The following is a 144,179-nucleotide window of genomic DNA, read 5'->3' as shown; positions in this document are numbered from 1 at the left end:
CTAGTTTCCAGAATAAATTAAAATCCTTCTCGTGAAGTGCATCAACCATCCTATTCCAATATCTGGTTACCCACTCTTTTTTTGCGTTTTTAAGTACAATTTTGTATGCAGCCCTAGATTTCCTTATCTCTCGGCAGTTCCCTTCCTTAAGTGCTCCCAATAGCTGTATTTTGGCCTGACGACAAGTGTTAGTGAACCACCTTGATGCTCTAATCCCAATCTCTGTCCTCCTCCTTACTATCTGGAAATGTGGTTTTAACCGGGTGATCAGAATGCTATGCAGATTGATCAGATCCACCAATGTAATATTTGTATGCTTCAATGGGGAAAGCGTTGTTACAACTATTCTATAGATTAGTAGCTGGAAGTTTACATCATCTTCCACCCATTCCCATTTCACATTTTTACAATCATTAGTCCTAATTAGGACACTATTTTGGGCCCATGCTGTCAATGTCTTACAGCTGAATAGAATAGTAGAAAAGGAGGTACTCAAAGCTTGATGGTCACTATCAATACGAGGGAGAACAACCATGTCTATAAGAGATTTCCAGAGAGCGTCATCTACTAGAACGTAGTCCAGGTGGCTAAAATATAGACCTCTCCTATATGTAGGCGACGCCGGGTTATCTAATCTGGTGTTTCCATTTACTATTCTTAGTCCCTTCGTTTTTATTAGATCTTCGAATAGTTCTAATGCACCTCCTTCTTTCTTAGATGTGGCTTGCACCGGCCCAGATCTATCCCATGAATCTGCAAACCGGATTCCTCTTTCCTGGTTGTCAGCTCTGCAACTCAATTGCATATTGAAATCTCCTGCGACAATTAAGCCCCGCCCTCCAGGAAGGCAGTTTAGAAAATCTGATAGCGTGCTCATCTGAACAGTCTGGGTCCTTTGGGTGCTAGGTCTGACATATACATTTACAATTATTATACTAACAGGACCCCTATCAGTACTAATTTCGACCGTGACGGCTAATAGATCCCTCGTAGGGGTTGCTATCTCCTTTACCTTTGGAAACAAATCATGTTTTAGCCAGATTATCAAACCTGAAGCTCTGCCTGATGGTGATGGAAGCGCAGTCTTCTGGAAGGTCCAATAACCTTCTCTGTTTATTGCAGATGAAGCCCATGTCTCCTGTAATAAAATAATATGGTTTTGATCTATAAAACTACACCAGTCAGGGTTAGCTGTCTTCTGAGTCAGTCCTGTCACATTCCAAGATAAAATCCTGATCGGTAGATCATGACCATCCCCCTTATCTGGCGGCGTCTCTCTAGTCACATTTAAACAAGGTATTACTCCCTGTACTTTCTCCTTTACTAAGTTGCTACAATGCACTTTCGACTCCGCTCCCAAGGTATATATTATGTGGTTGCTTGGCATAGAAAGATCGCGACTAGGTATGCCATCGCTCCCGACCTTCACCATGGGGGCTTCACGTCAATCTATGGCTGATGTTGGGCTGTGCTTTTGGTCCCTTCTATAGGTACATGTATGCTGGGCCGTTATGGTATTATTTCTCTCTTGGAAAAACAGATTTATCAGTGATTATGGGAGTTTATGGGCAAGTGCCACTTGGGATAAGGCACCGGGTCTCACTCTTTCATCTAGTGCCAGACGGCCCTTAACTAAGCTCTGGCTGGTCAATTTTAGCCCTATAAGATCTGTTGCTGATCCTACTCTTGTGTGTCTCTGTGCGGTAACTATGTCGTCCCTTATAATGGACCTGCACTTCTTTGTTCCCCTTATCCAATGGATTACTTTATTTTTAAGAGATTCCCCTTGCTCAAAGTTGACCATTACTTAGCTTGGGGACATTTATCATGTATGTATCGTAATCACTGTGTCTAATCTGACTTTGGGGGGTATTTCACGAAAAGCATATAGGCCTTTTGTCTAAGAGTTCATCCCTATGCATTTCACAGTTGGCTCCTTGTCCCAAATTTTATCGCATTTGTTAGAAACGCCAGCTACAGGAGGTGTACTATGAATGATCTGAGATACCATTCCAGCCTTTTGACCCCTGCACCTCTTTGTCATGGATGTCTCAGCTATTAGGATTGGCTTTATCAAGGAGTTTGGGTCAGATTTTAATGATGACTTCCTTATGTCCCCAATTACCGCAGATATACCATCCAACTTCTCATATATCATATGGGTAAAGGATGTAAGGTGCTCTCTAAGACTCAGAATTTCAGCTCTTATCTGTACTAACTGTGAATCAGCAGGGTTTTCCTTCTGAGTGGTTGAAACTGGTATTAACTCCTCAATTCCCCTTGACATAGTTCTCTCTGATTCAGATGGCGCCAATAGGGCAAGGGGTGAGAAGCGGTTATTACAATTTATAAGGGGGGACCCACCATCTTGCCGTCTAAGCAAATTTAGTTTGGGGCTCTCTATTAGAGTATTTGAATTTTTTGCCCTATTAGATTCTAAATTAGAACTCTGAGATATAGGTATCTGTGATTCTCTATTCACAGGGGCGAAAAAGGATTTTATGTCATTCGAGGTGACAAAGGCATCTTTCCTATGGGATTTTGAGGGCTTAGTGGCTAACAGGCTCTCCACTTCCTCAATAAGATCATCAATTTGGGTCAGTGTGCAATTTTCAACTGCATGTCGAGGTACTTTCTTTACCCCTCCCTGCTCGGTGGGATTGCTGGTGGCTTTCCTTTTCCCCATCCTGGTAAGTTGTTATCCTCAGGCAGGTTGTTACAAAAGGAAGAAGGGGAGAATATAGGTGCCTCAACAGATATGTTTCAAAAGCCAACCACCCCTAGTTGTAATAGCGAAACGGTGGTGGTTTTAGCTAGGCTTTATTTAGTATTAAAAGTCAAATCCAATCACAGGGTCGTAAAGGAAGTTAAAGAAGCGAAACACCAACACAGTACCTTGAGGCAGCCACGCACTTCTGAGCTGCCTAATCCAGAATTCTTTGGAGGGATGTCAGGGGGTGGCCCTGCTCTGCCTCTTCCTGGCAATGACGGGCAAGGACGGCGACGGCGGGAGCGTGTACAAGATTTAAAGTGCTCCTGCCCCTAACTCCTGGGTCCCGGCAGCACCAGCGCGCTTCCCGCGAGGGCGGGAGCGCGTACAAGATTTAAAGGGCTCCTGCCCCTAACTCCTGGGTCCCGGCAGCACCAGCGCGCTTCCCGCAACGGCGGGAGTGCGTACAAGATTTAAAGGGCTCCTGCCCCTAACTCCTGGGTCTCGGCAACACCAGCGCAATTCCAGTCGATAGCAGGTGGTATAACTTCCAGAAAAATGTGATTCAGTGCTGAAGTTCTGGCCAACACAAAAGGATAAGCCAGCTAGAAGAGCAAAAACTCCAAACATGGTCTTCACTTTTTCCTGTGGAAGCGCAGACCCGCATTGGGATGATTAAGTCCTTAACACCCAACGCACACCTTAATCCTGTCTGTTTCATTTAATAATGTTTTGCTCACCAAATTCATGTTTGTAAAAACAGACCAGCTTACATGCACATTTGTGAAGAATTTGAATTTGACATTTGATACCAATCTGGAACTGTTAACATGAACTGACTTAAATTTTGAAGTGAAAACATATTTTTCATATGTTTTTGCTAAAACAATATTGCCATTGTTCTAATTTTCCTAGTCATTTTGGATCACCTGATCACTATTTTTGTTTATCAAACTCACCAATATGAAGTTTGGAACATTGACTGTATTATTACAGTAATAGGATCAATATACCCTCCTCACAATTGTGATGGAGCATACACCGGACACTATCATAAATTGTGGCTTGGTTGGTACAGCAGCCCCCATAACATAGACAAAATCCAGGTACCTCTTTTTTTCTTAGGTAGGCATGTGTCTAAATAAAACAGCCCTTCGGTAGTGATCAGAAACCTAGTGGTAACACATACCACAAATCAATACACAAAACACATCATCATACACCTTGTGCAAAACAGACACCTTCCGGAAATCTTCTTGTGTGTTGGATGTGTGTCAACCTTTATGTTGATACCATAATTTGTTGTTGTAACAAAAAAAATGATCTAACAATAAGAACTAAAAAAAAAAAACGTACCCCCTTGATGCTGCTGTTGGGCTCTCAATTGCCCATCACGTTTGGGATAGTGTGTAGGCCATTAGATGGGTCGGGGTTCTGTGCACATGCTTCCCACATTGGGAGGACTGGGTGAGCTAGACTTCTGATGGCTTCTTGTTCCAGTGTCATAGATCATCCCACTTTTCCTGAAGTTAATGGTGCACCACTTGTAGACCCCAGGGTCAGCACCTTGTTTGCGATGGCCTTCCAAATGGTCTTTTTCTGATAGGCGTTGACCCGTATGGATACGAAAAAAGAAAGTTACAAATGTTATGTGAGGTTTTGTTTGCTTGTATTGATGTAACACAATTTTGATTAATCTATCACTCGCATTTCCAATAAGTTAGTAGAGCATATTTTCTAAAAAAAGTTTATACTTGAAAATGCAAATTTGTAGTGACCTGTTGAGTACACTCATCAAATTTCAGGTTCTTATTTTACAAATCCAGGCCAGTAACATCATCTAGGCCAGGGGTCTGATACATTTCCTGTATTCAGAGCTACTTCTGCTCAGTGCAAATCATTGTTAGCTACTGCCTCATTGCCTTAATGCCTAATGTCCATAGAACCAGATACTATGGTTAGAAACATACTATGACTAAGAGCACTATTAAAGGGCTACATGTGTGTCAGTGATAGCACAGTCTTTGGTGAGGTATGAAAATGTGTGTGTAGGAATGGGATATATTTTTGGGTGGCTGGGAGCCTGAGTCGCATGTACGTGCAGAACAGGCATACCTTTCGCCATATGTGGCACCATTCAATGTATAACAAAAACAGACACTCATTATTTTGAAAATGGGAAACATTTAAAGGGCAAAAAATGTTTATGCAGACAAGTTCATAACATTAATTATTTTTCTGCAGTTCAAATTTCTCTCATTTCAACATAGGACTGTATTTTTCACTGATACTTATGGCATAGTGCCTACTGGCCACTGGGAGTGAGGGGCCTGCAGTTCGTAAATGCAATAATTTTTATATGTGAGTAAAATGAAATGAAGAGTTACCTCAATCTTCAAGGTAACTTTTCATTCAAATTTCCTGACATTGAAAAGTATTCAGAAACATAATTTTGTTCACAGCTCCAATAGTGAGTTGACGTCACTCCATTCACTACACTTCACTCTGCAACTAAAAGGAACATTCTAGACTTTGTTTAAAAAAAAAACAAGTTCATGATAATTAAATTTTCATTTTAAACATATACCTGTTCTTATGGTGAGCCATACAGCTGGCAGTACAGGGACAGGACATCCGTGGCCACAAAATCCAGCTCCTCAGCTGAGAAGGCACAGGCCCTGACACCTGCTCTTCCTGGCATTGTGGCTCCCAAAGTCTCACAACAGCAGAAGAAGTGGAGGAGGAGTTGTTGGCTGTAGTGTTAGGAGGTAACAGAGCTTTTTTACAAATGCTGTGTACATGTATATGACGCACGCGATCTTCAACTGAGATGGACACATCCATTGGCTGTCATATGTTGCTGTAATATGCCTGTGTCTGTCGCAGAGTTTACACCGACTACGCAGTCAACTTCCACCGATAGCTGTATGTTTGCAAATGTCCCGAAGGCAAGGTCAGGTGGCCATACTTTGAGTTTCTGAAGCAGTGTATTTTTGAATGTTAAGTGTATCACCACCACTCAAAATGGTGGCTAGTTTCTTAACACATACAAAATATGAACATTACTCATTTTTGTTAAATTAAAACATTTTTAATACAGTGTTAATGTATTCAAATGTGATAGCTGCGAAGTTTAGTTTATATTTCTGCTGATTGATTTGTTGAGAAACAAAATACAAAAAAGTATAAATAATACATTTACAAAGTATTATTTAATCTTTAGGCATTATTCTTTAAAATTATTAGACATGTAAAAAATAGTTATATTGATTTCCAGCATCACAGATACAATACAAAAACATCTGGAATTTTAAAAAGAAATGAGATTTATGTTGACTATCAAAAAAATGTTTGCATATTTAAAGAAATATTCTTCTTTTTTCTTAAATGCAGGCATATGAACCCAGGGAGAGTTAGCATTTGACAGACTCAGGTCTTTAGACCATTTCCAGACCTTGCCATCATGGAAGGACAGGATATTTTCAAAAAAATTGAACAGGCAAACTATCCTTGATGTATACAATCAGCTGTAGCCAGACCAGAAGGCTACAGCTGAAAGGAAACACACAACAATAACACTAGTAATAAAAAACATGGGAGTGTTTTCGATTTTGTGGCCACAGAATCATTCCAATACACTGTGACAGTATCTGGTGGAATGTCACAGTCAACATTCAGTGGTGTTCTACAAGCATTTCTTTTTTCAATGATGAGACTCATTAATAGCTTCATATAGTTTCCATGAAATAGGAATCAGATGTGGCGTAGTAACAGCTGGGTTCGGAGGTGTTGGTGTGGTCTGAGTGAGACTTACTGGAGCTGTCTGTCCAGATAGACCAGATGAACTGGGCATTTGCTCGCCATCTGGACTATCAGGAGTGGAGTCCTTAATGGAAGCTTGATCCTGTTCTGGACTGGAGGAATGCTTAGTGGCAGATGGCTGTCCACGTACGCTGGATGTTGGACCTAATAAGGATTACATGAAAAACAAAATGTAAAAGTCTGAATTATATGTCATATGAGTTTTGAGCTACACAAGGAGCAACCTAAGAGTATAAGTATAATTAATATTATGATTAGACCTTTCAGTGGCTTTTTGGTGATCACACAAACAGTTAAAGTTGCACACATGCAAACTTTAAAAAAAGCAGGTGAATTAGGAAGTGTATATAAAATATACCACATATTCAACCCAAAACACTAGAGAGGAAAAATGAGAAATCAACCATTCCAAGACCCGACAGGCTAAAATTCAGACTATTATTCAACTTAGTAGGATTTATAGAATTAGTCATCATATACACATTGCAAAGTACTTTTAATAGCATTACAGCTAATATTCAGCATACACCATAACATATAGGACATTCTTTAGGTCAACATACCATAATTTGTGAAACCAATTACATCAATTCAACAAAATAACAAGAAAGTGAGAACATACTAAATAAAATAATGACATTTTGATACATAGCATAAAATGGAAATTAACAAATGCATAACACTTTAACATGTATACATATATGGAAGACAAGAGAGAATAACCAACATCACATTATAAAACTGTTTTCCAGATGCAAAAAGTAATTTAAATTTACCATTAAAAACTCTTGAAAAAGTGTAAGTTAGTCATCCCTAGTACACTAAATGGAGTGAAGATGTACACACACATTTTCTAAAGAATTACATAAGTGAATTATGTAAATAGGTGAAAAAATACTTACAGGCACAATAACTTCATGGTATAATAAATGGAGTATTGGACCCGTCATCTTAACTGCAACAAAATCCATAAAAATAAACAGACAAACAAGCAAAAGCAAGTTTCAGATTACTCTACTGAAACTCCCGTATGGAAACACACCGCCATTACTCACGATATTGACATCCTGTGGAGCGAAGCTACAGACACGATCATATGACTTATTGGACGTTTTTGGAACACGGCCTTGATAAAGTCACTTTGGCTGCCAAGTACGAACAACTGTAATATGGCTGTCAATTACGAACAACTGTAATGAAGAATTGTACAGAAGCATGAATGGAAGTGAGATTTCAAAATAAAAGAAGATTTTCAACACAAGACTGATCTGTCTGAAACACATATGACTTCTTGGTGTATGGAGTGCTGTGGTTGTGATGTGTAAATATCTCTGCACATGTCTGGGACCACACAGATCTAACTTATCACAGGTTACAAGAGACCTCGTTTCTTAATCTGCAACTCCCTTTCATTCTACCTTGTTTGTGACTGTGGTGTAATCCAGTACAGATATGTTACTCATTCGACCATAGGAAATGGTGCATAACTACTTATTCTTTTGATGTATTTACTCCTTATGTGCATCTTCCTGATATGTGTCTTCTCTACCTGGGTGCCTGCTAGCCCAGTAGAAATCACCTCAAAGGAGAGCATTCTAAACCCTTCCCTATCTCAATCAGCAGCTGTTCTGCCCCTCACAAGACCTGATGGCACCAGACCATGGTCATGTGAAAGTAGGAACCATGTTAGAGACTATGCAGCAGCCAGTTCTCTGGCAGTCTTTTTTGCATGCATGAAGTAAGTTAAAGTAAGCAATTCTCAATATTAATAGTAAACATATGTTTTGATATTTCATACACTTTTGACTGGACTGCAGGTACCAAACCGAATGCTACTTATGAAGGATATTGTCCACTCTTTCAAAAGTATTGTGAAGGTCACTTTGCTATTGAACAAGCATGAATATCTCCTGCCTGAAGATACAATTAGGACCAGAAGGACAGACTAGCAGGGTTTACCTACAATCCATGTCAGACCAACCATAGCGCTCTTTTTCATGTACAAACCATCTTAGCCTTGAAAAAGCCACAGGCCTGTGCACTATTGAGGGGTGAAACATGTTGGCTGGCCTAAGTTCTCTGCTGCCTCGCTATTAAATAGAGGCTTTCATTTGTTTTCAACTGCATTAAAATAAACATATGTAATGATTAATACATCATCTGTGACCACTGTTTTAATCAAGGATTGTCCAATCATATGTTTGTCATTATTATTGAGAATTACTTAATCTTACTTGAATATATTTCATAGCAGTGGGCATTGGGGTATTGACCCCACATAGAGTAAGCAATCAATACTGTCAACAAGCCAATACTAGTCAGCGTAACTCCAGAACTATTACCCATTTTCTTTGATAACCATTACACAGATAAAGGTATTTTAAAAGGCAGTACAAGCTGTGATAAGAAAATCATGCTGCCTTACTTTAAAACACTATTGTTAGCTTCCGTAAAAGGCTTATTGCCATGTATTGTTTTCTCACAATTCAAGTTTTTTTTTCTCTCAAAACCGTCTTTTGTTGCATGAAGTTTATAGCTCACTTGTCTGAGGAGGAGTGTATCTAGACAACAGGTTCCTATATCATTGCCATGAAACAAACAAGAATGGAAGGAGCCCTCACCCATTGGGTATGCACGGTTCACCGGGACGTAGGTTCGGGCGGTGGGGGAGGGGTGTGGCCCATTGCGTCTCGGCCACCCTCACTGTGCCACTGGATTCAAGCTAGCCAGGCTGATGAGGGGTGAAACCCCGAAACCGGTCCCAGGACGCTTGTTTCCAGTTCAGGGAAGACCTGGCCTGGCAGTTTGGGTTGGACTGTTCCCATGGGGACAGGGTCAAGACTGATTTGCATATGGCTGGGTCCAAACTGGAATGGCATGGGCAGCAAGAAAACAAATGATTTAGGCCCAGATCTCTGTACTGGGGGTGAATGTTTGACATTGTTCAGCATTCCGTCCATCACTTGTTCTTTTTGCATTTGTTGCCCTAAGTGAGAAGGGTATGCCCAGATGTGGGTCCCGTGCTTCCCATGCCACTGGATTCAAGCTAGCTAGGCTGATGAGGGGTGAAACCCCAAAACCGGTCCCAGGACGCTTGTTTCCAGTCCAGGGAAGACCTGGTCTGGCAGTTTGGGCTGGACTGTTCGCATGGGGAAAAGGTCAAGACTGATTTGCATATGGCTGGGTCCAAACTGGAATGGCATGGGCAGAAAGAAAACAATGGATTTAGGCCCAGATCTCTGTACTGGGGGTGAATGTTTGACATTGTTCAGCATTCCGTCCATCACTTGTTCTATTTGCATTTGTCTCCCTAAGTGGGAAGGGTATGCCCAGACGTGGGTCCTGTGCTTTCCATGCCACTGGATTCAAGCTAGCCTGGCTGATGAGGGGTGAAACCCCGAAACTGGTCCCAAGATGCTTGTTTCCAGTTCAGGAAAGACCTGGCTTGGCAGTTCGGGCTGGAGTGTTCCCATGGGGAACAGGGTCAAGACTGATTTGCATATGGCTGGGTCCAAACTGGAATGGCATGGGCAGCAAAAAAACAATGGACTTAGGCTCAGATCCCTGTACTAGGGGTGAATGTTTGACATTGTTCAGCATTCTGCCATCACTTGTTCTTTTTGCATTTGTCACCCTAAGCACTTGAGTGCTTCAGGGGGAACGGGTGGCGAGCAGGCCTCTTTGTGGTAAAGTACCATCTTGCCTGGCATGTTACCCCCATTTTTACTTGTGTGTCAGTTTGTTTTTGCCTGTCTCACTGGGATCCTGCTAGCTAGGACCCCAGTGCTTATAGTTTGTGGCCTGAATGTGTTCCTTGTGTGGTGCCTAACTGTGTCACTGAGGCTCTGCTAACCAGAACCTCAGTGCTTATGTTCTCTCTGTCTTTAAAATTGTCACTGCAGGCTAGTGGCCATTTTTACCAATTCTGATTGGCACACTGGAACACCCTTATAATTCCCTAGTATATGGTACCTAGGTACCCAGGGTATTGGGGTTCCAGGAGATCCCTATGGGCTGCTGCATTTCGTTTGCCACCCATAGGGAGCTCAGATAATTCTGACACAGGATTGCCACTGCAGCCTGAGTGAAATAACGTCCACCTTATTTCACAGCCATATTACACTGCACTTAAGTAACTAATAAGTCACCTATATGTCTAACCCTCACTTAGTGAAGGTTAGGTGCAAAGTTACTAAGTGTGAGGGAACCCTGGCACTAGCCAAGATGCCCCAACATTGCTCAGGGCAATTTCTCCGGACTTTGTGAGTGCGGGGACACCATTACACGTGTGCACTACATATAGGTCAATACCTATATGTAGCTTCAAAATGGTAACTCCGAATATGGTCATGTAACATGTATAAGATCATGGAATTGTCCCCCCATGGCAAATCTGGTATTGGGGTGCCAATCCCATGCATCCCCGGGGCTCCAGCATGGACCCCGAGTACTGCCAAACTAGCTCTCTCGGGTTTTCACTGCAGCTACCACTGCTGCCAACCCACAGACAGGCTCCTGCCCTCCTGGGGTCTGGGCAGCCCAGTCCCGGGAAGCAGAACAAAGGATTTCATCTGAGAGAGGGTGTTACACCCTCTCTGTTTGGAAATAGGTGTTAAGGGCTGAGGAGGAGTAGCCTCCCCCAGCCTCTGGAAATGCTTTGAAGGGCACAGATGGTGCCCTCCTTGCATAAGCCAGTCTACACCAGTTCAGGGATCCCCAGCCCCTGCTCTGGTGCGAAACTGGACAAAGGAAAGGGGAGTGACCACTCCTCTGTCCATCACCTCCCCAGTGGTGGTACCCAGAGCTCCTCCAGTGTGTCCCAGACCTCTGCCATATTGAATGCAGAGGTGTGAGGGCACAATGGAGACCTCTGAGTGGCCAGTGCCCTGAAAGTGACGTCAGAGACCCCTCCTGATAGGTGTTTAACTGGTTAGGTGGCCAATCCTCCTCTGAGGGCTATTTAGGGTCTCTCCTGTGGGTTTCTCGTCAGATAACGAATACAAGAGCTCACCAGAGTTTCTCTGCATCTCCCTCTTTGACTTCTGCCAAGGATCGACCGCTGAGTGCTCCAGGACGCCTGCAAAACTGCAACAAAGTAGCAAGATGACTACCAGCAACATTGTAGCGCCTAATCCTGGCGGTGCATGCTCTGAGGGCTGTCTGCCTTCACCCTGCACTGGAAGCCAAGAAGAAATCTGCTGTGGGTCAACGGAATCTTCCTCCTGCTAATGCAGGCACCAAACTTCTGCATCACCGGTCCTCTGGGTCCCCTCATATCTTGACGAGCGTGGTCCCTGGAACACAGGAGCTGGATCCAAGTGACCCCGACAGTCCAGTGGTCCATCTGTCCAAATTTGGTGGAGATAAGTCCTTGTCTCCCCACGCCAGACAGTAATCCTCTGTACTGCATGATCTGCAGCTGATAGGGCTTCTGTGCACTTTTGCAAGGAATCCTTCATGCACAGCACAGCCCAGGTCCCCAGCAATCCGTCCTGCATTGCTCAACTCGCTGAGTTGACCACTGGATTTGTGGGACCCTCTTTTGTAGTGTTGAGACAACCGCCATGCTCAGATTTATTGAACCCCTGTTCAAGTACTTCTGCGGGTGCTGCCTGCTTCTGCATGGGCTCTCTGTGTTGCTGAGTACCTCCTCTGCCTCCTCCTCCAAAGGGCGACCTCCTGGTCCTTTCTGGGCCCAGGCAGCATCCATTTTCTTCAACTGTGACCTTTGCAGCTAGCAAGGCTTGTTCGTGGTCATTCTGCATGAAAACAACTCTGCATCCGTTAAGCACACCGTGAGGCATCTTCTATGCAAAGAAAAAGTTCCTGGCATCTTCCGTTGTTGCAGAATCTTCAGCTTCTTTCACCCAGAGGCAGCCATTTTGCACCTTCATCTGGTGTTTACTGGGCTCCTGCCCCCCCGGACACTTTCGTGACTCTTGCACTTGGTCCCCTTCCTTTTCAGGTCCTCAGGTCCAGGAATCCGTCTTCAGTGCTTTGCAGCCTGTTGTGATCTTTGCAGAATCTCCTATCACGACTTTAGTGTGTTTCTGGGGAAGTAGGATAACTTTACTCCTACTTTTCAGGGTCTTGGGGTGGGGTATCTTGGACACCCTTAGTGTTTTCTTACACTCCCAGTGACCCTCTACACACTACACTAGGCCTGTGGTCGCTAAGTGGTTCGCATTCCACTTTCTTAGTATATGGTTTGTGTTGCCCCTAGGCCTTTTGCATCCTATTGTATTCTGCAGTGTTTGCACTACTTTTCGAACTGTTTACTTACCTGATTTTGGTTTGTGTGTATATTTTGTGTATTTTACTTACCTCCTAAGGGAGTATATCCTCTGAGATATTTTTTGGCACATTGTCACTAAAATAAAGTACCTTTATTTTTAGTAACTCTGAGTATTGTGATTCTTATGATATAGTGCTATATGGTATAAGTGGGATAGTAGGAGCTTTGCATGTCTCCTAGTTCAGCCTAAGCTGCTCTGCTATAGCTGCCTCTATCAGCCTAAGCTGCTAGAACACTACTAATCTACTAATAAGGGATAAATGGACCTGGCACAAAGTGTAAGTACCATAAGGTACCCACTATAAGCCAGGCAGCCTCCTACATTGGTGATGCAGCGGTGAGATAAGTACTTGTAACTGCTTTACCACTTTGTCATTGGTGCTTTTCATAAGAAAAGCATATACCAAATGCTTAAAAATATACACAGTTAACCTAAACAGTTTAACTTTCTTTCTTTAAACTTTCTAAAAAGTTTCTGAAAAGTTTTGAAAAGTTTAGAAAAGTTTGAATTTTTTTTTTCTCTTTCCTATAACAGTTTCTACACTTTTTTCTCTCGGTCCTAAACCCTTTCTAACAATCATGTTGCAGTAGAACTTACTCCCACAGTTGTGCAGGCAACCTATGGTAGTTTAAACTTTAAAAGTTTGAGGGGTCTCAGCACAGAAGGAGGTTTAAGCATTGGTAAGAACCCTACCAAAGACCTTCTCCTTAGCCTTCTCCTAGAAAGTGACCAGAACCAGTCTGGCCCATCCCAGGATCAGGAGATAGAGGAGGGGGTACCCAGCAAGACTCAGATGAGTCCCCCGAGGATTCTGGGGAGGGTACCTCCACAGACCTGCCAGCTAATAGGCCTCCTAGTGACTCTGGTAGTGGGAGGGGGTCACATACTAGTAGGGCACCTTTCATTCCAAAGGCCAGGTTACTAGAGTCCAGCCAGTTAGAGACAGGTCTCACTCAGTTGATTCCCACATTTCTTCTGTGTCTCAGAATTCCCAAGCCTCCCACCCTGAGGATAACACTATGGAAAGGGAACACAGAAAGCTGAGGTTGGAAGAGGCCAGGCTGAAGCTAAGACAGCAGCATCTGGCCTTAGACAGGGAATCTCTAGATGTAGAGAGGGAAAGGTAGAGGTTGGGTTAGTTCCCCATGGTGGGAGCAGCAGTGTTTTTGATAGCAATCCTGTAAGAGAACAAGATTCCAGAAACCTGCATAAGATAGTCCCCCTTACAGGGAGGGGGATGACATTAACAAGTGGTTTGCTGCACTTGAGAAGGCTTGTATGGTGCAGTTGGTCCCTCAAAGGCAGTGGACTGCTATCTTGTGGCTATCTTTCACTGGTAAGGGTAGGGATAGGCTCCTTATTGTCAGTGAAAGTGATGCGAATAATAACAAAGTTTTGAAGGATACACTCTTGGATGGAGTTGGCTTAACCACTGAACAATACAGGATAAAGTTTATAGATACCTGAAAAGAGTCCTCTCAAGACTGGACAGACTTTGTAGACTGTTCAATGAAGGCCTTGGAGGGTTTGTTACATGGCAGTAGGGTGACTGACTATGAAATCTTGTGCAATGTAATCCTGAGAGAGCATATTTTGAACAATTGTGTGTCTGATTTGTTGCACCAGTACTTGGTAGACTCAGATCTGACCTATTCCCAAGAATTGGGAAAGAAGGCAGACAAATGGGTCAGAACAGGAATGAACAGAAAAGTTCATACAGGGGATGACAAGGATGGCAAGAAGAAGGATGGTAAGTCTTCTGACAAGGGTGGGGACAAAGATAAATAACATTCTGAGTCTTCATCAGGCCCACAAAAATCCTCTGGGGGTGGTGGGTCCAAATCCTCTTCCCACAATCAAAAGAAGCCATGGTGTTATTTATGTAAAAGTAAAGGCCATTGGGCAAGTGATTCAACCTGCACAAAAAAACACCAAGGCTCCCACTACCACAACCCCAAATGCAACATCTAGTGCCCCTAGTAATAGCAGTGGTGGTGGAAAGTCTACTACAAATAGCCAATCAAAAGGTGTTGCTGGGCTCACCATTGGTAGTGTAGTTGGGGTTGGTCCTGTTAGGGAGACCACAGAGGATGTTTTAGTCTCTGATGGTGGTATTGACTTTGTCACCTTGGTTGCTTGTCCCCTTAATATGGGTAAGTAGAAGCAACTTCCCCTAATAAATGGTGTTGAGGGTGAGGCCTAGAGGGATACAGGAGCTAGTGTCACTATGGTAATTGAAAAACTGGTTCACCCTGATCAACACCTACTTGGTCAGCAGTACCAAGTGACTGATGCTCATAACAACACTCTTAGCCACCCCATGGCTGTTGTAAATCTCAACTGGGGGAGGGGGGGTTACTGGTCCAAAGAAAGTTGTGGTAGCCACTGAATTACCTTTAGATTGCTTACTAGGCAATGGTTTGGAGACATCAGCTTGGGCTGAAGTGGAGTTGGAGGCTCATGCAGCAATGCTGGGCATTCCTGGGCATATATTTGCTTTGACAAGGGCTCAGGCCAAGAAGCAAAGAGGACAGGGAAACTTGGATCCTGAAACAATGGACCAAGTGCTCCCAAAAGCTAGGGGTAGAAAGTGTAAATCCTTGCCCACTATCCCTCCCTCTCCAGAAGATTCCCCTTTTGAGGAAGAGGAATCCTCTCCCTGTGTAGAACCTACACCAGGTGAGCTGGCAGCAGACACTGCTGAGCTTTTGGGTGCAGGGGTGCCTGCTAGGGAAGAGCTGAGTGTGGCACAGCAGACCTGTCCCACACTAGAGGGTTTGAGACAGCAACCTGTCAAACAGCAAAATGGGGATGTCACTGATAGCCATAAGGTGTATTGGGAAGACAACCTCCTTTATACTGAGTCAAGGGACCCTAAACCTGGAGCTGCCAGGAGATTGGTTATCCCTTTGCAGTATAGGGAGTTTCTTCTAACCTTGGCACATGACATTCCTTTGGCTGGGCATTTGGGCCAGAGTAAAACTGGGGACAGGCTTGTTCCATTGTTTCACTGGCCTCATATGTCAGTGGACACTAAATAGTTTTGTCACCCTTGTGTGACCTGCCAAGCCAGTGGCAAAAATGGTGGCATACCCAAGCCCCCTTAATTCCACTTCCTGTGGTTGGGGTGCCCTTTGAAAGGGTAGGGGTTGACATAGTTGCCCCCCTTGACCCTCCAACAGCTTGAGGCAATAGATTCATCTTTGTGGTAGCGGACCATGCCACTAGGTATCCTGAAGCAATTCCCTTAAGGACCTCTCCAGCTCCTGCAGTGGCAAAGGCCTTCCTGGGAATTGTTTCCAGAGTGTGCTTCCCTAAGGAAGTGGTGTCAGACAGAGGTAGTAACTTCATGTCTGCATACCTCAAGGCTATGTGGAAAGAGTGTGGTGTAACTTATAAGTTCACTGCTCCTTATCATCCACAGACAAATGGTCTGGTTGAGAGGTTTAATAAAACTCTCAAAGGTATCATTATGGGACTCCCTGAAAAACTCAGAAGGAGATGGGATGTCCTGTTGCCATGCCTCCTTTTTGCTTACAGGGAGGTACCCCAAAAAGGAGTGGGCATTAGCCCCTTTGAAGTCCTCTTTGGGCACCTTGTGAGATGTCCTCTTGCACGTGTGAAGGAGGGTTGGGAACAACCTTTAAAAGCTCCAAAGCAAGACATTATGGACTATGTACTTGGCCTAAGATCCAGAATGGCTGTGTACATGAAAAAGGGCAGTAAAAACCTGCAGGCCTGCCAAGAGCTCCAAAAGCAATGGCATGACCAGAAGGCTGTCCTGACCCAGTACCACCCAGGACAGAAGGTGTGGGTATTGGAGCCTGTGGCCCCAAGAGCACTCCAGGACAAATGGAGTGGACCCCATCTCATTGTTGAGAAGAAGGATGAAGTTACCTACTTGGTGGACCTGGGCACTGCCAGGAGTCCCCTTAGGGTGCTCCATGTCAATCGCCTAAAACCCTACTATGACAGGGCTGACTTAGCCCTGCTCATGGCAACTGATGAGGGACAGGAAGAAGAGAGTGACCCTCTCCTTGTCTCTTCTCCACCACTGAAGCTGATGGCTTAGTGGAGGGAGTGGTGCTTGCAGATTGCCTTACTGCTGATCAGAAGGACAACTGTGTAAATCTCCTAGACCAATGTTCTGACCTCTTTTCACTGATACCAGGTACCACTACCTGGTGTGAGCATACAATCAATACTGGAGACAGTTTACCTGACAAAAGTAAGATTTATAGGCAACCTGACTGTGACAGGCTGAACGGTATAAACCAGACGGAGATTGGATAATAGGGTAAGTAAGGGTTTATTTATTTAAACTTCTTTCTTTGTCCAGGTGTTTTCTAAATAAAGTTCAGTTTGTTTATGGCGTAACCCGGTTAATCTCTCTTCTTTTAATTCTGTTGTTCTTCTTCTTCCTCTCCTAAGTCAGTGTTTTCTGGGGACTTGGAGGGGCTCCAGGGAGGTACCGGCAAGAAAACAGAAGAACGCCACAGTAAGTATAAAGATGTTTCTGGGGTTTTCTCTTTAAATAGGAAATAGGGAGTGGGTAAGTAGGGAGATAGAAAGAGCGTGCAGTCACCCGTGTACAGTTTCCTAAACAAAACACTGTCTGTGCTTCAGGTAAGTAACTCACGGTGCGCCCAAATAGGTTAGGATAGTCAGTCTCTCTTTTCCTTAAAGAGACTGTGACCTTCCCTTACCCCCCCTTCCCCTCTCACCCCTCCCGAGTTCCCTTCCCCGGTGAGGTTTTTGTATTTCCTCCCCTTGTCCCTAGGAGGGACCGTACCTTTGTGAGCCACGACCCTCCAGGGTCGTGGCTGGGCTCTTGGGTCCTGCTCTCCGGTGTTCCTTCGTTGGTGGCCTCGTTCTGCCCCTCTCTGCGGCCCTTCGTTCCGTTTTCTGTTGTCTCCTGCTGTCCTGGGGTGTCTCCGTCCTCTGTCCTTCTTTCGCCGCCCACACACACCTCCTTGACGCGGTCGGCATCTTTATGACGTCCCGCGGTGCCAACCAGTTCGAGCGTTTCCCTGTTTCCAGGGAAACGAGGCCGTGACGGGGTGAGCGTTCCCATGGTGACATGGGAACGCAGAAATGATGTGTCGGGAGAACCCGAAACAGAAGCTCCTCCCGCTGCCGGTGCCGTGATTGGGTTGCCGATCACACTGACCATGTCAGGGATTGCATAAAACAAGAGGTACAGAAAATGCTGGACTTGGGAGTGATTGAGCCTTCAGAAAGCCCATGGGCTAGCCCAGTGGTGCTTGTCCCAAAACCTCACATTAAGGATGGTAAAAGAGAAATGAGGTTCTGTGTTGACTACAGAGGTCTCAATCAAGTAACCAAAACTGATGCTCACCCTATACCCAGGGCAGATGAGCTAAATGATACGCTGGCTTCTGCCAAGTATCTAAGCACTTTTGAATTATCTGCAGGGTATTGGCAGATTAAATTATCAGAAGATGCGAAACCTAAAACTGCATTTTCCACCATTGGAGGGCACTCTCAGTTCACTGTGATGCCCTTTGGTTTGAAGAATGCACCTGCCACTTTTCAGAGATTGGTGAACACAGACCTGCAAGGTTTGGAAGGTTTTATTGAAGCATATCTAGATGTTATAGCTGTCTTTAGCTCCTCCTGGGATGAACACCTTGTCCACCTATGGAAAGTTTTGGAGGCCCTGCAAAAGGCAGGCCTCACTATCAAGGCTTCAAAGTGCCAGATAGGGCAGGGGAAAATGGTTTATCTGGGCCACCTAGTAGGTGGAGAACAGATTGCACCACTGCAGGGGAAGATCCAGACCATTATGGAATGGGCTCCCCCTACAACTCAACCCCAGGTGAGAGCCTTCTTAGGCCTCACAGGATACTATAGGAGGGTCATTAAGAACTATGGCTCCACTGCAGCTCCTCTTAATGACCTCACTAGTAGGAAGATGCCTAAAAAGGTATTATGGACAGCTAGCTGTCAAAAGGCTTTTGATGAGCTCAAACAGGCCATGTGCTCTCCTCCTGTCCTAAAAAGCACTTGCTACTCCAAGAAGTTCATAGTCCAGACTGATGCTTCTGAATTAGGGGTTGGGGCAGTGCTATCACAGCTTAACACTGAGGGCCAGGATCAAACTGTTGCTTTCATCAGCAGTAGCTTGACCTCTAGAGAAAAGTGTTGGTCTGTCATAGAGAGGGGGGCCTTTGCTGTGGTCTGGGCACTGAAAAAGTTGAGACCATACCTGTTTGGGACTTACTTTATTGTTCAGACAGACCACAAACCTCTATTATGGCTTAAACAAATGAAAGGTGAAAACCCTAAAATGTTGAGGTGGTCCATCTCCCTACAGGGAATGGACTGTACAGTGGAACATAGACCTGGGAGTACCCACTCCAATGCAGATGGACTCTCCAGATATTTCCACAATGAAGACTCATCTGGGCAAGGTTAGCCTCATTGTCCCTCATTTGGGGGCGGGGGTGTAGGAAAGTATCATCTTGCCTGGCATGTTAACCCAATTTTTACTTGTGTTTCAGTTTCTTTTTGCCTGTCTCACTGGGATCCTGCTAGCCAGGACCCCAGTACTCATAGTTTGTGGCCTGAATGTGTTCCCTGTGTGGTGCCTAACTGTGTCACTGAGGCTCTGCTAACCAGAACCTCAGTGCTTATGCTCTCTCTGTCTTTAAAATTGTCACTGCTGGCTAGTGACCATTTTTACCAATTCTGATTGGCACACTGGAACACCCTTATAATTCCCTAGTATATGGTACCTAGGTACCCAGGGTATTGGGGGTTCCATGAGATACCTATGGGCTGCAGCATTTCTTTTGCCACCCATAGGGAGCTCAAACAATTCTTACACAGGACTGCCACTGCAGCCTTTGTGAAATAACGTCCACGTTATTTCACAGCCATTTTACACTGCACTTGAGTAACTTATAAGTCACCTATATGTCTAACCCTCACTTAGTTAAGGTTAGGTGCAAAGTTACTAAGTGTGAGGGCACCCTGGCACTAGCCAAGGTGCCCCCATATTGTTCAGGGCAATTTCCCAGACTTTGTGAGTGCAGGGACACCATTACACGTGTGCACTACATATAGGTCAATACCTATATGTAGCTTCACAATGGTAAATCCGAATATGGCCATGTAACATGTCTAAGATCATGGAATTGTCCCCCCATGCCAAATCTGGTATTGGGGTGCCAATCCCATGCATCCCCGGGGCTTCCGCATGGAACCCGGGTACTGCCAAACTAGCTCTCTGGAGTTTTCACTGCAGCTGCCGCTGCTGCCAACCCACAGACAGGCTTCTGCCCTGGTGGGGTCTGGGCAGCCCAGTCCCAGGAAGGAATAACAAATGATTTCCTCTGAGAGAGGGTGTTACACCCTCTCCGTTTGGAAATAGGTGTTAAGGGCTGGGGAGGAGTAGCCTCCCCCAGCCTCTGAAAATGCTTTGAAGGCCTCCTTGCATAAGCCAGTCTACACCGGTTCAGGGATCCCCAGCCCCTGCTCTGGCACGAAACTAGACAAAGGAAATGGGAGTGACCACTCCCCTGCCCATCACCACCCCAGGGGTGGTGCCCAGAGCTCCTCCAGTGTGTCCCAGACCTCTGCCATCTTGAATGGAGAGGTGTGAGGGCACAATGGAGACCTGTGAGTGGCCAGTGCCAGCAGTTGATGTCAGAGACCCGTCCTGATAGGTGCTTACCTGGTTAGGTGGCCAATCCTCCTCTGAGGGCTATTTAGGGTCTCTCCTGTGGGTTTCACGTCAGATAACAAATGCAAAAGAGCTCACCAGAGAACCTCTGCATCTCCCTCTTCGACTTCTGCCAAGGATCGACCGCTGACTGCTCCATGACGTCTGCAAAACCGCAACAAAGTGGCAAGACGACTACCAGCAACAGTGTAGCGCCTAATCCTGCCGGCTTTCTCGACTGTTTCCTGGTGGTGCATGCTCTGAGGGCTGTCTGCCTTCACCATGCACTGGAAGCCAAGAAGAAATCTCCCGTGGGTCGACGGAATCTTCCCCCTGCTAACACAGGCACCAAACGTCTGCATCACTGGTCTTCTGGGTCCCCTCTCATCTAGACCAGCGTGGACCCTGGAACACAGGAGCTGGATCCAAATGACCCCGACAGTCCAGTGGTCCATCTGTCCAAATTTGGCGGAGGTAAGTCCTTGACTCCCCACGCCAGACAGTAATTCTGTGTACTGCATGATCTGCAGCTGCTAGGGCTTCTGTGCACTTTTGCAAGGAATCCTTCATGCACAGCACAGCCCAGATCCCCAGCACTCCGTCCTGCATTGCTCAACTCGCTGAGTTGACCACCGGCTTTGTGGGACCCTCTTTTGTAGTGTTGAGACAACCTCTTTCCTCAGATTTCTTGCACCCCTGTTCAAGTGCTTGTGTGGGTGCTGCCTGCTTCTGTGTGGGCTCTCTGTGTTGCTGAGGGCCCCCTCTGTCTCCTCCTCCAAGGGTCGACCTCCTGGGCCTTCCTGGGCCCGGGAAGCACCCATTTTCTTTAACCACAACCTTTGCAGCTAGCAAGGCTTGTTTGCAGTCTTTCTGCGTGGAAACAACTCTGCGTCCTCCAGCATACCGTGGGACATCTTCGGTGGAAAGGAGAAGTTCCTGGCATCTTCCGTTGTTGCAGAATCTTCCGCTTCTTCCACCCAGAGGCAGCCATTTTGCACCTTCATCTGGGGTTTAGTGGGCTCCTGCCCCCCTGGACACTTTTGTGACTCTTTGACTTGGTCCCCTTCGTTTGCAGGTCCTCAGATCCAAGAATGCGTCTTCAGTGCTTTGCAGTCTGTTGTGGTCATTGCAGAATCTCCTATCACGACTTTAGTGTGTTTCTTGGGAAGTATAGTAACTTTACTCCTACTTTTCAGGGTCTTGGGGTGGGGTATCTTGGACACCCTTAGGGTTTTCTTACACTCCCAGCGACCCTCTACACACTACTGGGGTCCCTAAGTGGTTCGCATTCCACTTTCTTAGTGTATGGTTTGTGTTGCCCCTAGGCCTATTGCATCCTATTATATTCTACAGTGTTTGCACTACTTTTCTAACTGTTTACTTACCTGATTTTGGTTTGTGTGTATATTTTGGGTATTTTACTTACCCCCTAAGGGAGTAGATCCTCTGAGATATTTGTTGACACATTGTCACTAAAATAAAGTACCTTTATTTTTAGTAACTCTGAGTATTGTGATTCTTATGATATAGTGCTATCTGATAAAAGTGGTATAGTAGGAGCTTTTCATGTCTCCTAGTTCAGCCTAAGCTGGTCTGCTAATGCTACCTCTATCAGCCTAAGCTACTAGAGCACTACTAATCTACTAATAAGAGATAACTGGACCTGGCACAAGGTGTAAATACCATCAGGTACCCACCATAAGCCAGGCAGCCTCCTACACTCTTTAACGCCACTCACCGCCCAGTTACTGCGTTTCTCAGGACGAGGAACATTTTGTCTTGTCTTTTTTCTTTTCTCTTTCTCAGGTTCCGAGGAGTTGTAGCAGACGATCGGTCGGCCCAGCCAGCAGATTTGAAGCAGCACACGCAGCCTAGTGTGTGCCTCAGCAGGAGCTGTGCGGGTTGGAACTTTGCTCACTCGGACTGAGTATATCTTGGTGGTGGCTCTGGTGGAGGCCCTGGCGCTGAAGGTGAATTTCCCCAAAGGGGGTTAGACAGGAAGGGCAACACTGAGGCTTAATATGGTTAATTCTGGTAAAGCTGCATATTTCAAATAAGTGATCCTGATTTTTTTGTTCCAAACAGTGTTTAGACTGTTGGGCACTGGTTTTTGTTTGTGAGGTCCAAGCAGTATTAACTGCTAGTAGAGGGAATTGTTTGGTGCCAATGGGATTTATTCTGGGTAACCCATTAGTGGTGTGTGTTGTTGCATTTTAGGTTGGTTTCTTCTGCGTTTGCTTTGCGGTGTTTGTATTCATTGGTAAAGACCATTACAGGTGATCATGCCATGGCAGATAGTGTTACTAGAGGAGAAAAGAGTTCACACACTGAGGAGTTACTTGAAGCTTTAATGCTGTGGATGGATGCCATGGACCAGACCATAGTGTCACTGAGTGCTCATCCGGCTGCATTTAGTGAGCAAGCAGTAAGGCCTAAGCGAGCAAGTGTGCCCCCTAAGGGAGCATTTTACCCATCCCAAAGAGGGTTTGAGGGCAGAAGAAAGGCAGAGAGAGCAGGATGGAATTGTCTGAACAGGGGCAGTCAGTCTCTGTGCAAGCTGGTGTGAACTTAGATAGTTTGACGGTGCCCGTGACTCTGCAAGATAAGCAAGCGACACCTGTGTTAGTGGGCCCCCTCGCCAGTGCTACGCCACAAGAGGTGGCGGGACTCAGCCAGGTCCCCAATCAGATAGCACTAGGGAGTGCAACCGCAAATAGCTTGCCAGTAGTTCCTGCAGTAGCAGCCATTAACAGGGGTGTAGCGCAAAAGGACGTAGTTGAGCATTTGGCACTGCCATCCTGTCGGAGGTGGGAATACTGTCACCATCTTTGGTTTGTGGCCCACTAGCCTGGTCAGGTGGGAAAGACATGATGGAGAAGGCGCGGCATTTGGCTTCCAATCTTAACACCTCAAAGGGCGGTCAAGACTCCCAAGGGGGGATGTTAGAGGGAGTGAGCAGTAATCGCGTGAAAGAGACCCATTTAGCAGCGTCAGCTTGCGTGGCTGCACCAGCGCAAGCCATAGTTGCGCAACAGCCAGCCAACTTGTCAGCAGAGGCAAACACTCCTGTGGCATCTTTGTCCAGTCAGTCGGCGGCTGATTCAGGTACGCATCACTTGTCCCCATTGTTAGATTCTCGGCAACATCCGTTCTGAGCATGAGCATCTGGGGTTGCATGTGCCCATGGAGATTAAAGAAAAGATCTGGAAAGGTGCCTACATTGAAATTTTTGATCTTCTGGTTGACAGACCAGAGAGGGACGAGGTAAAACGTTGTAAGGAGTGTGCGTACTCAAGGGAATGGGCCTCATAAGAGGAAGGTAGGAGAGTCACTTAAGAACTGGGTGAGAGCTTTCTTAATTTACCAGTCTATCATTACAGAGCGCTTCAATGATCAGGGAGCTCAGCTGGCCTGCTATCAGCACAGGATTGTCAGTGCTCATGACGAGTATGGGGGCACGGCTTGGAAGGGTTATGATAGGGAGTTCAGAAGGATCAAGGCACTTAAGCCTAGTCTGGGGTGGGACCAAACTGATATAATAGCATGGCTTTGGTTCATGAACTGGCCACATGGCAACAGGCTGCAGCCCTTTTGGGCAAGTTCGGGGGCTGCATCAGGTAAACCCAGTAGAAGTAGTGCCAAAAAAGGAGCTTGCTGGGATTTCAACAGGAACACGTGCACCCATCCTGCGGGAACCTGCCGTTTTAAACATTGCTGCTCCTTTTGCGGTCAGTCCTCCCACCCTGATTCTAAGTGCTTTAAAAAATCCAGGAATAGAGGAAACAAGAAGCAAGATTAATGTTGTTGCTAGTGGTGACAGCTGTGATACAGTTGCCAGCAGTGGCCAACCATCTGATTCGGTAGGATTTGTACTTGGTGACTCAATTTGTAACAGGGGCAGCACTCCTTCTCAATGTTTGACTAAAGCACACCCTCCTATTCAGTTACTGGCTATCAACACATGGCTTAATGTATACCGTAACCAGGGGGGCAGCGTGAGATCTGTATGAGGGGTTTCGGTATGGTTTCAGGATCCCAGCGCAGGGCTACTCTGGATCCCCTCACTGTAAGAACCAGTCGTCCTTGCGGGCCAGTCCAGAGGTGGCTAGAACAAAGATTCTCAAAGAGTTAAGCTTGGGCATATAGCAGGTCCATTTGCTAGGGCCCCTATGCAGGATTTTGTTTCTTCCCCTTTGGGGGTTGTCCCTAAGAAACTGAGAGTACAGATTGATCCACAACCTGTCATCACCCAGAGGCCAATCCATGAATGATGTGATAGATGGGGCTCTTTGTTCAGTAAAGTATGCTTCTTTCGATCAGGCAATTCAAATGCTGTTGGAGCTGGGACCTGGGGCACTGATGGCCAAATCAGACATTGAATCCACCTCGAGCTTGCAACCGGTTCACCTGGATGATTTTCATCTGTTGGGTTTCCAGTTTGAGGGCCAGTTCTACTTAGACAAGTGCATGCCCATGGGTTGTACAGTGTAGTGTTCCCATTTTGAAAAATGTAGCACCTTCCTGGAATGGGCTTTCAGGCACAAAGCGTAGCTTCAGTGGGTGTTGCATTACTTGGATGATTTCCTATTCATGGGTCCTCCTGGGTCGGATCAGTGTGCAAATGCATTGGGCGTTTATAAGAGCCTGATGCGTGAACTCAGGGTCCAATTAGCACATGACAAAACTGTAGGCCCATGCACCACAATGGAATTTCTGGGGATTGAATTGGATTCGGTGGCAGGGGTGTCCAGGTTGCCAAGTGACAAAGTACTTGCTTTCTCCCAAGTACTTCGGGCCTGTATGAGTCCAAAGAAAGTTGCTCTCCATCAATTGCAGTGCTTTTTGGGCAGCTCAATTTTGCCCTGTGAATCATTCCCACAGGGCACCCCTTCTCCCTGTCCATTGCACAAGCCATGATGGGCGTGAAGTCTAAGCACCACCACACCAGGCTCCCCAGTGAGGTAAAGCAAGACATGAGAATTTGGGAAGCCTTTCTGCGTGACTTCAATAAGACGGTCGTATGGTGAGCCCACCCATGTCCAGTGAAGAGCTTGGCCTGTTTACTGATGAAGTGGGCAGTCATGGTTTTGGGGCCATATTTGGCTCAGCGTGGTGTGCACAGAGGTGGCCTGCAGATTGGGTGGAATCTGGACTTGTGACTAACATTGGTTTCTTAGAATTATTCCCTATTCTGGTGTCGCTATAAATTTGGTCTGATAGATTCTGCAATCAGTCAGTAATTTTTTGGTCGGACAATATGTCAGTGGTTGAGTGTATAAGTCAGCAGGCAGCCAGGTGTAAAATGATTTTGAGAGTCTTAAAAATGATTGTGTAACTGTGTCTACAATTGAAGGTGCATTTTAAAGCAAAACATGTCCCTGGGATCTCAAACAATGCTGCTGATGTCCTCTCCCATTTTAAGACACGGGTGTTCAGGTCCCTCCATCCACAAGCAGAGGAATGCTTGACGCCCTTCCCGTAGCATCTTTGGCAGATTGTTGCCCAAAACTATCAGGCCTTGTTGCAGCCAGCTTAGCTCCAAAGACAGAAAAGGCTTATGAGAGGGATGTGGCAGCATATGTTAATTACTTGGGTTACTGGGAGGCCCTCTTGGGCAGATGCTTCATCAGTTTTAGCTATCCTGGAAATATTGAGGGGGAATGGGAGGTCAGTTGCATGTGCGAGGCATCATATGGGTGCAATTTCCTTTTTTGCCCATTTGCAGGGGGTGCAGGATGGTACAAAATCTTTTCTGGTGAGGAGGGCCATTAAGGGTTGGCAGCGCCTACAGGGGGTGTCAAGTCTGATACTAGATGACCCATAACTTAGGGAAGCTGGGGGCCATATTGGGGGTCCTTTATAAGATCTGTACATCCCTGTGATAGATTGCCCTGTTTAAAGTGGCCTTTACCTTAGTCTTCTATGGGGCCTTTCTGATTGGGTGAACTGGTGGCCAGCAACAAGAAAGATATAACAGGGGGGTTGCAGAGGTGGGACCTTCAATTGCCGGTGGGGTCTGAGTCCTTGGTGATCAATATTCCTCATTCCAAAATGGACCAGGAGGGTAAAGGTAACCATGTACTGCTGTGTAAGTCCTAGGGCAATAGGTGCTGTCCATTTTCCAATTTAGAGGGTTTCTTAGCCTTGCGGCCTTCTGGGTTGCGGGGTACTATCTTGGTGCATGCTGACGGCTCTCCCCTAGCTATCAGTTTACGCAGGTTCTTAAGCGCAGTTTGAGCACAGCTGGCTTTGACTCATCTGATTTCGGGGCTCATTCATTCAGGATCGGGGCGGCAACAGCTGCGGTGGCAATGGGTTTATCGGGTGCGGCTGATCGGCAAATTGGCAGGTGGTCCTCAGACTGCTACAAGAGATATGTGAGGTTGCACATGCTATAAGTACCGGTTATTTACACCGTCCTTCTGTCTTATCTTCTTCTCTAGTCTCAGCATTCCCAGTTCACGCAAGAACACCCAAGGTTGCAGAAGTTTGGGTGATCGGCCACTCATATGTTCGCTATGCTGCTGAATGGTATGTGAAGACTGGCGTCGCGTCACATGCGGCCCAAGCTGGATTCCATATGTCCTTTTTGTGGAAAGGAGGGTTGCGCCTCATGGAGCTGAGATTGTTTTTGGACTCAATGGTCCTGCAAGGGTCCCCTCAACCAGACGTCTTCATAATGCATCCTGGGGGGAATTACTTGGTCCCTCTGGGTCGATGTCAGCTATTGAAGCTAGTGGTTTCTGAATTTGGCTGGCTGGCCAAACAATTTCCACAGACGGTACTTGAATGGTCAAACATCATCCCCCATTTTCAGTGGAGGGGCGGCATCTCAGTGAGAGCGCTCAATGACTCAGTTTGGAGAATTATTAATAAAATCACCAGGTTGTTCAGGTTGCCGAGGCTGACCGTCATCCCACATGGATGCATACAAGGGGACTGTTTCTTTCTACAGGATGGGGTGCACCTTACTAAGATGAGGAATGACATGTTGCTTGAGGGTTTTTTAGCATGGTTGGTCCATTGTCCACTGCGGAAGAGAGACTGCAGATGGGGGGGCCATATAATCGGTCTACTATGTTGAGCTGTGGCGGGGTGAGATCATGACTGCGGGGACAATTGGATGTCTTTTTCATTACCTCAGCAGGACGGCAAGGTAATTTGACCCTCCAGGGGGTGCTGGCGGGAAGGGAGAATGACAACAAGGGACGCAGGGGGTTGAGAGCTGTTGCTGGCATTTGGTCCCTATGGCCAACCACCCATGCATATACAGGGACTCAAAGCTAGCACAGGCCCCTGGAGGGGGAAGAGTACGAGAGTCTGTGGGTGGAAGGAGTGCCCGAGGTAGGTATCCTGGTGGGCAGGAGTGCCCCTTCCACATGGTTTACATGCAACTAGAAGGGTTTGGAGGAGGAGATGGAGCAAACCAGTCCCATATGGAGATACTACCCCTGGGGCCTTAAAGCCGGAGGTTTGGGGACGTGTGACACACTAGGCAGTCATGATCTCATTTGCAGTCATTAATATTGGGATGCGCAGGAACCGATTTAGTCAGTGGCAGGAATTTTGATGGATTAGTGGACTGTGTTAAGGCTAGGCATCTTGACAATGTACATACAGTGTAAATAATGTGGGGTCGCTGCCTAAAGTTTTTGTTGACAAATTTTGTTTTATTAAAGAAAATATGGTAGGAGTTAACAGCTCCCAATTCCAATGGTTTGACATTGTTAAAGGTGAAGTATTGCTATGCTTCATGTGACATGGTGTGAGAAGAAGAGAGGGGGCCTTATGGAGGCGAATGGGAAAGGGGGTTTTCAGGCGACAGGCTTCGGCGATGCCAGCACATATGCAATTGAAACTGTGAAAGCGGGAAAAAAGTGGAAAAGTGCAGTTGATTTAGTGAGGTGGAGAGTGTGTCAGGAAGTCAGCATAACAGGAGAAAGAGTGAGAGAGAGTGCGGGAGTATCAACAGAAAGACTGAGTGAAGATGAAAGAGAAAGTAAGTGTCAGAAACTGGGTTAGAGCGCAGGAAATAATGTGAAACATTGAAAATAAGTATTGTGGGGTGAATGATGAAGTTAGAGAGCAAAAGTGTGAAGTTAGTTTAAGGATGTTAGAAAGAGAGAAAGAGAGAGAGAGAGTGGAAGAAAGACAGATGCTGGGAGACGTGGAAGTAGAAAGGTAGAACAAGAAACAGAACATGTTCGGCACAGTAACTGATAGGCCAGGAATAACTGAGTGACACATATAATGTACAGGACATCTATAGTTTTACCATCTCTAGGAACAGTACATGAATACAAACCATTCTTTAGCACCCAGTTCATGAGCTCCTATTCAAACCAGTCTCTAAAATGTAGGGTAGCCAATTAGAAGGAATATTTATCTTGGTTGCTCTCTTTAGTGTGTTATAGTTGCATGAATATTCTTGAAAGGATGCTGCTACCCTTCGTGGTCAAGTACACTCTATGAAGAAACGCAAAATAAATCAATACATAGTCTATGGCAGAGCTGTCTTTAATTATGGCACAATTGGTTGATTGTGCTTTTTCCCAAGTCAATTTATCTTTAAACCTTTTTATTTTTAATCTCTAGATTTAGATTAATGTTAAGTACTTTTGTCCTGGTAAGAGGTAGTGAAGGTATTCAAAAAGCCGTGAAAAGTTTCAAAAGTGGCCAAGGCCGTTGAAGTTATGCTATGTTGCGTTTTCAGAATAATCATGTACTTAATGCAATTGTCACAAAACTCTCCATCTGCTGCATACTTTGTGGATTTCAATTTAAATAAAAAGCAATTTCTCCCTAAAACAGTTAAATGTTACTTTAAAAGTACCGCGTGTGGTGGACGTTTTTCAAAGGTTAACCGTCCTGCTTTTAGTTGCTAATTTTTGTATTCAGGTGCAGAACTGGTACAAATGAGGTGAAACTTTTTCCCAGGCAATATGTATGTGCGTTAACATATCAAAATATTGAACATTGCTTCCACCGAATGTCAAAATCCTTTACCTTTGTTTATGTATAATTAATTCACCTGTACCAACCTATTTGGTCTACTAATGCTACATAATTCCAATGGCCAAGCAAAAACTATGTTTCAATCACGTGACCTGACACCAACACCCCCCCTGCCTAGTTCAGCCAACAGGGGGAACACAAGGCAAGGAATATTATCGAGCTCAGACTCCCTTTGCTGGTGATGCAAGGCTTGAAAGCTAAGGCTCACCAGTTAGCGGCCCGAACAGCTGTGCCCCACCTGGCGCCTGTGACAAGGCAATTAGACAAGATAAGTGTATGCAGGTTCCACGTGCCAGGTCTCAGCCATTGACGCTCTTTCTAAAGGCCCAGATACCGCGTGCACACTGGCTCAGATTCTCATCTCCTCTGCATAAATGAGACTGTGTAAAGCCATGTATCTGGTAAGCATAACACCAACGTGCACAGTGCACGTCGTTGCTACAGAGATACAATTCACAAAATACCTATGAAAACGAAGACCTTTGGACTACAATTCAGTCATAAATGTTCTTCCTTACTAGTCCTTCAAAGCAAAGCGACTACAGACACACAGCGAAACACAATTCTAAATGCCAGGCCCAGGATGATCAACATAATTCATACTTCCAATTTGAGAATAGATGATCCCTGCACAAGCTATGGCCAGGGCCACTGAAATTATGAAATTGTGCAGCCTCAATGATTTACACATAGTTATAGATTCTCCAAATTTGCCACATAATTCATCATCTGCCGAATAATCTTCAGATTATAACAAAAATAATATTTTTAGCTCAAACGGTTCAAAAGCTACACAAAATGCAGCAACACGTACTGCTGCACGGTGGCCGGCACTTTGCAAAGCTAAACTGGTTACATTTTTGTTAATTGTTACTGTGTTTGGGTGGTAAATTGGTACTAATAAGATGCAAACAATGTCCAGACAGTGTTACCAAGTTTAATTAGCAGTTGCAATACAATGGGTCTCACGTTTGCTCAGGTTAGAGGTATTAGAGTTGTAATTTCCTAACCGGACTTTTCTTGCCACATAAATTGAAAATGAAAAGTAAAACAGTTGACAAAAGCAAGCCAATTCAAAGCGTCACAGCGGACATGAGCATGAGCGCGAAGGAGAGACACAAAAGAGAAAAGAAATTTGCTCGCAGTCAAGCACATCGGCAAACAAGCAATTATCTATGTAACACGGTCGATGGCGAAGGCAATAATAAAACTGCCCAAAGAAGGGACAAACAAAGCATTTACCAATAACAAAGGCTTTTTGAAAGTCGAGCCCATGAACGAGTGATAGTGATGGGCATGCAGTGGGCGTGGTTAAAAGCCCACAGAGAAATTACAACAGGCCAGAACGCTTGCGCGCTCGACCTAAAAACACTTCAGCACAGAAAAACTGGCCATAATTTACATGATAACCCAATGCTCAAGTCTAATGCTTGTATCAAATTTAACCCCACTTAGTCCACCATTTTATTTAAACGTAATTAAGACTGCATGTAATATACTTCTTTGTTAGGTTAGGGAGTGGGAGGTAAAGCTGACAGGAGCTCTCAACTCACATCATTTTCCTGACTGAACATAGGCAAAGCTGGATAACGTACCCCCTTCTTTCTCCAGGCTAGTAGTTTTGTCTGGCACAGCAGATTGGGCACATGTTAACACACCCTCTTGGTCTGCAGCTTCATAAAGCAGCTGAAAGGTTTTGCAGGATAATCAACAACTTCATTCCACCCTCCATAGGGCTGGGAGCTCTGTTCTTTGCCTTCCACAAGCAGCTTCTGAGAAGCCAAGAAGAGAGGAACTGCAGGCTACTGAAGCAAATATTTGCAATGTAATGTGTCTCGCGTTTGCTAGAGTAAGAGCTATTAGGGTTGTAAATTCCTAACTGGACTTTTCTTGCCACATTAATTTAAAATGAAAAGTAAAACAGTTGATATAAGCTAGCCGATTAAAAGTGCCACAGCCGCCATGAGCACAAGCGCGAAGGAGAGACACAAAAGTAAATAGAAGTTTGCTTGCAGTCAAACGTATCGGAAAATGTGCTATTATCCACGTAACAGGGTTAATGGCCAAGGCGGAACCATGCCCCAGGGAGAGACAAACGTAAAGCATTTACCAATGATAACAAAGGATTTTTGAAAGGCAAGCCCATGAACAAGTGATAGTGATGGACGTGCAATGAAGCCCACAGATAGATTGCAAAACGTCAAAGCGCTTTCGCGCTCAACCTAAAAAGGATGTTATCCCACCTGGCTAATCTTTGCCTAAACACCAAGACACCAGGAAAATGCAGAGCAGGTGAATAAAAAGAGCCTCATAGTTCCAATCAGTCCCAGGAGACTATGGGTTTCATTTCCTAATACTAAATCTGCCCTGTCTTTGCCAATCCTGAAAAGCAGGTAATAGCATTCCACTGTAAACTGTGTTCTCCCTTAGCTTAGAAGAAACATGCACCTGTGCCCCCATGGCCGGTGGCTTTGTGTGCTGTTCCCCAGAAGAGCTTACAATATTTCCTGATGGACCACAGGCCTAACCATCTTCAACCTGGAAACAACGCAAGCAAAAAATAAACATTGATTGAAAGTGAAAGGAAAAGTTAAAAGTAAAACAGTTGACATAAGCGAGATGATTCAAAGCACCACAGCAGCCATGAGCGTGAGTGCGAAGGAGACACACAAAAGAAACAAGCATTTGAACTGCAATAGGTCTCGCATATTTCGAACAAATTCATCGTCATCTTTTGATGACAGCATCCACGAACAAAAACAAAAGAAAACATGAGAAGAAACTGGGAAAGTCGACTTGACAAATTAAAATAAAGTCAGCTTAAAAAAAATAAAACTTTGCATTTTGTGCCTTCTGTGCACGTTTTTGCCAGTCACAAGCCTACTGTTTGTGGGGCACTCGTAGTTAAAAACAACAAGAAGTACTCGACCATGTCGAGAGCAGCGGACGGGCAATAATTAAGTTGCATCAATTAGAGTCTGATCCCTGCTCCACACAGAGAAACGGAAGTGATGCCAGGTGCACCTTGACGAATTACGAGGCTGTAAAGAAGAGTGCCACGCAAACTAACAAATGGTGAGTGACATGCTGACTCCAAGCCCTATGCAGTTGATATAAGCGAGCCGATTCAAAGTGCCATGGCCACATTAGTGTGAGCACGAAGAAGACACACAAAAGGAAAAATGAAAAGTAAAACAGTTGACAAAAGTGAACCATTCAAAGCGCCACACCGCAATGAGCGTGGGTGCGAATAAGTCACACAAAAGGATAAATGAAAAGTAAAACAGTTGACACAAGCAAGCCGATTTAAAGTGCCACAGCCGCCATGATCGTGAGTGAGAAGGAGACACACAAAAGGAAAAAGACGTTTGCTCGCAGTCAAACATGTTGGCAAACGTGCAATTATCCATGCAACAGGGTTGTTCCCCAAGGCTGTAACAAAAACCACCCCAAGGAGGGACAAATGTAAAGCATTTACCAATGATAGCAAAGAATTTTTCAAAGGCAAGCCCATGAACGAGTGAAAGTGATGGGTATGAGTTGGGCAAGGATTAAAGCCCACAGAGATTCCAAGACATTGGAAAAGCAGCGCTTTCTCAATGCCATGCTCCATCTACAAATGATGTAATAATGAAGTAATACTATTGCAAAATGTGCTGCATTATGCTGCATAATTTGCCTTTTCTTGCTGCATAATGTACTCAACCGCGCTACATAATTTGACCTTATCCTGCTGCATAATTCTAGTGGACCTTGCTATGCCCAGTCAGCCCACTGGAGAAAATACCTGCACTGAGGGGCATATTTATTCTATGTTTGCGTAGAATTTGCGTCATTTTTTTAACGCAAATTCGGCGCAAACTTATCTCCAGATTTATATTTTAATGCTAGACACGTCTAGCATCAAAATATTGGAGTTAGCACCATTATTTTGATGCATGCACACAACTTGCGTCAATGACATCCAAGGTGGGCGTTTTTATCTAAAACATGGTGCTAACCCCATAGCCCCATATTTATCACCCCATGCTAAAATGACGCAAGGGTGGGAGGAGGGGGCTAAATAATGGTGCAAAGCCTGCTTTGCACCATTATTGAATGCCTCGGTCAGACCAGGTGTTAGGGGACCTATGGACCTATTTCCATGGTTAAACACCATGGAATGGGTACACTGGTGACCTCCCAAGCCCCAGGAACACCCTAACCCATACCAGATGGACACCAGAGGATGGGGACCCCATCCCAGGTAAGTAGGGTAAGTTTGCCTCTTACCAGCCTAGCGTCATTTTTTTAGGCGAAACCCTCTTCACCTGTACCGCCACCCCAACCAGGCTGACGTCATTTTTACTAAACGCTAGCCCACCCTTAGCGCCGGCTTGCGGGTTCCATATATTTGGTACCCAGCTGGTGCTTTCAAATTACGCAAGCCGGCACTATACTTTTTTCCACAAAACTGCATTTGTGCAGTTTTGCAGCAAAAAGTATAAAGAAGGGCCTGAATCTGTTTGCTTGTGAGCAAAAGAATGTACAGTACTCCAATCAGATCTCGTGGTTTCCCTACCAATGCAAGTTTTGTGCAGCATCCACCTGCCCCTACTCTGAATTAAAATATTGTCGTTGTTGCTGTGGACTTCCCAAAGCCTCAAGGCTGTCAGGAGAATCAGAGAATAAGAGGTGGGCTAATTGAGTGTAGCTCGGTACTTTGATGGAAAGAGGCAATTGACTGATGTGACTTTAATGTGAATATTTGTTCCTGGTCATTAGCTGTCCTTGCTCTTGAAGGATGGTGACAGGACTAACTTTCCGAACAAAAAGTCTGAAAATATTGTAAGGTGGACAGTTTGCGGGAAATCATTAAAATGGACCGTGGGGACTGGAGAAAGGTACAGGAATTACGCAGTTAGAGGAATGGATTGTATGATAGGACAGCGCTGTGTTTGCAGCACCAGGGAATAGGCTGTCATTTTGACTTGCATGATGAATCTAAACTAGTTGTAATGGCTCCCCTGTGATCATAATACAACCAGTATCTTTAGCACGTGGGCGTGCGTCCCATGTTTTGCACTACACGGCTCCCAAATGGTTGAAAAATTGCTGATGACATATCACGCGACATACCACTTACCCATCATACTTCACAGACAACGTCCACCAGATTTCTCAGAGAAACTACCAAGCTCTTTAATATGCAAAACTGCTAAAACTCCTTCTTTAGCCCTAAATCAAATTCTTTAAGTACATCCTTAAAGCAGCTAGCACAATGTTTGGCCCTAGCTTGTTGCCGTTACATATTTAGCATTTTTGCTCCCATCACATGCAAACATTTCATCAAGTCACCCCTTTCAAAGGCTTATAACCTGTAACCTAAAACCCACCCAAAGTGTACATGTTCAAACATATACACGTCTGGCACAGGTAGCTACAGCACAAAACAACTTTATTATCTCACCACATCAAAATCTGAAACATGAAATGTTGCTCTCAGCAAACAGGGTTCTACAAGATAGTTGGCGGCGTTTCAGGTCGAAGAATCCGGACGTAAAGACATGCAATTCTTTTGAAGGAATTGAAAATGAGGTCCTGTGCTGTAGCTAAACTCGTTAGCGAACATTAGAGGTGAGAGGTGGTAATGAGATAAATTCGTTATTATTAGAGAGAAAAAACAGAAAATCATTATGCTTTTGCGAAAAAGAGCAATTCACTGATGGGGCTGGTTTCTATTTAACTCTTGTTCCAGGGATAAAGAATCAGAGCTTTCTTCCACCGCCTAATGGCCAGACCAAGGCCAAGCAAAAGGCTGCTTTGTTAGGATAAGTATGCAGCTGAAACGCATATACATTTCAACATATGCAAAAACCCACCTCACTAATCCAGCTAATCAAACTATCCCACAACATTAAACCTCCCCAACGTGAACCTCCCATCAAAACATCCAAACATTAAACACCATCTCCTTTTAATTTCATTCACTGTCCTCTTATACGTGACCCAAGCATTGCTCCCCTGTATTCCATCTGCTAACGTCACCACTGCAAAGTCTCAACCCTTCGAGACTAGTGTGCTAGTGCTACACTTGTCTACCACCTGTTCTAACGCGTCAACTAAAGCCACATCCCCAACCTGGAAAAACCAGTGAAGAGGGCCCAACTGCTGCAATATGCCAACTACCTTTATAAAAAATAGGGAGGGAAGATGGGACCAAAAATCCACAACCTACACTGCCAGGCAGGACCACAGTGCACCTTAGAATTTGCCAAGCTGTCCTACATCATCCTAACAGTCACTAAGGCCCCATCCACCCTGGCACCTAACCGGCCAGTCCTGACCTGCACAACACCACTTGCCTGAGGCCTAAGTTAGAATTGTATGGTCAGTTAGGAGATTATTTGAAAATGTGGACTTTTACTTTGCATCTAAACTGAATCTCTTCACAGTTCACAAGAAGAGAGTTCCATAGACTGACCATAGGGGCATCAGTTTTATTAGCAAGCAAGCTGAAAACTGTGATGCTTTTACTTTGTCCACCTCGGCCTTCATTGCCAAGGTAGCCCAAAAAAGATTACTGAGTGTGTAGTTCAGTTCTGTGGGATGAAATCCTGATCATAGACAGAACTGAGATGGAATTGAGTCAACTGTATTTCATCTTCATAAACCCAATATTTGAATGTTGTTGTAGTCCATTCAGCTAAACCCAGCTTTGATTCATCCAGCTCTCTATGTCTGAAGGCAGGCAACCAAGAAAATGGATTGCTTCATTTCTACAAGGGTGCAGATTGCTTGCTAAGGACTGGTATAATAGGTAATGTCTGGGTTTTAGTGTCACCAAAAGCTCCATGTATATTCAGAAAATAGAGGTAGACGGGGAAGAGTTTTGACAAACCCCACGTAAAAGACAAAGGTTTGAAGGAAAAGGTATGTTCTGTGGTTTCCACCAAATAACACTCATATCTGGCAGGCTCATGCTCAACCTTCATCAACAACTCATGCAGGAGTCCTGTTTGGACAAGATATATATCACATTCATACTCCATACCACCCTACGTGACTCAAACAGAGCCAATATACACCAGTCACTCACCCCCAAGATGAGGTATCAGTTAAAATGACCTGCCAGACTTTTTAAACCAGGGGAAGAGAGTTAAGGTCACCCAGCACCTAAATACAAAGAACACTGAAAGGAAAATTAGTGTTCTGCCTGCTTCATCTTTTCCAGAGAAGTCAAGGAGGGTTTAGAGTGCACAATAACAGACTATGCATAATGGGCTAGGAAGAACTCATTCTGAACTTCGTTAGCAGAAGATTTTACTGTTGTACACCCAACTATACCTGAAATATCCCATTAGTAATGTTTGTGCTTTAAAGAATGATACTTTTAAAGTGGATTTTTCCACCACCAACATATGTATGCATTTCAAAGACTCCAAACTTCAAAGTAGTGAATTTTACCCCAAATATATCTGTGAAAATATCACATGTGGGAACGTTTTTGAAGGCTTGTACCATTAATTATCCAAAACGTGCACATTTCGTAGGAATAAGCTATAGACTATAGGGGTCAGTTCAAATAAGCTTTTAGGAGCTTGTGAAATAGCACTTCTACAGTAGAACTTTATATACTCATAAATTATATTGTAAATTGGCCCCATGATCTTTAAGATAACCTTAAAATAATATTTCAGTTTTGGATGCTTACGATTTGATAATGATCACGTTTTTTCCATGGATGAAAACCATTATTCCAAACTATGCAACCAATTTACAAATGCATTTATGAGCAGATGAAGCAGTACTTCTTCGCATTCTCATAAATGTCCTTTTGAATTATTTAAAATGGTTCATTTGTTTTCTATAAGTGTTGGTTTGTGTGTGATGATCACAATCACATGGTGTTAACCAAGTTTTTTTAAACTATTTTTTTATTCTTTAACTATTTGACTAAAGTACAAACAGTTAGATGAACATAGATTGCAACGTACTTTCAGGGTTCCACAGATATTTAAACAGTAGCCCTTTACGAGTGTCTACATATAACAAATGAAAGAATGCAAATATCGAAAAACTAATTATTTTGTTTTTTTGTAAATCTGTTGATCCCTTGTTTTTTATTTTTATTCTTTTAGGCATCCGTGGAATTACTCATTTTTTATGAATATCTACAATGTGATTCTTCTTTGAAGCTGTTGCCGCATTTTTCGTCGTCGTTTTTGTCAATGGCACTATCAGGACTGTGGCACTCAAGGTTGTATACTGATAACTTGGTTATTTACTTTCTTGTGATTTTCGTTGCTGCCAGAAATGAACATTTGGCATACATAGTTCCTCAATCTGGTTAATCAGAAATTGGTTAAAAGTAAAAACATGAATTTGGCAACCTGCTAAAGCTGTCCATCAAATAACAAAGGAAAACACCTACTTGTAGGACAATTGAAAAGTAATGAACATATTCAATGAAGAACACACTTAGGTAGTGTAAGAGTATCCAGCTAGCTGCCTGTAAATGTAACCTGGGGGAGACAGGAAAAATAAATATTTGGGGGAAGAAAGACAGATCCAAGGTTGACATCTGGTAGGCAAAAATATAATGGTAGGATAGCTGGAAGCAGGAAGGACGATTGAGTAACATGAGTAAAAAATCCACAGGTAGTAGCCTGAAAAGCGCACAAGAATATAATGTATCCCTTATCTCATGACTATGTTAACGTGATCTTAGTGGTTGTAGTCTAACTTTTCAACCAGAATTATGCCCATAGATCTATTATGTGCACAAGATCTTTCTTGCAGGTGTTTTGCATTTAATTTATACTCCGTTGGAGAGGTATAGGGAGGTAGCTGAAAAAGAGAATCAAGATATGCCATAAAAAAGGTGATGAGAGTTAAACAGCACGCTAAATTCCAGCATTCTCAGACGTTTCATCCTCCTTTGGTCTACTTCAGTATTAATAAAGGATGCGTTATATGCATCTGCACTTTAGCTAGTCAGATAAAAACAGTCACAACAACAGATGTGCTTGAATTGTGGTTGAATTGGAAGAGGCAGAGTTACCCCAAATAAGAATGACAGTTTGTGAAGAGGCTGTCAAAAGTCCTACGAAGGTTCCTTTTCTGTATTGTATTACTGACATTTCAAACTATTGTGTATATCGTCAAAAAGTGTGTTTGGTGAAGTTATCGTTATATGATGATGGGAATGGAAGTATGGATCTAATAGAAGGTGTAAGAAATAATTGAATATTTGGAACTTTTTCCGTGCCTAAATGGTCTCCCAAATTACCTACTTATTTCAGGGTATGTCTATTAATAATCTGGAAGCAGGATTTTTTTTTTTTTGTAAGAGAAGTGTTTTAGATACCCTCTTCTGCTTTCTTTAAGCTGTATCCCTTTTAAGAAACAGAGGGGCATATTTAGACCCTTTTGCACCAAATTTGCGTCATTTTTCTGACACAAATTCGGCGCAAAACTAACTCCATATTTATATTTTGACGTTAGACCTGAGAGAGCGTAGTTTAAACATTATATATTTATAGACGTGAATTGCTTACATTTGACAATGCAAATTAATAAATTGAAATGTATTAATAAACGTGAAGATTTATTAGCTTGTGAACACTAACGCTGAATAATAGAAAATAATTTTAATCATATGTATTACCTTGTTTAAACTGTATTCATTAGAACTCGTATATCTTAAGTTAGCATGAGTCGCGGACTAGCTGTGTAACTCTCATTTAAAAGCGTATTTTCTGCTTCTTCAGTGTGCGGACTTGCAAACGACCATGACCCAGCTATTGTTCTTTTCTGCATTTGTTAGACACATCGTGGAATTTTCTCATCCGCATGTTAGTAGCTTCTAATATAAAACTGTAAGACTTGAAACAAACACAGATACTTCCAAGGACATTAAAGCGAGGAGAAGAGAACTCTTGACCCGAGCCGTGTGCCAAGATGGTGAAGTAACCCCGGATATGCCACCTACGGAAACGCCGATTATGAAGACCAATTGGGAGAAGAAGTAATATCACAAAATGACAAATGCATTACTTAATGTATAATTTGATTGGTTACCAATAATGGGGTATAGTTACTAACCAATAGAATTTTGGGGGAATGTATCACAAAAAGGGGATAAAAACCCATGACACGAGAGACGAGACACATTAGGCAGGGGATGATATTGATTGCATCCAGAAACTCTGTCACCCTATTTGATGACTTGAGTCTTAGAAAATAACCTTGTCCATAGATTGTCCGTTAAACTTTTCCCTTAAGGGAAAGTTTCCTTGCTTCCAACTTAGATAGACTGACGATGATTCAACTGATGTCCTGAAGACGAAGACTGATCCTGAATGCTGACCTATCTCGAGGAGGGTAATTATTTTGCTAACGGAATCTTTTGCCTTTCTTTCTAGGTACCAACTGCTGTATGTATGATTAGGTAATATAGCTAGATGTTTTCCAAATTGATATTCTAAATTGTTTTGCATAAAGCCCCACATGCTAATGCTAATTCGAAGTTAGATGAGGTGTTCATTTGACTGACGGAACTGACGTGACAGACATATAGCTATGCTGAACTGATATCTTATGAATTATTATGCACCATGATCTATTCTTTGCTTACGTAACTATCTTATGATCCTGATCATTGCATTATTGCCATTTTGTGATTATGCTCTTATGTTTCTTGGTTTTGAAACTAATACGTTTATTATTAGATTGTAATCAATAGGGAATAAATTCACAAACTTCCTTCTAGGTGTGGTTATTTAAGTCTGAGGACTAATGAATGCGCGAAGGTTCATTAATGGTCTTTGTGAAATAATCTGATGCTAACTTTTATAATACTATTGATTAATGTTTGGTAATCTCGTCTTACGGAGACTCACCACTGGGTCCAAAGGTTCATCGACCTAAAACGAGTCCCGATGTGTATAAATTAACATAGACGGACGCGTTAGCAGTTCTGGTAGCAGAGCGACGGTTTGGCCCTTCTTGTTAATTCTGTTTTCGGTAACAATGAAATTTGGCACAATGATGAGTGGCTAGGTTCACCATGGGCTTTCCCGGGATCTCGGAGCCTGTCTAGAGGAGTTGGGAATGTTCTCGGCGCCATAGTATGTGTGGTTAGGGTCTTTGCGCTTGTTTAAAACCTATGCATCCTGCAGAAGATTGTGAAGATTTGTGTGTATTTAGGCCAAATTAAGTGTTGTTTAGTAGGAGTGGGCGATCTCCACGGTATGAGAGTAGGGAAGTCGGCGTACTTCATGTGAATGCAGCGCTTATTGTTCAAAATTATCCACGTGGTTGTTATTATATACGGACCAGTTGAGGTCTAAGACTCCGGAGTAGAATGAGGAACATGGTTTATGTTGTAATCTGTGTGGTTTAATAGGTCAATCGGGCGTGGTTGACAAGACAGGTTTGAATCATAACGTATGTATGAAACCTTCGATGGAGATTTGACGAGCTCTAAAGTGCACTAGAAGGAGTTATTGACAAGTCGAGAGTAGAATTTGCAGGTCAAATTCTGCTTGCGCATGTGGGAACTGAGAAGGAAAGAGTAGCAGCCGAGGCTTCAAGTGAAATCTCTGTAAAGTTCTGAAGCAAATGTGTTACCCTTCCCGTAGAAAACCGACAGATTTGTATTGTCATTTAAGAGTCTGCAATAAATCGCATTAGTTTGTATGAATTGTATGAGTTAATAAGGTGTGGACAAGCCGCAAGACTTTGTCAGCCGCAGAAGTGAGTGAGTGTGACGTCAGTGGTGCCGCGCTGAGATAGGTCAGTTGTTAAGAAGAGTCGCGCACGGATTGGCTGCCATCCGTGAGAGGCATTAGGTTGAGACAAGGATAGGTGAAGAGTGTCCTGGGAATTACGCCGTTTCTCTGAATAAAAGAATTGTAAAATGAATTTTGTTAAGGCATTCAAGAGCGCTTTGAGGGGAGATGTGTACATTGTCACAACTGATGGGGAACCTACACCACCCGAGGGTACTCCAGTTTATACGGTTATGGAAGAAAAGGGTGTTGCACCTTGTTTATGGATAAAACAATGGCGCAAGTTGACGGAAAAAGAAGGGTGTCTAGCGTTTCCGGAACATGGGACATTCAATCAAAAGGTATTAGAAAACTTGAGGTGGATGTTAAGTACGCAGAAACCACCTCCGAGACCGGCACAATATGAGGCTTTGGCGATTTGGGACCTGATGGCTCTTAAACATAGGCAAGAAAGGTTTCACAGGAGATTGACAAGGGCAGAAAAATCCTATGCAGAAGCTAGATGGAACAATGAGAATAAAATGTGGAGACGAGGAATAGTGGATGGGTTAAAGCTGTTTCCAGCGATAACACAGGGGGAAGAAACACAGGGAAAGAAAGCCTCTGGTAAAACTAACAAAGATTCAGACAAAGCTAAAGAACAAAAAAGGTGTTGGGAAGAAGACGATGATTCAGAGGATGAGGAGTTTATGGATAGATTGCTACATGATCGACCACCACCTTATGCGGTGAGCGATGATGTTCCGAGTACTAGCTTGAACCCTGGGAACCAGACGCAAGAGAAGGGAGTTACTGATACGGCACAGACTAGCGATACAGCCTCGATACAGAATGGTGACAGTGTACCCACTGCACCAGACGTGCCGACACAGTTGCAGCCTCCACCACAGATAAAAAGAATCTATCCCGATGTTCCAGTGCTTGAAACTACTACAAATTTGGTGGTGCCGCCAGACCCGATATACACAAAGCCAAGGTTAATTCAAATTGAGTCAACTCCAAAGCTAGTGTCGCAACCGCCACAGTTAATACCAGGATATAATCCTGTAGCAGGACCTCCGTTAGTACCTGTACCAGGCATATTAGAACAGACCTATGGTGTTGAAGCTCCAAGAAGTCTGGGAGCAGGTCAGACACCTGCCGCTATATCACTACCTATTACTGTCGGTCCCCCAGTACCGTTATATGCCCAAGAGAAAACAAGAACCTGTGAACAGGGAGTTATGACTCACGAAGCGATAAGAGGAGGGTCTATTAGAACTCCACAGATAATGGCCCAGGAAGGACAGGCATGTGAGCAACAGAGACCCTTAATGGACCTCAGTCCAATAGGAGCACCTCTAGAAGCAATGCGACAAGCAGGGTTGGGAGTTTTAACTCCCCAAACCATGAATACGAATGCCTCACATACTCCAATGATACATGCAGGAAACATCTCACTGCAAGGTTTTACAGTACAGCAATTAAACAAGTGGTTAGAGAAAACTTCTGCTTCTCGAAAAACTACAGTAATCGAAATTGATCCTGAAAAGGATAAACATGATGAATATCTGAATCTTGTAAGGCTAGGAGCAGAAGCTGCTGAGTTAGTGGAAGGAACAATGGGAGTAAATAGGTTACAATCCTACACTGAGGCAGAACTGAGATACCTATGTCCTAAGATTACCAAGGAAGTAGGGAAGATACACCAGAGATTAGCAAATCTGGCAGACAAATACAATATTGATATTGGTAACACAAAGCATTTGAAAAGGAGCTACAGACTAGATTTTGACACCAAAGATTTTGATCACATGAGATCTGCAGGCATGAAGACACACCTGAAAGAATTACTGCAGAGTGCACAGATTTGGGGTGCATTAGAAAAATGGGAAGGCCGATGGGCAAAGAAAAGAGACAAATGGAAAAAGGATAGCCCAGGGTCTACTGAAACCACAACCACACCCAATTTAGATTCAGTAAAAATCCTGCCCATGAGAGAAACGGCTGGTGGTGTTTTAGTACATGTGCCTTGGTCCAGGGGAGATATTTTGTCCTTTACGAATGATTACCCGAGGTTAAGAGAAAAACCGATCGAGTGGTATCAACAGACAGACAGATTTGTGAAGCTTGCAAAATGTCTTTGGGAAGACTTAAATACCTTGTTTGAGATTATTGTTCCACCTGATTTGTGGCTCGAGTGCAAAAGAGGGGTGGATTGGCCCACGAAGGAACCAGCAAGGGATAAGGTGACCGGAGCACCTTCTGAGGAGGTGATGAAATATTATCATAAGGTTATTGAGTTTTTGAAACAAAAAGTGTCGCCGAAGGTGACTGATTGGCAGAAAATCGACCGGACTTCGCAAGAAGTTAAAGAATCAATACATGCCTATTATGAGAGGTTGTTAAAGGCATTTAAACATTACATTGGTACTGAGACAATCGAACCGAAAGACATGAATCATCTTGTGTTCAGATTTGTTGAAGGGCTGAGACCAGAAGTTGGTCAAATGATTAAGAATCATTTGATTTGTTGGCAAGCTAAACCGATGGATGAGGTGTTACAGTATGCGAAATACTGTAGTGATGAAATTGAGTTGAAGCAGAAAAAGCTGAAAGAAAAGGTGATGGTGATGCAGATAAGAGCTGCACAAGCTGGAATTCAGGGAAATGGTGTTCAGCAAATGATGCACCAGCCTCCGCAAATGAATGGTGGGTTTCAGGCACAGCCGAGATGTAGAGGTCGAGGTTTTGTGAATCGTAATTTGGACATGAATAATGGTGTCGTTCAAAATGACGGACAGGTAGTGAAGAGAATGTCACCATGCCATGCATGCGGGGGCATGGGACATTGGAAACGGGATTGTCCAAATATGGTGCATGATGGTGCAGTTCAGCAGGGCATAAATGTTGGTACACAACAGTATCCGCGAGGTCCAAGAATGAGACATCAGAACCCGAACTTACAGAATAATTTGATGCAAATGCCAGGGGTACAACCTATGCAACAAATGTTGATGCCGCGTTTTCAAAACGTGCCAGTACAATCAATGCAACAGCAGATTCCTATGGTGCCTAGACAGCAAATGCAGTTGCCCTTAGCTCCGATGGGACAGCAACAGGTGACGCTTCCTCAGCAGGTCACAGGTCAGGTGACAAGTCAAAACAACACTGTACAACAATTCCCATTACGAGGTGAAAGTGAAATAAATGAAGAATGGTCAGATGACAGTTCAGACAGTGAGGAGTGCAGGCTTGCAGCCTCGTTAGAAGTAGATCAGAGAGGCCCATATGTAGAGGGAAAGGTGATGGGCTATAAGGTTTCGTTTTTGGTTGACACTGGAGCTACACTCTCTACAGTCCACAGCATAGAAGTACCGAGGCTACCTCTATCAGGGCGCACCATACGAGTGGTTGGGGTGGCTAACCAGTACCTGACAAATCCAATTACTGACCCAGTACAGGTTGAAATCGGAAGTTTCCAAGGCCTGCATAGATTTGTCGTATGCGACTCAAGTCCAGTATCCCTATTGGGAAGGGACTTACTATGTAAGACTAAATGTTCAATTACCTGTTCCAACGATGGAATAGAAGTCCAGACAAACAGTGATGATGAAGGAGATGAGGGTCAATTCATAGAAGGGGGTGAGACGAGTGAAGATTACCCTTTAATTACCCTATTTCCAGTGTTCACCTTGATCGACTTACCTGCTGACCTACAGGGGTCTGTAACAGAGAAAGTGTGAGATTTGACAGAAAAGAGGTCGGATTAATTAAAGGGGTTAAACCAGTCAAGGTGCAGATAAGACCGAATGCGGTATTCCCACAAGTATCACAATATCACATGACTCAAGATGTACTCATTGAAGTGACACAAATAATTGCAGATTTTCTCAGACAGGGAGTTTTGAAAGAAGTTTTGAGCAGTCCATGCAATTCGCCCATCATGGGATTGAAGAAGCCCTGTGGGAAGGTTCGAATTGTGCAGGATTTGAGAAAAATAAATGAAATTGTGATAAAATGTTGCCCTGTGGTACCTAACCCGGCGGTAATAATGTTCCAAGTTCCTTGTGATGCTGAATGGTTTACTGTGGTAGACCTATCACAGGCATTTTTCTCAATACCGCTACATGAAGATAGGCAATTTTTGTTCAGTTTCAAATTCCTGGATAAGGTGTACAGTTGGTGCAGAATCCCTCAAGGTTTTTCTGAGTCACCATCCATCTTCAATCAGATATTGAAGAAAGATCTGGAAACTCTTGTGCTGCCATTTAACTCAACTCTTGTGAAGTACATTCATGATTTGTTAATTGCATCCAAAACCAGAGACAGTTGTAAATACGACACCATTGCATTACTGAACCATTTGGGATAGAACGGGCATAAAATGTCACCTAAGAAACTGCAATATTGCCAGAAAGAAGTAAAATATTTGGGGCACCTAATTGAGAAAGGATCCCGAAAGATATCAAAGGAAAGAATAACAGCTGTCTTACAGATGAATCCCCCGATAACAAAGAGAGATGTCAGGATGTTTTTGGGAATGGTGGGTTATTGCCGTCAATGGATACCCAACTTCTCAATCATCGCAAAATCCCTAATAAAATTGACAGGGAAAGACGTTAAAGATGAACCATACACAATCACTTTGACAAAAGAAGAACTTGAGTCATTCTTAGAGCTGAAAGAGTGCATGTGCAGGGCACCAGCATTAGGAATGCCCGATTATGAGAAACCTTTTCTGTTGTTTTGTCATGAACGTGATGCTTGTTCTTTGTCTGTTTTAACACAGGTCCACGGAGATGCAAATCGCCCTGTAGCATATTTTTCAGCTACTTTGGACCCTGTCGCAACAGCCTTACCGGGTTGTTTGCGAGCAGTTGCAGCAGTTGGTCAAAGTCTTTCACAATGTGAGGGCATAGTCATGCGATACCCTTTGACAGTATTAGTCCCACATTCTGTTGAAATCTTGTTGACAAGAACGAAAACACAACACATGACGAATGCACGACTTACCAAATATGAGACGATTATTTTGGGGTCACCAAATGTTACACTGAAAAGATGCACAGTACTGAACCCGGCAACTTTAATTCCCAGTGAGAATACAGAAATCAAAGATGGGGAAGAATTTGAGCATGATTGTCTTGAGGTGACTGACCTCTGTACCAAACCTCGCCCAGACATACAGGACACCCAGCTAAAAGAAAACGACTGCATTATGTTCGTGGATGGGTCCTGTTTAAGAGATTCAACAGGGACATTAAGAGCTGGTTACGCAGTATGTACTATATCTGGCATAGTCGAGGCCTCTTGGCTTGAAAAGGTATTCTCTGCACAGGGGGCAGAATTAATAGCCCTTACAAAGGCCTGCCATGCTGCTGTGAATTTGAAAGTTACAATCTACACTGACAGCAGATATGGATTCGGAATTGTACATGATTTTGGTCAAATCTGGTCACAGAGGGGTTTTATGACTTCCTCTGGATCACCAGTGAAAAATGGAGAACAAATAAGAGATGTGTTACATGCAATTCAGTTACCTTTTGAAATTGCCGTGGTAAAGTGCAGTGCTCACACCAGATCACAAGATTTTGTGTCAATAGGAAATGGTTATGCAGATCAGGTTGCAAGGTTTTGTGCATTGAACTGTATATCATTTAAAGAACAGTGGGAATTGTTACCACAGCCTGAAAACGACACAACTTTGAGTCTAGCATTACAAGTGGTTGATACTTTAGATGAATTAAAGACACTACAAAATCGTGCTAGCAAGGAGGAAAAACGTTCCTGGCAGAAAATGCAATGTGTACAAAGAGCAGATGATATATGGGTCTCAGATGATGGAAAGTTGGTTTTACCAAATAGTCTTCTATCACAATTTGCCCGATTATATCATGGGCAAGCACATTTAGGAAGAGATGCCATGATCAGATCTTTTAAAGTTGATTGGTTCAATCCAAAATTCAGACATGCCGCAGAAATTACTTGTCACAGGTGCATCATCTGTCAACAGATGAATGCTGGAAAAGGAACAGTGGTAAATTTGAGCCACATTGGAAGAGCTGGAGGTCCATTTAATAGAATACAATTGGATTTCATTGAAATGCCTGTTTGTGGAGGATTGAAATACGTGTTGGTAATTGTGTGTGTTTTCAGTCATTGGATTGAGGCATATCCTACACGTAGAAATGACAGTCTCATAGTTGCAAAACTACTACTCAGGGAGTTAATACCAAGATTCGGGTTTCCGGTTTCTATAGAATCAGATAGGGGAAGACACTTCGACAATGAGGTGATCAAGCTTCTGTGTGCAGCACTTAACATCGAGCAGAAATAACACTGTAGGTATCGCCCTGAAGCATCAGGACTAGTTGAACAGATGAATGGTACCTTAAAGTCAAGGATAGCGAAAATGTGTGCAGCAACAAACATGAAGTGGCCAGATGCATTACCGCTAGTACTGATGTCCATGAGAAACACACCAGATAAGAAAACGGGACTATCCCCGAATGAAATCCTCATGGGTAGAGCAATGAGGTTACCAGCGGTTCCTGCAAATGCTCTAGTGAATATTACAGATGATATGGTGTTGGATTACTGCAAAGGTTTGGCTGATGTGATCCGCTCTTTCTCTCACCAGGTGGAAGCTAACACATTGCCACCAATCGGTGAACCAGGACATTCCTTGCAAGCTGGCGACTGGGTGGTTGTCAAGAAGCACGTGAGGAAATCATGTCTTGAACCACGCTGGAAGGGGCCATATCAAATAATACTGACTACCACTACTGCTGTGAAGTGTGCCGGAATTCCCAACTGGATACATGCCAGTCATACAAAGAGGGTAACGTGTCCTGTCGAGGAAGAACTTGAAGAATCCGGTACAGTAACCTCAGGTGAAGAGACCACAGAAACAGAGATCAACCAAGAAAGAGCTGAGACTGCAGACGAGCCCACTGAGGACAGCCTTGTCACTCAAGCTGACAGTGAGATTGAGAGGGGTGACAGAGTGCCTATCTCAGTTGAGGCAGCAGGAGAACTAAGACAAGGAGAGGTTCTCCCAGAAGCAGACGAATACAATTCTGAGTCGGAATACAGCATCGAAGCAGAGGTTGGCAGAGAAAGAGAAACTGTAGGTTTATACCAGAACGAATCAGAATCTTCTGAACTGGTTGCAGATCCGTCAAGAGAAAACAGCATATCACAAGAGGAGGGTGCTGTCCAACATCTGGACGGAAGACACCGAAACAAGACACATAGAGGTGATAAATGGCCAGATAAATCACATCTCAGAATAAGAGAAATAGCAAATGAAACAATAATTGAAGAAAGTGATACTTCACAGGCAGATGATCTGAGTGAAGGAGAACAGCAAGGTGAACGAAGACTAAAAAGAAAGAGAATAGCAAACCAGAGGTACACAGGTCCTGAATGGGCATATGCTACAACTTCTGAATGGCAACAAGAATTCTTAGCATTCTGTTTTGATCGAGAAGTACCAGGCCAGTACTACGGTACCTGAGGATAAACTACAGAAGAAGAACATTTTTTGAACCATCGTGAAAACTTAAAAGAAAGAGACTTTATAAACTTACCGGAAAGAGACATTAAAACTGGATTTGACATCAAGAAACAGAATTATGACAAGCTGCTAACCTGAATTGACAAGAAAAAGGTCCTGGAGTGAGAGAAGTCGCTGTAAATACGCAGAGAGAGTTTGCCATCTTGAGTTGATTGTTGATCTACTATTCTGATTCTATACAAACATGGCTTATAGTAACAAAGGAAGTAAGATGTGTGGCTGGTTAGGATTCATGGTAGGTGTTGTTTGTGCGGTAATGATTGTGGGAGTGATTGTAGGAATGCCGTGGAAAGAGAGGGAAACTATTAACGCAACTTCAAAACCAGAGACTACTACTATTACTAATAAATTATCACCATGGGAGAAATTCGAACAAGATACTAAGCATCTGCATGAGGGAACTAATACAAAAGGGGAACTTTCTACTAATGTCTTCTATCGCTTATTAAATGAGTATGTGGAAGCTAGGGATGCGAAAGATTGTTATGTGTGTACTAAAATTCCTTCATCTGTGCAGGAGGGAGTTACTTATCATAGCCTCCCTCTTACTTATTGGATCAGCTGCAGCTTGCTATTAACAAGATTCTATAATCAAGAGCATGTGCAATACTTTTATTCAAATCTGGATGTTGTGTTTTCCTTTGTGCCTGTGATTGAATTTTTGAATAAGCTAGCTAAAGAACATGATATTAAAATAGTTAGAGGATTCTTTGAGCCAACACTTACATTTGGAACTGCTTATGCACACCGCAATAATCTAACTTGCTTACTGTCTTCTGTAGAGAAGAGCTTTTTAGACCACACAGATGATAGACGTAAAGCATTAAAAGAGAAGTTAGAAAAAGGCTTAGAAAAACGTACTTATGCAAATGATTATGCTTACACAGCCATTAAAACTCAAGGCAAATTAGCTATAGATGCATTACACGTAGGTAGGCTATGTATATATAGGCCAAAATCTGATCAAGACAATTTATTTGTGGGTACGAGCGAATGTAGGCATGTGTTTTTGTTTCAGAGTAAATGGACCTTCATGTTAAATGGACAAGATCCAGCGATTCCTGGAATCTACTACATCTGTGGGTTAAATGCATATTACCGTCTCCCAAAGGGATGGTATGGGACATGTTATTTGGGAATAGTTTTCCCAAAGATATACCAGATTGATGACTTAAAACAAATACCCAAATCTTCTGAAATACAACATACTAGACAAAAACGAGAATCAGTGGCCGCTGTCATTGGTGACATATTTGGAGCAATAATCCCATCAGTTGGGGTTATCTTAAATTCTATGAAAATTCAAAAGTTGTCTACTATTGTGGATAACATGCTGACAAATTTTACAGGAGCAATATTACTAATGGATACTGAACTTGCTGCAGAAAGAGCCATGACTCTTCAAAATCGGCTTGCTTTAGACATTCTTTTAGCAAAGAATGGAGGTGTGTGCAAAATGCTTAATGAACGTCACTGCTGTTCATTTATACCTGATAATAGTCAGAAAATTAGAAGTATGCTTACTAACCTTACTAGGGATAGTGCAGATTTGAAGGATTTAAAAGAACCTGGAGTTTGGGAAAAATGTGGAAAAGGAATTGCCCGAGTAGGAAGCTGGTTTACCAACATTTGGAATGGAGTTCTTGCAAAAATTATGTTAGGTTTATTAATTATTCTGATTTGTCTTTTAGGATTATGGGGAGCATTCAAAATTAATGACAAAATTAAAAGAAACATGTCAAAAAGAGCCAGACTGAACGAAGAAAGTGAAAGAGAGAAAATGTTCAATGAAATATGGGAAAGTTCACATAAAGGGCAAGATGTTGAAATGCGTATTATGCGCAAGGTGAAAAATTGAAAACTGTGTGATGACGAGCGTCATCAGAGGAGGGACTGAGAGAGCGTAGTTTAAACATTATATATTTATAGACGTGAATTGCTTACATTTGACAATGCAAATTAATAAATTGAAATGTATTAATAAACGTGAAGATTTATTAGCTTGTGAACACTAATCTGAATAATAGAAAATAATTTTAATCATATGTATTACCATGTTTAAACTGTATTCATTAGAACTCGTATATCTTAAGTTAGCATGAGTCGCGGACTAGCTGTGTAACTCTCATTTAAAAGCGTATTTTCTGCTTCTTCAGTGTGCGGACTTGCAAACGACCATGACCCAGCTATTGTTCTTTTCTGCATTTGTTAGACACATCGTGGAATTTTCTCATCTGCATGTTAGTAGCTTCTAATATAAAACTGTAAGACTTGAAACAAACACAGATACTTCCAAGGACATTAAAGCGAAGAGAAGAGAACTCTTGACCCGAGACGTGTGCCAAGATGGTGAAGTAACCCCGGATATGCCACCTACGGAAACGCCGATTATGAAGACCAATTGGGAGAAGAAGTAATATCACAAAATGACAAATGCATTACTTAATGTATAATTTGATTGGTTACCAATAATGGGGTGTAGTTACTAACCAATAGAATTTTGGGGGAATGTATCACGAAAAGGGGATAAAAACCCATGACACGAGAGACGAGACACATTAGGCAGGGGATGATATTGATTGCATCCAGAAACTCTGTCACTCTATTTGATGACTTGAGTCTTAGAAAATAACCTTGTCCATAGATTGTCCGTTAAACTTTCCCCTTAAGGGAAAGTTTCCTTGCTTCCAACTTAGATAGACTGACGATGATTCAACTGATCTCCTGAAGACGAAGACTGATCCTGAATGCTGACCTATCTCGAGGAGGGTAATTATTTTGCTAACAGAATCTTTTGCCTTTCTTTCTAGGTACCAACTGCTGTATGTATGATTAGGTAATATAGCTAGATGTTTTCCAAATTGATATTCTAAATTGTTTTGCATGAAGCCCCACATGCTAATGCTAATTCGAAGTTAGATGAGGTGTTCATTTGACTGACGGAACTGACATGACAGACATATAGCTATGCTGAACTGATATCTTATGAATTATTATGCACCATGATCTATTCTTTGCTTACGTAACTATCTTATGATCCTGATCATTGCATTATTGCCATTTTGTGAGTATGCTCTTATGTTTCTTGGTTTTGAAACTAATACGTTTATTATTAGATTGTAATCAATAGGGAATAAATTCACAAACTTCCTTCAAGGTGTGGTTATTTGAGTCTGAGGACTAATGAATGCGCCGAAGGTTCATTAATGGTCTTTGTGAAATAATTCTGATGCTAACTTTTATAATACTATTGATTAATGTTTGGTAATCTCGTCTTACGGAGACTCACCACTGGGTCTAAAGGTTCATCGACCTAAAACGAGTCCCGATGTGTATAAATTAACATAGACGGACGCGTTAGCAGTTCCATCTAACGTCAAGATATTGGAGTTTGCACCATTTTTTGGATGTGTGAATCTACCTTGCGTCAATGAGATGCAAGGTAGGCGTCCCCATCTAAAAAATGGTGCTATCCCCATTGCCCCATATTCATCCCCCTTTCTAAAATGATGCACGGGTGGGAGGAGGGGCTAAATAATGGTGCAAAACTTGCTTGGCACCATTATTTAACGCCTAGGTCAGACCAGGCATGAAGGGACCAGTGGACCCATTTCCATAGTTAACCACAATGGAATACGACCACAGGTGCCCTCCTCAAGCCACAGGAACACCTCCAGCAACACCTGAGGGACACCATCCCAGGTAACAAGGGGAAGCATAGGTAAGTACATTTCTTTGATTAAAGTGCCATCGGGGGCCCAACTTGGGGCCCCGTGCAGGGCACTGGGTGCAATGGCCATGTCCAGGGGACACTGGTCCTCTGTGCTGGCCATTGGGGTGGTGGACATGACTCCTGTCTTTTACAATTCAGGAGTCATGTAGTATGGATGGTTTTACATCAGAAAAAGACGCTAGGCTGGTTAGAGTCATCTATTTTTACTCTTACCAGCCTAACATAATTTTTTTGTGCAAACCCTTCTCCTATACCGCCAGCCCCACCTGGCTAACGTAATTTTACCCTAGCCCACCCTTTGCACCGGCTTGCGCCAGTTCAGAAATATGGCACCTGACTGGTGCTCAGGAATGGCGCAAGCCAGTGCTAAACTATTTGGTGCAAACTGCGTTAGTGCAGTTTTGCATCAAAAAGTATAAATATGCCCCTGAGATCAGTTCTCCAATCTAAAAAATGTCTTCCTTATTGCATTTCTCCAGTCTCCGTTCATTTCATCCGCACCTCCTATGCCACTTAATTATACCTCACACTCCCCTGTAACTGAGTACAGCAGTGATTATTTTACTAATATTATTCACTCATCATTGCCTCTACCATTTTATTATTTCTTTTTTTTGTGTATACATACAGTTTCCACATTTCATTCGGATTTTCAATTTGAACTCAGTCAATCCTGATGCATGTGACTGTCTTACATGGTGTACACAAGTAAGATTTGGCTCAATAGCAACAATAAATCGCCAAGGATAAACCATCCATAATAACTTACCCTTCCACAGCGAGTCCACTATGGGTCAGGTATGAAATTCAGAGCTCCACCTGAGACAGCTTCACTGGGTAATTAGGGTTCTAGGGACCTTTAACTAACCTGTGACAATTAATATGTCATCTTAGATACAGTGCCAGCTCTGCAATCATCTTTCCTGTCAGTTAGGGATACAGGGCATATATATCTCCTACAGTGGCCCATGTCCCACTAGTCTTTCCAGGTCTAACCTTATTGATTCCCAGGCTTCTAGCAAGCACAGGCTCTGTAGCTGCACACATGCCAGTCCTATCGACATGCATTCAGCCTCCACCCACTTATGTGTTTCTCTTAACCACACCTACCTCCCTGGAGCCATTTTTTTTACTACCATGTCGTCTATACATCATTTTGCTATGAAAAGGGACAGATCAACAAACCTAAAGGCATGTCTCAATTTTCATGTATGGGCAGGCGGTGAGCAGACATAGTCAACTTTACGCTCTATCATTTTGAAGACAGTACCTGTAACATCCCCCAAAAGTCAAAGTTCTGGGCAGCCCACTACAACGTAATATAACTCAGACCCCACATGTTGAAATTCATCAGCAAATACATGATTTATTTAACTCAGCTTCCCCCAGTGTTAAAATATTTCAAGTGGAGGAAAGTATATTGAAAAAAAATAAACCTTACCCTTTCAGCATTCAACAGTTCCACCCATATCAGTTTCCTACTTTATTTGGAAATCTGTCAGGTCCAGTTTGTTACCCTGGCACAGTGATTGGTGAAGAGTCATAACTATCCCATGGCCTTCCACGTCAGAGTTATTGCCATGATCAAGTTCATCTGTGTCTCATTCATATTCTGGTTCTAGGTTTCCACAGTCACTTGGGAAACACTCCCTAATGGCAGAAACTGTTCAGGACACTAGTCAAACTTCTCCCTAATCTCTTTTAAGGCGAGCAGAGTGTTTGATACATACAAATCCACTATAGGCCATCCCTCGACCAACTAACTGCCCATGTCTATTTGATTGATTAGCCTGTGGAGTTTCAGGAGTCATCATAGCAGAAGCTTCAAGCCATATACTAGCTGCATGCTTTTGCTTTTCAGACAGCACTTTCATAGTTGTCTAAATCAGCATCAGGAATGATCTACCTTTTCCCTTTCCTTACAGTGCTTTCTGTCCTGTGTGTGGAAATATCTAATCTTCCTGGGTGTGTGAGGGCTCTTGCTTCTAAGCAATCAGATCCCCCGATCTGCTTCCTCACTCCTCTTCTGACTCACTACTCTCCCCTTTCTTTTCCTTGTGACGTATAGGAACTGCATAGTCTATGTGAATACATTGTGGGATCTTGCATGCTGGACCTAGACGCGCTCCCAGTCCCCCTTACTGTGTTTTTACTGCAAAATGACCCTCATCATTTATATTCACTTTGTCACATACAGAGGGGATAAGTGGCCTAATCCAGATTATAGCCCCTCTCACAGTGGGCAGTAAACAGTGCCAAAGTCCTCCCCTGCCATTTTCTACAGTGTTGTACATTCCACTTTTTTCAGATGGCAAATGTGCCGGAAGGTGAACCACGCATCTATACATCGGATAAACGTCTGTCACTTAGTCAGAACAGCCATCCCTCAAATGTTCCAAGTCAGAAGGTTATATTATTGTGCAGGCATTATGATGCTTCCGTTTGTACTCAGGCACTCCCCCTTCTCTCCATTTCCCAGGGCCATCCACTCACAAGATCTTTTTCAGGACCGAAAATCACCCCTGATGTACTTGTTAAAACAACAACCATGGCAATCCCTCACATCCCCAGGGCAAATTGAAACACAACTACCAGCATATAACTGAACCACAGCAAAATGTGTAGGCGAGGTAAATGTAAAATTAATTTGGTAGGCTCTTGTAAGGGTAGGACAGGTACCAGCCATAGTAATAAGACCATGAGAGAGGGTGAACCCTACCCAACCTCTTCTTAGACTTTTCGGACCTATGTGTTTATAAATCATACCAATCACGCTGAGTCATTTAGCACAATCCTCATCTGTGGTCTGTGTCAATTTTACTCCCTTAACCAAGCCTCTCACTCACACTCTATCAGGCCACCTCCACCATCTAACAACACCATATCAGAAGTGTTAGGATGACCTCCAGGCCTATCTATCTGAAGGGAAGCCTCTGCACTATCGATCTTCGCATCGGATTCGTTTTCCCCTATCCATATTTCCCGGATGTTATAGGACTATCAGTCCCATAAAGTGCCTCCACCACAGCCATTGTGGCAGCCCTGTCCACCATCCTCTCACTAACAGATTAACTGCTGGCCCTGCAGTTCTTCCTCCTGCATCCTGATCACAGTGACTGCCCAGATTCCCTCACTACAGATGGGGCTCAATATTTGTCCTTGTCTCCAGTTAATCTGCAGCCCCTGTCCCCTAACAATCTGGAACAGCAATCTGCATTTAACATACAACTCCCTGAGTCTCTTCTTCACCTCCATAAGTTTCCACCTCTGCTGCCGTACACTTGCTTTATAGTCAGAAAATATAAAAACCTTTGTGTCTGAATGGGCTGCTATCACAGGCACTCTGCAAGACAATATTTCTCTCTCAATAATGAACCATTTGGCTATGAAGGGCCTGTATGGCGCTCCTAGGAGGGACAGAGTGACAGAAGCCCTATAAGCATGTTCCACAGATAATAATTTAATTAATTTCTGCAGGGCCCCTTTGTCAACCATCCAGTCTTCCAGGTCTGCCTCCATGTTTGCATCCTTTGTCCTTTCTGGGAATCCAACTATATGCATGTGGCACTTTCTAGCTCTCCTCTACACATACTTGGTGTGGCATGTCAGGAAGCAACTCCCCTACAGAGTGCCTGCCAACTATTGCTTGATATCATAAATTTCTGGAACCATTAGAGCCAGTTTGTCTTCAGTTACAGAAACTCGTTTTGCTATTTTCCATTGATCGGCTTGCAACCTCTATTGCCATAGTGTCTCATTTGGCCTTTAACATTACATGAGTATTTTGAATGACTGTCAGTTTGCGATCACATGGTTTCGGTTTCTTTTCTTCATCACAATCCATTGATTTAGTTTTTCCAGCACTCCCTTCTTTTCTGGATGCTAGTCTTAGTCCCCAAGGATCGACTGGGAGAAGCAAGTCATCTTGGCCTGACCAGTGATCAGTTTCTATCCTCCAGTTTGGCCATCAAGCAGGGGCTAATGTGCAGATATCAGCATCAGGTCTGCCATGATCCCGAGGACCAACTCTGCGTGGAGCCTAGTTTCACATGTTGGCTGGCAGTGATATCAATCCAGCTGTACTCAGAGCAGGGGAGGTGTGAGGATTCATAACGGTCAATTGGTGATGGCAATGCACTCAGGACTGCTCTGTGCACTCTGGCCATGGGGCTGGAGTCAATCAGGAGACGTTCAGTGCTGCAGTCTGCAGGTCTAACGTGTGCGCTTCATCAAGTTCAAAGTAGCTGTAGCTCATGGGGGGAGATCATCCATCATGATGGGCTCATTTTTTCTAGTGGGGCACAGCCCCAGGGATTCTTTCACATACAGTCCCCCAAGATCTCTAATTGCGGTTATGAACCTCTTTGGTCTCACTGGGAATGGCCTCCATAGGTCATAGCAATGTGGGGGGGTAGTTCAGATCATCACTCCCCACACTTCAGGTACTCAGGCCCATTGATTACAGTGTCAGTCAGTGTCAGCTGGGCCACTTTTTGCTGCCACTTTATTCTCCCTTGACACCCATCTTCTATCCAGTGCATTGTCCCTCCTACCTCCACAGTGCAAGGGGAAGCCACATGGGTGCTGCACTTGTGTCTTCACTTCTCCAGTGAGGAGAGCAGTTTCTGCTCCCACTCAGGGCCATCAGCAACCACAACGATTCAACATTTTCATCATTGTTGCATTGCTTTCTTTTCTCTCCACAGCAACACCATTTTGTTGAATTAGACCTCAGGCCCAAGCCCAATGCCAGGTTCAGCACAAATTGCATTTGCTGGTAACACTTCTGCTCCTGAAGTAGAACATAAGACCCAACTGAATGAGCCCATAACTGTGTTGATTGACACTGAGAGCTGGGATTTTCTATGCCTTCTTGCACCTTTATATTCACTTTTGTCAACACAATGTTTTGCCTATTATGATCAATAATATACTTGCAAACACAATATGAAAGCTCAAGAAAGCACAACCTTTCTACTGTCATCACTTTTATAAATTGAAGCATCACACTCTTGCAGACTGGATACTCTAATAATATAAATGGATGGGTGATCTTAAGCATAGAAAATATATTTAAGTCCAATATGAAAAAAAACCCAGACTAGGTCTGATTACGAGCAAGGTGGAGCGGAATTTCCAAGTGGAATTTAGCTCCACCACATCACAAATGGTCCATTGTTTTTACACCCAGTTTTCTTGGGCACTGGAATACAAGGCTTGATTTTACAGGCTGGAACAAACAATGAGTAGAGCAGCTTTAGAGGCTTGGGTGCAACACAAAACGAGCCCCATCCCCTGACCCTGCAACCTTTTCTCTGACAAGGGGGACGGGCCATGCCATTCTCCCCTGCCATGACTCTATTTCCCTTTGCCACCTCTGTTTTTTTTAACTTCCTCTCAGCCTCTCCCTCAGATTGGAACCCCACACACATACTAGGAGGTCCTACTCATGAGGTGGACCCACAAAGTTTTTAAGGCCAAAATGGGTTTATTTTAGATGTCTTCTGCCTGAAATCTACTCTGCTTCAATATAAGTCAATGGGGAAAATCGATTCCCCCAGTTTTGTTTCTAAAATATCCCACTTGTCAACTTCAAAATGTTGGCATGTATGGAAATGTGTGGGTTAAACACCTCTACATGAACATCAAGCAGTCAGAGTTTAGGTGTTTCTTGAAGATATCCAAATTGTCCATACAATGTTTTTTTTCTTATCCCTTCAGTGATTAAAACCTTTCACATAGAGACTTTGACCTACACTTCGTCTGTACATTTGTTAATACATACTTTTTCAAAATGATCCTCCTCTAAAAAATCTCAGGAAATGAACTACATAATAGGATGAACTAATGGTTTATTTGTGCCTGTTTCATAAAATATGTTCTTTCAAGAGATGTCCTCTCTTTTGCTACCTGTCAGCATTGATGTTCCCAATGTGAATAGCCAAAAAAGTCCCATGACAATTACATGCAAAGGTAATCGTGATGCTGGTATGAGCAATGCCATAATTTACATGAAAATGAGTGAGGTACTCAAAGAAGGTATTTTGAAAACAGCTTTCCTTCGAATTCTGGCTAAGGTTTCGGTTCATCCCAGGAAGCAGTTTCTCCAGACTGTATGAAGTGGTCTTCGGGAGATGGAATACATACTGAATGTAGGTTATAGTCTGAAATATTGCAGGAGGAATATCAAGTGGCCACAATATTGTGACCAAAATATCAAAACCCAAATATCAAGGAGGTAAAGGGAAGTATAGATTGACTACTTGTAACACGTGTAACTGCACTTAAATGTATATATATATATATATATATATATATATATATAAATATATATATATATATATATATATATATATATGTGTGTATATATATATATATATATATATATATATATGTTTATTCACTTGAAAAACCAAAGGTTACAGGGATGTTATACTTAGGATCACATTTTAAACGTACCAAACCATAGAAATTCACCTGTTAGAGTTATCTCAAGTAACTATAAGTGGTGCCCTGAGGTAACTATAACTTGGGCCCACACCATGCACAGTTTTTTCATCAATAATGTTAATGCAAATATGACATTGATATTATCAATGATGTCATCAAAGATGTCATGAGTGATGTAATTTGTGGGGTAATTAGAAGTGCATGGCGAAGGCGTGAGTTATAGTTACCCTATGGACCTCCCTTACCCATCCTTTGCTTTCCAACACCATTCCTAAACCCAAGAATCAAAATACGTTATACTTTACTCATGGAAGGCTGTAAGGTTGAGGATGAAATAAAAAATTTGAAATTTGAGGGCAGTATAACAGAAAATGGGAGGGATCGATTTTAATGGTGCAATCTGTTTAGTTGGAAAATGACAGTGCATAACTGATGCAATATTTGTAATAATCGTGTAATATATTTGATCTAGCCCTAAAAGTTTCATGCTGTATAGAAAGTGTAATCATTAGGGGACAGATTTTCAAAGAATTCACACAACGCACTGCAGCAAGTACAGTTGCTGCTTGAATGGGAGGGAGCAAAACAGCTCCATATTTACTAAGAAGTGTTGCAGTTCTGCTTTCTCGAAGAGCTGGCACACTTAGCCAGCCATGCGCCAATGCAGCATTCGTGGCCCACATTGCAAGGGTGTCTGCGTTGTGGTACGCATAATGTGTTTTTGTGTAAGAAGGGTCACTTTATGTACAAAAACTACGTTAATGCATTATTTTCCTCTTTGTATGTGTGCTGTTTGTTGCAGCCTACATGCAAAGAGGAAAACACTAGGAGGAATAGAAACATTACTCTTGGTTATACCTGCGTCTTGGAGGTGAAGGATTCTGGCAAAAATTCCTGTCTCCAATTCTCTTTATACAGGTGTTTGCATCAAAAAGCATAGGTGATTGCGCAAGAATGCCCAAGCACCACCCATGAAATGCCCCCTTGATGCAAAGTAACGCAAGGCAGCGCATTGCACAACTTTGTGTTACTTTGGGTTACAATCCAACACAAATTAAAATTTGAGTTGGATTGCGAATCCCACCAGCAGACTTTGCGTTGAGTCTGCGTAAAAAAGTAACACAAACCTGGCACAGCATCTCTGTAAATATGTGTCTAGATTTTTTGGTATCTCAATCCCTGCTTGCTAAATGTTTGCGCTTTTAACTTCAAGCAATTTGCATCATTAGCTGTGAGCACTCTACACTCCTCTCCTATGCATCACTGTAGATCTTTTACCAGTAAGTATAAGGGTGAAATAATGACCCATCATAAAAAAGTTAGGGCATGAAGCATCCCACCCCACCTGAAGATATAGCGGCTCTGCGCTGTCCTTCGCTGCACAGAAAGGCACACTCTTCATTAAGTATGCAGTCAAAATCTGTTTTCTTGGCCAACTCTTGATAAACGGCAGCTGGCACCGAAGGCTGCCGGCTGCATGTGTGAAATTAATTAGCAGCACACATACACTGTATGTGTGAAATCTGTGCATTCGAACCACCTGTCCAGAAGGACCAAATATTTATGGCTCAATGGTGGACTTAATTGACAGGTTTCACTTGTGTATAAATATGTATGTCGTGGTGTCTTGGCTAATCAAGTCACCTAAGCCCGTTTCCGGAGCTCCCCAGCAGGAGGGCTGGTTGACACATTTAATTATCCAAGTAACACCTCGCCATACTGTATATATTTATATATTACAGACCAATGCTTTGTATACATATAGAACTGTAAAACTCTCTCTCTGTCCTTTTCGCGCTCTTTTCAGTACAGTTACAGGTTTGATTTTCATTCGAAAAACCACTGGCACTGCCATTTATGTTTAGAATTATGACTATAACTTGTTCCTAATGCAATTCTCACGACCACATGCAAAGTGTCACATATTAGATCACAAATTGCATCATCAAAGACATAACTGGTGGAATCACCACCTCACCATTGACAATCTGAATGACACCTCTAAGAGTTCTCAATTTTAGTTTGAGTACGTATGTTTATTTACTATTGTAGTGTTCTGTGCTGTTATGTTTTGTCTTAACATTTCACCTCAGGTTTGGACAACCATTCACCCATCCCGTGTCTGCATATTCTCCTTCACATGGCATTTGGACATACACATCAGGGGTTGGTGCAGTTTATGGAATTTGGTCAGATTCTGCCCCCAGACCCCTGTTGATCATAGCCTATGTGCACAGTTGTCAGCCATGTGCTGGGACATTGACTATAGTGCTTTGGTTTTGTCCAGGCTCTATGGAAAGCCACATCATGGGAATACCTCCAGCATTAACCACTAGAGTGGGGTGGAGCCTGGCCATACCATGTGCTTAGAACTCAAAGGGCAAACTCTATGGGGCACAGACTTCCGCAGTGAGTCGCAGAGGTTGAGACAAGGTCTAGCATTCAGCCAGGCCCCATGCTGGGCCCTAGTGTAAGCATGACCACTGCAAATGGCCTTCAGAAATGTACACACGGTTTACTCACATGGCCTGGCCTTTTGCCGGATCCTGTACCTGGCCCCATTCCATGTGACCAAAAAAATCTCTTATATCTGCATCAATTTCCATGTAGCCAAGCTGAAATGTAGACTATGGAGAATATTCATCTGCAGTGTGCGTTTCTAGTTCATGGAAGGGTTTTGTGAAATTTAAATCGATGGGCCTAGAGTTGCTCTGCCATGCATCAACTTTTCTTTTGCTGATATGTCATCAACAATGTCAATGGTGGGGTGATGTGATGTCAGCAGTGATGCCATCAAGGATGTAAATTGTGATGTCATCTGTCACATTATGTGTGAGGCTGTAAACAGTACTTAGTGGCTGATTTATGGTTGCTTTGGTAAGACTGTCTGGCTAATATTTGTACTTTTTCGGCTGAAAATCATAACCATGACCTAAATTACTAGTGAATTAGGTCTTTTTATGCCCCCCCCCCAATTAATCTGCACAAAACGTAACATATCCAGATAAAGCTAACTATGCCACGTGTCGGCCAAATTTCGTAAGGACTTGTGAAATAGCTCTACTTCAAATCAAGAATGCTACCAGGATGTTAACGAAAAATAACCCATAGAAGTCAACCTGACACCTGAGTGAAAACGTTGTTTGCTTAATTAAAACCACTACGAAGCCTAAACCCACCATTAAAATACCGCAGATTAAAACCCACAAAAGGATCGTCTAATCAAGTTCTGACATGTTTTAATGAACAGTTTTGATTCGGAGATGTATAAATCGATATTACGCCGGCCTTAAGTAATTGCAGAAAATAAATTAGGATTAATCACAGTGTGGTCGGTGTGAAAAGGCAGGTATAATAAACACGCACATTTAGGCCCGTATTTATACTCCGTTTGCGCCGAATTAGCGTCGTTTTTTTCGACGCAAATTCGGCGCAAAACTAACGCCATATTTATACTTTGGCGTTAGACGCGTCTAGCGCCAAAGTATGGGCAAATAGCGTCATTTTTTTGCGTGAACGCCTTCCTTGCGTTAATGAGATGCAAGGAAGGCGTTCCCGTCTAAAAAAATGATGGCGACGCAAATGCGTCGTATTTATACTCCCGGGCAAAAATCACGCCCGGGAGAGGTCGGGTCAAAAAACCCCGCATTTGCGCCACTTTTTAACGCCTGTGTCAGGGTAGGCGTTAAGGGGCCTGTGGGCTCAAAATGAGCCCACAGGTGCCCTCCCATGCCCCCAGGGACCCCCCCTGCCACCCTTGCCCACCCCAGGAGGACCCCCAAGGATGGAGGGACCCACCCCAGGGACATTCAGGTAAGTTCAGGTAAGTATAATTTTTAATTTTTTTTAATTTTTTTTGGTGGCATAGGGGGGCCTTATTTGTGCCCCCCTACATGCCACTATGCCCAATGACCATGCCCAGGGGACAGAAGTCCCCTGGGCATGGCCATTGGGCAAGGGGGCATGACTCCTATCTTTACTAAGACAGGAGTCATTTAAATGGCGTCAAAAAAAATGGCGCAAATCGGGTTGAGGCGATTTTTTTGCCTCAACCTGACTTGCCCCATTTTAAGACACGCTAACGCCATTTTCCCCCTACGCCGGCGCTGCCTGGTCTACGTGGTTTTTTTCCACGCACACCAGGCAGCGCCGGTCTGCTAGCGCCGGCTAACGCCATTCCATAAATACGGCGCCCGCATGGCGCTTCAGAATGGCGTTAGACGGCGCTAAATTTTTTGACGCTAAACTGCGTTAGCGCAGTTTAGCGTCAAAAAGTATAAATATGGGCCTTAATGTTATAGAGCGCTTGTGAACGTTTCTCAGGTAGTTCATGTACTTAATGAATCTGGAAGTCAGTGCCGGTTGTGAGGCACGAGATCAATGCAGCTCCAAATTCCCAGTTTATTTAGGGAATCACGGATCCATGTCTTGCGGGTTAGTAAGAGAACTGGGCATGTGCATAAAATCTGGAAGATGGTCTACTTCTTAAGACCACAAGGGCGACAGGTTCGAGTCACACGAGATACAGTCCAACAGAGTTTGAAAACCAAAGACGATAACAGACCCAATAGATACTGCATGTTTCAATTATTGTGATTTCCACTCGAAATTATTACATATCGGTTTAATGAAACCGATATGGGCGTTGTCCACAGCTCAACTCTAAAGCCCATATTTATACCTTTTTAGCGCCATATTTGCGTCATTTTTTTACGCAAAAGCAGCGCAAATTTACAAAATATAGGCCCGTATTTATACTCCGTTTGCGCCGAATTAGCGTCGTTTTTTTCGACGCAAATTCGGCGCAAAACTAACGCCATATTTATACTTTGGCGTTAGACGCGTCTAGCGCCAAAGTATTGGCAAATAGCGTCATTTTTTTGCGTGAACGCCTTCCTTGCGTTAATGAGATGCAAGGAAGGCGTTCCCGTCTAAAAAAATGACGGCGACGCAAATGCGTCGTATTTATACTCCCCGGCAAAAATCACGCCCGGGAGGTGGCGGGTCAAAAAACCCCGCATTTGCGCCACTATTTAACGCCTGGGTCAGGGTAGGCGTTAAGGGGCCTGTGGGCTCAAAATGAGCCCACAGGTGCCCTCCCCTGCCCCCAGGGACCCCCCCTGCCCACCCCAGGAGGACACCCAAGGATGGAGGGACCCACCCCAGGGACATTCAGGTAAGTTCAGGTAAGTATTATTTTTTATATTTTTTTACTTTTTTTTGGGTGGCATAGGGGGGCCTTATTTGTGCCCCCCTACATGCCACTATGCCCAATGACCATGCCCAGGGGACACAAGTCCCCTGGGCATGGCCATTGGGCAAGGGGGCATGACTCCTGTCTTTACTAAGACAGGAGTCATGAAATGGCGTCTGGGCGTCGTAAAAAAATGGCGCAAATCGGGTTGAGGCGATTTTTTTGCCTCAACCTGACTTGCCCCATTTTAAGACGCCCTAACGTCATTTTTTCCCAACGCCGGCGCTGCCTGGTCTACGTGTTTTTTTTCCACGCAAACCAGGCAGCGCCGGTCTGCTTGCGCCGGCTAACGCCATTCCATAAATACGGCGCCCGCATGGCGCTTCAGAATGGCGTTAGACGGCGCAAAATTTTTTGACGCTAAACTGCGTTAGCGCAGTTTAGCGTCAAAAAGTATAAATATGGGCCATAATTCGATTTTGAAAGTTTGCGCTGCTTTTGCGTCAAAAAAAGACACAAATGCGGCACAATTTTTTTTAAAATAATGGCCACAGTATAACATTCATTCCTAGAATATTTTGAGAAGTTAGAATTATCGCCTGCATTATGTATCATTAGGCATATAGCAACTCGCGCACGTCCAGGATGAGTATTAATTTATAAAACACAGGGGTGAGGGGTGAGGGGAAGAGACTGGCAGGGAAGAGGCTGTGATGGAGATGATAAGAGCTCTCGGGCTCTGCTCTTCTTTACTAGGCATTTTACACCTGTCTCTCTTTTCCTAGAGAGGAGGATGAGTGTGTGTGTGTGGGGGGGGGGGGCGGAAGGGGCTGGGGAGGAGCTTGAGGGGGTTACCTCGAGGTGTGTGACCACTCGATGAGGTGATTCTTGCCCGTTGTGAAATGGAGTAAGTAATATGGGAGTTCCCTGTGGAGTATATTCCGATTTAAATCATAAGTGTTGGCCTCTGTGCTGGAAGGAGGAAGTGTCCCCATGCCACCTCGAACATGGCCATTGGGTTATTCATTTTGGAAAGTCTTCGTTCGTTTCTAGCCGTCACTATCATTTCTTTGAACCAGTCTGTGTATGATGGTGTTGCTGAAGAGGTCTAGAGTCTCACTTATAGGTGTGGTTTTGTCAGGGGCATTGTGTAGTATGGCATCCCGTGCCAAAAGTGTGAAAGGCACATCTAGAACTTGTGTTAGGTTCCTACCAATGGGTGACCGGTATTGTCTGAGGCATGTACAGGACCATAATATGTAGAATATATCACATCTGTTCTGCCTGCATCGCCAACTATTTGAATTGGGACTCATTTGTGCAGTATGAAGTCTGTCTGTGGACGAATGGCACTCGGAACTATTTCGTAATAGCTGTGAATTATATACTCAGTTTACCTTGCCATTTATGTCTAAGAGTTCTTGTTACTAGGGCAGAGAATACATCCTCAACTACTGTACTGTACAGGCCCGAAGTCACTCTGTATACTGGTCCCACACCTTCAGGTATGATTTATAGGAGATTTGGGTAGTTCGTATGGTGGGATCCCTAATTTGTCCTGTATGCTATGTTGTAACTGGCTATATTTCCAGGGTTATTGTGGCGGAAGTTGTATTTCTTCTGCAAAGAGTTAAATGGCTTTCTTCCCATTATCGAATAGGTCATTTATATTCTCAATAACCCTTGTTTACCAACTCCACTAGTTCAGGATGTGTTTTTTTTATATACCTGTATTACTCCACAATGGAGCTTCAAATTGTAATGCTTGGTCTAATTTTAGTATTTTATGCACATTGTGCCACGCAACAGCTGTTGCGTACATGATGAGCTTAGTCTGCTCCCTTGCAATTTTAGTGTCACTTTATGAGTTCTAGACCTGTTTGCATCCAGAGTGTTTTCTTCTCTATTTGGACCCACAGTGGTTTGTTCTCGTGTGATGTTAGTATTTGGGGGATATATAACTGGTGTGCCACGTAATTTCACTCCATGTTCAAAAGACATGGCCTCCCATTTTGGATGCTACATATAGTTTAGGGATTTTCAGCCTCGGTCTAAGCCCCCCAAACAAATTGCTTAATTACTTCTTCCATTTCTGTAAGTGTTTTTTTTGGCTTTTAATAATAGTATTGGACAGATGTAGTTTAATCGAGGGCTTGGGACATCTTCATCACTTGGTCCCTGCCCCATAGTAATAGCTTTAGGCTTGGCCATCAAATTAAATCTATGTAGTTCTTCATACCAGAGACCTAATATTGTCATGCACCATGTTAGTCGGCTTCCTGTTAAGCAATATTCCCAGATATTTCAAATTCCGAGGCACTCACATAAAGAGTAGTCACCCAAGTCAGCCTTAGATGAGGTGGAGCTTCGTTGTTAGCCCACTTAGGGGCATATTTACAAGCCCCTAGTGCCATAGCGTCATTTTTTTACACTAAGGTTGCTTTTCCCCCCTGCGCCGTATTTACAAAGTGGCGCAGTGCTTGCTTTGCACCACTTTGCAACCCCTTCCACCATATTATGCCTGCGTCAGCCATATTGTAAGCAAGGGGGGCATTCCAACATTGGGAGGCCTGAAAAAAGGGCACAGTGAAATTTGCAACATTTCACTGTGCCATTTTTTCTGGCATTTTTAATGCCTCCCCAGAACAGGCATTAAAATGATGCACCCATTTTAATCAGTGAGCCTCCCTGTGCTTTGCTGCACTAGAGTCAAATTTGTTAACGCTAGTGCAGCAAAGTGCCTCAATAGTGTAAAAAATGTTGACGCTTTTATCTTAACGACCGGCATGGTGCACCATATTGTAAATATGGTGCAACCGTGGTGTCATTAGGTGGGACCCATGCGCCACTTTCTTGTAAATATGACCTTTAATTTTATAGGTGGAAATCATCTATTTGCTTCATAGTATCTGATATCAAAGATTTCGTCTCTATAGGTGTCAACAGAATATCATCTGTTTTGCAGGCTGTCAATGCCTTTATCTGTGGTGTTTGTCTGATCTTAGCCGCCGAAGGTTTAAGAGCTAATATGAAGAGGTCTCATGCCTCTATTGATGGCAAAGGGTCTGAGAGGAGGCCAGCAAGTGATCTGTGCTGTGTGGTTGCATTAGGCAGACATGAATCAATCTTTCTTCATTCGGTTTTATAAAATACAACTAGAAACACATAAATACATCACATTAAAAAATTCTGTAAAAATGTTTTTTTGTTAAAAATGTAAAAATCCAAAATCATCGACAGTCTGGTCTTAAGATAAGTATCAAAAATGTTTCAAAATTGGCACTATTGCGCCAACATATAGCCCCTTTTAAAAAAAGAACCAACACCCCCACACACCAAAGCATCAAGGACCATACATAGCCACAGATAAGCTGGGTGATATTGCACAAAACCCTTACTTTTCTGTAACGGAAATAAGAATCTTCGCCTAAAAGGTGCATAAAAGTCACAGAACAGGGTAAAATCAATTAATGTATGTGAAAAAGCCCCATCACACGGGCAAATCTGTATAGCTTCTGGTCGAGTGGGAAACATGTTACCTCTGATTAGGCCTAGCCGGAAGCGAGTAATAAGCGCCCTTTCCCAAACATTTTGAACCACCAAAAGGTATGCCTCAGGACCCACCTGCAACTTCAGCATTAAAAAGTCCCTCATAGTTGGTTTCATTAATTCCTCTGCCTCCCTATTACTTCTCAAAATGTAAAAAAAGTTCTCCTTCACCCAATGCTTACCAGTGCGTTTTAAACATTGTGGGGTGTTAAAGATCTCTGGTCAGCCAAGAAGCATGGCACCCTGTTTGATATAAGCTAACCAAGGAATCTGCAGGCCTCAGTTGCAAGCCAGGCAATCATGAATCACTTCCTTATTTAGGGAGGCACAATCATTGGTCTACACAGAGATCCATTACAGGAGGGGGCGCAATCTTAATGCCGTCACCCACAGACTTCAAGTCCAATTCCTCAAGTAGACAATACCCAGAAGTGTTTGGCCCAACACCCAGTAGCCGAGATTTTCCTCTATTTGGGAAGCCATACTACCCAAGTAGTCCCAGATTGGGGCCCCATAGAAAAGGACCAGAAGGCCTTTGTGCCTATATACCTCAAGCAGAAGTAATATAGACTTATTTCCCACTCTCACTGCAAAATGAAAAGAAGCCCCTATGGCAGCATTAAACCGTGCACATCATCTCGAAATACAGGGCACTCATGACCCTTTACCATCAAAAGTCACACCAAGATAAGGAAACTAATGCACAGACCATACAATGGGTTTTGCTATAATTGACCTTCAAGTCTAAGTCAGATATGAAGTCAACATAAGCAGGCATATTTTTTTATATAAAATTGGGTCCTGGCCCTACTCTACATAAAGGCCGCATGGGCAAATGCTTTCTTCAGCATTCGGGGACAGGGCCACATTTTTTTCCAAGGCATCCCTGACTTGCCAAATTTCATGTAGCAGCATGGATAGGTTATCTCCTAAGCTCTTGCTGGGCACAAAGGTTACTTGTGCTGGATGGATCAATTACAGAATGCATGGGCCTAACCTATTGTCAAGTACCTTTGCTGCTATCTTGACCCCTGTGTCAGCAGGGAGCTAGGCTTGTAGCCGGAGCAGGATAGCACGATAGCTCTACTGGGCTTGAGTTTTCGAGCTGTTACTTCTCTATGATCCAAGTGGCCTGGATTTTCTTAATCATCAAGGATATGGCACCCTAGTTTTGCTGCTTTCTCCCTGTCAATCATATAGTATTCAATGGAAAAGCCCTCTTCACCTGGAGATTTGCTTATTGACATTTCATGTGCATTTCTGATCTCTTCAAAGAAGCTACCTTCTAATAACCCTCTCTGTTCATGTGTTAAGGATGATAGTACAAGTTCTTCCAAAAGCTGATCATCTGATGCCTACACATCAAGTTGTTGAGGTGTGTGTGCCTCCTTAAAAAAAGAGGTGAAATCATTCAATATGTCCGTAGGTGGCTGGAAAAGATGATTTACACATTATGCAGGGCTGATATGGCAGTCCAGGATTCCCTCTGTCGTAACTGTGTTGCAAGTAGCCTACTCACCTTTACTATCAGTTCATGTTGTGCCCTTTTTATCCTTTCAAAGTGCTTATTCAGCTTGTGTGGAAAAAGTTGTGTTAAGCAGTTTTTGCCTCGAATGAGTTTTTGCAACACATGAGGTATGGGAGAGGCTTTGTGTTTGAAAATGAGTTTTCTAATAGTATTTTCTAAAGCCTATTCTAGTTTTGATTTCTGTTTGTTTGGGGCTAACTCACTCATAATTTGTCCCCTGATGTGTACCTTACCTGGGACCCGGAGAGTTTGGCTAGAAGCAACTGAGCCCTTATTGTTTCTAAGAACATATGTGAGATATCGACTGGGAGCTGCCTTCTGCTGTATGAGATTGTATTATGTGTTCATGCACATCTCTATGCTTAATATAGAGTTAAACCCAGGTTAAGGAATATCCACACAGATAAGTTGTTAGATATTTCCCCTTTTATGATGTCACATTTCTCAGTGTGGGAGTGCAGTGGCCAAAATATAATCCATGCATGTGAACGTGACAGGAACAGAGTAGATAAAGGTGTAGTTTCTCTATACGATTTATCAGTCTCCAGACATTTTTCATGGCATAATCTTACACTGAGGGGGTTATTCTAACTTTGGAGGAGGTGTTAATCCGTCCCAAAAGTGACGGAAAAGTGACGGATTTACCACCAGCCGTATTACGAGTCCATTATATCCTATGGAACTCGTAATACGGCTGGTGGTATATCCGTCACTTTACCGTCACTTTTGGGACGGATTAACACTCCTCCAAAGTTAGAATAACCCCCTATGTCTGGAAGCAGCCCCCTAGCATTCGATTTGTTCATGTCTGGTTTCCTCAATCTGTAAAGGACCAAGACCATGGTCATGTTCTAGTCATCTCCCAGTACAAGCTTGCAGGATCTTATTTCTAGAGCGAACACACATGTACAGTCTGGTGCTCAGTTGTGCATGTATAGAGCATACCACTACCATCCTCCTTTATATTGAGAGCTGCACTATAGCTATCCTCCCTTCACTGTCTGCCAAGGTTTTTTATCACCGTCACTGGTGAGGTGCATTTAAGATACATGGCCACACTGTTTGTTTTACAGAAGATCCCAGAACCTGATTCACCATCTCTGGGTGTTGAATTGCTGGCCGATATAACTTTGTCCACCCATCCTCTCTTCAGCTTGAAGGTTTCTTGGGGTGAAAGTGTGTCACATTTATCAGAGCTATATCAGGTCTTTTAGAAGCTAGAAACTGCAGGGCTTTCTGTCTTTCAATGTAGCGAGACAGTCCATTGACACTGAGCTAATAGATTTCCAGTTGATCATATGACCAATGATGTTCTGATCTCACTGAGTGTCTGACTGCGATGTTGGCACATGACGTCTTCAGGAATGTTAGAAGTAGTACTCAGCTATAGTCCCAGACTATTGGCCTGATTTAGATCTTGACGGATGGAATACCCTGAAATGAATGTGATGGATATCCAGTCCACCATATTAAGATCTCCATAGGATATAATGGGGTCGTAATACAGCAGACAGGCTATCCGTCATGTTTTTGACAAATTATTCCTCTCCCCCAAGATCTAAATTAGGCCCTATTCTAGTGTTTCTCATTGGATACCATGGGGAATAAATGGGTGCTTTATATTTCCTATAGTGCTGTGGCTCTTCCAGTCAGATCAAGGGTGGAATGCATCCATTCTCCTATTGCAGGATCCTCCAAGATGTGAGTGCAGATCTTTTGATGGAAACACACATAAAGTGTCAAGGATATAAAAGCAGTAAGGCCTGGGGGGGAGGCATGAGGGGTTGGTGCTCGCTTATAGAGAAAAGGGAACTCCGATTGCAATTTGTGATGTTGTATCCAACTTCTGTATATAAGTATGCTGCAATAGCAAACATGGTTGCAGAGAAAACTGAATGTAAGAAACAAGTAATTTTCCTTCACAAACTTTAAACAGGTGGCCATGCGCCTGATTCCGCTTTGTCTCTGACTCACCACATGGTAGTATCTGGTTTGTCCCTGGCAGCGTTCAGTCCCTGGCTTGTCAAACCTCTTCATATCTGGCGTGTGCTCGTCCTTGGCAAATTGTCCCATGCACCAGATTTTTACCAACATGATCGTCGTCTTGGGGTTGTCAGTAACTTCATAAGTTCATTTGTAGGCGCCCTAGTGTTGCTACTGTCCAGTGGGAGTTGTTGTAACATTAGGTGTCATTTTTTATCCCAGTTGGTCACTGCATTTGCAGGGTGATCAGGCTTTCTGCAAAGATCTTAATTTGTCCATATCTATTCCCAAAGTCTTCTAATTTTTCGTTGACCGTACTTTCTCTGCCCAACATCTGGCTCTGAATCTAACCAGGCCCTTTCCACTATCTGATCTCCTGGTCTGGATTCCCAAATACAAGAAGCTTTGGTTGCGCGTATCTTCATTGAATGACAATCCTTGTCCTCCAATGGTGTCCATTGCTTTATTGTCCAGCTCCTCAAGTAGTTTCCATAGATCCTCTAGCTTTTGGTATTCCTTGTTCCTCCCATCAATTGTTATGAGAATGGTTGCTTGTTCAAGCAAACCCTATCTGATCTTGAGAAGTGGACAGGGTGCCAAAATGCCTTACTTTCACATTTGCATGGTGGGAGAAATCCACTGTGATAAAGATCCTGAGGTGGTTGGTTTTAAAAGGGCCCCTTCGCTTCTTTGATTCAGACAATATCTGTCTTGCTTGTTGGTGTCTCTTGAGGCATGCCAGTATTTGTTGTGGAGGGCCATCTCCATTATAAGTATCAACACTGCAATGACTGGTGTCAATAGGATCGCACTTGAGTTGCATCGGTTCAACATAAGATTTTATATCAAATGGTCACGTCTTTTCCGGGCCTGGTTTTCTTTTATTAAAATTTGTATTAGGTTTGTTCAATTGGTTCATCTGAAGAAAACAAAGCCAAGAAGTCTCAGAAAGCATTAATGCAAATAAATGAAAGCTTCCAATTAAAAACGGCTTAGTTCTGTCAGGCAGAGTCATATCATGACCCCTGATGTGACTTTTTAAAACAGGGGTTCCAGGTGCTTAAAAGGCAACGGTGTTGCAGTTGCGGACTGAAGTGCACTGGCAGAGATGTACAGGCCTCTCTACAGGAAAGGCAGGGAATGTTGTTGGTCAGTGTTTGAGTACATTGTTGGTACTGTGTGTGATCAGGTGTGCAAGTGAGGTTTCCGGTTTTTTGGTGGAACTACAGCAGCACTGGAATTATAGTGTGTGATTCTCAGTGATAGACTAACAGGTGGTTCTATAAATCAGTTTTAAGTGTTGTAAATTGCATTAGTATTGCAGTGTGTGTGTGTGTGTACGTCAGTAATGGATCAGCGATGCAGGGTGCTGGTGGCATTCTTGAAGAAATGTGCAGGAGCGGTTCATGGTGGTAAACATGGGTGGGGTGGCACATGCGTGGGTCACGGGGCTGGTGGGGGGAGTGGGGGAGGTTGTTGGGGGGATTAAGAAAAAAATCTTACCTGTGCCACCGCCTCTGGCGTCACCACCATGCTGCTGTTCTCCTAGGCTACAGACAGGCTGCAGGCACAGGCTCATGGCCTGCCCTGTGGCCAATCCTCACGCTGCTCAGAGCAATATTAGGATTGGCGTGGAGCGCCCAGCCGGGGCACTCCCAGGCAGACTAGGAGCCTGTGCCTACTCTCTCCAGCCTAGCAACACAGTGCCAGGCTGGAGACAGCCTACTGCACATGTGTGTTTGCCCGGCCGGAGAAGGCCGGCCAAACATACATTCACAGTGAGGGGGGGTGCTGAGCACTACCCCTCAGTGCTCGTCACAGACTGTGGCCCCCACACCTTTTACCAAAAAACAATAATAAACATAGTTTATTATTGTTTTTTGGTCAAAGCTTTGCAGCCGCTGCTGCTGGCAGGGGCGTGCAGCAGAAGCTGTGCCTGGAAATATGTCAGAGTAGTCTATGACTTCCACTGCTGATACAGCATGGGGTGCTACATGTCAGTATTGAGGTGCATTGGCAGAGCTGTGCAGTCCCTCTGAGTTAGGATAGGAAGGGTCTTTGCAGCTTGGACTGAGCTGTATCAGCAGACCTGTGTGGATTCCTCGTCTGAGAGGAGCACTATTGTAGGTCTGAACTGAGTCACACTAGCAGAGCAGGGTCACATGCTGAAATAGGAAGAGATGCTTCAGGTTAGGATTAGGGTGACACTGGCAGTGGACTACGCACTGATGTATCTAAGACACCACACCGGCTGTAACACAGGGTTGAGGTGCTCTGGCAGGTGCTGGTGCAGATCAAGACTGAATTAGAGCTTTTTGTTCTTGTTCTGTGTTGACACCATCAGACAAGGAAAACAGGAGGATCTGGAATTGATAGCACCTAAAAGTTTGAAGTCAGCACACAATGTCTGTAAAGAAAGAGAAACAGTCAGAGATTTAAGGCATTTGCATAAGATAAAATATACACATTTGAAGAATTGTCAAAAATGTGGCTAAATGGAAAAACAATTGTAAGAAGCCAGCTGGGAGTGAGCAGGCGCCCATATGTTCTGTTTGAATGTCTTACTCGTGACACAATGTATATGACATTTATATCTGTGATTAAGGTGGGAGAACCAATATCTGCCTACTGGCTCCTTGGCTTGGAAAATATTGTTCGATATAATTTTATAAACCAGATATACTTTGCTTTGCTGGTCCGTATTTACAAAACGGTGAAAGCAAAACTACAAGTCCCACAAGCCAGTGCTTTGTTTCTAAAAAAAAGAAAGGGCTGGTTTAAGCTGTCCATCATGACACAGGGCTGTGTGGCAGCAGTGTGCCAATGAGCGAATCTTATGTTAATGCTGACTTTGTTCTGGGGATGGGGGTGAAGTAGTCAGCGTCTATTAAGGGGCAGATGCACTGAAGATGACCAGCTGAAAATGTTCTATGGTAGCCTTAACCTGTGGTCGGCATGCCTACTCTGGAAGTCCATGTCTCTTTAGAAAATTAAATAATATTAGCAGCCTAATAAAGTACATGCATATATATAAAAGAAAAATTCAATATTGAAAACGAAAGTTTAAAAACGCTTTGTGAAGGTAAAAAAAACAAAACATGAAACTGAAACCTAACGATTGTGATTTATGGGACTAGTGCAAATGCAGCAAACTTTAAGCTAGTATGGGATATTTGTTGCCTGCACTGAAGAAGCACAGGTATGCGCCAACAAAATGAGAGCGTGCACTAAGCGGAAACAAGGCAAAGTGATAGTCTAGAGCAGAGGTCTTCAATCTGGGGGTCAGAACCCCCAGGGGGGTCATAGAAACATGGGCATGGGGTCGCGCAGCTCCCCACCCTCACTTCTCCCATCATTAAAATGCCTCAGCAGAACTTTGAGGTATTGAGTCTGATGTGCTGGGAAATAAAGCCACAAACGCTTTTGTGCCAAGGTGCCTACTTCCTGAATGAAATGTAAGTGGGCGCTACCAGTTGCTCTGCAAATGTAAAGGGTAATTTGCAACCATAAAGAATGCCTGCGAGACGGTTTGTGGCTTTAATTGATCAGGTCCCTCAAAGCTTTATTATGACAAACATTTATTCTTTATGAGTAGTAGTGCAGAGTTAACTGTACTGTGAAGTGTGTGAGTTTAATTGTAATTTTATCTACCTAGCCCTTACTTCACCTGGTGATGTTGAAGGGACAGCTATTAAATATTGCATTACAAATGCCCTGATATTACTTACATCTACATTTTGGAAGCACCGTTTTATCTTAAACCTTTTTAGTGTGGAGTATTTTATACTGTCTGTAATGCAAGTATAAAATAATGCCTCACATGTTCACAGTGCTTTCTGTCACAGGCTGCAACCTTGTGGCACTAAAAATAGTCGTCACTATTCGCCACTGCACAAACCAAGATTTAACTCCGTGTGTCTTCCGTTACACACAGACCTCTGCAGTGAATTAACTGATAGAGGTTTCATAATGCACTACAGTGCATCTCCCAATGAGTAACATCTTCCTTTTATTTATTTTTTTCATTTAAACTCACTGTTATTTTACATATAGCTACCTCATTGTGAAAGGCTCAAAAAAATATGTACAGAATATTTTGGGGCTTATTTATGAGAGGCTTGCACCGCCAGAGTATCACTTATTTGACGCTCCGGTGGCACAAGCCTCTCATTCATAACTATGAGGCAACGCAAAGCCACTCTGCATGGCTTTGCATGGCGTCATAGATATGGAGTAAGACAAAGCAGCGCAAGCCACTGTGTTGCCTTGCTTTGCGTCAAGGAGACAATCCATAGGCAATGTGGTGGGTGCTCCGACGCAACACCCATGGCTTTTGACGCTCCCCCCAGATTTCCAAATCACATAAACTGGAGCAGTGCCAAAACCGTATGCCTCCCCAGAGCTGGCGTAATGAGGAAAAATGTTTTTATTTCTCCTTGTTTTTTCCTCTTTCCATGTGTGTTGCTATCTGCTGCACATATAGAAAGAGGAAAATGCCTCACAGGATTGTTTTTGTGCAGTAAGGTACCCCTGGCTTCATTTGCATTAGGCAGTAATGTGTGCACCAGCACAGGGGGAAAGGACAGGAATGCACTGTATTTCATAAATACGGTCCATTCCTGCCCTTTTATATTGCTACAGGGCAGTGTAGCAAGAAGACTTGCGCCACTGCCCTATGCCAATTCCTCAGATATTTGGACCTTAGGTTTTAGCCACACTTTTAACCACCCCCCCACACTACTGACCTTTGGTTTGATAAACACTGTTTAATATTATTTCCTCACCATAAAAATGATTTGTTGTGGGAATTGGAGACGTTTATGATTGCCAATGATGAGGAGTACGAGGTTCTATAATTTTTTGTCAGTGGGGGTCCTTACACCTAAAACATTTTGAGAGGGGGTCCCAGCATCAAAAAGTTTGAAGACCTCTGGTCTAGAGTCTAGCATATCACCTCCTCTTTTTAAATTAAACCAACATTTTGAAAAGTTCCATGTTTGAATTAAAATAAATGTATATTTTTATTGCCCCATATTTGTTGTTTGTGAATCGAGATATTCAAATTGTGGAAACTGTTTACAAGGGCTTCCTAGCAAACAGTAGTGATTCAGCAGGGGTCAACAGAAGTCAAAAGGTCAAGCACCTGTGTTCTACGGGAAAGAGACAGATGTAACAGACATAGCTGTGTGGCAGAGGACACGCGCAGGATTTTTCACCAGTGTATTTAGTCAACAGCACTTTGCAGGGACAGAGTGCACAGACTTGTAAGCCAATTGTGAAAGGAGGATCACATGTTCCAGAACCTAAAGTGTTTGTGGCACAGAGCTGGGTGGCGGCTATGTGCCAGTGAGAGGAATCTAATTGAATTGAATTAACTGAAAGTGTCACTTGCCAGTTCAGCCTAGCGATGTGAATGGGAGATGAGCAAGTGCTAGAAAGAGAGAGCTGAAGAGGAGAGATGAGGGTGCAAGGGCAGGGGATGAAAGCGTGCTAAGTGCTGGACAGGAGATGAATCAGGAGGAAGGAATTTTATTGCAATCCAATTAAGATCACCTGCCCAGTATTACAAATCCCACCCAGCTTTTAGCAAAACGTCTGAGTTTATGAATAGAACGTAGACATCAGGGCCATTCCATCAACTTTTCTAAACAATCATGAGCCAGGCAAAGAGGTCTAGCCTTGGCAAACCGGTGCCATGGTTACATTTTGGCCAGTATTTATACTCCGTTTGCGCCGAATTAGCGTCGTTTTTTTCGACGCAAATTCGGCGCAAAACTAACGCCATATTTATACTTTGGCGTTAGACGCGTCTAGCGCCAAAGTATGGGCATATAGCGTCATTTTTTTGCGTGAACACCTTCCTTGCGTTAATGAGATGCAAGGAAGGCGTTCCCGTCTAAAAAAATGACGGCGACGCAAATGCGTCGTATTTATACTCCCGGGCAAAAATCACGCCCGGGAGTGGTCGGGTCAAAAAACCCCGCATTTGCGCCACTTTTTAACGCCTGGGTCAGGGTAGGCGTTAAGGGGCCTGTGGGCTCAAAATGAGCCCACAGGTGCCCTCCCATGCCCCCAGGGACCCCCCCTGCCACCCTTGCCCACCCCAGGAGGACACCCAAGGATGGAGGGACCCATCCCAGGGACATTCAGGTAAGTTCATGTAAGTATAATTTTTTATATTTTTAATTTTTTTTGGTGGCATAGGGGGGCCTTATTTGTGCCCCCCTACATGCCACTATGCCCAATGACCATGCCCAGGGGACATAAGTCCCCTGGGCATGGCCATTGGGCAAGGGGGCATGACTCCTGTCTTTACTAAGACAGGAGTCATTTAAATGGCGTCTGGGCGTCGAAAAAAATGGCGCAAATCGGGTTGAGGCGATTTTTTTGCCTCAACCTGACTTGCCCCATTTTAAGACGCCCTAACGCCATTTTCCCCCTACGCCGGCGCTGCCTGGTCTACGTGGTTTTTTTCCACGCACACCAGGCAGCGCCGGTCTGCTAGCGCCGGCTAACTCCATTCCATAAAAACGGCGCCCGCATGGCGCTTCAGAATGGCGTTAGACGGCGCGAAATTTTTTTACGCTAAACTGCGTTAGCGCAGTTTAGCGTCAAAAAGTATAAATATGGGCCTTTGTGTTCCAAAACTATGCCACAAAATAGAAAAAAAGAGAGAACGTTGGACGCCAAATGGTTTCTACAAAAAATGTAAAATTGAAAAAAAAAAACGGATGTGGGTGACTTACTAGTGTTTAATCAGAAAAAAATAAAGGCTTTCAGTTGTGTCATGCATTTTATTATTGCTATTTGTGACAGCAGAAAAGAATAAATTACCACCTAACCAAGCGGCTCGAATTGCAGAAAATGTTACAAATGTCATTTAAACAGATTATAGCAGCAACTTTAAAAGGGAATTGCAAGATAAATCCCCATTTAACTGAAAACTAAGCGCAGGAAACATAAGTAGATTGTATTTTAGGGTAATGTAAACAGTAAATCAAAGAAAACACTTTGAACCAGATTTTTCATTGAAAAGAAAGGAGCTATTTTTAGGCGGACGTGAACATGGGTAGAGACCTTCTGAAGTCTCTCTAAGCGAAAGAAGTCAATTGGTAAACTGGGATGATCCAACGCCCATGGTGTGGTGGGCCGAAGCGAAATGTGAAGGGCACTTTAAGAAACCAATGCTTGAAGCCTGCAGACCAAAAACCCTTCAATGTACGCATAAAGTGCATGGTTTATTTGAAAAAAAACAAAGCTAAAGCTGATCCAAAATTCAGACCCAAAATGCATGCTCTGCCTTCCTCTGCTCCTAAATATTTGTGACAATTGCTTTTTTATTCTTTGATTCAAAAATGGTATTTAATGCAGACGCTATCTCTTTCCCTGATGGGTAGGGCAGCTCTGTATAAAATGATGGTTTTACCCTCCATTTATACGCCCCGCAGAAGACGCCATTCCCCGTAACATAGTGCGTCTTTCAAAAAGAAGCCCTTGTGGTTAGCCTTCCCTTTTGCGATGGGGGAAGTGCTAAATTAGCATTGCATAAGCTCCAGAGGGGGGCATATGATGGAATGCTGGTCGTTCCAGAAATCCTTAAATATCACTGGGCCTCCAAATTAGTGGTCATAAATGACAGAGTATGTGCTGACCGTCAAGAGCCAGTGCTCGGGGTTGACAGAGAGGCAATCGGTTCCAGGGACTACCCAGCTATACTATATAGGAGTGGACGTGGATGGGCCCTGCCAACTCACACCCGGCTACTAGTAGAGACATGGGTGGTGGCCCGAGATTTTTGGAGTGGGGAGGGAAAGTGAAGGAACAAACTTCACTTTGGGATAGGTACCTATTGTCATAAGTGGGTGGTTTGGTGGGCTTCTCACGAAGGGAGATCCTGGGCATTGAATGACTGGGGGATGTTTGGAAATAGGTGTGGCTTCAGCACTTTGAGGCACTACAGGCAGATTTCCAATTTGCTAACTCAGAACATTACCATTCTCTGTAGGTGGTCCACGCCCTTAGGGTCCATCTCACCCAGGGATCACAGGTGGAAGAGTCTTCTCCACTTGAGGACAGACTTTTGTTGGATCCTATTCCATAGAAAGCCATCTCCCTAACATACAAAAAAGTTATAAATGTTGCCCGCATGGTCTAGGTCCCCTGAGAGTCATGTGGGAAACAGATTTGGGGGACATGTATGACGAAGAATGAGGTGAAGCATTACAAGGTCCAAAAGTCATAGTAATACAGGCTGGGTTTTGCCTGGTCCAGCTTCAAATCCTCGCCACATCATACTATAAAACAACACTGCTCTGTAAGATGGAGAGAGCATACGTGATTGCCGTCAGGGGTACGTTCATACATATACTGCAGATTTGTCTAGTAATCCAGTCCTATTTGGAGGGTGTCGCAAGTTTAATGTCAAGAGTAGCGGCAGTGGAGAGCCCCATGGATGTCAAATGGCTTTTACTGAATGTGAAGGGTGAGGGGGCTCGGCAAAAATATATTACATTATGGTTGGATGTGGGGGCCACTGTGGTAAAGGGGAATAGTGCAAATGTATGGGATGTGTCAATGCATAATAGGATTCAAGATTGGCAGAGAGACATGGACTGGTGCCAAAGCACTAAAAAAGTGGTATACAAGAGTAGGGGTTGTGTCAAAAGATGGAAAAGATTTGGAAGAACTGGAGCTTTTTCAGGGAAGATTGCAGAATGTTAGACTAAAGAGATGTGGGATAGAGAGCGTCAGGGACTGGTATTGTTGGCACCATGGGAGAATGTATACTCACCTGTATATGTATCTGGGGAGGCAAGAATGTTAAACTATTGTGACATGCTAGGCCTTGTCATTTTGATGCACCATGATTGCTTGTATCATTTTATGCCTGTGCAACTATTCTGCAAAATAAAAAAGACGTTATAATTTAAAAAAATGGTATTCAAACTGCCTAATTTTATAAACTCATAAAACAATTATTTGTCTGCAGTGTTCAGGGTTCAAATCCCATCAGAGCTAGCTCGCAATTCATCCTTCCCAGGACTCCCCCATGGCTTACTTGTTTTTCACAGCTACCGTTGCCTTGAACAAGTTCTGTTTTAGAAGCACAGCAGTTTTTTGGCTATGCCTGTCCTGGTGTATGGAGCCCTGCTGGGCTTGAATTCACTGCACAATATCTGCTCCAGACATTGTGCAAGTGAACATGTGAATATGAAGGTAGAGCTGGCAATTAAGACAACGCAACAATCGCAGTATCAACAGCGATTGAGAGGGCAAGTGGGCGTGAGCTTTGGTTGAGTCCTAGAAGGACTCATGTGCTCTGCATACCCTTAGAACTAGGAAGTTGTGGGAAGTGTGATTGTTTAATTTTTTGTTGTGCAATTCTGTAGAAGCAGCCTTTGCATGGGGTGATGCCCTCTCAAAGTAGGCTAGTCTTATCCTGGAGCACCCATAACAGAGGCACAAAGAGGTGTGCACCTGGCTATGAGAGACCACAAAGACAGTGATCAGGAAAGACACAAAAGGCTGGTCTCACCTAAAGGACCCTTCTCACTTTGAACAATAGATTGAAGACACCTTCACCCCACCATCTACCAAACGGCAGTGCAAGAGGAAGGGCATAATCACATTTTTGTAGGGGCTTTGTCTCCTTCACTGCCTAGATCTCCGCCCTCCAGCATCATGATATACTTCCCCTGTCTGGGAAGACAACGTCACCCTCAACTTGTGCATAGAAACAGGACCAGGACATTCAAAATGGAACCCAGAGACTTTCATCACTCTGTTTTGCTTACAAATATAATGCATATAATACAATAGTCACATACACAAATATGTACAACAAACACTTGGACAGGATTAGTTGACAAAACTGGGTATACATCTGATTGCACTTTGCTGAGACACTCCCAGCCAGTGACAAATAACTCATTATAGTGAATGAGCAACAACCGTTCTAATTACAAAATAGTGAGGGAAGATCTTTAAATTAGACCTTTTCTTTTTCTGTACCATCTCCCATTGTGCATTGTACAGACCACTTACCAAGGTTGGGCTATTCCACACTATTTTTATATATGACTGTCCTAGGTGTGAGGCACAACTGGCTGAAACTTTTAATAATTAAACGAGGCATACATTCAGAATCACACGTTTAAGCTGTCTGCCCTGGACATGGAGCACTTGCACAATGTTGATTCTTTTTACAGCTTACATTCTCCAATCGCTTACTAACTCAGAAAGCCTTGGCATGGAGAATTTACTTGTTCTCACTTGATTCCTTTTCATTTTTCTTTAGAGTGACCCTCTTCGTACCTTCCATCTCTGGACACCTTCTATTTCTGAGAATAGTTGTTTGATCAGTCTCATGCCTGCCTGCCTTAATCCTTCGATTTGTAATTTTGCAATTGGCTGACACCATATCACATAGATCATAACCTCTCCTCCTTCAAACCTTATCCCCGCAATCTAACATTACCTAATATCTGCCTGCCTGTCTATTTCACCAACCATTCACCTGAAACCACATTATTCCCACTAATGATCACACCTACCTGATATTAATGTATCACAAAGTAACTGGAGTACATGCACGCAATTTTTCTTTAAAGCACATGACTAATTGCAATAACATTAACCAGTAGATTACGCACCAATCTTGGGTTCCAGAGTAGCATGCTACTTGCAGTTAATCGCTTCATTGCCTCATCAAGGATAGTAAGCATCATATTAAGACAATTACAATTACACTGAATGCGATCTGACAAAATTGTCAGAGTAAAATTGTGGGGTGTGTTGTTTACTCCTAAGCTTGGAATAAGACACTCTGGCTATATGCCCAGGCTTCTAAAGTCCACTGCATCATCAGTTTTTCAGGAGAGTGTTAAACACTAGCAAATTAGAAATTACTTCGAGTAGCAGCTTTACTGCACGTTTTGCAAGTTTATTTGTTTTTATTTCTGTAAATCTTTTCGAAGTGGTGCTGTAGTTTTGAGAACTATTGAGTTATTTCCTCGTTACTGTGAATAAACATAAAATGCCTAGAGATACTGCCATAAAATAATATTTTCAACGCCCAAGGGAACATTGCATTCTGCATATGAAGCACTTCTTGCCACTCACTAAAAATATCATGTTCTCGTATTTGGTGACACCCTCCACCCCGGGAGCTGCCTCACCTTTTCTTGTGGGTCCCCCAGCTCTACTAAAACAGTGCATACTTATTGCAGCACTCTATATGAGGAATTTGGTGCCTCTCTTCCACTGGGTGCCATATTGCAACCTGAATTGCTTCAATGCATGTGAAACTTAAGGGTGATGATTGGTTTCAGTAGAAATGTACATTAATAATACTGGAAGTTGATGCTCTCCTCAGCAGTGCCAGCTTCGTTTGCTACCTACAAGTGATACCTGCTGTGATTATTGGAAGTTAATTGGAATTCAGTGACCCTTCACTGCTTGGCCGTTTTTCTATGCCTTTTACCGCTAGTGCTAATTTGGTGACTGCTGTTGAGATCAGTGGCTCTCAACCTTTTTGTTTTCGTGGACCCCCACTCTATAATTACTGCACCCGGGAACTGCCACTGAATCATTATTGGAATCTAGGGAGCCCCCCACGGAGTCATTACAGGACGCCAGGGAGTAATTACTGGCAGTTGGGGAAACATTGTTGATGATTTGAACCGCAAAACAATACACACAAAAAATAGAAATGATCAATCATCAAAAACATACACAAATGATAAAATATTTTATCTAATTTGCAAACAAATATAAATTTTTAAAAAATAATAATTTTAATAGGAAGGGTGGAGCTTTTCTAATTGAATTGAAGCCATACATTGTTTAATGCACCTACACTGCTCCCACAAATTAATCTGAGAGTACTAATTAAATTTTTGGCCTCCAATTTCAAATTCCTTGACATTTGCAATACGTTTTAAAAATTTCAGTTATACATGTAGCCACATTATTTATATACACTGTATTACACTGTATTAATCTGTTAATAATATTTAATTTTCTGAGCAGTCGTTGACTCCCTGAGGAGGCTTCCTTGCCCCTTATGGCCCCCTGACCACAGGTTAGGAACCAATGGTTTAGATAGTTTTGAAAAAAACAGTATTTGAGAGGACATATCTAACCATTGAAGAGTAGAGGAAAGGGGAAACATGTTTGCTATAACTGGGGGCTCAGGGAGATAAAAATGATCAACACTGGGAGTTCTGACCATGAAGGATGAATGAACAGGATGGCAGGAGAAATTGAAACGATATTTGGGCAAATTGGGAAGACATTTTTACAAAAAGAAGCTGAACTGATCCAGGCACAGCTTTCACAATCTCTCATGATGACAATAGTCAGCCTCCAAACAATGGGGCAGACTCACAGGTACACAAATATCTGAGTTTCCTGGAGAAAGATTAAAGGGAAACCAAGCATTGGCAAAGCAAGTAGATTTGTTGATATTGACAGCAAGCCTTTTGACTTTGTCAATGTGTAGTAGTTTTGAGCTTCGTTGCGCGTGCCGTCAAATAGTTAGGTTTTTATGCATGTGCAATGGAGCCGCTTGCACGAGGCTGATTTTCGGTGTTCGGTTTTCTGCCTCGTGTGTGTGCGCGAGGAAAGCCGAACGTCGAGGAGCGACAGTTGAGGCAGGAGAGCAACGGCCTGGTCTGCGCTGCTGCTGGGGTGATTAGTATGGATAATACAAATTTGAAATAACCTCATGGTTTGTGCAAAACGTTATTGTTGGAAGAGCTTCCGGGCCCTTGCCAATACAATGACTAAAACTACAAGTATTTTTCATTCTAAAAAAAGTACACATTACTAGGGACGTCTTAGACACTGAAGTAAACTACTTTGTGTTTGCATGTGCTCCTTGTGAAAAGTGAAGTTAGCCAATGGCTGAAGTGGGATGACCCACTGTTCTATTCTGTATTCTGTAAGGGGTAGAAGAAAACGTGGCTGGCACAAGAACACACCAGTGGATGACAAGGGTTGACTGAAAGTCCTTATAAGTAGGGAAATTATAAATATATAATTTCAGTAATATCAAAAGGTCTTCCCTTACGCCAGACCTAAAATTATAATTAGGATCTCGTAAGTAGAAAACAAGGGTGGTTGTTTTACCCACTATATTCAAAATTTTGCACCATGGCAACCCAGGCTAAACAAGGTAAAATTAGACTTTGGCGATTGAAACATTCATGAAATCATATCGTTTGCTGACTGGAGGAGGCATATGAAAGGCTGGGGCTGCTGAAGTTCGCCTTTCAGAGGTCCATGAAGATAATCAGGCTTGCTTAACATTTAAATGAATGATAACATTTCTGCATTCCTTTAGGGGCACAAACATGCCTTCCTCCACACCCCCAGCAAGTGTCTTGTTGAATGAATCTCCTCTGACCAAAAGGCCAACATCCTCCACAGCTGTCACTTTTCACAAAGCAACAGATAGTCGCCAGTAGGGCCAGACCAGGCAGCCCTGACAAATATGTCCAAACAAGTCCTTTACTCTTCCGCCTGTTTCAGCTGTCACTCTCCTTTTCTCTCTCTGCCCGATCTTTCCTCCCTCTCACCTAAAGCACCCGCTGTCCCTGCTGTAATTACCCAGGAAGCTGAAAAAAGCTGCAGGACTGTCGGCAGTGGCCTCGGTCTTAAAGATACAGCCTCCAAGGGCTCCGGACCCCCGTGGAAATGCCCAATGGAATGAACGGGCATCCCAGACCTGGTCGGCAGACATTACAGAGCCAATTATGCTTGTTCCTTCTTCATGTCTCTGGCGAGAGGCTCGTGCATGCCCACTCTTGTATGTTTTCAGCTGCTGGCTGGCAGGTGGGCTGAGAAACAGCCCCGCCCTCTTCGTGTCAAAGATTACAAAACTACAGCTTCCTTACGAATTACAGCCCAGCCGCAGTCATCCCTGTCTCCTAACGGCGCAGAAACAGTGGCAACGCGCATCACTGTGCTGACAAGAGGGCAATGAGTTCTTGTCTACTGTGCTCAGCTTTCTCTCAGCATCCCCAATCAGCAGGGGTGCTTCTATGAAACCACATTAAAATTTTAAACCCATAAAAAAATTAATCGCGTTTAAAAAGAAAAAATGCAGGCCTACCAAGGAGAGGATGCGGCAATGTACACCGGAACAGATGATGGCAGATGTCTGCGTTCTAGTGGGGTTTTAAAGGCCCATTTCGCCTAATTATTCCTTATGCCGTGCCCATTACAAGAGGAGCTGCTTGTCTGTGTTTATTTGCTCGATTCTCCTGCCCTGGAGGAAAAAAGCTGTTTGTGGCTGGGAGAAATTCAATGTCATATTGGAGAAACGTCTGGAGATCGACCATCCAAATGTGTGGAGCGATAGCACGCCCAGGTGGAATTACATTTGTTAGGGTCATGGCCGGGTGGGATGCTGAACACAAGAGTTTTCGATCACTGTTTCTTCATTGCCATTGCTAGGGTAGGCAGCAGTGATTGACTGTGTTATATCTTCTCCACGAATGGCCTCAAACCAGTGCTACAAAAACGTTCTTTAACCTTCCCCTCCAATACTAGTTGCAGCCGAAGTTCTAGACAATGTATGTAAACGGAAAACCTGCGGGTCCAAACCTAAAAAATGTTACAGGCATGTTAAAAAAAAAAAAAATAATCCACGATGTTCTGCAGTTGTGTACCATTAGGAGAGTGTCAGTCATTTGTGCAGTGGCACTGGGCTCTGAACCTCGAGGAGCCCCTTGAACATTGACAATTGCTGTATTTTACTTCCCAAACAGCAGTCAAAGGGCCATTTTTCTTGTATGCATCAGTGCCCAATGCACCCTGCTATGCTACTGTGTACAGTTCCCTTTAGTGGCTCAAGATTCAGGTGACCAGATTTTTAAAGCCAAACAACAGGATAGGCCATAACTAAAGAATTAAGGTCTTCCTATACAAAGGGCCAGATTTAAGAAAAGTGGTGCTACATTTCTTGTTGCCCCTTGCACCCCCTACCACCAACCTGTGTACACCGTATTTTTAATACGGTGCACCGTGGCGCAGGGTAGGAGGCAATAGCGTCAGAATTACTGATGCTATTGATGTACTATTCACAGTTAGTGCCAAAATGTTGGTGCTAACCCTGAACATTATATAAGGGCCCGTTGAAAACAATGGCATGCCCCCTTTAAACACCTGCTCTGCGCAGGCATTAGAAATGCCAAAAAAAATTACGCAAAGAAATCTTTTAGATTTCTTTGCGCCATTTTTACGGCCCTCTTAATGGGGTAACGCCCCCCCTTGCATACATTATGCCTGGTGCAGGTATAATGTGGCTCAAGGGGTTACAAAGTGGTGCAATGCATGCGTTGCGCCACTTTCTAAATTTGGTGCACAGATTTTTGCCTTGTTGGGCCATGTTAGTGTAAAACAAATGATGCTAATGTGGCGCAAGGAGGTGCTATGGGCTCTTAAATATGCCCCTAAGTGTTTTAACAGCCTCAAACTCTCAGAATTGGTAAATTGGAGGGTTTGCGAACCTAAAACACTTTATGTAATGTGCTAAACCTAATTAACAATTCAGAAAAGGCATTTTGAATTATTAAATGGATTTACGAAACAATGAGGAATCGGCATTTGGAAGGGCCACGTTTGGTGTGGCCCCACACAAATACCAATTCCTTATGTCATGTATCAAAATTTTGCAACCAAAATCCAGTCCCAAAATATTAATATTTTACCACCAACTCAAAGGAGGTGGTAAGCCATTCACAAACGGGAAGGTGTACGTGGGGGTCTTTTCCCTTTTGTGAATATTGTCAAAAACATTTTTTGGGAAGTAGACATCTGCCTACTCCAAACAAGGTTTATGTTACTTTTCATTTTATATTTTTTCCTATTTCATTTAGAGAAAATGGCTGCATAAAAGATTGCTTTATAAAAAAAAACAATCATAGCCCAGCAGATCACCATCCTTGCGATTGTGTCCTAACATTGTAGGTTGGAATTTGTGATACACCTCATACATATTATTGAGGTAGGTAGAATTGCAATCCAATACTACTACTCCCTAGGTCGAATCGCAAAATACCAATGGATTTGGTAGAAGATGGTGTGCAAATTACAACCACTTTAACCAAATCCATTATAGCGCATACCAAATTGAGAATCTCTGCTAGTTGTAATTTGTGATTCTTTATTTGGAATCTTTATACACGAGGCCCTAGAACTATAAAAAGAGTACCTACTGCTTGAATGTCAACAAACATCAATAGCTTACAAAGCATCTGACACATGCATTTTAAGGTATTACGTGCTAACGAGATCAACAAATTAAATATGGTAATGGATCATACTACCTTTGAGAGTGGCATGCATAGCTGATTTATCTTTAAAATAACAAATTCCATAAAAACTATCCTGGATTGAGGGTGAGGAAAAGCACAGTTTTTTTAGATCTTGCTTGACATTTCAAATTTTACAATACCTTTTGTGATCAACAGAAAAACAGAGCTTTAAGAGAGATTACTGAGAGAGGGGCTTGTATTTGTCCACATGCTATTTTTTTAACACAGCATTTGGCTGGGCAGATCTTTAGTGTATCCACTGAAAAATAGTTCTTGTATTGCACTTTTCCCTCACAGTAAAACTTATCAACATTACAACAGGACTGAGCTATTTATGATGACAAGTCAGTGATCAAAGCCATAGACCTGCTCTGGTAATTTTGAAGAGTTATGACAAAGAAAGGCGGCCTGACCTACTTATTGTTAAAACATATGTTAAAGCTAGTATTTCTTGAGGGTGGATAGTTATTCTACTGTGGTAAAGCCTGCACACAGGAAGACTGTTACATGGAATCTCACAGATGCCAGGGGATTTAGGGCTGGTTACCCCCCTTAGACAAGCCATTGTGACAAATGATTGCCACTTAGAGATTTATAAGGCCCTTTTGATTGGTTCATTGAGAAATGTTATGTCAGATACCATTGGTCCTATACATTTATTATGAAAAGATATGACAAAAACAGTAGGTCTGACTTATTTATCCTGAAAAACATATGTTGAGGCCATTAGGCATTTAAGGGTCGGTTGCTACAACACTGTATTAAAACTTATAGATGCACACTGGTCTTATATAGAATCTCACAGATCAATGTTGTAGGTAAGGGTTTTGGTGTTTGTTAACCCTTCTAAAACCCTGTGGGTACATGATCTGCACTGTGCTGTGATAATTCTTGTTAGGCCCTCTTAGGAGAAGTTGTATATAGTTTTACAACATGTAATTATTAAATATATGTTTAATTTTATGAATGTATGCTTGATGATTTATTTGTGGGAAGACCTATAAAGCAGGCCTAAGCTGGTTTTGGCGAGTAGCCAGTGACAAAGGCTATAGGCTTGATTGGTTCATTGAGAAATATTATGGCAAATGCCATGGGGCTGATCTGTTTTTATTAAAAGTTGCGAAACAGGCTGCAGGCCTGATTTATTATAAAAGGCATATTTTAAAGCCAAATGAAAGTTAAGGGTGGATTGTTGCTATATTGTGTTAAAACCTGAAAACAGGCATTTGCTTATATGGAATCTCTAAAATTAGTTTGGATTTTTAGTGCTGGTTACTCCCATTAGCATCCTCTGCAGGTAGCATATTTGGATTGTGAGAAACCTTACTAAACTTATTTTCGAAGCCTGATGGGTTAAGTTGTCTACCAGGCATTTAAAACAATGGATATAAAGATATACATGTATACATGTACATACATTGAGTTTTTTTTAAGTCAGCCCTCTTATGCCATTGGTCAGTTTGAGTGTCATTTACATCTTGCTTCCACATATGATAGGATACAGCAGTGATTCATCACATGACCACATCTCCTGACTATGAGTGTGATTCAGTGCCATGGCTGGTGAGTAAGTTCTTTAGTTTCCATTTTCGTCTTTTAAAGGTCCCCTTTAATTTATTTGCTTCTCCTTTTCAGGTCTTTAGACCTTTTGATTTTACTAAAATTGTATATGGTACTTAATTATAGGAGCTTTCAGATGAACCTCTTCATCCTTTGTTCTGTGGTTTTGGCATTCACATATTTTTCCACACATATTTTTCCACGCATTGAAACATATTGCATGGGTCAGTGACTTAACTCACTTCAGCCATTGGCTAATTTTATTTTGACTGATGACATACTGTTCTTTCACAAGGAGCACAGCCACCTTCAAAGTAGTTCGCTTAAGTGCAGGAGACTACTATGACAATCTTGTGCTTTTTGAGACTAAAATACCGTTTTTCTTCTAGCAAATGTTTATTTTTGTACATTGACAAGGGTCCAGCACCTCCCCATTAATAAAGCTATACAAAAACCATGACTAAACAAAACAAGCATTGGAAAGCCAAAATAGTGGCAGCCGATGCCGGAATTATTGCTTTTATTTTGTTTACGCTTGGCCGGCATGACAATGCTAAGGCTCCAAATGTCAGCACAGTGTGAAGGAGGTCAAACTTGCGCAACTTCTTCATTTGTTCAACAATGAGATGGAATTTTTGAAAGAGGTGACATCAAAACTTGAAATTGAAGCAGTCTTTCCAATGTGTTGATCTTTCCACAAGAGGATGCCTGCGATTACGAATCCAAGATACAGTAGTTTTTTCCTGTGATGTCAGTTGGTGTTTAAGTGTAAATCTCTTTTTTCAAGGATAGAAGCAATGAAAAAATGAAACACACGGAAAATCTAATGATCTCTTTTCTAATTTTATAACAGCACCAGTATTGAAATAACAGGGTAAATAAATATCACTAAAATGGAAGAACAAAACAGAAAAAAACACCTCATGTTATGCATTCCCCTTTCCATAGACATCAAAACATCCAATCACACACACAATGGTACCATAAAGGAAGGAACCAGAGCGTATCAAGTGCAACACAAATCTCTTAGTATCAATGCCATTTGTTTCTTCATACTTGTTTATGATGTTGTTATCAATCTTTCAAGGAACTCCGGGGCAGCTTCCACACATGAGAAGACAAAGGTATTATCTTTGTACCAGACTCTTAGCTTTGCTGGATTCCACACCACTCCTCTGGTACCCATCTCTTGGAGGTATTAACGAATCATTTGTGGCTTCTGCCTTCTCTAAAAAGTCCGCACACTGAAGTCAGGTAAGAGCAAAAACATTTTACTCTCTGCTTTGATTAGCTTTCCTAATTGAAGCTATCTGTTGCAGGATCTGGTACTTTCGGTTTTGTTCCCTGACAGTGACAACAGATTCTCCTAAGGGAGGTGGGGGTGGGGCAAGTGTTCCCCAAAGAAAATACACACGGTTTCCAGCAAGGGGCCAACAGTAGTAAATGGAGAGAACTTAATATGCAGATACGGTCCCATTGGTCACTTTCCATTCATTCACCATTTAATCCTCCAACATACACAGTGCATCTTCCACTGTGTTCCTGAACACCTCACAATCTTTAGCATGCTTCTCCATGTCATCCAGTCTTACTTCCGTAGTGTTCATGCTAATTTCCAATCAGGATGTCATTGATTCCACCTTCGTACCCTAGCCCACATCATGTCCAGCTTTGGCTTCACTGTGGATGTGGATTTCATTATGTTCAACAATTTCTTCAGTATAGAGTCTAGGTTCTCGATCATATCTTTCTGACCGTTTATTATGGCATCCTCTAAGTCCATTGCCCCTTGCTCATCACATTTACGGTTATAGGGATCAGTTTTTCCCTTTTCTGTTCCTTCATTGCACTGAAAACCTCTGTGACTCCATCACTGAACAGTTAAATCATGCTCATAAGGTGCATCGTTTGAGCCATCTCTCTTCCCCTCTCCAGCTGTGACCTTCAGGACAGGCCAGTGTGCAGTCTTCGAACATCAGCCCCCGTTCAGGCCAGTTCTAGTCTTAACAAGGGCTGATCAAAGGTTGCTGCTTTATTACAGCAGAGGCAGGGCCCGAAGCCTTTCCTCTCACAGTGCGCACTGTGGTTTCCACCCATCCTCCATGTTTCTACGATAATTCCCACCTTCCAGCTATAATCAGAAATGCTAGGAGCTTCTCCACCACTTTAGAAATTACTTTCAGGTCCCAGTGATATCCTCCAACTCTGACAACCAAACCCAGCCTCATCAGTGACGCCACCTACCGCCAAAGGCACGGAATGCACCTTGGGAACCAGGCCCTCAGGGAATAGCATCCATCTTACTCTCTTCCTGGCTCCAACCATGCCCTGAATCCAACAGGTCTTGTTTGTAGCATATATAAAGGAGGCTAGAGGAAGATGTGCTTCAGTGCATCTGTTCCCTAATTTATTTTTACAATATTTATCTATTGCTTCTATTTCTGCCCCTTATGTTTGCCTCTAACAGTGTGCATCATTCTTCTTTAATCTACTACTAGATATGCCGTCCTCTTTTTTTCCTTTCTAATGTCAGTAGGAGTTTACTGTCTTGCTGATTGGACTAGTAAAATCTTTAACCCAAAAAAGAGTTACAAGATTGCCAAAAGAAGTTTACACCCTCTGTGTTTTCACATCTTAACTGGGACACTCTTAAGGAGACACTTCGCACCTTAACATATATAAATATGTGAAAAGTGGTACCTTGACTACTTGGAGGAATCACCTCTGCCTCAGGCTATTAAGAAGGGTACTCTGCAGACCTACTATGCATCCACATCTTTACTATGCCACCTTTAGAAGTATTATGTTCGTCATCTTGAATGTCTACCCCCATGACAAACTATGAACGATAACATTCCACAATAGCTGCCTAATGTGTTATTTACTCAGCAGCCATCTTGGAATAGTATGGCACATTATTATTGCTTTACCATTGCAAGATGACCAATACATTGCTTTGAAATGGAGCAGTGATGTTGAAAACAAAGATACTTTATTTACAATACTATTGCAAAGCTGCTACATATAATTTTACTTTCTTTCAAGCACATGCCTGGCACGTTTAGGTGGCAACTTGATTTCTCTTTCTTCTTGTATTTTTTTACTTCATCTTGTATATGATTTTTGCATGTGTTTTCCTGGGTAGGGAAATACAAGTCTGAATCAGTGGGTTTGGTTGCATGAACGTGAGTTTGAGTGACCTATTGAGTGCCTAAATTTGCCAGTGATTGAAGAGGAACTTTAATTTGTAAACCAGGCCTATCGGCACTGCCAGTGCTTGTTTAAATATAGGAAGAATTTCACAATATATACAGACATCAACATGGGCGTAGGAACTGTGGGAGATGCAGGGGATTTATCCCCCCAGATTTTGGAGGTGAGGGGACAAGAGTGGGGGGACACGGGGACAAATGACCTTGACGTTTAGAACGAGACTGTGATGCCACCCCTGTTTAAACTTCATTAGTTTGTCAGCGCATTAAAAGCATGAGAACTGAAAACGAATGAAGATTAAACTGGGCTGCTGATTTTTTTCAGAATCACAGCTTGCAATCCCTGTTGCTGGAACTGCTGCATGTCGTATTTTCCTTCAATGGAATATGCTTTGCGAGGGATTGTATGACCTTATGTGCCTTTTAACTGCAGGAAACACTGGTTTTGCACCTCTGAAGGTTGGTACTCTTTAACTAATACCAAAATAGTCCAAACATAGGTTACAAGGCACTCACACACTTCCATCCATGTATGAGAATCAGTCGAGAGCAACCTATTCTTTTTACCTCAAATTCATGCAAAAGAGCAGCAAAACCACATGGTAGGCCCACAACCCTGATAACATGTGCAACCTTTGGGCATTAAACCTGTACGCATACAGTACCAGGATTGAAAAAAGGCAACATAATGAAGTAATACAATCAAAAAAAGTGTCACATTATGCAGCACAATTTGCTTTTTATTGCTGCTTAATTTAGTAGTGTGGTCACATAATCTGGTCCTCCCTGATCTGTGTGCAATTCATTGTTCTGAGAGTAAACCTCAGCTGGTTAATATGGACGTGGGCAAGCCAACAAATTAACAGGGAGAGCCAAGCCAATGGTCTGGCTCACATCTAAGAGCCCAAGAATGAGCCAAGCCCTGAAAATAATTGCTATGTAAATCATACAACAAACATCACATAAAATATGAGAAGGTGTCTCTTCAAAATTGTTTATGTCATAAAGATGAAGCCTTGTCAATAATAGGGAGCATTTTAGCATTCCACCGGGAAGTGCCTGTTAAAAGTGATAGTATTCTACCACTGGTAATCTGAACTCACATATTTGAATGTGCTCTCATTAGCGATAATGAAGGAAAAATAGTTTTGGTGAAATAAAATATTTGCCTAAGATCACATAATTTAACTGGGGAAGCTGTGATGAATTCAACTTTTCTGGTTTCACTTTATACAAATCAGCCAATGAATAGGTATTTATTTGTTCATCCTTATGTTAAAGCTTTATTTTGACCTCTTAGTGCATTTTTCTGCATTTTTTAAAACATAGTGCAAACTCAACCTAAAGCAATTGGAGTGCTTTATATGAGCACCAGTTACATTATTGAAGATCACATGCATTGTTTACTGGTATGAGAAGTTTAAGTGATTGGCCCAGAATCACACGATGTTGAGCCAATGTGAGACTTGAACCTAGTTCCCCAGTTCCCCATTCTGCAGCTCTGACTGTAACGCCACATCCTGGGTAGAGGGAGGGGCCAGGCAAAAGCCAATGCTTAGTTCGTTATGGGCTCGAGGTCCCAACAGGACCTCGAGCTGAGCCAGAGCCAGGCTTCCAGCTCAAGGATGGCTTGACCTTTCAGTGGCTCGCCCCCCTCTCTTTTGTCTACAACAGTCCATGTTTTTGATGCAAAGCCATATCTACTAAAAAAAAAGAGATAGGACTTTGTGCCAAACATTTACACCTCCTCGTGGCAAGCATAAATAATGAGTAAAGTTTTATTTTCCCAAACTTTTGAAATTTTGTATATGTACAACACTTTTCAGAATGCATAGAGTGGTCAAAATAGTAAACTAGGTTAAAGCATAGTATTTGTAGAGAAGGGTACCCTTACATTACAAAATCCTATGCTTGACATCAAACACACACTCCTGTACACTAAAGTGCATGGCTGTGTGCACTTGTGCAAGGCAGACAAATATGCGGCAACGCAGGGAGCGTTAAAACTGGTGTCCTATCTTAGTGGATATGGTGCGGTTCTACTCTCTCCTATTGATGCAGGAAAGCAACTTTGGTTACTGTGCTACGTCACATTAAAAGTTAAAAATGTTCCCCTTAATGTTTAATTGCTCACAGTGCTTTCAAAAATATTTTTTTAGCACAACACACTCGTTCTTTACCTAGTGCATACCTTTCCTGTACTGGTAATAATTTTAGAATGCCTTTAAAAAAAGAATAACTCTCTGACACCATGAAGCTTCAAATGATTCTATGAATTAAAGCCTGTACTGGCGCCAAAGGAGACCTTAGATTTCCTTATTAACCAAGCATCACCCACACTCATCTCATTTGGCATATTTTACTATTCTGAATTTCTGTGAGCATCTCTCAAGCCAGTGCCACATTTCTCATTGTTTCAAGCATGTCATGACATAAGGAACACTGTGTCTCATACAGCAAGCATTATGTGTTTGTATGACCCGTCTCTCACACACACTGCATTTCATTTTTGTGAACATATTACACGAACATATTACACAAACAAACACACACACACTGCATCTGTTTTTTGAAGGCATCTCACATACTAGGCTTTATGTATCTCTTTCGTTCACATCATGTTTTTCACATTTATAAAGCATCTATCTCTAATGCACACACACACACACTGAGCATCTCATTTTGCGAGCACCTCATACATAAGTCATATTTCATGTAATTTTTATCTGCATCTTCAGCTTTTCAGTTTGTGACCACACTACACTCATGGTATCCATCTGCACTAATTACTGGTCGGCAAAAGCTTAAAGTTTTTTTGTTGTGTTTTATCTTTCGTGATGCATTGACTGTATACAGTGCCTCGATCTCCACCTCGCGACCCCAGAAGAGCAAGCAATAGACTTCAACTGTCTGTGGTTGTATCTTCACTCACCCTCCTGTGTAATGATAAAGCAAATGGCAGCAGAGTTATATGTTGAAAATATGATTGAGCATGAACACACCATTGTTTAGTGGGGAGGCTGGGAACAATAATCAATTTTCCTGGTTCCACATTCCCCACACCACTGCAGTTATAGTGAGGTAGGTCCTGAGGAATATTCCCAGAGATTGCCCTTGTGGACAAATGCCGCTGTTAGGAGTCTTATGCAGATTTTAATGCAGTGCTTATTACGTAGTACTTTTATTAAAAAGGGAGAAGCTGGGATTATAAATATTATAGTTCTTGTACTAAAACATACACACACGACCACATTTAATGTAGTGGTGCTGTCTGCTAGTGAATTGCCAACTGGAGGTCTGATCACGGATATTTTAATAGCATTAGTTCTAAGTACTTTCATTCTCTGACATGCCTCTTCTAGAGGCCTGAGGTAGAAAGTGGTTATTGAATGATGGATACTGTAAGAAACTGGGTTTTGATTGAGTGAACCCAGATTCTCAAGCAACAACAACAATCTTGATCAGGGTGAACCACAGAAGTCACTAAATTAACCTGTGCTTATCCCTCAGGTAGAATGGCTCAAAAGCAGTCAGGCTTGACTCAGAGACACTGCGCTAAGTATTTATGCAGCACTCAAACTGTAGTAAAGTGAAAACACAACACAAGGCAAACCACATACCAATGTAGAAAACAAAGTAAAACACAATAAATAAAGTGAGACAAAAATGACAAAATCCTATCAGTAGAACTGGAGACAATTATAATGGATTAAGTAAAAATACCACCAAGAAGCAGAAAGCTCTAACTGTGGCTATCTGGATGGTAGACCGGGACAAAGTCATACATTCAGACTGAACAAGATGGAGTGTGGGACAGATACAGGGACAAGGTTAGTCCTGCTGAAAAGGTTACCTCCTCAACATCAGACGCACAGAGTTCAAAGAATCAGGATTTTACACGAGGAGCTCAACTAATGGCCGCCAATGATCCATGACCTGGGAGGGGCACCTCTTGGGATCCAGAGCTCACTCCAGCAGTGACCAGCAGGTCCAGGAAGGGCCAGTTGCAGCAGGTCAGTTTGGCAGGTGCAGTTAGGCTCCTGGAGCTTATTGTGTCCCTGTAACCAATAAAAGGAGGTCAGCCACCTGACCATTAGAGCGACTTTGGTAGTTCTGGGTTCAAAGAGATGGCCCTCTCTCATTCAAGCAATTAGGCAGGCCTTAAGAAGCAAGGCAGTCTTCTCAAGAACAAGGCAGGCCTCAGCCAACAGGGCAGTCCTCTGGAGAACAAGGCAGGCGTCAAGCACCAGGGCAGTCTTCTGAGAAACAAGGTAAGCCTCAATCAGCAGGGCAGTCATCCGAGAAACAAGGCAGGTCTCAAGCAGGAGGGCAGTCTGCTGAGAAACAAGGCAGGCCTCAAGCAGCAAAGTAGGACCCTGAAGTATAAGACAGTCCTTCTGTAGTTTTACACAGTACCAAGAGTGTATTGGAGAGTTGAACTGAGGGTCCAGTATCTATAGCTGGTGCCAGACGTTGAAGTGGGAGAACCTTCTAGGCTTCTCTCATCTGGTTATGGAATTTCCATCCTTCCCCTGCCACACTCCAAGGGATCTGGGGTGACAATAGACTGCTGTCAAGTTATTTGTGAGTGTGCTGAGGCAGCCCCTTTGAAATGTAATTGGGCCAGCTCCGTCCCTCCCATTCTGACAACACTCAACTCCCCTTTGTCTTACTGTCTGGGAGGAATACACAAAGGCCAACTGCCAACTACATCGTCATGTGACGTAGGCTGCAGGTACCAAATGGTTAGAACAAGAAAATGCCAACCTTCTGAAAGTGGTATGTTCAGAATTGAGGCTTAAAATCCAACTTTAACATTTAAAAAATGGGTTCAAATTACAATTCTTTAGACACCAAACTTGACCTTCCTGTCTCTTCCCAATTGAAGTTATCACTTATTAAAAGTAATAAGGTAACCCAATGTTATCCTATTTGCGAGGGAAGCCTTGCAGTAGTGAAAAATTAATTTAAGAGTTTTCCACTACCAGGACATGTAAAACTTAAAACCACATGGCCAACATTTGAAATACATTCCACCTCACCCTATGGGCTGTTTAGGGCCTACCTCTGGGGGTGACATATGAACTTAAAATGAAGGTTTAGGCCTGGCAAAAGGTTTATTTTGTCAGATTGAAATGTCAGCATAAAACTACATACCTTGGAAAGGACCACGTATGTTGGTGGCACAATAAGTGCTGCAGGCCCACTAGTGGCATTTAATTTGCAAGTCCTGGGGACATGTAGTACCACTTTACAAGGGACTTTTAAGTTAATAAAATGTGCCAATTGGGTGCAATCCAATTTGACCATGTGCATCAGTCGTAAAGTGCACAGAGTCCTAATGGACAACAAAAACAGGTTCAGAAAACAGGAGGGGTGGAGGCAAAATGTTTCGAAGTAACTCAAAATTGAGGGTTGAGTACAACAGATACTTATTGGTGTCCCATTGCCTAGAAGCTCCTAAATTCCAATTCACTAAGCCTTTTTACGGCTCACTCTTAAAGAGTAGCAACTGTGGGCAGTCATGGTTAGTTGAGGCAATAGAGGAATGGTAACTTCCTTACAGCATGATTCATTAATCATGCACTTTAAAATTCAATGACTTAATTCAATGTCTTATCAAAGACTGAGGGCTTATTGTAGATATTACAGCATGGACTGAAACCTCAAAAATGGGCACAAAGTCACACACAAGACACCATTGCTCACTACAAAGAAACTGACCATTTGCTACCCTCACCTCAGTTAACTGTATTATCACGTATGTTTAAGTACTCTTCAAGGCCAGAACTTGCAGCCATACTTTGAAAAAATGCATCCAAGAGAGAGAGCTTTTAAAGAATAAGCTGAGGGCCTACAACAGGTCATCTTAGTTATTCCACTATCTTCTTTGAGGCTGAGAGAAACTTCATTGGACTCCACAGATGGAAAACTTTGTTTAGGTCAATTATGTCACAGAAAAGACTGGATAATGCCACATGTAACATATATAAAGAGGTGATGGAATCATTTGACATACAGACAATAGCAAAATAATTTGTCCTCCACACTGAATGGCACAAGAAAATATTTGTTTTTTCAAACAGAAGTTCAGTATTTTATTATAACTGCCTGCAGCAGAAAGAATGGTTTCTGATTAATCCAGTTGCATTATGAGGTTTATGAATGCCGCTAAGAAAATGTTGTTTACTCTTCCTTTTTTTCTCTCCCTAACCTTGTTGCTTGGTGCATAAAGAAGCAAAGATCATGTTTTTTTTTTACATACTTTCTAATTGCTTTACAGAGTGTAATTAACAATAAAGCATACTTACAGACTGTGATGACATGCCCTCCTTTCTTGCTGTTGCATTTCAGAACTACGTGACTGTATACATTTATCGAGGCCTGCTTAGACAACGGATACTTTCTATAGAGTCAATCAAAAGTCCCCAAGGCTGTCCCTGTCAAACCCAGAAATTTAGTGTCTCCTACACCCCTGGACATCAAACTTAATAGAAATAGGGAGAAATCTGATCTGGTTAATTTGAGAGAAGTATTTATCTGCAAAGTGCTTGTTCGTGCGACCCTCGCTTTCAAAATTGGAACGTATATGTAATGCACAGGAAACTTTTGGGACAGATCAGAAAATAAAAACTGTTCATCCAAACCTGAGACATCTGGGATACTATACCAGAGATGCTTCATGAGTACACCCAGGAGAAAAAAACTTATAAAAAGTTCAAGTCCTCATTTTATATACATATATTGTATTTAAAAAGAAACAGTACAAACTGAGCAAATAGCAGAACGTTGTTTACTAAATGAAACTACAAGCCAATATAAATGATCAAGTTAATGTGCCTCAACATATTATAATATATTTTTGGCTTAGATACTAGTGTCCTGAATTCCTCCAAAAATAAGGGATCATACCATTTTGAGGTGAGCAGTGATTAATCGAACGTTCAACCTTTTTTTGTTGTGTATAATTGAGATTGTTGTCCTAGATTTGTATATATAAACACAAACTGTTTATAACCCTCTAACCGCTGCCCCCTCACTGCTGAGCGCCTGAGCCCTTTTTTGGTAGTTTTGGGGTAGTTCATGCTTAGAGCATGCTTAACTTGTTGAGAATCACCCTCCTGTGTCAAACCCTAAGTAGGGATCCACTGTGCAGAGGTACTATTTCACCTTTCCATAGATGACTCTTACAAAGGAATCAGTTGTTGAAGGGATGAGATATGTCCCTGAGCACCGATTCAGTGAAAGTAAAACAAACCCATCAGCTCATTTCACTTTCACTTTCCTGAAATGAGATCAGCACGCCCTGCACACAGATCATTACAAAACAAAAACACAACCAGGCTGCTTGGGAGCTGTTCCAGTGCCGCTTGTAGTAGAAAAACATAAACGACTCCCAGGGGGGCCTTTAAAAACCTCCACAGTGTTGGCCAATAGCATACTGAGGAGGTAGTGCAACCGTCAGCCATTGGCGACCCACTTTAAGGATTTATTCTGGGCACTGTTGGGAAGGGAGATTTGGGAATATGCTACAATTTAACTGTGAACAATGTAACATTGTTTATAAGTGCATTTCAAGTATTTTGGCCATCGGTCAGAGTGGCAAAGGATATTACGGTCACCATCCTGTTGGCCAACTGTACACCACATTTAGAGATCACCTTCTGCACCTTGATAGGAACCGTCATCACAGTTGTTCCTGCTAAAGTACAAAACGTTTGGTGGACAGCTGGTGTCGATTTTGATGGCTGCGCACCCTAATGCGGAATGACATTCTTACTGTTTTAGAATGGGTCAGCAGTAGGTGTTGAACCCCCTAAGGCAAATCTGCTGCCTCTGTTTGCTCTGCAGAACCCAGCCCAAAGCAAGAGAAAGTGACTTGCAGAAGCTTGCTGCAGATAGCTGAGTACCGGCTAAAGATAGGGCCCATCAATAGGCTAATAAGTGAAAAGCCTAATTTACAGTACTCCTGATATAAGCAGGTGAAAGTGAGGAAGCTTAACATACCAGCACCTGGACTCTGTGGGCTTTGTTCACAAAGGGCATCTGCACTTAAAGTGGAGGCCCCACAGTCATGGGGGAGTCTACCCACTCAGGGCAAAATCTCCACTAAGAGAATTCTTATGGAGGAGATTCCATGTCGACTCCCCCACTATTGCCAGTCCTCCGCCAGGGTGCTGAGGCCCTTTGTGAATCAGGCCCCTTGACTTGATAGAGCAAAATATCTTGGAATACCTGCAACATATTCAGCCAAGAGGATGTCCAGAGGCGTCATCCGACTGTGCCAGAAAAATTATAAGGGAGGTGAATTATAATAAAGCTTTTAACTCCGAAGGAGAAATGTAATAAATTATTGAATGATTTAAGTAATAAATCACTGGGTCCTTGAAATTTGGAAAGGCTTGTAACCAATAACCTAGCGAGTGCATTTGTCAGTTGGTAAATTAGTGAGCATTTGAGAGTTGACATTGGGGATAAGGCACAGTATAGCGTGCTTCCTTCAGCATGAGCAGGCCAGGCAGATCCTACCAGTGGTGAGGGCACATTGCCTTATGACTTTAAGGGCCACAAGATCCAAATTGCAGCTGACTTCTTCAAGGAGATGAATGAAAAGAGGAAGGCTTTTCTTTCCCACCGCCCGCAGCTCTGCAATTGAGACATTAGGTTTGGACTGTTTGAACTGGTGCATATGTGGATTACCATAGGCGGCAGATCTAAAGACTTCTACGATCTGGAAGCCCAGCAGATTTTCCTGGATGGCCTGTGGAGTGGGCCATGGACATGTCGCCGTGCCCCTGCGACCTCTCTGCTGTGCCAACAGGGCAACCGCCTGGATGTAACAGCCAGGGGACCTAGGCACCAGGACAAAGTGCATTGATTGCAGAGTGGCAGGAAGAAAGCACTCCAGGTTGTGGTGGAGCAGACGCAGGACGGGGGCCTGAAAAGTCCTGCTTTCAATTGAAGTGGGGCTGCCAGATACCTGAAGAACGCACTGCCAGCTGCTGCACTTTAGAAGCTCTGTATCTTCTGGCCTATAGACTGAATATTTTATTGTTGTTGCTTAATGGCCTATTGCGGGACTTGCACATCTGCGGTATGAATCATCCCCCTTGCGGGTGCCCTGTTGTCTCACTATCACATGCATTACTGCAGGCACTCTCCCTTCACTCACTCACCACTCTTTCCTCCTCCCCAGTCTTTTGCCCGCTTGGTGCAATCTTACAGTGCCGTGTGCCTGCCTACCCCACTCTCCCAATGGTGCTGGAGGGTTGGGTTCCCCCACAACCCTCCCTTACTTACCTCCTTCTTTCGTCCCTTTGATGCATTGTTGCCGACCTCCCCTGCACTGTCCCTATTCTGCCACATTGTTGGCTTGTACCCTTTCCTTGCCATCCCTGTTTCCCAGCCATGCTCGAAGTCTACTAAGGGGGTTAGGGGACATCACTAACTTCCCTTTTCCTCACCTGCTGGTACTTCTTGATCTCTCTCTCTCTCTAGCACCCTCCCTGGTGTCTATATAGGTCATGCCCTCTCTTGTCCTCTCCCCGTCCCTCTTGCCCCTGGCCCCCCCATCCCAGCAACTCCTCAGGTTTAGACTCACTCACTATAGTTCTATGGTGCATTGCCTTGCAATATTACAGGTGTCATTAGTTCTTTCCTCTCTCTCTTCTTCTGTTTCTTGCTCTGCTACTCTTCTTCAACTTTGGCCGGAACCTTTCCTTCCTTGCTTCCTTTCCTTGATTGCCACTCCTTCCCCCTGCATTTGGCCCCATTGGTGCCTTCTTTCTTGCTCCTGATCTGAGCAGACCTTGCCCATGGTGGTTCAAAGGCAGCACAGACTGTGCTCCGATCTGTCCTGCCTCCCTCTGAGGGTTAACATTCACAACGTCCCCGAGGTTACCCTCAATGTCCTCTCTTAGAACGTCAATGGCCTCACACATTATGTGAAGCACAGGAAGGTGCTTAAGTACCTTAATTTCAAGCATGCTGACATCGCTGTCCTCCAGGAGACGCACCTTACCGAGATGTAGGCGGAGAATCTCCGATGGGACTGGGTGGGCAAGGAGATCCACATCTTTAGCCCCACGGCCAGCTGAAGGCTTGTTGGCACTTCAGAAGCCCGGCGTGGCCACCTTGATTCACTGGTTCTCCCCCATTTCGTGCTCAAGACCTGGCTTAATCCGGAGGGGCACTATGCATTTGGCAAACTGAAAATTGGCAAGAAGGTGCTCTGCATGGGCTCCATCTATGTAATGAAGGGCCCTAAGCATTCCTTTTTCCTCCAGCTCTCCCATGTTCTGATAGAGATAGACACCACAAATCTTTCGATTGGGGACTGGAATTCGGCCTGGGATGTGATATTGGACCATGCGGGCCCGATCGATATGGTAGATAATGTGGATCAGGCTCTCCTGGTGGATATTAGTGTGGACCACGGGCTCTTGGACGTCTTGCGCTTTCTGTACCTGACAGACAGAGAATACACTCACCTGACCTCAGATCATGGCACACAATCATGTTTGGACTCTATCCTAGTGGCCCACCCGCTGCTCTGCTTTGTCTGTGAGGCCTCGATCTTAAAAGGTGCATTGTCTGACCACTCCTGCATCTCAACGGCGGTTTGGTGAGGCCGATCAGTAAACCCTGGTGTCTTAACCAATCTCAATATAATCACCCAGCACGCAAGGATCAACTCATATCCCATGTCTGTGCCTACCATGAACATAACAAAGGCTCAGTCGACTTAGCTATTACCCAGCAGGTGGCGGCAAAGGCTGGTGTTGGAGGACAGCAGATGAGAGACACTACCCTGTCCAAAAAGTAGAGTGAAGAGCAGCAGATGATGCTAGAGAGAGATATTGCCTGTCTCACGTGCGGCTACATGTCTCACCCCTCGAATGCAGTTTGCTGCCACCTTGAGAAGGCACGCACGGACCTCAATGCCTTCTTCACCTCCAAAGCTGAGTCTGCACTCTGAAAATTGAGATACAAGAATTAAAAGTGGGGGAAAAGGCAGGCTAGGCTCCTGGCCACACAGCTGAGGCAAAGGGAAGTTGGGAGGGTGACCCCCTGCAAAAACCACTACAAAGCATGGGCGTTTGGCTGACAGGCTTCTCATGATGGACACTTATCTTCATGACAAGGAACCTCGGCATCCACATTGTTGGAGCCATGCTTAATTGGGGCCACTGACGAGCTTCAGGGATCCACATGCCAACACATCTGCTCCCTCCGGGGAAGCTCAAGTCCTTTGTGACATTGCAGGACAAATTTGGGATGCATCTTTCCCAACAATGGCACTATACACAACTGAGTCATTGCTTTAGCAGATTTGGCCCACAGCCTTGGACCATCCCTCCCTCCCCACTGGTGCCTGCATACCTTAACACGTGGGGACAGTTTAAGGACATGATGTCAGGTATATACAACCTTGTGATTCACCAACTCTACTCAGCCACAGGTGGCGAGCCTCACGGCAACCTGGCAGGCCCATCCTCAGGTCAAGTATGAGGAGGAGGATTGGCTGGAACTTGTGGGGAATCTTGGCCTGGGTGCACAGGAGGCCAAAGTTTGTCTGACTCTTCAAGATTCTTTAAGGGTGGCACTGGACGCTGGCATGGTTCTGCTCTGTGGGACTGTTGCTTTACTACTCTTGCTGAAGGTGCGATGACGCGCCTTGTGACTTTGTCCATATACTATTGGAATGCCCTGACACTCGTCCATTCAGGACTGACGTTGGGGCCATGCTGTGGAAGTTAATGGATGTGCCCACCCCACTGCCGGGCCCACTGGTCCTACTGCACCGGCTGGTAGATCTCCCTCAGCTGGCACGCCATGCTCTGAGTTACTCCCCACCGCCCTGGCAATGACCAAGATTTGCATCGTTCACCACTGGCACTCCACAAGGTTATCAACGCACGAGAAGTGGCTCACAACCATGAACAGGACTGTTTCTTATGAGAGGATCATCTATAACCTAATGAATAAGGATGACGTGTTCCTTGTCATTTGGTCCCCCTTCCTGCGGGAGGATTGAAGCGTAACACAGCGGTTCCTGCCCGGCCGTGCCTAAATGATCAGCCCTGCTGAACTGTCACCTCCAGGGCCCCCTACCCCCTTTCACTTTCCCATGGGTCCCTCCTCCTTCGTCCTCTTACAGTCCTTTTCCCTCCACTCTATTCATTATGTGTGACCCATGTCTCATTTTGCCCACTGGCTACAGCTCTTTATCTCTTCTTCCCAAGTCTCTTCCTTCTTTCTCCTTTTCTTTTTTCTTTTGCGTGCTGACATTCCACTCTCTTCTCCCCCACCCTATTCTGTTGTTCACTGATGTCTGGGGTGGTCATACACCTGTGCTAGATATCCTTGTACTGCTGTTACCGATTGTGATCGTACATCGCCTTACCGCCCTTTTATGCACCCTTCATGGGTATATTTGGCAATGACCTGTTTTCCTTGAAATGTCAATAAAAAATTACAATATAAAATGCAAACAAAGAGAGTGTAGTTTAGTTTCTAATTGAATAGTCTATCTAGGGAGCAAGTGAATACCTGATTGAGTGATTGAGTGATTGAATGACTGAGCTGGGTCTGGGAGAAACTTGGTAATTTTGCGAGGACTTAAATAATTAATCAACATTTCAGAGTGAATAATTTACTGAATTGGACAGTGAATAGGGGAGTAAGGCTTTACAAAATGAGGGAATAATTACTCAATTGCGTTTACTAATTTGGGGACTTTCAACTTTTTAGGGATTTGCAAACACTTTAGTATTTATGGAAATCTCTGGCCGTTTTATATTTTTCTGGGAAAACCTACTTGTTACAATTTAGGCCTTATGAAAAATCTGAATTAATAAATTAGGCAGAAACAAGTATTTGCTCATTTTTCTTCCATACACCCCTAACACTTGTGGTGCTCCATACCCATTCCCAACCAGAAACACAATTATTCCAGTTTTTAGAAAAGTAACTCTATAAATGTTTAAGTGATGGTCAAGGTGCGTTGGGCATGCAAAATGTTCATGAATAACCAAAAAAACTTAAGGGCCATATTTAACCAAAGGAGTTACATTGCTCTTGCACCATCCAACATGGTGCAAGAGCCGGTAGCAGCTCGCGGGCCGCGGAAGGGGGGGACGAGGAGGAAGTGTGGGGGGACACCTAAAATTAAATTACATTTTTAAAAAAACAACAGTTACCCTTTTCAGCGTTGTCCCGCGCCGCTCCACTCCTCCTCCCTTCTGGCTGCACAAGCACAGGCTCCCAGCCTGCCTTGTGGCCAATCCTGACGCTGCCCAAAGCAGGATTGGCTGGTAGTGCCCTGCCTGGGTGCTTCCAGGCAGATTGGGAGCCTGTGCAGGCTCTCTCCAGCCCGGCAACACAGTTGCCGGGCTGGAGACAGTCTACAGCGCATGTGCGTTTTGTCAGCCCAAGACAGCAGGCCAAACACACAGGCACTCTGATAAGCACTCCCCCTCAGTGCACATCATCTCGTGGCCCCACCCCTTTTAAAGAAAACGATAATAAACATAGTTTATTATCGTTTTCTTTAAAAGGGTTAGCAGCTGCCGCTGCTGATGGGTGGGGGGGCTGCGCTCCTCCACCCATACGGAGGAGCCGCCACCGGCAGTAATAAAACAGCTCTTAAGGCAGATTTATCAAGCCATGCAAGGCTACCTTGCATGACCTTCCCTGGCTTGATAAATTTAGAGCCACGTTATGCAGTACAAATCGCCACATTGCGTTACTCTGCCCTGGGAAGGCATCCATGGGGGGGGCATGGGTGTTCCTACGCATTTACCCATGGATTTTGGCACCTTCCGAGATTTATCATTACTGGTAGACCTAGAAAATTCTTCAAAAACCTACGCCTCTTTATTTCTCCTCGTTACTTCCTCTTTTTATGTGTCCTGCGTTCTGCAGGACACATAGAAAGAATACTATGCCTCAGAGGATTGTTTTTGTGCAGGAAGGCATTTCTTTATGCATAAAAACAATCATGCTTACAACACAGATACCCTTGCACCATGGTGCAAAGGTGACTGCGTTGGCGCTAGGCAGCACATTGTGCACCAGCGCTGCAAAATAACAGGAATGTCAGTACACTGTTAAGTGTGGCACATTTTTGCCCATTCTCTATCACGCAGTGCAACAAGGTGAATTGCTGTGCTGAGTCATAAATTGATAAATATGCCCCTTAAGTGTTTGTGGCTGTTCCATATATTTGCATACCCTGCCCTTCTCTGTACTTCCTCTTTCCTAATCTACTCCTCAAGTTACAGCAGTGGAAAAACCTTCATATTAGCTAGTTTTATGTAATTGTAATTGCACTTTTGAATCCTACAATTCCAAAGATTTAAGATTTGAACTTTAGAACTGTGCATGTATTTTTGTGCACCCGAGTTTTTTTAAGAGGCACAAACGACTTTGTGAATTCGACACTTCCTTGGTGAGTCAGTTGTTAAGTAATTCAGTGGGCATTGAAGTGAATGAGTGAATGTGATTGTGACCGACCGAATTTTCGAGAACAAGACACAGGGGGCCATATTTATACTTTTTGACGCAAAACTGCGCTAATGCAGTTTTGCGCCAAAAAAATTAGCTCCGGCTAACGCCATTCTGAAGCGCCATGCGGGCGCCGTATTTATTGAATGGCGTTAGCCGGCGTTAGCCGACTGGCGCTGCCAGGTGTGCGTGAAAAAAAACCACGTACACCAGGCGGCGCCGGCATAGGGAAAAATGGCGTTTGGGCGTCCCAAAATGGGGCAAGTCAGGCTGAGGCAAAAAAATCGTCTTAACCCGATTTGCGCCATTTTTTTTGGGCGCCCAGAAGCCATTAACATGACTCCTGTCTTAGCAAAGACAGGAGTCATGCCCCCTTGCCCAATGGCCATGCCCAGGTGACTTATGTCCCCTGGGCATGGTCATTGGGCATAGTGGCATGTAGGGGGGCACAAATCAGGCCCCCCTATGCCACAAAATAATTTAAAAAAAATACTTACCACAACTTACCTTTTCTTCCCTGGGATGGGTCCCTCCATCCTTGGGTGTCCTCCTGGGGTGGGCAAGGGTGGCAGGGGGTGTCCCTGGGGGCAGGGGAGGGCACCTCTGGGCTCATTCTGAGCCCACAGGTCCCTTAACGCCTGCCCTGACCCAGGCGTTAAAAAGAGGCGCAAATGCCGGGTTTTTTGCCCCGCCCACTCCCGGGCGTCATTTTTGCCCGGGAGTATAAATACCACGCACATGCCTGGGAGTCATTTTTTGAGACGGGAACGCCTACCTTGCATCTCATTAACGCAAGGAAGGTGTTCACGCCAAAAAATGACGCTAACTCCATGAACTTTGGCGCTAGACGCGTCTAACACCAAAGTATAAATATGGAGTTAGTTTTGCGTCGAATTTGCGTCGAAAAAAACGACACAAATTCGGCGCAAACGGAGTATAAATATGCCCCAGGATATTTAAGACATTAGCTCTCCATGAGTTAACTGGTATTACGATTTATTTCCCACGGAATAAGGAATAACACGTGGTCACAGGAACACTGGTACTAAATCCACGTTTTCCCACTTCTGAAGGAAATAATGGACTCCAATCCTCAAATATATACCACCTGATTTCGGGGAATTGTTTTCTCAGCTGTCATTGAGGGCCTTAGTGTAATGAACTACTTCACGACCCTTGGACACTGGCTGACATTGCCTGCAAGGATAGATAGAACACTGAAGACGGGAGGGATTGGGAGATTAGCATAAACCTAGAAATACTCCAATGCGGCAATTACGATGCTTCTCTTCATTCCTTACTGCTCTGAGATTTTTATGAGGTGTTTCCTTTTAAAGACTGCTTGTCCTGCTCATACGTAAACATAAAAATAGACCAAAGATTCTAAAACAGAACATGGAATATGAGGCAAGAAGACATCAGTTCCCCCCCCCGCCACATAATAAATCATCCTGTTCCAGCACGGCACTGCTTCACAGGGGTGTCATTAGAGCCAATTATCCTCACTGTCACAAGAACACACAGCCTGCGGATGCTGCAGCCTCCTGTGCAGTGTGGACCAATGCAGCTTGTCTACCGGCTGCTACATGTTTCAGGGAGGGTGGTACTGCTACGAGGGACAGTCGGGCCACACACGTGGCAAAAAAAAAATAGCTTGGACAGTGGGTTTAGTGACTTGTGGACAGGCTTGGGAGCTTTGAACCTCAAGATTCAATTATTTTTCACTTTTGTATAATCCTTTTACAAAATATGTAAATCTCTGGAATGGTCTCAGCATGAAATCTGAATGATAAATTATTGCATGAAATATAGATTGAGAATTATTTATACCACAGACTGAATCAACGCCAAAAGCAGAAATAATGGCAGTTATTAACTACCGCCCAGTGCACTGTGCTCTGGCCCTCTGGGAAACACATTTGATGCCTTAATGAAGCTCCCATAATGTAGTCGCTGACTTTTCTTTGTTAGGAACCTACAGCTTACTCGATGGCTCAATTGGATGCAAGGACGGCCTGGCTGGATGTTTTAGCAGAGGTGTTAAACTTGGCATCCATAGCAAGGTTTCTCCCTAACTTTTTGAATTCAGACCTCCTGTTTATGCTGACTGAATTTTTGCTGGCCTTAGGCCTCTGCACTGTTACCCAGTGCTAATCTACTTGTACTCTTTTCTTACAACAAGGTAACATTGGCTTATACCCAGTTGGCATACATATATAGTTTACTTGCAAGTACCCAGTAAAGTGGCACTACATCTGCCCAGGTCCTGTAAATTAAATGCTACCAGTGGGACTGCAGCACTGATTGTGCCACCCACTAATGTAGCACTTTAAAAAAGCCTCAGGCTTGCCGTTGCAAAGCCTATGTGTGCGAATGTAAGCAACCTTCGACTAGGCAAAGTAAACATTTGGCCATACCAAACCTTCCTTTTTAATACGTGTAAGTTACATATAAGTCACCCCTAGAGTAGGCCCTGGACAACTCAGAGGGCAGGGTGCAGTGTATTTAAACTGTAGGGCATATACATTTAGGTTTTATATGTCCAGGCAGTGAAAAGCTCTTAAATGTGCTTTTCACTACTGCCTGGCCTATCTCTCCCATAGGATAACATTGGAGTCGTTCTATTACATTTTTTAACTGTAAATTCCAAATGGTGAATAGATAGGTTATGTTTAGTGTCTCTGGAATTGGAATTAAAATCCTAATTTCTGGTGAAGTCAAATTTTAAATTGAAATTTTGAAAATGCTACTTTGAGAAAGTTGGCATTTTCTTGCCTTAGCGATTTGGTGCCTACAGCCGTGTCTCTGGGTCATATGACTGGGTGTAGCTGACAGCTGGGCTTTGTGTGTTCCTCTTAGCCACAAACAATGGGGAGTTTAGGACTGACTAGAAGTGCCCTCACTGGCAGAATGGGAGGGAGGAGCTGGGAATAGTCCTACTTCCATTTGAATAGGCTGTTTCCTGCCTCCACACAATGGGCTGCATACCCCCTTCAGTTAGTTTGGCGCCAGGACCAGGAAGGCATGGCATCTCTGCACTTCAAAGGTCTGTCTCTAGAAGCTTCTCCTCATTTTAAAAACACAGCTGTGTATAAATACTGAACCTTAGGCACCATCATTTCAGTACACTTCTGGTCCTGTGGATACTCTGCAAGAAAGAAGGACCACTGTGTTAGTACAAGGACTGACACTCTGCTGGATTGCTGCTCTAATGGAACTGTTGCCCTGCTGTGCTGACCTGCTGCCTGCTGCCTTCTTGCCAGGGGAAGGAGAACTAGACCAGCAACTTCATCTTGAACCCAAGACCCCAAAGTGATTCCAAGTGCTAGTCTGCTGGCCTCCTGATCTGCTCCTCAGGGGCATAAAATTCTTCCCAAAATCCTGCATCAGCCCCTGGACCCAGCTGTAGTGGGTTTCTGACCCCCCAAGGTCTCAGGTCCTGGATTCTTGATGTGGCTCACAGGTGCTGAAGTCAAACTTTAGGGCTCTTTGCGACCACAAACGGCCCCATGAAAACCACAACCTTGCTGCTCAAACTATAAATCAATCCGAAAGTCCAGCCCGACTCTTTGCACTGCAGCATCAACTGCCTATGAGGACCGCAAGCGCAAAGCTCCAGCAATGCCCGTCAACGATGTCGACAGGCTCCTTGTGCTTGGCAGACAGCATCCTGCTACGTTCTGGCTGGTCCTCGCGGCCCTCTGCAACATGAATGGGACAGTTGGCACAAACTTGAGAAGGGACACCTTCAGCTGGATAACCTGGGATGCATCTGACCTGTGTTCCATCGCGGTCGGCCTGAACTTTGAATTTGACCTGGTCCACATGACCAAATATCCACGGTTGGCAGTTTCTACTTTTAGGTGCTTTTTAACACTTTGTTCTCCAAAAGTTCATATCTCCTATTCTACTGATTGGATTTTTGTTGTTTTGGTCTTGCTTTAATTAAATTTAATTTTGCTCCATTTTTCTAACAGGGTGTGAGATCCTGCTTGTGTGGTGTTTTCACTGTGTTACTGTTTGAAGTGTTACACAAATACTTTATACATTGCCTCTAAGTTAAGCCTGACTGCTCTGTGCCAAGCTACCAGAGGGCTAAGCACAGGTTAATAATTTGGGGTTTGTTTGTGCTTTTGTCCTTTTTTGTGACAAAGGTTGTGGGTGCTGCAAGATTTAGCATTAGCCGTCCTTTCTCCACAATTAAGCAAACACTTGTGGCAACGATTCTTCAGTATAAATAGATGTCTGCCAGATTTATATTACAAAGAAATTGAAGTTTTGCATTTCCCTGATGTTCCAAAATGAGTACTTTTGCCTGATTATGCCGGTGGAAGTATAATTTATTACCAGCCATGACCACAGGGCCCTCTTCTGGAGAAAGAGCAATGCACAAAGTTACTGTTCATCCAGTAAAAAATACTATGAAATTTATATTTGTAACCTTTAAAGTAAGCTCTGCAATCTGCATTTTAGATGCACTTTAAGCAACTATTTATCACTTGCACTAACGCAGAAAGGGTGGTTGGAAAGAGAAAGATGCAGACCGACTGTGGTGGTATGACAACCATAACTATTGGCAAATGCTTTCACTCCTTTCAACACTATCGCTAACTCATCTCAGATGCCGATTCAAAATGGAAGGTTTGCAACACCTATTTATGGAGCTGAATGTTGCAGCCATGGTGCTGCATTTCCAAAGGTGGAAACTTTGTCCCTACAGTTACAGCTAGTGTTGATCAGCTTCTCTGATCGGTCTGGGGTGCAGGATACTAGCTCTTGACAGTGTCATCTTAAGGATTTTTGGCATCCCCGGCAAAGCATATTTTGGGTGCCCATATAGACAGCAACTTTGAATTATATTACCCATTTCCTGCTATTAAAACCCACATAATGCTAAATAACATACAATTATTTGTTACACTTTAACAGGGTCAACTCAGTGTAGAGAAACATGCTCAGAGGTAGAGGTAGGCAGATAGTAGAGTGAATTAGACAGAGAAATAACATAGAAAGAGTCAAATGAACAGAAAGTTAACATTCTCAGCTGGCTCTTTAGAAGGCTGGGCCAATTGCACACCTTGCCTTTGCCTTAAAATGTCTCTGGCTCCTGTTAGAGTTTAATTGATGACTCAGCATGATGTTGATACAAATTGATATCCACCCTGCTTGTGACCACTTGGACTGACTCAAGTGAAGTGTAGCAGCAAAGGGGAACATGACAAAAACCTATGCTTCTAAGTGGCAAGGCACATAGAAATGGGAAACTATAGAAATGGGAAGAAGTTTGCATCTGACACTGTTCCTCCTCAAGAGGGCTTCCAAGATATCTTTTGTTTTGCCCAAGATGCCGGAATGAGATCTACATGTGAATGCAGATATTCATGTGCAGCCCACAGATGCTGTTATTAAAAAAATAAAAGTGCTCAGGAGAGTCCAACAGCTCTAAACTCTGCTGGACCGGACAATGATAAAACTAGAGCTCAGGCAGTTATTAAGACTTACATTCTGCAAGAATGCACAGAATGCAATGGTTGCTCTTTGTCACACTAGGGGGAGATCACAAGCAACCCAGTCATCATAGATATGGTTAGTTATACACTTTTACAGCCCCTAAGCGGAAAGAACGGACCTTTGACCACCATTTTTTACATAGGATTCTGAACACAGCAGCAGAATCGATATTAGCATACAGAAATTAGTGGTGGCAGATCAAGCTTATGGCTGTACTTATGGGATTTACATTGAGTATTACAATTCAAGGAGATGAAGCTGTTTGCAGACAGAGCATACGATTTCACAACCAACTGTTAAGGTTGGATTGTGAGCACTGATCTATGATCTGATCCCAGTTGACATCAGAGAAGCAGGCGTAGGTGTGGAAACAGCTGGTGAGTACCCACAGTTTGCTCATTAACTAGGGTGACAGGTACCCTTTGAAAATGGTGGGGTGAGATTGATGCTCCACTGCTTCCGATAAACCCCCCCCTCCAAACGCCCAAAATAAAACACTCCCTCCATTCAAAAGTTCTAAATAAAACAATCCATCCATCCAAAAGCCTCCCAAAAAAACAACTACATTAACATTTTAAATAAATAAAATAAATGGTATTTGCCCATGGCTGCACATCCTCCTCGGTGTTCAACTTATGAATCTGCAGTCTGCTGTGGCACCAGTGAAAATTGAGCTCCCCTAACCAATCCAAATGCTGCTGTCATACCATCAACCAACATGAGAGAAGTGGCTGGATTGGATGAAATGGGCTGGATGGACGCTACTGTGCTTGCTCTCTGCCCAGCTGTCCAAGATAGCAGGGTAGAGAGCTTCAAAGTGTGCATGTCAGGCTAGCCATCGCAAGACAGCAGGCCAAACTGACATGTACACTTTGGAGTGTGTGGCCAGCCACTGCTTCAGTCCTCCTTGATGCCAATCGGCAGCAGAGGACACGTTGACGCATGTTTGTGGGCTCAGGGTAGGCTGGTTGCTGCAGCGCACACATCAGGAAAAAATTAAATGGCAATGAAATAATTTCATTGCCATTTTATTTTTCTCAGTACGTTTCACAGCAGGTGGGGGCGATGCTCTTCTGTCCTCTTGAAGAAACCGGTGCTGCTTATTAAGCAAGACGGACCTAAGGCTACAGGAACATATCATAAATACAGAGTAAAGCATTTTGATCACGGTGATTCAATGGTAGGAATACTGATGCTCAAATTGAAAAAACATCCTCCCTGTCAGAGTCACCAGATCCTCGGGGTCTGTGCACGTTCCCAACACTTCCACCAGAAGACAGCTCCAATACTCTGATTAGATTTATCACAGAGTCTAAGAGAGTCCAAGTGGGGAAAAGGGGATTAGGACGGGAACAGCTGGGAAGGAGACCTGTAGGAAGCAAAAGGTTAAAACACAACATCAAAATTACATCTCATGAAATCAGTACCATGCTACAACTCTAAGCTTCGTCTTTTCCGAAAAAACATGAACAACCCTAGAATAGTCCTAAAACTGACTAGGCTTTAGATGACCGAATACCTGAGGAGGAAACAGGAAAAGTTAAATAGGACTTTCAGATTCAAGTACTTTCTTTAGCATGAGAATCAGGAAACACTCTGAGCAATTTCTAAACAACCATATGAATCTCCTTAAGAATACATATCAGGAACACACAGCATTACATCTAGAACTCTGGTATTGTTGTGTTCATCTCAGAAAAAACAATGGAAAGTGAATTGCGCACATTGCAGATTTTTATATGAGTATTAAACACCGTAAAGGATTGTGCACCATGAAATCACACAACGTAGATTCAAGGAATAAATCATGTGACGTGTCAACTTTAAATGCTACCAAGAAAATATCATAGAATGGTAGCGCACAGTAATTTACATTATTTATACACGAGGAAAGAATTTCGCGTCTTGCCGATTCAAATGCCACCATACAAATGCCAAGAAATGGTAGCACACAGTGAACAACATGAAAAGCATTCAGGAAAAAAATTGCGCGTCTTGTCGATTCAAATGCCACCATGCAAATGCCAAGAAATGGTAGCGCAGAATGAATAACATGAAAAAACACTCAAAGAAAGAATCGCGCGTGTTGCCGATTCGAATGCCACCATGTAAATGCCAGAAAATGGTAGCGCACAATGAACAGCATGAATTACACACGAGAAGTGAGCCACCATGTAAATGTCAAGAAAAGGTAGCGCGCAATGAAAAACAACAAAATTAAATGCTCATGAAACGAGTTGCACGTCTTGCCAACTCGTAAAACATCATGTAAATGTCAAGAAATATCTGCGCGCAATGAACAACAATGTAATAACGAAGTCAAATCTTTATGGAATAAATTGCGCGTCCTCCCTATTTGCAAACCACTATACAAATGTAAAAAAATGGCAGCGCACAGTAATCTGTTATTCTTTTAAGAATTAAAATCAAGAATATGAAAATTCTCAATTACGGTGTTGGAAAATGTCCAAACACCGTCTTACCGCCTGAAAACAGTGATCACCAATGAGAGATGAGTGCAGAAGACTGGAAAATCCAAATAGGCCGCCGGGACAGGAGCTCAGGAAGAAGCTGCTGCTCTGCACCGGGACCTCTGAATAGTGAGCTCTGGAAGTTGGGCTGACTCTCTTTTATAGAGTCTTGGCCCAGCCTAGAACCACGCCCAGGCATGTTGCAGGGAAAGTCTCTAGAAGGCCCTGGAAAGGGACCACACCCTAACACACTCTGAATGTCTGCAGCAATACATTGCAAATGTACAGTATTTATAAGCACCTTAAAAATGAATCTTTTGGATGGAATTCTGCAATGCAAAAGGTTAAACAATAACATATCATCACAATGCATAAATTACATTATCTTGCAAGTGTTGGTTTTTTGCATTCTAGATGCCCATAGAGCGCGCACTGTCCTGGTGTTGACACTCCCAGAAATACAAATTAGGGGGTTTACAACACAGGTGGGCGAGAGATACAGGAATCACCTACCATTATGGAGTTGTTTAAAAAATTCCATTCCTTAATTTATTCAGAAGATCTTGGATGCTTACCAAGGGTTTTTAAGGAATAATGGACTTCACCAAAAGACCTGGGAGAAGCATTGCACTGTAATGACCTTTTATATGGGAAGAGATAGTTATATTAGTAAAAGGACTTCCTGGGGGCACAACTGTAGACACTACTTCAATGGCATGGTACCCGAATATTGAGTACTGACTACAGATGCATCAAGATATCCAGGATAAAATATTGTGGCAGCAAAAATATCACAAGGTATAATATAGAAGGTAAGCATATCAGGGTTTACTCTATTTGTAAATAATATTGATGTTAAAAAGAGAGTATAATAAAATATGAGATTCAATACAATTTCCAATTATATTGTATTTTTTTAACATTACTTTATGGATATAAAGATACTTTTTATCAATATCTTATAAAGATTCTTTTTATGGGTTGTGAGTTATTTTCGTAGTTAAGGTGGGCAGAGCTTAAAATTAATTTTTCATATAAAATGGAATTACATATACAAAAGTTACTGCTATTGATGTTCATTCATAATTTTAAAAACATAATGTAATGACATTTTTTTTTTTAAATGAAGGTCTCAAAAATGTTTAGCCTTTATTATAGTTTTATATATTTAATGCTATAAATTGTTGGGTTTAACGGGGGATTCACTGAGTTAATGTTATGTATTTTAATAATTTCTCGATTTGTAATTTGTGATGTATTTTTTATCTAAATTAAATCTTTTCTTATATAGTTATTGGGGAAGAAGTTTATAGGATGGTGATTTAATTTTTTATAAAAAAAAATGTATTATGGGATTTGGGTTTGAACTATTTTTGTCGGTATATTCTTACATTTGTTAACCATTTTGATATCAAAGTTTGGAAGTTAAATAATATTTTTTGTGTTTGTTATTCATATTTTGTAAATACAATGTTTAAAATAAAAATATAAAAATGTTACATAAAAATATTTAATTAGTGTTATACTTTTAATTAGACTAAAAAATATTGTCAAATATTCATATTAGTAGATTAGCTGAGTAAAGTGGTTTTTTTTTGTATTTGACTTAACCTTAAAAATATTGGTTACCATTTTAAATTTCAATAATATTATACGTGCGCCTCAAAGGTTTGTAATACTTTTACTTGAAATGTATTTTCATTTGTCATGTCATATTTCAAATTTGATATATAAAAATGAAAAAATGTTTGTAGAGTAGGCATTGGAAAAATGTATTAGTTTCCTTTTTTCCCCGTTTATTCACTTTACACTATGCTTGAGAGAATGTAGTAAGAATAGGTAATCTCACCTACTGAATTTATCCATTACCCTCAAGGTAAGTGGTATTTGAGTTACAACATTAAATATGATCCCCATGAACCGTATCGGACTGGGAGTAAAAAATGACCTGGGTACCAAAATAAAAGTGTGCCCCATTAGTGAGTCAAATATCTAGAAAAAGTGGCCCATATTTACAAATCAAGCCGGTTCTGAATGTGTAAAGGCACCCTGTATGGGCAATTTTCAAGGTATTGGAACCTGCATGCATTTTTGTTTGCTGCAAGCAATGTTTGTGGTAAGATCAGGAAAATCAACAGTAAAACCCGGCTCACCTGACCACGAAACAGGCCTGCAAACGGCTAAAAACATCCACAAACTGATCTGTCAGACCAGCGTTTCAGGCACTGCCTGGTTTCCCTACAGTCTAGTCCAACCCTGCCTGAATGCACTTTTCCCTCTGTTCGCTGGGCTGGAGTTACAATAGTAAATCTGACCCATTTAGCAGAAGTAGTTTCCCAATTGTCTTAGAGATTGGAGTTAGAAAAATGAATCTGAATCTTTATATATATCTTTTTTTAAGAGTCAGATTCATATTTCTATCTCTGTATGTTGCCACTAAGTAGTTATAGGTAGTTACAGTTAGTGCTTAGGGCCTCATTACAAGTTTGACAGTCCGACTGTCAGATTGCCATGGTCGCAGTCCCTCCAATGGCACCTGGCCAACCCCTATGACCACCCAGTCCTGCGCAGTATGGATGGCTGCAGGGCCCGGCCTGTGTCCAGTCACTGTGGCCAACACCCCTAACCACTCAACTCCACTCTGTGCACAGCCTTTGGCCATGCACAGCGGTAGTTGGCCGCAGGACCGCTGCCCCCCTCCTCCAGCTAATTTCAGCCCCGGGGACAACATTCTCCAGGACCCAGTCTTCTAAAATATATTTTTGGGGGGAGAGGGCAGTGCTGTCCCACTCTCCAGGCCGATCTCAGCTCTGGGGACCCCATCCCCCAGGGCCAGGACTAAATATTGAATTTGTTTGTGGGGTGTCAGGGCCACGTGGCCCTGCCCACCCCAGGTGGATCTTGGAACCAGGGACACCATCCCCCAGGGCCTGGCCTAATTATTTTGGAGAAGGGGGCTGCATGGACACCCTCCTCAGGGTGGATCTCAGCCCCAGGGACACCATTCCTTTACTGCAAATATTACATTGATATTATCAATGATGTTATCAAAGATGTCATCAGCAGGCCTCCATGTATGCGAGTGCCTATACTCGCTATGGGGCCGCAATTTGCGACCCACCTCATGAATATTCATGAGGTGGGTCATTGCGACCCCATAGCGAGTCGCAGTCGGTGTCTGAGACACCGTACTGCATACCAAATTGCGAGTTGCAATTTGCGAGTCGGATGGACTCGCAAATTGCAACTCGCAATTTGGTTTGTTGCTACATCTGGCCCTTAGTGTCATATTTAGCCAACTTTAATCGGCTGGTCGCTGAGACATCCTGCCCTGAAGAAAAACAAGCGCCCTTGTTTTACAGGGGACTCAAAGCGGAGCTAAAAGACATCTTAGCGCAAATCGACCCACAACCTGCAAACTGTCAAGATTTAATAAACCTTGTCTTGAGGCTTGATCATCGTTTAAATGAACGAAAAGGAACGCGTAAAAAGACTGAAAAACATTCTTGGCATGCTCATGATAACAAAGACTCAAGAACTCAGAGAGAAAGAACGGCGGAACCGATGGAACTTGGAACCATCAGGAGACCTTTGACCAAAGATGAAAAGGACCTACGCCGAAAAAATGGGCAATGTCTCTATTGTGGGCAGAAAGGTCATTTCGCCAAAGATTGTCCAATCAAAACAAAGAGCAAGCGAGGCCCAGTTCAGAAAGTTGCAACCAATGCATCAGTCGAGTCGGGGAATCTAAAGCACCCAAGTTGCAGAGAAGGGTTGCTCTTGGGTGTCACCGTGGATCCTTCATAATCCAAACATCTAAAATTGGGAATAAGAGTTCAGGTCAAGAAAAAGACCTATTTCAAGAAGGCTCTAGTCGACTCTAGGGCTACCGGAAACTTTGTTGACGCCCAATTGGTTTGTGCATGGGGGATCCCATGTATTGAAAAGAAGACCCCAGAAACCATCCAGGCAGTTGATGGAAAACTCTTGACTGGAGGTCCAATAACTCTTCAGACTGTTCCCTTGACAATAATTTGTGAAGGTAATAATCAAAGAAAGAAACATAAAGAGGAACTCATCCTTGACGTGATCCATGCTCCTCAGTATGGGATCATCCTTGGCTTGCCATGGTTAACTCATCACAATCCAGAGATTAATTGGGCAGAACGAAAGATCGTGTTCTCATCAGTGCTATGTAAAGAACATTGTCTCCAAAGGACTCAAGAATCGGAAGTTCGCCATTCTTACATAGCTACCACCTCAGAGAAAGAAGTTCAGTTGCCCAAACAGTATTCGTCTTATGAAGATGTATTTGATGAGAAGGAAGCAGAGAACTTACCTCCTCATAGATCTTATGACTGTCAAATTGATCTAGTCCCAGGGGGGATACTTCCCAACTGTCGTGTGTATGCCCTGTCAGAACATGAAAATCAACATTTACGAAAATACTTGGATCAATTCTTAGAGAATGGTTTCATCCGCCCCTCTAAGTCTCCCACAGCTTCTCCTTTGTTTTTTGTTCTAAAAGCGAACGGAGAGCTTCGAACTTGTATCGACTATAGGTGCTTGAATAAAATCACCATCAAGCACAAATATCCTTTGCCTCTAATTCTGGTCTTACTGGAACAAGTAAAGAAAGCAAAAATCTACACAAAGCTTGATCTTCGAGGTGCTTACCATTTGGTCAGAATGAGAGAGGGTGACGAATGGAAAATGGCATTCAAAACAAGATATGGCCTTTTTGAATACACCGTCATGCCTTTTGGTCTGTGCAATGCTCCAGCAGCATTTAAAGTTTTCTTAAATGACGTTCTTAGAGAGTACCTTGATATCTTTGCCATAGTTTACATTGATGACATTTTGATCTACTCAGACAATGAGAATGAACATGTTCAACATGTCAAGAAAATGTTGGCAGCCCTTCGTAAACACCATTTATATTGCAAGCTAACCAAGTGTGAGTTTCATGTTACCACAGTTGAGTTTTTAGGGGTTATCCTTACCCCTCAAGGAATGGTGATGGCAGAAAGGAAAGTAATAGCCGTATCTGAATGGCCCATCCCAAAGACTGTTCGTGATGTACAATGTTTCCTGGGCTTTGCAAATTTTTACCGGAGGTTCATCAATCATTTCTCCCAGACAGTGGCTCCAATTACTAAGTTATTAAGAAAGAAAGAAAAATCTGTATGGTCCCCAGAAGCAGACCAAGCCTTTTCAACTTTGAAAGAAGCTTTCTCCACTGCCCCAGTCTTGACTCATCCAGATCGACCTTTCATAGTGGAAGCTGATGCTTCAGATGTGGCGATAGGAGCAGTCTTGTCACAACGAAACAAAGACACTGGTCAGCTTCATCCTGTAGCTTACATGTCTCGGAAGTTGAACGAAGCCGAACAGAACTATGTCATTGCTGAAAAAGAGCTTCTGGCGATTCGTGACGCCTTTAAAGAATGGAGACATCATTTGTTGGGAGCCAAATATACTGTCACAGTATATACTGATCATCGCAATCTTCAATTCATGAGTTCTGCCAGACTTTTGACTCTTCAGCAATTACGCCGGTTGCTGTTTTTTGCCGAGTTTGATTTTGTGGTAATCTTCCGGCCTGGTAAAGATAATCGCAAAGCTGACACCTTGTCCCGCCAAGAGTCTACCACATTGCCTGCAGTTCAAACCTCAAGAGCTATCATTGCTCCTGACAAGGTCCTATGTATCATAAAAACAGAAGATTTCTTTGAAGACATCCGCAATTCATTCACTGTTGAAAAATGGCAGGCGTGGGCCCAAGCATATCCGAAAAGATCAATCAAGCAAGGATTACCCTTTCACGATGCTTGTTTGTTCGTGCCCACTACCAAACTTCGCAAGATAGTGTTTCATTGGTTGCATTTTATACCTACAGCAGGTCACCCTGGTACTCCTAAAACTCTTGAATTAATCCAACGCTATTTTTGGTGGCCTACCTTAACAAAGGATGTAAAAACAATGGTAAACAACTGCGAAGTCTGTGCTCGCACTAAAACAAGTCATTCAAAACCGAAAGGGTTGTTACACCCACTCCCAACCCCAAGTCGTCCGTGGGAACACATCTCTTTAGACTTTATTACAGGTCTGCCAGTGGTTCAACAGCATTCAGTAATTGTGGTGGTAGTAGATAGTCTCACGAAATATGGACATTTCATTGCCTATAAGAAATTACCCACCTCTAGTGAACTGGCAACTATCTTACTGAATAGAGTGGTTCGTTATCATGGACTGCCAAAAGTGATCCTCTCCGATCGGGGATCGCAATTTGCCTCCAACTTCTGGAAGACATGGTGTAAAACACTCCAAGTGACATCTACCCTATCTACTAGCCACCATCCTCAAACAGAGGGTCAAACGGAGAGACTAAATCAGACTTTGAAGCAATACCTACGTGCTTACGCTGAAAAAGCACTTAATTCATGGACATCAATGCTCTGGTTAGCTGAGTTAGCCTACAACAACTCCTTCCACACATCTACTGGCGTTACACCCTTCTTTGGTTTGTTTGGCTATCATCCTGACACCTTGCCCATCACAATTCCTCAGGAAAGTTCTCTCACTCCAGCTGTGTCAGAAATCATTCAACATTTGCATCAAACTCAGAAATCGATTCAACAACATTTAGAAAAAGCCCCCCAAAAAAAGAAAAAAGCATTATGACAAGAAACATTGTGAGGGATCGCAGTATCAACCTGGTGACAAAGTGTGGCTTTCCACAAAACATATAGACTTCAAGAAGAAGCACATGTTCAACCCCAAATTTATAGGTCCTTACACTGTTCTTCAGCAAATCAATCCTGTGACCTATAAACTACAATTGCCAAAATCATTACGGATTCATCCAGTGTTCCATTCTTCCCTCTTAAAAAAGGCAGTCCAAAAGGTCCACCCTCATCCAGCTCCTGTTCTAGTACAGGGGGAAGAAGAATATGAAGTCAAGAAAGTGTTGGACTCTAAACTGAGAGGGCGTAACCTATGGTACTTAATCTCATGGAAAGGCTATGGCCCTGAAAGTAATTCATGGATTTCCGCATCTGATGTTCATGCTCCAGTACTTGTGAGATGCTTTTATCGTCTCAATCCAGATAAACCAGGCCCTAGAGCGCGCCTGGAAGAGGGGAGTACTGTCAACACCAGGACAGTGCGCGCTCTACGGGCATCTAGAATGCAAAAACCCAACACTCGCAAGATAATGTAATTTATGCATTGTGATGATATGTTATTGTTTAATCTTTTGCATTGCAGAATTCCATCCAAAAGATTCATTTTTAAGGTGCTTATAAATACTGTACATTTGCAATGTATTGCTGCAGACATTCAGAGTGTGTTAGGGTGTGGTCCCTTTCCAGGGCCTTCTAGAGACTTTCCCTGCAACATGCCTGGGCGTGGTTCTAGGCTGGGCCAAGACTATAAAAGAGAGTCAGCCCAACTTCCAGTGCTCACTATTCAGTGGTCCCGGTGCAGAGCAGCAGCTTCTTCCTGAGCTACTGTCCCGGCGGCCTATTTGGATTTTCCAGTCTTCTGCACTCATCTCTCATTGGTGATCACTGTTTCCAGGCGGTAAGACGGTGTTTGGACATTTCCCAACACCGTAATTGAGAATTTTCATATTCTTGATTTTAATTCTTAAATGAATAACAGATTACTTGTGTGCTGCCATTTTTTGACATTTGTATGGTGGTTTGCAAATAGGGAGGACGCGCAATTTATTCCATAAAGATTTGACTTCGTTATTACATTGTTGTTCATTGTGCGCTGATATTTCTTGACATTTGCATGATGTTTTAAGAGTTAGCAAGACGTGCAACTCATTTCATGAGCATTTAACTTTGTTGTTCATTGCGCGCGCTACCTTTTCTTGACATTTACATGGTGGCGTTCGAATCGGCGAAACGCGCGATTCACTTCTCGTGTGTAATTCATGCTGTTCATTGTGCGCTACCATTTTCTGGCATTTACATGGTGGCATTCGAATCGGCAACACGCGCGATTCTTTCCTTGAGTGTTTTTTCCTGTTATTCATTCTGCGCTACCATTTCTTGGCATTTGCATGGTGGCATTTGAATCGACAAGACGCGCAATTCTTTCCCTGAGTGCTTTTCATGTTGTTCATTGTGAGCTACCATTTCTTGGCATTTGTATGGTGGCATTTGAATCGGCAAGACGCGCAATTCTTTCCTCGTGTATAAATAATGTAAATTACTGTGCGCTACTATTCTAAGACATTTTCTTGGTAGCATTTCAAGTTGACACGTTGCGTGATTTATTCCTTGAATCTACATTGTGTGATTTCATAGTGCACAATCCTTTATGGTGTTTAATACTCATATAAAAATCTGCAATGTGCGCAGTTCACTTCCCAATGTTTTTTCTGAGATGAACACAACAATACCAGAGTTCTAGATGTAATGCTGTATGTTCCTGATATATATTCTTAAATGGAGATTCATATGGTTGTTTAGAAATTGCTCAGAGTGTTTCCTGATTCTCATGCTAAAGAAAGTACTAGAATCTGAAAGTCCTATTTAACTTTTCCTGTTTCCTCCTCAGGCATTCGCTCATCTAAAGCCTAGTCAGTTTTAGGACTATTTTAGGGTTGTTCATGTTTTTCGGAAAAGACGAAGCTTGGAGTTGTACCATGGTACTGATTTCATGAGATGTAATTTTGATGTTGTGTTTTAACCTTTTGCTTCCTACAGGTCTCCTTCCCAGCTGTTCCTGTCCTAATCCCCTTTTCCCCACTTGGACTCTCTTAGACTCTGTGATAAATCTAATCAGAGTATTGGAGCTGTCTTGTGGTGGAAGGGTTGGGAACGTGCACAGACCCCGAGGATCTGGTGACCCTGACACCTTCACCTTCTGCAAGTAGGAGCTATTTTACAGCTCTTACTTGGAGAAAGTAAAGTGTTTGCTCTGACATGGCGGGAGCTCTCAAAGCTCCTGCAAAGTCAGAGCAAACAGCTATATCCCGGGGGTGGGCACCCCGGGACATAGCAGGAGCTGGCCCTGGGGGTTGAGTGGTCCCCAGGGCCATCTGTGGCTCCTTAAGGGGTGCCACCCTCCAATGTAAAATATCCCTGGGGAGGTGGTGGTCCCCAGGGCTGCTGGGGGCCACTCAGTCCTCCCGCATTGTATTTGATTGAAGCCCAAGGGGATGGTGGTCCCTGGGACTGCGGGGAGGTGCATGTGGCCCCCAAATTGTGTCTGAATGAAGCCCTGGGGAGGTGGCAGTCCTCGGGGCTGCAGGGGTATCACATGGTTCCCCACATTATATCTGATTATAATCTATTTTAAGAAAGCTAGACTAAAGTCATTGGATTTTTTTCCAAGCTTGGAACAATGGCTTAGGAATTTTGAATCCCTAAAATTAGTAGGTTATACACCAGTGTGGGACAATTATGTATTCCTGGCAATATTTAAGGACTCTGGTATGCTTACCTGGCAACAAACAGAATTGTGCTATGAGGGGGCTCTAAAGTTTCTTCTTTTGAAGAGCTTCAATGTCTTTATGTTAACCCAAAGCAGAATATTTTATATTTTTGAATTCTGTGATTGTTTTTAGACTGATGGCACTGGGGGGTATAGGCTGTGAGACCTTCCCTCTTTTTGAGCTGCTGGTTGATATTAACAAGAATAGGTTGATTAAGAGTTTGTATGAATTGTCCAGTAAGAGACGTGCAGATAACTTGCTGCATCAGCTGAAAGGTAGATGGAGAAGGTAGGGGGAGAAGCTAAGGTGTAAGACGGGGGTTCATAGCTTGGTTTACTCTGCAATTCTTTTAGTGTTAAATTATAAAACCACACATCATGTATGTTAAATGACTAAAAAGCTTCACCAGTGGGGCTGTTGACAAGACTCAAGCCCCCATTACATGTTCGGCGGTGCGAGGACTGCCATGGTGGCGATGGTGGACACACCGCCACGGGGTCACCAGAGAAGACCGCCGTATTATGGCCATGGCGGTCTTCTGAACTGAACACAGCCAATCCAAGTTAGGTGGTTGACCCTTTTCCACCCTTTCTTTTCTCTCTTTCTCTCTCTCCCTCCCTCTCTTTCTCTTCCTTTGTGTGCATCAGCATCATCTAGCAAAGGAGAAGGGTCACAGGTGAGTAGGGAAGTGGCAGTCCACGGGACCCAGGAGGCTGATTCCGGCAAGGCCGAGGGAACCAGTGGGACGCAGGGTGAGCTGAGTGCCAAGGGGGAGACAGGATTGTCTACATCATGCTCGGAATCCTCCTCTAGTGTACACTCCCTGACAGTGGCAGACCCATATGGGGCCACCCCAGCACCATCATTATCTGACACCCCTTTACTGGTGGCTCAAGTGCAACAGAGCAATGCATTCCTGGAAGGCATTCACGGTGCCATGGCTGCCCTGCAGAGACCCTTTCAGGCTCTGGCCAGCCAGTGTTCCTTTGTCTACCGTCCCCCTTCCACTTACCTCTTCCCAAATCCCAATCCCCACTCCCCGCACCCATACAGAGCACACTTTCACACATGCATGCATCCACTACAACAGAAACGGTTCCACATGACAAAGACAGGCACCACATGCCCCACCACCACCATGCACACAGACAACACCCACCTGCGGACACAGACACCCCCACCCCTCCTCCATCACAGACACTTCACCACTCACTCCAGCCAAAACTCCCATATTACCCACAGTCACCACAATAGCTGACCCACAGACATCCACCCCAAGCACCATATCTGCACTTACCACAACCACCGACACCCCCACATGCAGCAGATCCACCATTCCTGCAGCTACCACCCCAACACACAGTCACATATCCAGCATGGCAATTCCCAGCACCTCCTCCCTCTCTCTTCCCAAGAGACCTAAACGCCCACACTCACCCTCCCAACAGCCACTCAGCACACACAAGCATTGCACCTACGCACCTGCACCCATGAAACACACAAAGACACATCTGACAACCACTCCCACTCCCTACCCTTTTCCCATGACCACCCTTGTGTCCCTAAGAAACGTTTCCTTTATGAGTTTGCCCAGCTCCCAGACCCTCTCCCACCCTGTCAGTCCCCGAAGCATCCTGTGTGCCTGCCTAGTTTCAGCCCTTCCACCTCTGCCTCCTCCCATGCCCCTCCGGTGTTGCCCATGCTCCTCCCCCTGCCAAGGAGTCCACCCCTCCCAAGGCCAAACCTAAAGACCCTCCACCAAAACCCAAACCCAAGCCCCCCCAACCCAAGGGAAAACCCAAGGACCCCCTACCAAGCCCAACCCCCCCACCACCACACGCTCACCCCTGAGGTGCCTGCTGGCCCCCTTGATGCCTCAACCATGTGGAGGTGAATTTGCAGTCAGTAGAAAAGTTGGGGCACTGAGACGTGACATTTGTGTCATGGCACGGAGACACCTGGACTGGCCAATGGGTTTTTGCCTGTATATAGTTATTTATTTCTACTTAAGTTTTAATATATAAGGGCCAACCTGCCATTGGTGTTGATGACTTATTTGTCCTGCTTTTCATTCAACATGTCTGGTTTGTATATGTGGGCTTCGGTTTGTGGGTGTGTGAGTTGTGTGTGTTCGTAGTGCTGGCTGCTGTACGTGGAATGCATGTGTGTGTGTCTACTGATGTGTTTTGTGTGTGTGATATTATTGTGTGGTTCTATGCATGTGTGAAGCTGAGCATTGTATGTGATGTGATGTGTTGTGGTGGTGTTGTGTGCCATTGTGTGGTTGTTGTGTGTGTGCCCGTGTGTGTGGTGATGGCTATGTCATCTGCATTGTGTGGGAGTGGTGTGACATTTGGTACATTGTGTGGGTGGGTGCTGTTTTTGACTGGTTGTGTGTTGTCTTTGTGTGTTATTCTCTGTGTGGGTTGTCATATGTAGCGTTTGTGTAGCTGTGGTTGTGACGTTGTTTGGCTCGGTCGTGTTCTGTATATGTGTGTTGGCCTGTAGCAGTGATGTGTGTGTGCGAGGTGGTGTGTGTGTATGGCACATGTGTGTTGTGCGTGGTGTATGTATTGTTTTTGTACGTGTGTGTGTTGTGTGTGTGTGTGTGTGTGTGTTTGTTGGTGTGTGTGTATGTGTGTGTGTGTGTTGGTATGGGTGTGTGGTTGTGTGTGTGTATGTCCGTCACTAGCTGTCCTGGATGTGTGTGTGCGTGTGTTCTAATAACTTTCCCTCCAGTGTGTTCTAGGTGTGTGTACTTAGGGTTGTTGGCCTCTTCATCATCGGCGTCACAGGTTCCAAAGGCGGATGGTGAGCAGGAGCTTTGGGAAGACTTCAAGTTCTGGTTCCACGGCGGCTCCGGATGTGTCCGTGTTCTTGAAGGTGAGTGTCTCCTTTTATACGGTTCGTGTCTGTCAGGGTTTTGGTGGCGGTGCGTCTGCGGCAGAAATCCTGGCAGTGTGCAACCTTGAAATACACTTGGTGGGTACATGGTCCCCGCCGGCCTGGAGATGCCAACCGCCTCCCGGCGTGGTCAGTCCGCACTGGTGGTACTGGCAGTGGATTGACTGTGTTCGGTTCAGAAAACCGACATGGTCATAATATCGTGGTCTTCTCCGCCGGCCCAGTGGCAGTGTGACCGCCATCGCAACCAACTCGTAATTTGGGCCTTAATACGGCGGGCGGGATACCGCCAACACTGGCAGCCTTTTGGTGCCCACAACTGCGGCAGTTTTGGCAAAAGACCACCAAACTCGTGTTGAAGCAGATATGCTAATCAGAAATTATTAATGAATGTTTATGCGTTTTGATTAACAAGAAATTGTTAGAAAAATTAAATGTAGCAAAATTAATGTGCATGTTTGAAAAGGTGCCCACGGAGAGTGACAGCCAACTTATACGAACTTGTACTAAAATGATAAAAAATGTGTGAAGTGATGAAAAAGAGTAATACTAACGTAGTAAGGTGTCATACTGAGATGTATAACGTGTGTTTTGCATTATATTATAGAGTTAACTTAGCCAAAGTTGTGGCCTAGATTTGCCAGGCCTCATGCAGAAGCTGAATTTCTAGCGCACTGCAGAGAAGCTGGTGCGTTGAACTGACCATGAACCGTGTATGTTAATAAAATCTGCTTAGCTAGAATTTTCTGCAATGTACCGACGGACTGGAGATGATGGAACTAGGCATGTAACAATTCTGGTGTAAGACAAACTCGATGTACTTTCCCAGGACTTGAACAATAGAAGCACTAACTGGAGAAGAAGATGCAACGTTTTTGATACCTGATGAGCCGGATGATGAGGACATCGTACAGTGAACCAATCAATGAACTGAGAATGGCATAGTATTAGAATTCATAGATTTGCGAAATTAAGGTTATTGGTTAGGGTAATAACTGGTGATTGACTGACCAATTAGGAATTAGTGGGATGGACTGGAAAACCTTAATAAAAAGTCATGACAAGGGGCAAAAACTTCAGATGTGAGGGGTGCAAAGCTGATGCCAGAAGACGCGATTCGAGAATCTGTCATTGGGCTCATTCTCTTGAGAGCCTGATGTGTTGCTGATCGATTGATGACCTGAAGACAAAGACTGACTTTGTTGCTGATCCATTCTGTGGATAGCTAGCTTTCTAGGTACCAACTGTGCTGTTTGAATAAGTTTTTCTTTTAGCTAGATGTTTTCTAAATTTGTGTTCTAAATTGTTTTAGCATGAAGTCCCACATGCTAATGCTAATCTGGGTTAGGTAAGGTTCCTGTGGGTGATGCTGACAGTGACAAATGATTGACAAACTGATTGCTGAACTCTGCTATTGTTATCATATTCATCTTTGTTAGCTTATGCTGAAGCATTAGAGCATATGTTTTCTCAAGATTATGTTATTGGTGGTCATTGGTGAACTAATTCTGATCTGATCGAATAAAGTTTGAATTAATCAATGGACTAGTATTGTAACTAATAGGGAAATAATAATTGCTAAAAACACATAATTGAGTTATGGTTATTCCTGAAATGTTGTCGTTAATGATTGATGATTAGTGTTTTGCTTATTGATTATTGATACGTACATTGATTATTGATGGTGATCAATTACTACATAGCTAGGATACTCTATGCAATTTAAAATTTTCATCGGCCCCTTGTAAGTTTACCTACTAAGGACCAGGTGCGCAAGCAGTTTTTGGTAGCAGCTTGATGGTTAGTTTCCTTAGAGATTATGTGGTGATTGGTGGTTATGGTAGTAGTTTAAGTTAAGGTTAGTCATTAATTTACTGAGGTTTGTACTTTTATTTTACGTAATGGCAATTGTAGAAAAGATGATGTCCCCTTAAGCCCAGAAATGACTTTCCCAGATCCTGGATCCTGCTAGTAAAGTTGGGCATGTTCTTGGCGTTCTAGTGATAGTGTGAAAGTGGTAGGTTGCGCTTGCAAAGGCTTTTGCAAACCTCAGGTGAATTGTGATGTATGAGAGGGAAGTAGGGAGCTTGCGTACTCCAGTTGAGGTTTAGTAGGAGTGTGTGTACTCCGCAGTATGAGAGTAGGGAAGTCGTCGAACTTCATATGTGTGTGGCGCTTTGTGCTAAAAAATTGTTGTCCACGTGGTTGTTGGTGATGTACGGACCCTGCGAGGTCTAAGACTCCGGAGTATATTGACAAGTGTAGGAGGCACTTGGTTATATGTTGTAATCTGTCTGGTTTAGTAGGTTGATTGGGCGTGATCAACAAGTCGGTGTGTAAGTTAAGAGAGTAAGGGAAATCTTCGACTGAGATTTGGCGAATCCTATGTGCACCAGGACAGTCCCATTGATCAGTTGAGAGTGAAATTCGTGTGTCGAATTTTGCTTGCGAATGTGGGAGACTGAGAAAGAGGAATAGCTGCATGAGCGAAAGTGCCATAAGTGAAAATCTGTAAGGTCTCTGAAGCGATTGTGTACCTTCCTGTAGTAAACCAGCTGATTTGTTTTTGGTTATTGGTTTTTGGTTAGTGCTCGCAATATTTTGATTAGTTTTGTGTGAGTTGAAGATTAGAAGATTTTGTCAGCTGCAATGTGTGAGTGTGACGTCAGAGTGAGCCGCGCTGGGATAGGTTGGTTAGTGAGAAGAGTCGCGAGCGGATTGGCAGCCGTCCGTGCGAGGCAATTGGTTGAGTAAGCGGGTGAAAGGAATCTTTGGAGTAAAAGTTATTTCCTTATTGAATGTAATAATAACAAAATAGAAGATGAAGTTTTTCAGTGCGTTTAGGAGTGCCATGAAGGGCAATATTTACATTGAGGCGACAGTGGGGGAGCCGACCCCAACAGAAAATTCTCCGGCATTTATTGTGATGGAGGAACTAGGTGTCACGCCATGTCTTTGGTTAATGCAGTGGTAGAAATTGACAGAGAAACAGGGAGCTTTAGCGTTTCCAGAGCATGGAATGGTCAATTTGAGAATTTTGGATCATATGCGAATGACATTATATGAGATTAAGCCACCTCTGAGACCTGCACAGTTTGAGGCTTTAGGGGTTTGGGAGCTCATAGCAAGACAACAGCAAGAAATGAAATTCCAGAGGAGAATAAGGAAAGTAGAGAAGTCTCTAGCAGAGGTCAGATGGGATTGGGACCAGAAAAAGTGGAGAATGGCAACATTGCAGGGGGTTAAGCTATTTCCTGCTATTACAGAGGAAGATGAGTCAGAAGAAAAAGAGGATACTAGTAAGGGTGAAAAGAGTTCAGGGGGCAAAAAGAATAAAAAGACTTATGTGGAAGAAGAAGATTCAGATATTGAGGATCTTATTACACAGGTGATGAGGGACCAACCTCCACCATATGCTGTGTAGGAGGGGAGTCCAAGTACCAGTTCTGCTCCAACTTCCCCAGCCCAAGTGTCGGGGACAATGGGACCAGTGCAGATAGATAATAGACAGGTACAAGGGGTAGCGCAGAGTACTCCTAATGCAGTGACTACTTTGGAGGTTCAAGCGCAGATGCACCCTCCACCGATACGACAAATTTATCCAGAGGTACCAATTCTTGAGACAACTTCGAACTTAGTGGTTCCTAGGGAGCAAGTGGTTCCGTGGCCAATGCTAGTTCAGACCGAGCCGACTCCAATGTTGTTGCCTCAGGCACAGCCACAGGATTTGCCGAAGTTCACAACAATGACAGGGACACAGTCAGATGTGACACCAGTAATGAATCAGAGCATGGGAGTAGCCCTTCCACAAAATGCGGGCGTCAGAGCGGCACCGGATGCAATATCGTTGCCAATTACTGTTGGTCCAGCGGTACCATTATTTGATTATTTGCGCAGAAAAAGCCGATTGCAGGAGAACAAGGTGAAATGTCACAGAGCCTCGTGAGGAGGGGGGTGAGAGAGCATGTGCAGGTGGTTCCATCTATGGGTCAAACCTTTGATGGATCTGGACCATTAATGAACCTTAGTCCACTTGTTTCGCTTCCAGATACAGTAAATGGCCCGAGCGCAAGTCAGAGCTTGAAGCTGTTGACATCACAGACTCCAGGTGCAGTGGTGCAACAGGTGCCATTGCAGAAAGCAAGTAATATTTCATTAAAGGGATTAACAGCACAGCAGTTAAATGTTTGGTTAGACAGTTTGAATACTCCTCGAAACGCATCCAAGGGTGAAGAGCAGATTAATTGTGTAAGATTAGCTATAGAGATAACGGAACTAGTTGAGGGATTGATGGGAGTGAATAGGTTAGAATCCTATACGGAAGAAGAGCTGAAAAACTTGTGTCCAAGAATTACGAGAGAAGTGGGCAAGACACATCAGAAATTGGCAGATGTGGCAGATAAACATGACATAGAAATTTAGAAAACGAAGTACTTGAAAAGGAGTTACAGACTAGATTTCGAGGCAAAAGATTTTGAACACATGATGTCAGCAGGGATGAAAGCGCACCTTAGAGTATTATTGCAGAGTGTTGAGATTTGGGGAGCATTAGAAAAGTGGGAAGGCAGATGGGCAATGAAGAAGGATAAACGGAAACGAGATTTACAGGAAGGGTCTGAAAGCGTTCAGAAAGAAAAAGATCCAGTAAAATTTTTACCAATGAGGGAAATTCCAGGAGGGCAATTTGTTCATGTACCTTGGCACAGGAGTGATTTTCTGTCATTTACATATGATGATCCAAATTTCAGAGAGAAACTGGTTGAGTGGTATCAGCAGACAGATAGATTTGTGAAGTTTTCCAAATGTCTGTGGGAAGACTTGAATACTCTATTGGAGATAATGGTTCCAGCTGATTTGTGGGTTAAGTGCAAGAGAGCAGTGGATTGGCAGACGAGTGAACCGGAAAGAGATAGAGTTACAGGTGCACCATCACCTGAAGTAATGAAACATTATTATAAGGTGATTGAGTTCCTGAAGACGAGAATTTCACCTCAGAATATTGATTGGCAGAGAATTGACAGAACAGTGCAGGAGGTAAAGGAGTCGATACATACCTACTATGAGAGATTGTTAAAGGCATTCAAGGAGTACAGTGGTAAGGAAGCGATTGAGCCGAAAGACATGTTGCACTTTGTGTTCAGGTTTGTGGAAGGAATAAGACCTGAAATAGGTCAGATGATTAAGAGTCATTTGATTTGTTGCCAAGCAAAGCCGATTGATGAGGTGTTGCAGTATGCGAAATACTGTAGTGATGAGATTGAGTCGAAGCAGAAAAAGTTGAAAGAGAAAGCAATGGTGATGCAAATTAAGGCAGCTAAAAACGGAGTGCAGGGAGCTTTAGTGCAACAGATGCCGCAACACCAGGGAACTGTCATGTTCCAACCTCAGGTGAGAGGTAGGGGTCGTGGAGTCAAAATGAATCATGGACCGGATTTGAATACTGTAGTGGTTCAGAATGATGTGCAAGGGATGAAAAAGATGTTACCTTGTCATCTGTGGGAAACGTGGGACACTTGAAGCAGGAGTGTCCGTTGATGGTGCAGGATGGTGATGTTCAGCAAAGTGGTGATGTCAATACATTTCAAACTTTTAAAGTTCCTAGAATGAGAGGACTTAATCTGAATTTTCAGAATCAAGTGCAGAATTTTCAACCCATGCAGCTGGTGCAAGTTCTGCGTGCACAAGTGACACAGTTGCAACCAATGCAGCAGCAGGTTCCTATGGTACCTAGACAGCAAATATAGATACCTCAAGCCCCGATGGAACAGCAACAGGTGATGCTTACTCAGCAGGTCACAGGTCAGAGACAAGACAGAAGTAGTGTTACAGTGCACCAATTCCCATTACATAGTGAGGATGAAATAAACAATGAATGGATGAGTATTAGTTTGGATGAAGAGCTGTGCATGCTTGTAGCATCCCTAGAGGTAGATCAGAGAGGACCTTTTGTGAAGGGAAAGGTGATGGATCACAGAGTTTCATTCCTAGTGGACACAGGAGCTACTCGCCCTACAGTGAGAAGTGCGAAAGTTCCGAACTTAACTCTTTCAGGCAGAACAGTTCAGGTTGTGGGAGTAGCAAACAGCCATTTGATAAATCCAAACACAGATCCAGTACAGGTTGAGAGTGGCAACTTCCAGGGACTTCATAAGTTTGTAGTCTGTGACTCAAGTCCAGTATCTCTACTGGGAAGGGACTTGTTATGCAAGACCAGATGTTCAATTAGTTGTGCGACTGCTGGAATAGAGGTTCAGACGAATATTGATGATGAAGAAGAACAAACTCCTGAAACTTAGACTGAAAACATTAATGAAGAGTACCCATTGATTCAGTTTTTCCCGATGTTCACTGTTAAAGAGTTGCATGCAGATTTGCAAGGAACAGTACAGGAAAATGTGTGGGACCTGACAGGTAAAGAAGTGGGCCTCATCAAGGGAGTGGAGCCGATTAAGATCACTTTGAAGCCGAATGTAGTGTTTCCGCAGCTTCCACAGTATAATATGGCACAAAATGTTCTGATGAAAGTGGCGCAAATAATTGGAGATTTTCTGAAACAAGGAGTTTTGAAAGAAGTGTTGAGCAGCCTATGTAATTCACCGATAATGGGCTTAAAGAGGCAGTGTGGGAAAGTGCGCATTGTGCAGGATTTGCGAAAAGTGAATGACATGGTGGTCAAGTGTTGTCCAGTAGGGCCGAACCCAGCAGTAATATTGTTTCAGATTCTATGCGATGCTGAGTGGTTCACAGTGGTTGATTTGTCACAAGTTTTCTTTTCTGTGCCACTTCATGAGGATAGTCAGTTTCTTTTTAGTTTCAAATTCCTAGACAGAGTTTACTGCTGGTGCAGGCTTCCTCAAGGGTACACGGAGTCACTGTCTCTGTTCAATCAGATTCTGAAAAACAATCTGGAGTCACTGGAACTAACGTACCAATCGACTCTGGTGCAGTACATTGATGATTTACTGATTGCGTCCAAAACAAGGGACGAGTGTAAGTATGACTCGATTGCCCTTTTAAATTATTAGGAAAATTTGGACATAAAGGCCCTCATTCTGACCTTGGCGGGCGGCGGAGGCCGCCCGCCAAAGTCCCGCCGTCAGATTACCGTTCCGCGGTTGAAAGACCGCGGCGGTAATTCTGACTTTCCCGCTGGGCTGGCGGGCGGTCGCCTTCAGACCGCCCGCCAGCCCAGCGGGAAAGAGGCTTCCACGATGAAGCCGGCTCGGAATCGAGCCGGCGGAGTGGAAGCTGTGCGACGGGTGCAGTTGCACCCGTCGCGTATTTCACTGTCTGCGCAGCAGACAGTGAAATACATGTAGGGGCCCTCTTACGGGGGCCCCTGCAATGCCCATGCCAGTGGCATGGGCACTGCAGGGGCCCCCAGGGGCCCCGCGACCCCCCCTACCGCCATCCGGATCCCGGCGGTCCGACCGCCGGGATCTGGATGGCGGTAGGGGGGGTCGGAATCCCCGCGGCGGTGCAGCAAGCTGCGCCGCCGCGGAGGATTCAATGGGGCGGCGGTACACTGGCGGGACCCCGCCAGTGGTGCCGGTCCGACCGCGGCTTTACCGCCGCGGTCGGAATCCCCATTGGAGCACCGCCGGCCTGTCGGCGGTGCTCCCGCGGTCCTCCGCCCTGGCGGTCAAAGACCGCCAGGGTCAGAATGACCACCAAAGTGTCACCTTTGAAATTGCAGTATTGTCAGAAATCAGTGAAATACCTGGAACACCAAATTGAGAAAGGGACGATGAGAATCTCCGGGGAGAGGATTACAATGATATCAGAGAGATGTCAGGATCTTTCTAGGAATGGTAGGTTATTGTCGTCAGTGGATTCAGAATTTTGCTGAGATTTCTAAACCATTGCAGCAGCTGACACATAAGGAGGTTACAGATCCCATTACATTAGATCAGGACCAGATGAAAGCATTTACTGAGTTGAGAGAGAGTTTGTGCAGAGCTCCAGAATTAGGAATGCCTGATTACATGAACCCATTCACATTGTTTTGTCATGAATGTGATGCTTGTTCTTTATCTGTCTTGACACAGGTCAATGGAGGTGCTTATCGCCCAGTAGCCTAGTTTTCAGCTACCTTGGACCCAGTTTCAGCAGCTTTACCAGGTTGTCTGCGAGCTGTTGCCGCAGATGGTAAAAGCCTTTCACAATGTGAGAAAGTAGTGATGGGATACCTTCTAACGGTAATGGTTCCTCACTCTGTTGAGATTTTACTGACAAGGACGAAAACACAGTATTTGACTGGTGCCAGATTGACAAGGTATGAGACCAGCATTCTAGGTGCTCCAAATTTAACAATGAAAAGATGTACAGTGCTGAATCCAGCAACATTACTTCCGAGTGATGCTGTTGAGATTGAACAAGAGGAAGACATTGAGCATGATTGTCTTGAGGTAACTGAATTGTGCACAAAACCAAGACCTGATATCAGAGATACCCGATTTGAAGAAAATGACCAAATTATCTTTGCTGATGGCTCATGTCTCAGAGAAGATACAGGAACATTGAGAGCAGGATATGCTGTATGCACAATCAAAGGTACATTAGAAGCTTCCTGGCTTCGAGGTGTATATTCTGCACAAGTGGCAGAATTGGTAGCTCTTACTAGAGCGTGCCATGTTTCTGCGAGACTGAGAGTCACGATCTATACTGACAGCCAGTATGGATTTGGAATTGTTCACGGTTTTGGTCAATTGTGGGCACAAAGAGGTTTCCTGACCTCTACTGGTTCACCAGTAAGAAATGGTGACAGAATAGAAGAATTGCTGTATGTAATACAGTTACCTGAAGAAATTGCCGGGGTAAAATTCAGTGCACATCAAAAGACACAGGACTATATCTCACTAGGAAATGGATATGCGGATCAAGTCGGAAGCTTTTGCGCATTGAACTGTATATCGATCAATGATAAGTGGGAACTGATGGCTGAAGAAGATAACCCATGTACAAGTTTTGCATTGAAAGTAATCGATACATTGGAAGAATTAAAAACATTGCAAGATAATGTTGACAAAGAAGAGAAACGACTCTGGTCCAAATCAAAATGTGTCCAACGTCAAGATGAGATTTGGGTTTCCTAGGAGGGTCAGATGCTCCTGCAGTTTATTGTCACAAATGGCCCATTGCTACCATGGCCAGGCACATATTGGGAGGGATGCAATGGTTCAATTGTTCAAGATCGATTGGTTCAAGCCCAAGTTTAGGCAAGCAGCAGAGGCAGTATGTCATTGCTGTATAATTTGTCAGCAGCTAAACGTGGGAAAAGGGACAGTGGTGAACTTTAGCCACATTGGAAGAGCAGGAGGTCCATTCAGCAGAATGCAGCTGGATTTCATTGAAATGCCTGCGTGTGGAGGTTTGAAGTACGTGTTGGTGATTGTATGTGTTTTTAGTCACTGGATTGAAGCATACCCTACAAGAATGAATGACAGTCTCACAGTAGCAAAGTTGTTACTTAGGGAGTTGATACTATGTTTCGGGTTTCCGATTTCTTTAGAATCAGATAGAAGAACTCACTTCAATAACAAAGTGATTAAACTCTTATGTGAAGCACTAAACATTGAGCAAAAGTTGCATTGTAGTTTCCACCCTGAATCATCAGGACTACTGGAAGAAATGAATGGTACCTTCAAATCAAGAATTGCAAAGATGTGTGCAGCTCTGAATCTGAAATGGCCGGATGCATAGCCTTTGGTGTTGATGTCGATGAGAAATGTACCTGACAGGAAGACAGGGCTGGCGCCCCACAAGATCCTCATGGGCAGAGCAATGAGATTGCCAGAAGTTCCAGCCAATGCACTTGTAAACATTACCGATGATATGGTGTCGGACTACTGCAAGGGTCTGGCTGATGTGGTTCGCTGTTTCTCTCAGCAGGTGCAGGCCGCCACTGTGACACCCATCCACAATCCAGGGCACAATCTGAGTGCTGGTGACTGGATCATTGTCTGAAAGCATGTCCGCAAGACGTGTCTGGAGCCGCATTAGAGAGGTCCTTATCAGGTGATCCTAACAACTACGACAGCTGTGAAGTGTGCAGGACTCCCGAACTGGATAAACACAAGTCACACGAAGAAAGTGGTATGTCCACAGGATCATGAAGAAGCATTGTTGAGAGCACCAACAACAGCGAAACAGATTGCCGCACCTGAACCAGAAAAGGAGCCAAGAGAGCCTGAAGTTGAACCAGAGCTGGTGGGAGATGGTTTTATTGCCCCTGTGAGAGACGAGAGTGAAGAATAACAGGAGGGTGTGGAAGAATCTATCTCAACGGATACAGCAGGAGAGCCAAGCTCGGGAGAAGTTCTTCAAGAAGCAGACGGTGGTGAAAATCAGACAGAGCAATTGCCAGACCACGAGGGGGAAAGAGTTGAGACGGATCAAAGTCAAGGTGATCTAACTTCTCCTGAGCCCATTGCAGGTCCATCAATAGAAAACACCATAGAGAAGGAGAAGAGTCCAATCCTGAGAAGAATACTGACAGAAGAATCAAGAAAAGGAGATAATTGGCCTGAATCGCAAATAGGGAAGAGAAAAGAATTGGTCATAAATCAGACAATAGAGGAAGAAGTAGATATTTCAAGAAAAGAAGAATTGAGAGAAGGAGAACTAAGTGGTGATCAAAGGTTAAAAAGAAAGAGAATAGCAAGTCGATGTTACGCAGGTCCTGAATGGGCATATGCAACTACTAATGAATGGCAACACAAGTTTAAGTCCTTTTGTTTTGATAGAGAGGTTCCGAGTTAGTACTTTGATGTAACCTGAAGGGAAACAAGTAACTGATTTGTTGAGCTAATCTGAAAAAACCTTAAAGAGACTACTGAAAATAAACTGGAAGAGCCAGTGATAACCTGATTTGACATAAAACCAGATGTGACCAGCTGCTAATCGATTTTGACAAGGGAAAAGGATTCCTGAATGCGAAACTCAACTGGGAGAAAATAATTTTTCTTTTCTTTTAAATTTTTTACTGCACCTTATAAAATAGTTACTTCTGCTTTCTGATTCTTTACAGATCATGGCTGAGTTAAATAATCAAGGTAGAAATGCTAGACGCTGTAGATATATGAGTGTTGGATTGGCAATTATGTGTGAAATCTTGTTTATAGTGGTGATTGTGGGAATGTCTGTTCTTGATGTAAAAGGAGCCACTCATACTTCTGCTCCTGAAACTTCTACACTAACGGCCTTGGAGAAGTTTAAGTTAGATGAGAAATATTTGCATGACTATACTAATGCTCAAGGAGAGCTTTCTTCTAATGTCTTCTATCGCTTGTTGAGTGAGTATTTTGAAACGATGGATGTAAGCGATTGCCTTGTGTGCATGCAAATTCCTTCATCAGTAGAGGAAGGAGTTAGGTACCACAGCTTACCTTTAACCTACGGAATAAGCTGTAGCTTGCTACTAACAAGGTTCTATAATCAAGAGTAGATACAGTATTTTTATTCCAACTATGGTGTGTTTTCGTTTGTTCCTATAATTGGATATCTGAGAGAGTAGCTAAAGAGCATGATATAGTATTAGTTAGAGGATTCTTTGAGCCAACACTAACATTTGGAACCGCATACGCACATAAGAACAACCTTACGTAGTTGCTTACACCTTTAGGAAAAAGCTTCATATGGCATACTGATGATAGAAGAAATGCATTAATAGAAAAATCAGGGAAAGGGTTAGATAAAAGGACTTACAAGAATGATTATGCTTATACTGCAATTAAAACGTAAGCAAAATTTGCATTAGATGCATTATATGTAGGGAAGCTTCAATCAATCAATCAATCACTTGTTAAGCACGCTACTCACCCGTTCGGGTCTCAAGGCACTGGGGGGTTGGGGGGGCAGGGTTGCTACTGCTCGAATAGCCAGGTCTTGAGTCGTTTCCTGAAGGTCAGGAAGTCTTGGGTCAGACGTAGGTTGACGGGGAGGGAGTTCCAGGTTTTAGTGGCGAGGTGAGAGAAGGATCTGCTGCTTGCTGTGGTACGATGGATGTGGGGGACGGTGGTCAGGTTGCCGTAGCAGAGCTGGTGGGTGGGTGTGTGGAAGCTGAGACGCTCGTTGAGGTAGGCAGGGCCTGCGTCGTGGAGAGCCTTGTGAGCGTGGATGAGGAGTTTGAAGGTGATCCTCTTGTTGACGGGGAGCCAGTGTAGGTCTCTGAGGTGGGCTGAGATGTGTTTGTGGTGCGGGATGTTGACAATGAAGCGTGCGGAGGCGTTCTGAATATGTTGAAGTTTCCTTTGGAGCTTGGCCATTGTTACCGCATAGAGTGCGTTGCCTTAGTCCAGTCTGCTGCTGACGAGGGCGTGGGTGACCGTTCTTCTGGTTTCGATGGGGATCCATCTGAAGGTCTTGCGAAGAATCCGGAGGGTGTTGAAACATGAGGATGAGACAGCGTTGACTTGCTGGGTCATGGTGAGTGATGAGTCTAGGATGAAGCCAAGGTTGCGTGCGTGGGTGGTGCGGTTCCTAGGGTGGCAGGCCACCAGGAGTCATCCCATGCGGAGCGGTTGGAGCCGAGGATGAGGATCTCAGTCTTGTCGGAGTTCAGTTTGAGGAGGCTCATCTCCATCCAGTTGGCTATGGCATGCAGTCCATTGTGGAGATTGATCTTAGCGGTGGCGGGGTCCTTGGAGAGAGAGAGGATCAGTCGTCCGCATAGGAGACGATGTTGAGGCCGTGAGATTGGATGATGTTGACGAGTGATGCCATGTAGATGTTTAAAAGGGTTGGGCTGAGAGAGGATCCTTGGGGGACTCCGCAGATGGTCTCGGTAGCTTTCGACAGGAACGGAGGGAGGCAGACTCTCTGAGTTTTACCAGAGAGGAAGGATGTGATCCAGTCCAGGGCCTTGTGGTGGATCCCGGCGTCATGGAGGCGTGCATGGAGGGTTTGGTGACAGACGGTGTTGAAGGCTGCCGAGAGGTCAAGGAGGATGAGGGCAGCGGTTTCACCCTTATCGAGCATGATCCTGATGTCATCGGTAGTGGCGATGAGAGCGGTCTCGGTGCTGTGGTTCTTGCAGAAGCCGGATCGGGAGATGTCTAGCGTGCTGTTGTCCTCCAGGAAGCGGGTCAGTTGGCTGTTGACTATTTTCTCGATGACCTTCGCTGGGAAGTGAAGGAGGGAGATGGGCCGGTAGTTCTTGAGGTCTTCGGGGCCTGCCTTGGGTTTTTTCAGCAGGGCGTTGACTTCGGCGTGTTTCGACCTTTCCGGGAAGGTGGGGGTCTCGAAGGAGCTGTTGAAGATAGCACGGAGTGGGGGGCGATGATATGCCTGGCTTTGTTGAAGACATAGTGAGGACAGGGGTCGGAGGGTGATCCGGAGTGGATGGTGCTCATGGTCTTGGTGGTGTCCTCGTCATTGGTATGGGTCCAGGTGCTCAAGAGGTTGGTGTGGCTGGGTGCGTTGGGGTTAGTGGTGGCCGCAGTGGTCGTGGGGATCGGGGAGGCAAAGCTACCATGGATGTCCGTGATCTTGCGGTGAAAAAAGGTGGCAAGGGAGTCGCAGAGGTCTTGTGAGGGCGTGGGTCGATGGAGCAGGACTTGGGGTTGGCGAGTTCTTTGATGATGCTGAAGAGCTCTTTGCTGTTGTGCGCAGTGTTGTTGATTCGGTCTTTGTAGAAGGATCTTTTGGTAATCCGGATGAGATGGTGATGCTTGTGGACAGCTGTCTTGAGGGCAGCGTGGTTGCTCTCTGTTTGTTCATGGCGCCATATCTTCTAAATTTTCCGGCACTCCCACTTGGAGGCCTGAAGGTCGGCGGTGAACCAGAGTGCGTTCGTGCTGGTGCGTTGTTGGATAGTTTCCTGAGTGGGGCGAGGGTGTTGGCGCAGGTGTCTAACAACTGTTTGAGGTTGAGGGTGGCAGTGTTGGGGTCGTTTGGTGCTGGGTGGCGGGGCACGGGTGAGGGTGGAGAACAGCTGGGATTCCAAGATCTTGTTCCAGCTGTGGCGAGGGATCTGTTGGGGGTGGTGGTGAGCGGTGGGTTTCTGGAAGGTGAAGTGGACACAGCGGTGGTCGGTCCAGTGGAGTTCGGTGGTATGGGTGAAGATGATGTGGCTGCTGGTGGAGAAAATGGAGTTGAGCGTGTGGCCGGCTGAGTGGGTGGGCGTTGTGACGAGTTGTTTGAGACCGAGGTTGGCGAGGTTGGCGATCAAAGCAGAGGAGTTGCTGTTGTTGGTGTTTTCTAGGTGAAAGTTCAGGTCGCTGAGGAGCATGTAGTCCATAGAGGCGAGGGCATGGGTGCTGATTGTGTCGGCTATGGCGTCGCAGAACTGTGGTCGTGGCCTGGGGGTCTGTAGACAAGGGTTCCTCTGAGAGAGGTGTTGGCATTGACGTGAATCTGGAAATGTAAGTGTTCTGTGGCATTGATGGTGTCATTGGTGTTGGTTGAGATCCTGATGGTGCTCCTGTGGACTATGGCGATTCCTCCTCCTGGTTTGTTGATGCGGTCTCTGTGGGTAATCTTATAGCCTTCCGGGATGGCTATGGCGATGTCGGGTTCCGAGGGGGGGGTTCATCCAGGTTTCGGTGAGGAAGGCGATGTCTGGGGAGGCTGAGGTGAGTAGGTTCGACGACATGCTTGTGGACGGAGCGGGTGTTGATGAGGATGCAGCTGAGGTGGTTGTGTGTGGGGCTGCTGTGGTGCTTGGTGGCTTGGACACAGGTGAAGCTGCCCATCCGACAGGAGAAGGGTCCATGGGTGTGGCTTGGATGCAGGCGGTGGAACAGCGTGGGTTGAGGGCGTGGAGTTCGTTGGCCCTGTAGCAGCGTCTCGTGGTGTGGGGGGCGCATGGGCCAGGGGGATTGGCGCTGGGCACGGTCCAAGTGCGGACAGGGAGGTTAAGAAGGGGAGGTGGGAGGGAGGAGCAGCTGGGAGGTGAGGGCGAATGTGGGGGTGAGGGGGGCGGGCCGCAGGGATGCAGCAGCGGGAACGAACGGCTCAGAAGAGCCGAAAACAGGTGGGAAGGGGAGCGCAAACCAGAGCAAGCAGAAAGAAGGCTAAAAAGCACTGAAATACAAGGAAATGGCAATATTTAAAAAGGCAATATTTAAAAAGGATATGAGAAGAGTCAAAAACACACTCACAGCACTTACGGACCCCACTAGACACCAGCGATGAGGCGCAGGCGGGTGCCTGTGGGTGGTGGAGGGCCTCGAACTCGCGGCAGCAGCGAGGGCAGGGTGGAAGGCACGAGTACAGACTGGAGGAGCTGCGCGGCGTGAGGGGTTATCCCAGACCTTAAAAGCAGGTCAGGGGTCACCTTTGTATATATAGGCCAAATATATAGGCTTTGTATATATTGGGAAAAATCATGCACTGACACTTTATTTGTGGGAACGAGTGAATGTAGGCATGTGTTTTTGTTTCAGAGTAAGTGGACTTTTATGCTGAATGGTCAGGACCCTGCGATTGCTGGGATTTATTATATTTGTGGACTAAATGCTTATTACCATCTTCCAAGAGGATGGTATGGGACATGTTATTTGGGGATAGTTTTCCCAAAGATTTATCAAATAGATGACTTGAAGAAGTTTCCGAAATTGACTGAATAACATCATAAGCGACAGAGGAGGGGAAACCTCTTCTGCAGTTGTGGGAGATATCTTTGGTGCAGTGATTCCTTCACTGGGAATCATCCTGAATTTGATCAAGATACAAACATTGTCTACTATTGTGGATAACATGCTGACAAATTTTACAGGAGCAATACTCCTGATAGATACTGAATTACCTGTGGATAGAGCTATGACGCTTCAAAATCGGCTTGCTTTAGACATTCTTTTAGCGAAAGACGGCGGAGTTTGCAAAATTATTAACTCTAGGCATTGTTGTTCTTACATACCAGATAACAGTAGGGAGATAAGAGACTTACTAACCTGACTAACTCAAGTAAGGACTTAAAAGAATTGAAAGAACCAGGTGTTTGGGAAAAGGTGGGAAAAGGATTTGCTTCAGTCGGAATTGGCTTAGTCAAATTTGGAATGGGGTATTATTAAAAATCATACAGGAAATATTAATTGTGATCGCTTGAATATTAGGAATTTGGGGTTCATGTAAATTGTGTCAAAAGATAAAACTGAGAAAATCTAAAAATAATCAGAGGAGGGAAGAATGAAACAGGGAAAGAATTCACGGAGAAGACTTGAGGAGTAGACAGAATACAGAAGAAACCGAATTGTGAAATGTGATAAAGAATAGTGTGATGACATATTTAGTAATCAGAGGAGGGACTGTTGAAGCAGATATGCTAATTAGAAACTAGTAATGAAAGTTTATGCGTTTTGATTAACAAGAAGTTGTTAGAAAAATTAAATGTAGAGAAATTAATGTGCACGTTTGAAAATGTGACCACGGAGAGTGACAGGCAACTTATACGAACTTGTACTAAAATTATAAAAAATGTGTGAAGAAATGAAAAAGAGTAATAATAACGTAGTAATGTGTCATATTGAGATGTATAACATGTGTTTTGCATTATATTGTAGAGCTAACTTAGCTGAAGTTTTGGCCTAGTTTTGCCAGACCTCATACAGAAGCTGAATTCCTAGCGCACTGCAGAGAAGCTGGTGCGATGAACTGACCATGAACCGTGTATGTTAATAAATCTGCTTAGCTAGAATTTTCTGAAATGTTCAGACGGACAGGAGGTGATGGAACTAGACATGTAACAATTCTGGTGTGAGACAGACTTGATGTACTTTTCCAAGACTTGAACAATAGAAGCACTAACTGGAGAAGAAGATGCAACATTTGCAATACCTGATGAGCCGGATGATAAGGACATCGTACAGTGAACCAATCAACGAACTGAGAACAGCGTAATATTAGAATTCATAGATTTGCGAAATTAAGGTTATTGGATAGGGTAATAACTGGTGATTGACGGACCAATTAGGAATTAGGGGGATGGACTGGAAA

Source organism: Pleurodeles waltl, chromosome 3_1, assembly GCF_031143425.1.
Source record: "Pleurodeles waltl isolate 20211129_DDA chromosome 3_1, aPleWal1.hap1.20221129, whole genome shotgun sequence".
In the NCBI taxonomy this organism is placed as follows: Eukaryota; Metazoa; Chordata; class Amphibia; order Caudata; family Salamandridae; genus Pleurodeles; species Pleurodeles waltl.
Note: the sequence above shows the minus strand (reverse complement) of the source record.